At 46.0% G+C, this 113,860-nt stretch overlaps 6 protein-coding genes and 1 long non-coding RNA gene across 8 annotated transcripts; 4 read left to right on the top strand and 3 right to left on the bottom strand.

Annotated features, from left to right (window-relative positions):
• Positions 1–49,377: 49,377 nt before the first annotated feature.
• Positions 49,378–50,815, bottom strand: LOC133927592 (uncharacterized). The gene is made up of 3 exons (XM_062374052.1): positions 50,489–50,815; positions 50,093–50,418; positions 49,378–49,880 (listed from the first exon to the last, which is right to left on the bottom strand). Exons 1-3 carry the CDS (start codon positions 50,773–50,775, stop codon positions 49,378–49,380), a joined length of 1,116 nt encoding a protein of 371 aa, XP_062230036.1. The 5' UTR covers positions 50,776–50,815.
• A 1,044-nt stretch (positions 50,816–51,859) lies between these two features.
• Positions 51,860–64,699, top strand: LOC133926617 (plasmodesmata-located protein 6-like). The gene is made up of 3 exons (XM_062372632.1): positions 51,860–52,804; positions 64,114–64,215; positions 64,337–64,699. The coding sequence occupies exons 1-3, from the start codon at positions 51,952–51,954 to the stop codon at positions 64,345–64,347; spliced, it is 966 nt and encodes a 321-aa protein (XP_062228616.1). The 5' UTR covers positions 51,860–51,951; the 3' UTR covers positions 64,348–64,699.
• Positions 64,700–80,067: 15,368 nt separating this feature from the next.
• Positions 80,068–87,529, top strand: LOC133926616 (uncharacterized). Its single transcript, XM_062372631.1, has 6 exons — positions 80,068–80,825; positions 84,943–85,017; positions 85,112–85,763; positions 85,898–86,097; positions 86,221–86,465; positions 86,549–87,529. Exons 1-6 carry the CDS (start codon positions 80,596–80,598, stop codon positions 87,340–87,342), a joined length of 2,196 nt encoding a protein of 731 aa, XP_062228615.1. The 5' UTR covers positions 80,068–80,595; the 3' UTR covers positions 87,343–87,529.
• On the bottom strand, positions 80,994–84,946 carry LOC133926615 (uncharacterized). Of its 2 annotated transcripts, XM_062372630.1 has the most exons (5): positions 84,169–84,946; positions 83,507–84,076; positions 82,167–83,417; positions 81,938–82,056; positions 80,994–81,854 (listed from the first exon to the last, which is right to left on the bottom strand). In XM_062372630.1, the coding sequence occupies exons 2-5, from the start codon at positions 84,054–84,056 to the stop codon at positions 81,432–81,434; spliced, it is 2,343 nt and encodes a 780-aa protein (XP_062228614.1). In that variant the 5' UTR covers positions 84,057–84,076; positions 84,169–84,946; the 3' UTR covers positions 80,994–81,431. The 2 variants fall into 2 exon arrangements, with proteins under 2 accessions (XP_062228614.1, XP_062228613.1); XM_062372629.1 differs by having other exon boundaries at positions 83,507–84,946.
• Positions 87,530–89,679: 2,150 nt separating the features above from the next.
• Positions 89,680–93,251, top strand: LOC133926614 (uncharacterized). The gene is made up of 4 exons (XR_009911131.1): positions 89,680–90,164; positions 90,667–90,742; positions 91,211–91,315; positions 91,789–93,251. It is a non-coding gene; the product is annotated as an uncharacterized LOC133926614 (long non-coding RNA).
• A 189-nt stretch (positions 93,252–93,440) lies between these two features.
• On the bottom strand, positions 93,441–94,910 carry LOC133927591 (replication protein A 70 kDa DNA-binding subunit B-like). The gene is made up of 7 exons (XM_062374051.1): positions 94,795–94,910; positions 94,642–94,720; positions 94,412–94,550; positions 94,180–94,337; positions 93,779–94,073; positions 93,623–93,694; positions 93,441–93,467 (listed from the first exon to the last, which is right to left on the bottom strand). The coding sequence occupies exons 1-7, from the start codon at positions 94,817–94,819 to the stop codon at positions 93,441–93,443; spliced, it is 795 nt and encodes a 264-aa protein (XP_062230035.1). The 5' UTR covers positions 94,820–94,910.
• A 2,551-nt stretch (positions 94,911–97,461) lies between these two features.
• LOC133926613 (16.0 kDa heat shock protein, peroxisomal-like) lies at positions 97,462–98,325 on the top strand. Its single transcript, XM_062372628.1, has one exon. The coding sequence runs from the start codon at positions 97,602–97,604 to the stop codon at positions 98,037–98,039; it is 438 nt and encodes a 145-aa protein (XP_062228612.1). The 5' UTR covers positions 97,462–97,601; the 3' UTR covers positions 98,040–98,325.
• The last annotated feature ends 15,535 nt before the right edge of the window (positions 98,326–113,860 follow it).

The raw sequence follows: 113,860 nt of genomic DNA, 5'->3' as shown, positions 1-113,860 counted from the left end.
TAGGCATAAAATGGGTTTTCAAAAATAAACAGGGGGAGGATGGGTCTATAATGAGAAATAAGGCTAGACTAGTGTCTCAGAGTTTCACTCAGGTAAAGGGGATAGACTTTGGAGAGACCTTTACACGGTAGCTAGACTAGAAACCATTAGGATCCTCCTTGCATTTGCGGCATCCCGAGGTTTCAAGTTGTACCTAATGGATATCAAGAGTGCTTTTCTTAATGGTTTCATTTAGGAAGAGATCTATGTTAGGCAACCCCCAGGCTTTGAGCACCCCAAATACCTATATAGAGTTTACAAGCTTAGAAATGATTTGTATGGGCTTAAGCAGGCATCTAGAGCTTGTATTATAGGCTTAGGTCTTTATTGATAGAGCATGAGTATGGGGTCAGCTAATAAAACTTTATTCACTCTCAGGCATGTCAATGATTTCTTATTTATTCAGATATATGTGGATGATATCATTTTTGGTGGCTCTTCTCATGCACTTGTGGCCAAGCTTGCGAAAACTATGAGCAGGGAGTTCGAGATGTTGGTGATGGACGAGCTCAACTTCATCCTTGAGCTACAAATCAAGCAATACAAGCAAGGTACATTTGTCCATCAGACGAAGTACACCAAGGATTTGGTGAAGAAGTTCGACATGAGTAATGCAAAGCCCTTGGAAGCACCGATGCTACCTCGACCATGCTTGATCTAGATAAAGATAGTGAGGAGGTGCACCAGTGGGAGTACAGGAGTATGATCGGCTCTCTCCTGTACTTGATGGCGATAAGACTTGGCATCCACTTCGCTGTCTGTTTGTGTCCTCGTTTCTAGGCTTCACCAAGGACGTCTCACCACCAAGCGGTGAAACGCATTCTAACGTACTTCAAGCACACTCTCGAGTTTGAGCTTTGATTTTCTTCTTTCTTTTTGCTTTCTCTTCGAGGTTTTTTAGATGCGAAGTTTGCTGGTTGTAGAATTGACAGAAAAAGTACATCTTGTACTTGTCACTTCTTGGGTACTTCTCTTGTGTGTTGGTTTTCTTGCAAACAATCTAGCATTATGCAGTCTATTGCTGAAGCTGAATATGTAGTTACTACTAGCTGTTGCTCATAGATTTTGTGGATAGTTTCTACTTTGAGGGATTTTGAGTTGAATTTCATGAGTGTGCCACTTTTGTGTGACAACATTAGTGCCATAGGCTTAGCCAACAACCTAGTTCAACACTCTAGAACCAAACACATAGATGTGAGATTCTACTTTCTAAGAGACCACAATAAGAAGGGAGATATTGAGTTGAGCTACATAGATACCCAACATCAACTAGCTGATATATTTATCAAGCCTTTAGATGTTACAAGATTTGCCTATTTGAGAGGAGAGCTTAGTGTGTACTATCCCTATGACATTGTGTAGGGGGAGTTGTCCTCTGTACATACTCTATCTTACTTTTGTTGCATTTGCATTATATTTCATGTAATATAATTATAGTAGTTGAGTTTTGACTTGTATGTCTTTAGCATTTTCAGTTGCTAGACTTAATTTTGGACTAAGTTGAGTTGTTGTGTGGAGCAAACTCTAAATCTTAGGTTCTTCTTGATGCTTTGACATGATACATTTCAAGCAACCTGGCTTTCCTTAAGATAAAATTTGGCAATTTTATGAATTATGTAGACTATAAAATGCTACATTCTTGATCACCATGTTCGTAATTACTTTGGCTCAGTCAATTCTTGTGTTATGACTAGCTTTATGGAAATCCTGCTCTAGGCTTCTTGATTCAAGATTATGGATTGGGGAACATTGCACTATGTTTTATTTCTTTGTCAAATGTTTAGCTCATGATAGAATCTTGGAGGAATATGTGTTCCTTGTGTCGCAAAAACATTACTTGACTTGACCATGTAAAAACTTGTTTCACTGTGAAAATGTGAATATTCTAGTGAATTCAAATATCTTGTACTCAAATGTGATCCAATTCGGTTGTCTTGAAGCCTCAAGGTGCCTGCCGTACCCAGTCATGCGATACTTTGCTTGGATAAGAGTCAACTTGAGGATAAAAAAAATGAAAGAAATGTGCCTAAATGATCGATTTTGTTTTAATCACTTGATCTAATTAAATCATGGTTTCATATGTGAGCGTTTGCAAAATATACTATCATTAATGTTTGTTTGCCTAGTTTGAGATTGAAGTTGGCTACTTCTTAATGCTTGTATTGCCTCCGCACGAGTGGATACTTATATGGTGGTCACCTTGCACATGATTTAGCTATGTGAAATTAAATGTGCCAACCAATTCTTCGGGTTTAGCTTTTCAAGCTTCAAGTTCTTGTGTCACTGTCTCTATTTGAGCCTCTGTGCAATTGTGAGCTCCATCCTCTCTTTTCTGGAGCCCTTTTGACATTTCTAGCACTTGTAAATGCTTTGTGGCATGCTTGTGAAATCTCACTAGGATTGCATGTTCATGCATTGCATAATATTTTGTCTTTGATATTTGTATTCCCAAAGGGGGAGAGCATATGCACAAAGAAGAGATTATGCTATAAAGGAGGAGAAATTAGAAAATTGGCAATAAATCTCAAAGAAAAATGAAAAATGTGCATTCATCAAGGAGCGTTTGTTTCTGAGTTTTTGAGCTTTTCTCGATCTTCTGAGGTTTTAGCTTGTCTTTGCCTATCTTTGGTCTTTTGCAATCTGTCTTATGCCAAGTGATTTGTGTTTACTCTTTCTCGAGTTTTTTTTTTCACTTGGATGTGCTTCGCTTCTTCTATTCTAAATCATTGTGCTTTGAGGGTTGTTAATGCACTCATCAAGGGGGAGATTGAGAAACTAAGTGGATAAGTGCCTTAGTTTGCATGTAATAAGGCATTGACAATAGTTGACGTGTTTTGAACTTGGTTAGCTTGTATTTGTGGATGTTTTTTCTTATTCATATCTAACTCGAGTTGGCAGTGTTTGGAATTGGCGTATTTTTCCCTGTATGTAAAAAAATTACACATACTGGAAGTTTCAGTGTGAATATCGGATGTTTCGGTGTTTACCAGAAGTTCCGATTTGGGCAGTGTGTACTCACCGGACTATTTCTTGTAGAGAGCAATTTTTGAGACAAAATTGGAGATCAATGCACCAGAAGGTCAGGTGAATGTGGTGGCTACACCAGAGTATCACCAGAATATTTTCAGTGTTGAAGCAGAAATAAAAGAAAATAGCGGATGGTCTGGCGATGGACTTTAAGAGCGTCGGAGTATTTTTTGCATGGAGGAGATTTTTGGCGTCAAGTTTGATTATGTACGCTGGATAGTTCGATGCTGAGATTGTGAACACCGGAGAATGCACTAGATTTTTGGTTGCAGAGAGGTTGCAGAAGGGTGGTCCGGTGGATTGGCACACACCGGATTATCCGGTGATGGACATGAGATCACCGGAATTTTTCTTCAAGAGAGCATAGTTTTCCTAGAACAGATAGTGTTACACTCACCGGATGGTCCGGTGTTCACGTTTTCTGCAGGATGTGCTCTGAGCTGAAGTTTTTGATTTTGTGCTAACCTGAAGATGTTTTAGAGTGTGGAGAAATGTGGTTTCTTTTTTCAAGGTGTGTAGGTGATTAATACAACTTGGCGGTCGACGGCGGATGATTGGGGCTAAGCGGGTGTTTGGTGCCAGACGATCAAGGAGGGCTGGACGGAGTCAAGGGTAATCCTAGCTATCCACATGAAGGCCAAGCAAAGCATGAAACGGGGGATGAAAATGACATGTTGATAAAGTCAAGCAAAGGGGATGCCGGTGCAAGTGATAAGGCGGCTCGAGGGACTGGGAGCGGGAGAGACTTCCCTGCGGTCAAAATCGTAAGATGGAGGACACGCGTTGTCATCATAGCGCTTGTTTAAGGTGGAAGCAAGTGGCAGCTAGTCACGCTATGAGAAGCGTGCTAGGGTTTTGCGGTTTAGCCTCAAAACTGTTGGAGGACTGGAGAAGTACGTGGCACCATCGCGAAGCTTGCGTCAAGATGAAGCTAAGTTGTAAAGGCATTGTCGCCGTCCGATGAATGGAGAAGAAAATGAACTAAAATACGCTCAGTGGTAGGTAGAAGTGTACTACAAGAGATGGGTATTTTAGAAAAAAAAACTAGAAAACTTAGGGATCAAATTTTCTAAGCCTATAAATAGAGGGGTAGGGCTATGGGAGAAGGGCAACCAGCCATTTGAGCCCCTTGTGCCACCCATATGAGAGCATTATGCTAGGATTTTAGTGGAGATGATAATGAGTGTTTAGCCTACGTAATAGGTGATAGTTTTGAGAGAAAAAACTTTATAGTCCGTCTAAAATAGGGTAAATCTCTTTAAGTAATGAAGTTTATTTTATTTCATATGCTTGAATTCTCCTCCTTCTAGTTTCCCTTTTTTATTCTGTTAACTTATGTGTAAGTTTTTTATTTCTAATTTTGATTTTGACTGAAATTTCAGCATCTTGTGAGATCATTCTTCTTATTGTTTGAGGCATAAAATTCGCATACACACAATTATTATGTGATGGGGTCTTAAATTCTCTTACCTCTAGATAATTAATTTGGAGAGTTTCGTTACTCAGTGTTATCTTTTCTTATTTCTTTGCTAGTTGTGATCTTTCGAGTACTAAAACACATGGATTGATCTTAAATAGAACATATGGTTCATATAACATCCGTGAAGTCGTGTTGTCTTGATTTTCTCTTGTTAAAACTTCTCTCGATTTTTTGTTTCCGCTTAAGTTTTGAGTTGCATTGGATGATCCAAATAGAAAATTATCGATTTCGCAAGAAATTTATTGAGACATCTAATCACTATTCTCTTCCTACAGTATCAGGTAACCTGGAGTCTAACGCATATTGTATTTGGCCTTATCTTCTCCCTCCTCCGCCAGGCCATTCAGAGCTATCACACAATCCTGAACACCCTGAGCCAACTCTTATCGGAGAACGAAGCTGAGATTTCTCGAGCCTCTAGTGCCGAACTGCAGAAGTTGGCAGCAGAACTGGAGGAGAAATCCTGGTCTGCTCAACTCCTTGAGAAGAGTAAAGCGTAGACTAGAGCAGGAAAACAGTCAGTTAAAATAATTTAATGCCAAGCTTCAAGAGGACTTCTCTGAAGAGATAGAGGCATTGAAGCGAGACCTCTCGGGTAAGTCATATTAGTCACGGATATAACCCGTATAAGTGATGGATAGTAATCTTAATCTATCATAAATGATTGATAGGTGTTTTTTCACAGTTTTTTATAAAAAATTAAAAAAATCATCCGAGTTATCCCAACACAGGGGTCATCACTACTCATTATGGGTCACTTACTATTTTTTCACTATATTTTTATACTCTGCGTTCCGTGAAAATCGAACTCGTGATCTCCTCTCGCACGTGTAACTCCCTTACCACCCTCACATGTGTTTCGATGAAGCCAGATAATTTATTATTTTAACTTTTTTACCAAAAATTATTAGTGGCGGGTCATAATTGTGACCCGCCACTAATTAATGTACAATAGTAAGGGTCATAATCTTGACCTGTTATCGAAGATTGTTTTTGTCAATAGGTGATCCAGAGTGTTTTCGGTAAAGTTAGTATAACTTTTGCATACGGACTCTGATTTGACCTTTTTTTACTCTACAGATATCACAGAAAAAGTTACGTCTATTTCTCTCCACTATGTCGAAAACGGTAAATTTTTCAAGGCTAAATTTGGCCTAAAAAATTAAGTTCTCACCCTCTGAATTTTTTGTACGATTTTTGAAACGTACATTTGTGTCTATAGCCACTACCTCTTATATCAAACTTAAGTATAAATGTACAATAGTTCTTATTCTAATACTGCTGAGGTAAGAAAAAATAAGCAAAAAAAAGTGAATACCATACGCTCAACCTTTTCTTTTCATCTCTTTTATTCCATCTCTTTTCACCCCTCCTCTTTTTATAGTACTTTCATGCTTTCTTTTGTTAGATATTGACTTTCGTTTTTTATGGCTTATGTTTTGTAGGTATGTACATGAGTATGTTATTTTGTTAGGTATTGAACAAAATATATTTTGATGAAACAATCGTTCTCATGAAAATGTACTCTTCACCTGGTCTAGGATTACCTGTTACTGATGAGTATCATTTGTGATAGGTTATTACTGATTGATTTATGATGACCCGTCAGTGATGACTAATCATAAATGACGAGTCACAACTATGATCCGTCATTATTATCATCAGTGATAGGATTTTTTTATAACTCGTCATTAATTTTATGTCTCTTTTATCTGTTTTTCATGTCAAGTTCGCCGACTTTATGGGAGTTGTTAGAGCCACCATCGTGACTTCGATTTCCAGATGTTTTAGATGGGCTCTGCTTGCGATCCTTGGTAGATAAGATTGATTTAGGCCTCCGCGAGAGAGAGGATTAAACATTCTTACCTTTTTGGGGTCTATACTGATATACTTTGCTTTAATCTTTCCAAACATTTTTATCGGGTAGATCCTTATGTTTAGCATTTGGTCATGAACTCCCCCGGTATTTGCCATTGAGTGAATCCGAAACTGCAAGTTCTTCTTACCCTACCTTAAACATTAATGTTAAAGCAACTTAAGAATTATTGAACTCATCTTGAAGACCATTATATCAACTTAGCTTTCTCGATAACTGAATATCCTTGAGTAATCGGTCAAAAGAAACCTATGTCACTCCTCCGTGAACCACTCGAATTAGGTTGTATTCTCGCTCTAAGTGTTACAAACGTGTTCGTGTATACTCAGGCATGGACTAGCCTGTTATTGAGTTTATGTAGAGTCAATGCGAAGCCTTCTGTACCAACAGATAAAAAATAGGGTCTGTCTAGTTATCTGTCAACAGATTTTAGAGGGTAAAATCTGTCAACTTTTCATCCACGGATCTTCACCGGATGTCCCAGATCAACTTCAACTTCATATAAACATCTAGCCCTAACCTCCCTCACTCCTGCCCCCACCACCACACACACCGCCCCACTGGCACCGTCCTCGGTGCTAGAGTGGCCCGTCCACCTACGCCCCTCCCTTTGCCGCTCCTCCGTCAAATCCGAACACTACACCTCCAACGTGCTGCACCCGTCCTTGCCTTCTCCAGCGCCAGCGTGGCCCTACCTCTTCCGCCGCCCCTGCCTCCTCCACTGCCCCTCTCCCTCCTCTGCCAATCTCTCTTCCGAGTACCCCTCCTCTCCACACTCCCCCGCTGCCACCACTTCCCTGACTGGCTCCTGTGGCACCACTACCACGGAGCCACCACCCTCGACCGCTCCCTCACTAACCACTTCCAAGAACGACGTCCCCGCTGCCAACCTCGCGCAACTGGCGGTCCTCCACCACCACGACGGGCGACACCAACGCCTCGTCGTCCCGCCCACTACCCACCACCTACCACCAACGCCTGGCCGCCAGCCTCCTTGACCATCTTTCTACATCCAGAGGACACCAAAAACCCTCCCCTAAAAATCCAGAACCCTAACCCTAACCCTAACCCTAACCGATGGCCTCACTAGAGAAGATGAGGAGCTCACCAGAGAAGACGACCTCCCATCGGTAAGTATTAATCCTGACGCAAGATCAATGGCTGAAAATTCGATAGATTCACCCCATAGAATATGTTGACAAATAAATAGCAAATTAGTAAAAATAATCATTATTGAAGAACATGAAGAAGCTTTGAAAGTTTACTTTAGAGATTAGCCCAGTTTTCCCTAGCCCCCAATTGCTTGATTAAGTAGGAATATTTTAATCAGGTGATCAAAGTCAAAGAAAATATTTTATTCCCGTAGCCCCCGACTATTTAGTCGGGATTAAGATCTGATCATGCAGTTGGGACCTGAGGAAGATTCAAACCCCCTAGTCTCTCATCGTTTGGCCAAAGAAGAAACTTATGATCGGACCATCAGAAGTTAAATGAGATCCTCATAAATCCATCATAGATTGAAAAAATGTGGAAAATAAAAACATTTTTCTGTCCTAACGATGAATAGTATAGAACTAACATATCCAGATATCTCGAGATTTTTTATTATTCTTAGGGTATATCTTCATCCCTAGGAAAGGCATCTCTGAACGTATGAAAATTGCCTACAAGTTCCAAGATATCCCTTAAACAAGAAAATTTATCTCTAAGTTTAAAGATGACAGAATCTTACTTGGAGAGGAGTCCAAATGCTACACGACAACCCTTATATATATATATATATAGCGAGAGAGAGAGCAAGGGACCCCGCAGAAGACTGATCCATTAAGTAGACTCAAGCTCATCTAACTCATCAGATGCCATGAAAGCCTGTGGAAGATCTGTATCCATCAAGCCTTCTGCAGTTAGATCAATATTAGCATATCCCCTCGACTACACGTAAGGGAGTCATCCGACTTGATTTAGATCCATCTAGGCTAGCCATGTACACCCCTTGTAATAGTCTCGAAGAATAATACAAAAAAAAAAAAGACATAGGGCTATTATCCCAAGGAAGGCCTGGACCTATATAAAAAAAACCTTCTGTATACTCTGTGATTCGTCTACTCGAAGCATGCTCCATCTCTTTTACAAGTTCATAAGATCGGCGGTTCATCAATCGTCAACAATTGGCGTCGTCTGTGGAGATCATGACAATAGGCCTTGAAACATCTACACATGACATGTCGTCAACTTTGCCCAAGCCTACATCGAGGACCAGCTTCTCAGATTAGGGGTTCTACGATAATTTTACCCCTTCAACCGACGAACCGGTAATCAATCGGGTGAACATTAATAAAGAACTATTTAGGGACGATTCTGGCGATGAGGTAAATTGCTTCATGGATCAATGCGCCAAGAACTATGGTATCAAGTTTGAACCAAGAACTATGGTATCAAGTTTGAATCACTCAGCTTCCAAGACAATCCCGAATGCGATATTCACCACAAGTCAAGATCCTGCCCTGCAGCTTTCGATAACATGGATTGTCGAGATACCTACCCGAAGCAATCCGATGATAAATCCATGATGGATCTGGATTGCCGCTCTAGTGGAGATTACCCTTGAGAAGTCTTCGCCATTGGAGATGGGGATGATGGTCTGGGTAATCATGATGACGCTCCTGCAAACACCCAGATCCATGTTGCTCCAGTTCCAGGCGATGGTCATCTTCCGTTGGCCACACCTCCCCACATCCAAAATTTGAACGGAGCGCAGGATCTAACATCTCCTAACCATCAGCAGGGGGCTCAATGCTACAGATATGCAACAATGTAGAGGCTCCTCCTTCTGTAGGAGGCCCTTGTGCGACCCCTGTAACATACGCATCCATCAACCTGCAAAAGCTCTACAGACGATCCCCTTGTCATAGCCTTTCATGACTTGAGGTCTGGATATTTTGGGGTTCCTTCCTAGCAGCACATGGGGGCTTTAAGTTCTTTTTTTTTTGTCTCCATTGGAATCTCTATCAAGAAAGGACTCAAGTGTTGATACGATCAGTCGAATATCAAATCCCTCTAGAGCTTACTATGACCAAAATGTCCGACAATGAACCCTCTAAACTAGGAACCTGGTTCTATGACCTGTTCAGAGCCAACGTAACAGCAACAAGCTATCCCCAAAGTGGTAGGATCTCTACACAGTGGTCGAATCTACTCACCCTGGGTATCTTAGCAATGGAGGATGGATGAGTCTTCAATAATTCTTGGAACATCGATCAACTCCAAAAGTTTTATGTGTAAGTACTAAGAATAAGTTTACACTAACAAATATTTCTATTTCCTGTAAGGTCACTTGAATCTTGTTGTGTTTTTTTTTTGTCTTCCCTAAATTCAATGTCTGGCACCCGTAAGACAGGTACACCAATCGTAAGCTACAATCCGGGTATCTCTACCTATCGCGTGCACCCGAATGAGCCCGGACAAGGTCACATGGGAATCGACTTTAGGAAACTAGAGTTTCTATGACCAAAAGGGAAGTATGAGCGTTCAATTCTCCAGTCGGCTAATTCACAATGGCTGGTCAGTAGTTTTTATTTTATTATCTTTAACTGCCAATTTGAGTTTTCTTCTCCGATAACTAGCCAGAATGGATGAATACTATATACCAAGAGCTAACAACAACATATTGTGCATGTGCCAAAGCGACTTCCTCCGCTTGGAGATGATGTTCTAAGTTACAATGTCGCGGGATGTGACAAAGGTTCCCTAACGCATCCTCGAGTGCCCAGGGGCTACAATGCCTCCCACTCACGTCGGACCTAAGGCTGACCTGATTAAGTTCCTTAATTAATAGTGAAGTCATCCTACCCTAGCCAAAGGAGGAAGCAAGTAGCTCTAAGCATGTTAGGTTGTCGGTTTCTCCTCGGTATCGAGTTCCCAAGAAGTCCCACCACTTTCATTTACATTATTTTTTGTTTTTACTAACAAAAGAATAAGTTTCTATTTCCAAGCACATGATACAAAAAAGCCTAAGCGGACTCGATGATTCTTCGACTAACCATCATGGCAGTTCCGAGTGCTACTCGGAGCTATGATCTTCTATGATTGGGTCCCATCACATTTTCTGTTCGGGATCTCTTCCGGCGCATGCGAGAGCTATTGGTACAAAATACTAGGAGAGTTGGCGTACTACACCAATAAATGTGCTCAGTTTCCAAATTTCACAGTGATCCTTTACCAGAAAAGGAGGAAAGATTCTTTCACCACCACACAAAATCTTTGCCACGACAGTTTAACTTTCAAAAAACCCACCGAACGGAGAGCTAGATTTTCCCCAACCTTCTTGGAATCCCGAGAAGTTGGGACGATTCTTATCGGTTGACCCAGATTTCCTACTCATATGAGACCTCTACCCGAAGTCTAACGGAGCTACCTGGAGAAGGCCTAATATCCCGACTAGATAACCCAATGACAACCAGGAACCCGGATAGGCGTACACCCTACCCGGAAGCCCAAGTTATCACTTAGAGAGGTAGCCTGCCGAGATGTCTTCCTCGGTTGGGCTAAGATTCTTGATCCGTCACAACCTCATTTCATGTACTGGTGGGGGGCTTGACGATGAGTAGTATAGAACTACCATATTCGGATACCTCAGGGTTTTCTATTATTCTCGAGGCATATCTTCATCCCCGAAAAAAGAGTCCCTAGACGTATGGAAACTACCCAGAGGTTCCAGGATATTCCTTAAACAAAGAAGTTTATCCCTAAGTTTAAGGATGATAGAATCCTACTACGATAGGAGTCTGGATGCTACATGATAACCCCCATATATATACAAGCAAAGGGACCCTGTGTGTCGGTGTATCAGGAACCAGGGGTCCTTGAGTCCCGAGATCGGGCCGGCCATCCGCCACGCGTCACCATCCCGCGATGTCCGCCCTGCAAGATAAGAAGAAGCTAAGTCCCGGGAGAAGGTGCTCGGGGCCGCCGCCTCTGGTTCCCGAGCACCCCAGTTCCTCGATGATCCGCAGAGTCCAAGTACCGGGAAGGAAGTGCTCGGAAGGGTCCTCGCCTACCCCCGAGTACTGTAGTCCCCCGATGATCCAAACGGCCAAGTGCTCGGGAGAGAGTACTCGGGGCTGCACGTGGCAGCCCCCGAGGACTCGGTTCCCCGAAGGTCTCTCCCAAGTGCTTGTGAGAGAGTACTCGGGGCTGCACGTGGCAGCCCCCGAGGACTCGGTTCCCTGAAGGTCCCCCCCAAGTGCTCGGGAGAGAGTGCTCGGGGCTGCACGTGGCAGCCCCCGAGGACTCGGTTCCCCGAAGGTCTCCCCCAAGTGCTCGGGAGAGAGTCCTCAGGGCTGCACGTGGCAGCCCCCGAGGACTCGGTTCCCCGAAGGTCTCCCCAAGTGCTCTGGAGAGAGTGCTCGGGGTTGCACGTGGCAGCCCCCGAGGACTCAGTTCCCCGAAGGTCTCACCCAAGTGCTCGGGAGAGAGTGCTCGGGGCTGCACGTGGCAGCCCCCGAGGACTCGGTTCCCCGAAGGTCTCACCGGAGTGCACGGGAGAGAGTGCTCGGGGCTGCATGTGGCAGCCCCCGAGGACTCGGTTCCCCGAAGGTTCGCGCAAGATCGTCCGACGACCCGAAGGGTCCCATCGTCGGGGGTCAGCCAGCAAAAGGCCCGAATGCCGCATTTACTAGGCACACGCGGCCTGACATCCTGACATTCTCAGCTGCCCACGCCCTAGTGTCAGACCCTGCCATGCTCTGGCAGGGGGGGCGTGGGTCCATTAAATGCACGGGTCCCGTCCCGTTTCACCCGGGTGCCTCGGGATAACGTTGCCAAAATCGAAGCGCTCCGCCTGCCACCCTGCCCTGGCAGAAGAATAAGACAGGGTGGGCGCACCGGGCACCTCTGCGGCTGCCCGGTGGGCCCTCTTAATGGCGCCAGAGGACATCCACAGTGGCGGGTGGTCGGATGCACGCTGCAATTTTCCACCGCCCCTGTCACTTCGCCAAGACGGAATGATGACGCCTTTCTCCGTGGTGCCTTGGCACTCGAGCCCCCTCTTTCCCATTCAGGATAAGTCGAGGTCGGCGCGCCTATAAAAGGAAAGGATGGAGAATACATAAAGACATTCCGCCTCAGATCCCGAAGCTCTCAATAGACTCCTCAGGCCCCCCGAAGCTCTGGAGAGACAACCCGGAAGCGCCCGAAGCCCAGATCAAAAGACGAAGAACTTCACAAACAAGCTCAAGCCAAGCTAGAACACGAGAGCCTCAAGCTCTCTGTAGACAGCTCACCCCTGTAGCCAGATACATCCTTGAAGAATTCCCCTCAAGGAGAGATATAACACTCACACAGGAGTAGAGTGTTACGCCTCCGTGCGGCCCGAACCTGTCTAAACCCCAGTGCACCCATCTTTCTTGCACTAGGTCGATCATCTCCCACCACCAGCCGCTGCATTTATTTCCGTTCCCGTTTATTTCCCAGACAAGCTCGTTCAGGATCATCCTCCTGGCCGAATCTCTAAAAAGGGGTCTCTCGGGATCCCTGCGACAGGAGTTCATCCTCCGATAGCTGGCGCGCCAGGTAGGGGGGAGTATCCCTGGATTTGTTTGTTTCGCTTTTTTCCACAGGAAAAGATGGCTGGTGGGCACCGTCTCCAGCGTTCCGGCTCCACTTCCAGTGACGGAGTGCTGCCGACGCCAGAGAGAGCCCAGTCACTGCTGCGTTCCAGCAGCAGCCGCCATCCACGTGCGGGGTTTTTCCCGCTCAAGGGGATCAAGGCGCTCGGCCCATCAGGGCGGCCGCCACCGTTGCCGACGCACTTTCCGACCCCCAGCAGGAGGTCGGGACCCCGACCGCTATGTCCGCCTCTGGACCGCGTCGGGTGCCACCTCGGCGCAGGCTCGCATTCAGCGAGGCCAGCCCAGGGAGCGTGCTGCTTGCAGCGCATGCTCTCCTCAGGCACCCGCCCGTTCAGGCCACGCCAAACACTCCGGAAGGCCGGTGGATCCAAGATGTCATCGCTTTGGTTGGCACTGCCCGTCGCCAGGTACAGGCCGGGAGTCTTCGCACCACCTCTCAGCGTGGTGCCGCCAGAGCCGGCTCCTCAACGGGCAACGCCCGCACGGGCCGAGGGGCCTCCAGACGGAGTGTCATCCCCCTGGCCGTGTCCTAAGCCCGGGACCTTCGCTTGCGCCTTGACGAGCGGAGGGGCCACGAGGATGCCCGAGTTACTCTCGAGCACCAACAGGAGACCCGGCAAGGGGTCGGGGCAGAGGACCAGGCTTCCTCTCTCCCGGCCCGAGGCCACCGGGAATCCCCGGCTCGCCGCCACTCGCCACCCAGGACCCCTACTCGTGCTGCGGGGTACGGCACCGGCTGCCGTGCCTTCACCACCGAGCTCCGCCGGGTCAGGTGGCCTTCCAAGTTCCGCCCCGAGCTGTCGGAGAAGTACGACGGGTCCATCGACCCCGTCGTGTTCCTCTAGATCTACACAACGGCCGTCCAAGCGGCTCGAGGCAGCAAAAAGGTGATGGCAAACTATTTTCATGTTGCCTTGAGGGGCTCCGCCCGTTCTTGGCTTATGAACTTACCCCCAGGGTCTATTAGCTCCTGGGATGACCTGTGCCACCAGTTTGTGGCCAACTTTCAGGGCACGTTTACGCACCCCAGTTTGGAGTGCGACCTCCACGCCGTCCAACAGCAGGAAGGGGAGACGCTACGGCGCTTTATACAGCGCTTCAGCTAGGTTCGCAACACTATTCCGCGAGTGTCCCCCATGCTGTTATTGTTGCTTTCCGGCATGGCGTCCGTGATGAGCGGATGCTCTAAAAGCTAGGTACGCACGAAATCGAGACCACTGCAGAACTCTTCGCACTGGCCGATAAGTGCGCCAAGGCTGCGGAGGCCAGGGCGTGGCATGCTCCTCGCCCCGCCTCTAACCAGCCAAGTTCTTCCCGCTCCGACAAGCGGGAAAAGAAGAAGAGAAGGAAGCGCAAGGCCGCTCCCGTTGAGCCGATCCAGGTCCCCGCTCACAGGGTGCCACAAGAGCCCGACCGCCGGCAAGAGCACCAGCCGGGCGTCGACCGACGTCCCGTCAGAGCCCCTACTAGGGCTCCTCCTCGGGCCTCGGTGCCCACGAGGGCCCCGGCACCAGCTAGGGCACCGGCTCCAGCAGAGCCCCGGCCCCCGGCCGAGCTCCTGCTCCAGCGAGGGCCCCCGCTCCCACGGGGTCCGAGCTAGGTAAATGGTGTCCCATACACCAGACCAGATGGCACGACCTCACGGAGTGTCGTACGGTCAAGGGACTCGTGGAGCAGCGCCAGAGGGAGCGCGACGAGTCCTGCGGAGGAGGCGATGCTGAGGTCGCCCCCGACAACGCCGAGCTCGGCTTCCAGGAGCCCGAGCACGTCGTCGCCTTCATCGATGAAGGCGCCTACACACCTTGCTCGCGCCGTGGCATCAAGGTCATGCGACGCGAGGTGTGCTCGGCAACCCCGAGCGAGGAGGCCGCAAGGCCCCTGAGGTGGTCGGATGCTCCGATCACGTTCAGCATGGCTGATCACCCCGCCAGTACTGTAGCCGTGTTGCGGCTACCTCTGGTAGTGTCTCCCACTATCTGCAATGTTAAGGTCGGTAGAGTGCTGATCGACGGTGGTGCCGGCCTCAACCTCCTCTCCAAGGAGGCTTTTGAGAAGCTGCAGGTGTCCTCCCGACGCCTAAAGCCATCGCTCCCCTTCTGCGGAGTGACCCCCGGGCACTCCCTGCCCCTTGGGCAGGTCGAGTTGCCCGTGACGTTCGGGAGCCGGGACAACTTCCGCACGGAGTGCGTCCTCTTCGACATCGCGGAGCTCCCTCTCCCCTACAACGCCATCCTCGGGCGTCCGGCGCTCGCCAAATTTATGATGGCCGTGCATTATGCATACCTTACGGTTAAGATGCCCGGCCCCGCAGGCTCCATCTCCGTGATCGCCGACTTCGGCGGCGCCGTCTCCTGCGCTGAGCAGTCATACATGGCTCTGGTCTCAGCGCAGGCCGAGGTCGATGGCTCTACAGGGGGCCCGGGACCCTCTTCATCCAAACCCCGACTCGCCGCCGACGCCTTTGTTCCAACGAAGGTGGTCGTGGTGGGCGAAGACGCTACTCAGGTCGTCCGGATCGGCGGTGACCTGGGCAGCAAATAGGAAAGCGCGCTTGTCGCCTTCCTCCGGGCTAACGCAGACGTGTTTGCCTGGCAACCATCCGACATGCCCGGGATCCCTAGGGAGGTGATCGAGCATCACTTGGCGGTGCGTCCGGACGCCCGCCCGGTGAAGCAGAAGGTCCGGCGGCAGGCGCCTGAGCGCCAGGAGTTTATCCGCGAGCAGGCCAGCAAGCTCCTCGACGTCGGATTTATCCGAGAAGTCCTTCACCCCGACTGGCTCGCAAACCCAGTCATCGTCTCGAAGGCCAACGGCAAGCTCCGCATGTGCGTGGACTACACCGACCTAAATAAGGCTTGCCCTAAAGATCCCTTCCCTTTACCTCGCATTGATCAAATTGTAGATGCAACTGCGGGATGCGATCTTTTGTGCTTTTTAGATGCAAACTCTGGGTATCACTAGATTCTCATGGCCATAGGGGACGAGGAAAAAACTGCTTTTACCACTCCGGTGGGGACTTATTGCTACATATCGATGCCTTTTGGCCTGCGCAATGCTGGGTCTTCCTTCCAGCGCGCTATTCGTATTACCCTTAACTCGCAGGTTGGCCGCAACATCGAAGCTTACATCGACGATCTTGTGGTCAAAACCCGAGACCGCGCCACCCTGCTCGAGGACCTTGCTGAGACTTTCAACAGTCTCCGCTCTACCCGCCTCAAGCTCAACCCGGAGAAGTGTGTCTTCGGGGTATCGGCGGGCAAGCTCCTTGGTTTCTTGGTCTCTGGCTGAGGAATCGAGGTCAAACCAGAGAAGATCCGGGCCATCGAGCAGATGCAACCCCCGGCTCGACTCAAGGAGGTCCAGCGTCTCGCCGGCTGCATGGCAGCCCTCGGGCGCTTCATCTCCAAGCTCGGGGAGCGAGGGCTCCCCCTCTTCAAGCTTCTGAAGAAATCCGGTCGTATTGACTGGACGCCAGAGGCCGAGCAGGCCTTCCGCGACTTAAAGAAGTACCTTACTTCGCCACCCGTGCTGGTGGCTCCCTCTCAAGGTGAGCCCCTACTGCTCTACGTTTCGGCCACTCCTTAGGTCGTGAGCATAGTGCTGGTGGTAGAGCGCGACGAGTGTTGAGGGCCGGGTGCTGGGTCCCAGCTCCCAGAGGCCCCCGACCACTCACCTGTCCTCGCGGCTCCCCCTGGGCAAGGGGTCGAGCCCGAGCACACTGCTCCTCCCAGCCAGGGAGTCAAGCCCGCATGCCCGGCCAACCCCGACCGTGCCGCCGAGCCTGGAGGCTGCAGTAGCCCCCCGGGTGAAGCCGCCGTCCGGGCCCGCCGGGTGCAGCGACCGGTGTACTTTGTCAGTGAAGTCCTCCGGGAAGCCAAGACAAGATATCACCAGGTGCAGAAGCTGCTCTATGTCGTGCTCGTCGCTTCCCGGAAGCTGCGCCACTACTTCCAGGCGCACAAGGTCTCGGTGGTTACCACGTATCCACTGGGGCCCATTCTCCGGAACCGGGAAGGCACCGGGCGCATTGTCAAATGGGCAGTAGAGCTGGCAGAGTTCGATCTACACTTCGTCAGTCGCCAGGCAATCAAAAGCTAGGCGCTCTCCGACTTCTTGGCAGAGTGGACGCCCGTCCCCTACGTCATCCCAGAAGAGATATCTGCCTATCCCGGGCGCGACGCGCCCGAGTATTGGGTCATGCACTTCGATGGCTCCCTCTCGCTGAAAGGTGCAGGGGCCGGGGTGGTTCTCACCTCCCCAACGGGTGAAGAGCTCCGGTACGTCGTGCAGTTGCAGTTCCGCGTATCCAACAACATGACGGAGTATGAAGGTCTCATCACCGACCTCCGGGCTGCGGTGGGGCTCGGGATTCGTCGCCTCCTGGTCAAAGGGGACTCCCAACTGGTCGTCAACCAGGTATCCAAGGAGTACCAGTGCACGGATCCTCAAATGGCGGCGTACGTGGCTGCGGTCAGGAAGCTCGAGAGATGCTTCGATGGCCTAGAGTTGCGGCACATCCCTCGCCGCGACAACGCTCTGGCCGACGAGCTCTCCCGCCTGGCCTCCTCACGTGCGCGCGTCCCTGCCGGAGTCTTTGAAGAAAGACTCGCACGGCCTTCCGTCCTGCCTGCCGAACAGGATGAAGGGGAAACCTTGAACTCAATTCAGGGGACCCCGGTGGTGCCCTCAGTGGGAAGCCCCGTCAGGGCGCCGCCGCCTAGTGAGTGCGCTACGCTCGCCGACTGTTCTCAAGATGCCTCGTGGATGTCTGACATCCGAGGGTACCTGAAAGAAAAGTTCCTACCCGGGGATGAGGCGTCTGCCGAAAGAGTTGCTCGGCAGTCCAGACGCTATGCCATAGTAGATGGGGATCTCTACCGGCGTAGCGCAGGAGGTGTCCTCCTGAAATGCATCTCCCGGGCAGAAGGCGGCGATCTTCTTGCTGAGGTCCACGAGGGCGAGTGCAGTGGCCATTCATCGTTCTGCACGCTGGTCGGGAAGGCCTTCCGGCAAGGTTTCTACTGGCCTACAGCTCTCCAGGATGCTTCCGAGCTGGTTCGGCGCTGCAGGGCGTGCCAGTTCCACGCAAAGCAGATTCACCAGCCAGCTCAGGCTCTTCATACCATTCCCCTGTCTTGGCCTTTCGCGGTCTGGGGTTTGGACATTCTGGGTCCATTCCCTGAGCAGTCGGGGGCTATGCATACCTATATGTCGCCATCGACAAGTTCGCCAAGTGGCCGGAGGCGGTCCCAGTCATCAAGGTGACCAAAAACACGGCGCTCCAGTTTATCCGCGGCATCACCAGCCGCTTTGGCGTCCCGAACCGGATCATCACCGACAACGGCACACAGTTCACAAGTGCCCTGTTCGGGGACTATTGCGAAGACCTCGGCATCAAGCTCTGCTTCGCTTCCGTCGCTCATCCTCGGAGTAACGGGCAGGTCGAGCGCGCCAACGCGGAGATACTGAAGGGCCTCAAAACCCGGACCTATAACGTGCTCGCTAAGCACGGAAAGGGATGGGTGGACGAGCTGCCAGCCGTACTGTGGGCTAATCGGACTACGCCAAGCCGCACCACCGGGGAGACTCCGTTCTTCCTCGTCTATGGCACCGAGGCAGTCCTCCCCTCCGAGCTCACTCTGGGCTCCCCTCGAGTGCATGCGTATTCTGAGGGTGAGTAGGAGCAACAAAGGCGCAACAACGTGGACTACCTGGAAGAGCGCCGGCGGCGTGCCGCCGTCCGGGCGGCTCAATACCAGCAGAGTCTGCGGCGTTATCATCTGCGCCATGTCCGGGCCCGGTCTCTCGAGGTGGGGGACCTAGTTCTCCGATGCATCTAGTCGCGCGAAGGAATGAATAAGCTGTCCCCTGTGTGGGAAGGTCCCTTCACCGTGATAGCGGTCCCGCGGGCAGGTTCTTTCAGGTTGGCGACGGAGGAAGGACAGCCACTCCCGAATCCATGGAACATCGAGCATCTCCGACGCTTCTACCCGTAGATGGTCGTGCTCGCGGCTCAGGTCAGCAAGGCCGGGGGCTTCTCCCCGCCCAAGCAGTCCGAGGGCTCCGCCCCTTGGGTAAGTCGCTGTCACCCAACCTTGTAAATATTGTACATTCAGTATTTCAATAAGCAATCGCTATGTCGAAATATTTTTTCTGGATTCCGTATGTTTAATCTGTCTGGTGAGGTGCTCGGTTGTGCGAGAAAAAGTTTGCTCTCTCATTTTCCCCGCTGATAAAAGAATCCCAATCGGTAAACATGCGAGCAGTCACCGCTGACTTACGTCTGGCATGGTAGGCTGTGGTGTTCGGTGTCGTGGCATGCTCCCGGGCACTACCGAGTTTCGGGGTGCTCTGGGTAATCCCATCGCTCGAGCTGCTCGAGTAGTCCGGAGCTCAGGCCCCCGGAGCGGGCTGTCGGTGCTCGGTCTGGTCTGTCATACCCAGGCGCCACCGAACCATAGGACCTCTGGGTTATGCCTCTGTCTGCTCTTGTTCGCCGGTTTGGGTATTCAAGAGGTCTCGGGTCGAAAACGAGAGCAGTCTATAGCAAGTACCACACTAACAGAGCGCACCAGACAAAGAAATTCTATATTCTCTCTTAAGTCACAGGCTGGCAATCACGAGCAGTCTGGCCGCGAGGGCTTCAATGGCCCGGTCTCTGGTCGGCCCCAAGGGTCCTCGTGTGGTCCTACCACTTAGGCATGGGTGGTCGAGATCACCCGACCCCGGGAGCCTCGTATGCCTCTGGGCACTCGGGCACTCCGTTGAAAGAACCAAGTCCCCGGGCATCCGAGCTCGGAAGTACACCCCTCCTGGATCGGTTGGCCGGAAGGCCAACAGCTGTCCGGTGAGTAGGTTATATTCAAACAAGTCTGCTTTCAGTAAATTTATGTTCCAGAGTCATTCTTGGGGGCTCTCGCGCTTTAATCTGTTCGGCGAGGTGGTCTCCTCGCACGCAAAACCCTGCCACGTGTCTACCTTTTCCCAGAACGACAGAGCGGTTTGTAGAAAGGAGTACCGCGCGTACGGTAATATTTGACCGAAGCCCTTCGTGGTGGTCGTGGTGTTCGGTCCGCTTTTAAGGACCCCGAGCACTATCGAGTCCTCGGGTGCCCTGGGTAATCCTATCGCTCGAGCTGCTCGAGTAGTCCGGAGCTCAAGCCTCGGGGGCAGGCTGTCAGTGCTCGGTCCGGCCCGTTTTAAGCCCGGGCACCACCGGACCACGAGGACTCTTGGTCACATTCTCCCCCGCACGCGTCTCCCACCTACTAACAGAGTGGTCGCAAAGTGGAAAAGTGTTCACTGGGCACGGCGTGTTCCGTGCTGGATCGATCTATCTCCCGGGCAAGAAAGTCTGTGTCTTTGTTTCTTAACTTAGGCAATGCGGACTCGCGAGAGCTCGAGGGCCGACTACGCCAGCAATAGCGATCGGGACAACTTCGTTCTCAGGGATGGGAAGGTCGGGAACGGCCCGACTGAGTACTCCCCGGGACTTCCAGGCAAAACATCAGAAGAAACATCAAACACTTAGAGAAATTGGAGTTGCGAGCCCAAGGAAAAGCTGCCACTATATTTACAAGACATATACAAGGCATTTTTCAAGGGTTCACTCCTATATTTACACTCATCAAGACGACAAAAGAAAGAAAAAAGCTACAAAAGATCTAGTCGGCGACGGAGGCGTCGGCTAAATCCTCTGAGTCGTCCCCGGGGGCTGGCGGCGGTGGCACCTCTCGCCTGAAGCCGGCCGCCACCACGGCGGCGGTACTCCGGACCGCCACCCGGGCGGCCTCTCCCTCAGCCTCGACCACTCCCTCCCGCGCCGGCTCCAGCGGGAAGTTCGGGTCCCTGCTTCGGTAGCAGGCCAGGACGTGCTCGGCCACTGCATGTGCCAAGCCACGTCCTTCCCGGGCGGCAAGTTCCTGGACCGCCCAAGGCAGGGCCTCAAGGCGCTCGTAGACCTGCTGAAGCCCCAGCACTTGTCGTGCGGGGCTGTCGCTCTTCTGATCTTCAACGAGCCACCCAAGACCACCCTTCTCTACGGCCCGCCGCATCCGCCGGAGTATGTCTTCCAGCATATGCTGCAGGTTGACCCGCGAGACAAAAGCGGTCTCGAGCTTCTCCTTGGCGGGCCGCAGCTGCGCCTCGAGTCCCTGGTCCCCGGCCTGCTTCGTCTTGGCCATCATCTCGGATAAGGCGCGTTCACGGGCGGTCAGTTCTGCCTCGTGCTTCGCATTCTGCTCCGCCCTGGTAGCCGTGGCTGCTGCCGCCGCAGCAACCTCGCCCTCTCGACGACTCAATTCGCCTTCTCGGCAACTCAGATCGCCCTCCCGCCGGGCCATTACATCCTCCTGCTGGGCCACCGAATCCTCCCGAACACCGAGATCCGACGCCGATAACTCATTGTCCACCTCCCGAAGGGAGACGTCCTCCTCCCAGCGGCGGATCTCTTCTCTGATCTTCCGGAGGTCGTCTTCCCAGCGCTGGAGGTCGGCGCGCGTCTTCTCGGCCGTGCCCTCCCGGCGGGTCAGCTCGGCTTGCCGCTCCTCCGTCGCCTGCTCCCGAGCTGCGACTGCCACCTCCCTCTCCTGCGCCTGCCCCATCCTGGCAAGGGCCTCGGCAGCTTGCTGCTTCGACGCCTCAGACAGGCGGGCGGCGTCTTCTCGTTTCCGCGCGGCTTCTGCCCGCGTGGTCTTCAAAATTTCTTGTTCCCACGCGGCTTCCGCGCGGATGTCTTCTAAGAGCTTCTGCTCCCGCGCGTCCGCCGCACGGGCCTCCTCCTGGGCGCCCGCCAGCTGCGCCTTCTCCAATGCCAGGCGGGCGCGCTCGGCCTCGAGCTCCCCCTCCTTGGCGTTCACCGCTGCGCCCAGCCACCGACCGCTACATGGACGCCTTCGATGGCGGCCAGGAAGGGGTCGGCGGGCTGGCCGGGCTCCGGTGGGGCCCAAGCCTCTCCGCAGAGTGCCTCCAGGGGGTCCGAGCTCTCTACAGAGCCCTGCACCGCCATCCGCCCTGGGCTCTGCCTACCCTGGGTAGGCTCCGACGGTGCCGAAGACTCGGATGGCGGCCGCGTTCCCGCATCGGCCGCCCTGTCCGCCGGCCCCGGCAAAGCATCCACCTCCACCGTCATCCGTCCCGGGCTCTCCACGCCCGGGGTAGGTTCCGCCGGCACCAAGGATTCGGACGGCTGCTCCGTCCTCCTCTCGACCGCCGCCTCCGCCTCTCTCCCAGTGGCCGCCACGACAATTGGCGCCTCCGCCGTTCCGGTGCCCGCCTCCGTCGGCGCAGCCGGCGAGCTCGGCTCTGGCCTTGGCGCCCGCGCCTTCTCCGTCGCAGTGGCGCCTGCGGCCGGCCTACGGGAGACAGATGAAAAATGTCAAAGCTTAGTTCGGGCCAGAAATGCTCAGGAAAAAGCAAGAAAGGAGACTCACCGATACTGCCACTTGGCCGCTAGGAGCCTGATGTCCGGGTCCGGCACCGTCGGTCCGGACTCCTCCCGCCGCCTCTTCTGCTGGGGGCTCGGTAGGGCCACTGCGCGGGCCTCGGGTGCCGCTATGCGGGTCTCAGGTTCCACCGCGCGGGTCGCAGGCGCCGGCGCAGGCCCCATCCGCACCAACCGCGGCTCCAGCACCAGGAATGCCGCCGCTGTCGTTGGCGACGGCGGAGAGTCCGGCACGAGAATCAGGGCCCGGGGACGCTTTCCCCGGTCTCCCGGCGCCACCTCCTCGACGATTTCAGCGACGCCCTCCTCCCTGGCACGGCGATTGCTGCCTGCAGCAGCCCCTTCGCCAGCCCGCACCGAGCTGCTAGCGGCCTCCTCGCCAAGTAGCTCCTCCAGCCCGAGGAGTTCGGAGGCCTCAGGACTCCGGCTTCTCGACCGGTCCATGAGCCCCTAGGCGTCGAACTCCGGCAGCCGCGCCATGATGGCCACCCAGTCGCGGTTGGCGTAGAGCGCCATCTCCGGCCACGGGAGTTCCGCCCGGCCCATGTCCTCCATTCCGGTGATCACCCTTATCACCCCCCGCAGTTCCGCCGGCCCCAGATCCCAGCTCGCACCGATCTGGGTCCTGGTGATATCCTCCGTTCCAGTGTAGAACCAGCTCGGCCGGGCTCGCTCTCGCAGAGGCGCCAGCTGACGGCGCAGGAAGTCCACGACCACCATGACGGAGGTCAGCCCGGACTCGCGCAGCTCCAGAATGCGCTCCAACACCGGCTTCAGCCTCGCGTCTTCTGGCGGCGGCACCTCCCACGTCGATCGCCGAGGTTCTGCCGCCACCTCTGGCAGTTCGAGGCGCTCGTGGGGGTCGACGTCAACGAAGAACCAGTCCCGTCGCCACTCCTCCCACTTGCTGCGCAGCACCTGGGGGATGTAATGATCCCCCAGGTCGTCCCGGAGCCGAAGGTTGCAGCACCCCGCGACGTCCGCCGTGGAGTGCCCCCTCTTCTTCCCCACCGGCCGAAGGACGAAGAAATGGCGAAGCAGCGTCGCCGACGGCGCCACGCCCACGAACATTTCGCAAAGATGCGTGAAGACCGCCAACACCACCACGGAGTTGGGGCTTAGGTGCACCAGTTGAATGCTGTACGTCTCCAGCACTTGCAGGAAGAAGGTGGAGGTGAAGAGGACGATCCGCCCTGGGACAGTCGTGGCCGGCGTCAGGCTCGCCGGCGTCACCACCACAGCACCTGCTTGCCCCTCCGGCACCAGCAGTTTCCTGATCTTGTCCGTCGCCTCCTCGTTCCTCAGACGAGACTCCGGCAAGATGCTGTCCGAAGCCTTGTCACGGCGTCCTCCTCCAACCCTCGTCATCTCGGCAAGAATGAAAGGTGTTTTGGCGGTGGAAAGAGAGAGAGAGAAGGAAGAGTGCTCCGGTCGCCTGAGAATTTCCTAAGGGCTTCAGAGCACACAGAAGGCTAAAGCGCAAGAGCAAGAAAGCGTAAAGAGGGGGACGGACTGATCCTATCCCCCTTTTATATCTCGAAAGTTCAAAAAATTGCCGCCCAAACGGTTCGCTCGGCGAAGCATCGCCTCGATCGGCGCAACCGCCAGGCGAATCTCCCGCCGATCGCGCAGCGTCAGCGGCTGCCAGGCCTATTTTCCTCGATCTGCGCGGCGACCGCGCGTGCCGTCCGTACGGTCATCATACCCTTCGGAAGTTGTGTGGACACGCGTCCATTCATTATCCCGCTTGGGCGTACTTGAGGTCTGGGTCCGTAAAGACCACCTCTCGAAAGCCTGCCACATGGCATCTGCACCAGCCTCGGCCTCGGCCGCGATGAAGGGCCCATCCGTCGTCTCCGTCCTGTCGCCTACCAATGGACCCGGGGGCTACTGTCGGTGTATCAGGAACCAGGGGTCCCTGAGTCCCGAGACCGGGCCGGCCATCCGCCACGCGTCACCATCCCGCGAGGTCCGCCTTGCAAGATAAGAAGAGGCTAAGTCCCGGGAGAAGGTGCTCGGGGCCGCCGCCTCTGGTTCCCGAGCACCCCAGTTCCCCGATGATCCGCAGAGTCCAAGTACTGGGAAAGAAGTGCTCGGAAGGGTCCTCGCCTACCCCCGAGTACTGTAGTCCCCCGATGATCCAAACGGCCAAGTGCTCGGGAGAGAGTACTCGGGGCTGCACGCGGCAGCCCCCGAGGACTTGGTTCCCCGAAGGTCTCTCCCAAGTGCTCGGGAGAGAGTACTCGGGGCTGCACGTGGCAGCCCCCGAGGACTCGGTTCCCCGAAGGTCCCCCCCAAGTGCTCGGGAGAGAGCGCTCGGGGTTGCACATGGCAGCCCCCGAGGACTCGGTTCCCCGAAGGTCTCACCCAAGTGCTCGGGAGAGAGTGCTCGAGGCTGCATGTGGCAGCCCCCGAGGACTCGGTTCCCCGAAGGTCTCACCGGAGTGCACGGGAGAGAGTGCTCGGGGCTGTACGTGGCAGCCCCGAGGACTCGGTTCCCCGAAGGTTCGCGCAAGATCGTCCGACGACCCGAAGGGTCCCATCGTCGGGGTGTCAGCCAGTCAAAGGCCCGAATGCCGCATTTAATAGGCACACGCGGCCTGACATCCTGACATTCTCAGCTGCCCACGCCCTAGTGTCAGACCCTGCCATGCTCTGGCAGGGGGGGCGTGGGTCCATTAAATGCACAGGTCCCGTCCCGTTTCACCCGGGTGCCTCGGGATAACGTTGCCAAAATCGAAGCGCTCCACCTGCCACCCTGCCCTGGCAGAAGAATAAGACAGGGTGGGCGCACCGGGCACCTCTGCGGCTGCCCGGTGGGCCCTCTTAATGGCGCCAGAGGACATCCACAGTGGCGGGTGGTCGGATGCACGCCACAATTTTCCACCGCCCCTGTCACTTCGCCAAGACGGAATGATGACGCCTTTCTCCGTGGCGCCTTGGCACTCGCGCCCCCTCTTTCCCATTCAGGATAAGTCGAGGTCGGCGCGCCTATAAAAGGAAAGGATGGAGAATACATAAAGACATTCCGCCTCAGATCCCGAAGCTCTCAATAGACTCCTCAAGCCCCCCGAAGCTCTGGAGAGACAATCCGGAAGCGCCCGAAACCCAGATCAAAAGACGAAGAACTTCACAAACAAGCTCAAGCCAAGCTAGAACATGAGAGCCTCAAGCTCTCTGTAGACAGCTCACCCCTGTAGCCAGATACATCCTTGAAGAATTCCCCTCAAGGAGAGATATAACACTCACACAGGAGTAGGGTGTTACGCCTCCGTGCGGCCCGAACCTGTCTAAACCCCGGTGCACCCATCTTTCTTGCATTAGGTCGATCATCTCCCACCACCAGCCGCTGCATTTATTTCCGTTCCCGTTTATTTCCCAAACAAGCTCGTTCAGGATCATCCCCCTGGCCGAATCTCTAAAAAGGGGTCTCTCGGGATCCCTGCGACAGGAGTTCATCCTCCGACACTGTGGAAGACATATCTATGAAGTAGACTCAAGCTCATCTAAATCATCACACGCCATTGAAGCTTCTGGAAGCTCTACATCCATCAAGCCTTCTAAAGCTAGATCTATATTAGCATCTTCTCCCAAGCTACACGTAAGGGAATCATTTGACTAGGTTTAGATTCATTTAAGCTAGTCACGTATCCCCCTTATAACAGTCTCGAAGAATAATTCAAATACAAATAGGACATAGGGCTATTATCCCAAGGGAGACATGAACCTGTATAAAAACCCCTTTGTGTACTCTGTGATTCATCTACTCGAAACATCTTCCATCTCTTTTACAAGTTCCTAAGATCGGTGGTTGACCAATCATTGTCAACTGCCCCTTCCCCCCTGAAATCTCCCTCGCGCCATCTAAGCTCCTCTCCTGCAATCGTCGTTTCCCCTTCAAAACTCGTATTTCTGAGTTCTACACCCCTGACACACTAGATCTTGAGGTCGCCTCACCTTCCGCAAGCTCGCTGACCTTGTCGATGAGTCCCGTTGCTGCTATAGTCAAACATCGATAAAAAAAATCATCAAGTGAATCTCCACCCGAGCACAATTGAGTGAGGTACTCCTTTTCCTCGGCACAAATCAATGAGAAATTGGAGTTTAGACTTCACCACTTCGGTATGCCACAGAAATGTTGTCTCTTATTTCTCTTCAAAAAATCGCCAAACTCTCTATCTGTCCCCCAAAAAAAACACGAATATTCCAATGTCGAGCGGGCCCTCATTCTAGTCCTCGCCGTCGACGGAGCAGGGTGAGGACAGATACTGGGAGGCGAAGGATGAGGCGGTGGCGTGGCTAGAGGCGATGACCGCGAGGACTCCTGGGGAGGACGAGCTCTCAGAGGAGCAATTGGTGACCAACATCCTATTGGGGAACAGGTTGGTATGCTAGCCTAAAATAAATTTTTCTACTACGTTCACTTAGAAAACCATGTAAGTAGGATATCATAGATTGTTACCACTTGACGCACAGTGCAGTGAAAAAAGAGTTGGGGTAGACCGATTCAACATCATGCACGTCAAACTCCTCGAACAGCTTCTCGATCAGGTCCGCGACTAGCTCCGCAGGTGATCAAGCTCCTCGACCAACTCCAAGCAAGTGGTCATGCTCCTCGACCAGCCACTGAGTAGATCAATCGCATCCTCGACCAGCTCTGAGTGATTGCATCATGATCAACGACCAGGGCCAAGAAAGAATATCGACCAGCTCAGTAGTAGCGTTAAGATCTACACACCAAGGAGATCAACGCTGCAATAGCAGCAGTGCCTTTATGGTATCCACATGGGCAAAATCGTCGAACGCCGATGTGCTAGAACCGCAAATGCAACTAGGGTTTTAGGAGATTATGTGGACGGTAGCGCCTAGGGTTTCAAAGTTGCTCTTTTTTCTTCCCCGCACGCCCCACCCCATGCCTCTACTTATATGGAGCTTGCTAATGGGCTCCCATGTTAGAAGCCCTTTAGGACTCTAACACCTCATAGATAACAATCCAATCAAACTCATATACAAATCCAATTAGCATGTTTTGTTCCAACCAATTAAGTGTGTGACCGGCTAGGTTCATGTACAAACGGCTACGACTCAGAAACTCTTTCCAAACCAAAGTCAATAGCGGTTCCTAGCAGGATATGTTGATTCCTGAGTATACACAAACATTGTATGGCCTGAACCTTGATATACACATGCATCGATCCTTTCGCCTCACGATACCAGTCAAGCTCAAGGCGAGATACGTGCCACCTTTGTGATAGCTTGACCATTCACTCGATCAAGTAGTGGATTCATCATGATTAACTCTTTGATCATATTAGCATGGCCATACACTTTCTCAATCCAACTACCTCGATGTTCCCAGAGATGTCTCTCTTGTTATCATGGAGGGGTAAATTATATCTTGATCGCTCACACCCCATGACATATTTCATGGTAAACCCAAAAACTATCTTTATGACTACCCAGTTACAAAATAGTATTTGATAGCCCCAAAGTATGTCACTACACATTCTGAGAATCAATGACGATCTCATGTCTAAGGATCCTGCAGGTACACCATCTGAGATAACAACTAATGGCACATCATAAATAATAATCTCAGCAGTATCTCAAAGTTGGTCTATCCAACATCATGTTCTTTAACATGAATGCCCACATTATTGATTCGGTATCTCTATATGTATGATTCGTGAAACATGATCATCAATCAAGACATGTGCTAGTCATATGAATCATCCGAATGATATGTGACCAGGGATCAAATCAGAATAACATCATGATATAATCAAAGAGTTCCACGTACAAGTCACATACTTGCTAATCAATGTAAGTGACAGTCATCCAAAGAATAACACATTATTTAGAAGTACATGAACGTAAACGTATGATACAATCATCTCTATGATTGCCTCTAGGGCACATCACGTTCACATCCAGCTCCAGGAAGACGAGGTAATGTATCACCCACCCGAACTGGCTGATTAGCTCTTCATGGTCTTGGATTTCTTTGAATGACAACATATTATTAGATCCAGATAAAACTTTAGATGTTGTAGATAAACATGCTATTGCAAGAATCTTCTCTTTGATTCTACTATTCCAGATAAAACTGTCAACATTAAAAAGCCTTCTGGGGGACGCGATGGGAGCCATTTGCCCTACAAAAAGTATTAGATGCAATGCCCGGTCTAGTCTACTGTCCCAGGTGTGATGCTGCTTGCTTGGAAGTTGACTATGATGCTCAATGTCCAGAGTGTTTTTTCACCTTCTGCTCTTTGTGCAAAGAACACTGCCATGTGGGGAAGACTTGTCTTACTCCAGTAGAAAATATTTACATTTTATGGGTACACCAGTGCATTTTTTGGATAAAGGAAGCTTTATTATCTCTTATCATCACATCAAAATGATACAACATCACAAGAGAGTGCTTCCGGCCTCTGCATAACTAAGATGGACACAACCAAAAAGGAAAAATAACAAACCAGGATGAACCACACGAATCTGAAATGCAAAACACTTCGAAGCAGGTCTAAGATGGTAAATCTATATGAATTCTAGATTGCCACTCAAAATGGGTAAACAACATCCTGACCACTTGCTCCAAGTGTGCACATGTTGTAGCCACCAAATGTAGCCATTCCTGTCGCTGCATAATAGACCATGTACGGAGCCATCGTGTGCAAGAGAAGATAGCTTGCACATCGGTGCATAATCTGTTAATAATTCAACCTTAAGTTCTCGGTGCACGGGCGAAGGCCGCGACAGTTGGCGGGCAAGCTACAAACTCTAAGTCGGTAAGGGGCAAGCACTTGACGTCTTGGCTTTGGGCTCCTGTAGTGTCGTCTTGGCTTCGAGTGGAACCACTGGCCATAGCAAGTCGGCAGGTGGCATTGGCACACAAGCACGCAACAAGCGGCACAACGGTAGGCATCTTGCCGTTCAGCTTCAAGGATCAAGATTGCTCATCATTAATCATCAAGACATCAATTGATTACAGCTTCAGCCTTTAGGCATTCAGGTATGAATGTAGCCTATAGGATTGATGAGCAATTGAGCATTAACAATTCAGTTCAGGATTGAATAATTGATTATTTGTTTCAGGATTCAGGCATTCATATTAGTTCAAGATTGTAATTTGTAAATCTAGAAATATAGCAAATGAGATATGATTTACCAATTGATGAATGATGTTGAGTGTTTTGAGTAAGATTAGTGTTGATGACAAGATTTGGCATCTATAGTGGTCATTACCATGATGATCGGCTCAATGGAATATTGTTGGACTTGGTCGAATACATGGGAGGTGATCTTCGAGTAGGTGACCACGACCAGTGACCATGGCCAGTGACCAGTGACCACTGACCAGGCGACCATCGACACAACCAGTAACCATGACCATGGTGAATTTCAGCAATTGGTCTCTGAACAGGTGGAAGAACTGGACAGATTTGAGCACATGGATACATTGAGCAATTGGTCTCTAAGCAGATAGTCAGACTAAGAAGGTAGTACGTGAGTAGATGTTCGGGTCGAGCATGTAGTCGAATCCAAGAAGGCCAAACAGTAATAAAGGATACTCAGGAAAATATATGGGAGTTTACATGGTTGACTAGGAAAGATATGTTAGTTATAAAAAGTTTGGAGATCAAAAGGCAAGGTTGAACCATATCTATAAGTCTAGTTCAATTTGAATTAGGAGTCTTAATCTTGTATGGCTGAGACACCCGGTGATTAGCGGGGTGCATGGCCAGAATGTTGGACCACCACAAGCTCGCCGCACCCTAAAGTTGATGGGCGACGAAGAGCGCCTTCTCATGATCCTTGCATCGAAGGTGAGCGAGCTTTTTCTTGATCATTCGGAGCCAATGGTCCGCATCCAGAGGATCCTTAACCCACACGAAGGTGGGCGACTGAGTTGGTAGAAAGTCTAAGAAGTTATCTCGGTGCCCAGCCCCACCTTCTCCTTGAGGGGTCGTGTTACGCACTAGAGCTTCAAGGAGAGCCATCTGCGCTAGACGGTTTTGCTCGATCTTCATGAGCACGTCCGCTATACTCGGCGGTGGAGGTGGCGGAGGGTTACTTTCGTTGGAACCCTCAGAAAGATCACCTAGGCTTTGGCTGGTTTTCATCATGTTGCAACGACAAGATGAAGAAGGCACGAAAGGTCAAACTCCGACATAGCAAATTCGCACCAATCGGATCCAAACATTGGATGCATACCAAGGCATCATATATCAAAGAATATGCATGTTCAAAGGTATGGTGCAAAACAACAATGAAATATGAAAGCATGCTTGACCCTTACCTACACGGTTCTTTCTCGAGTGCATCTCTCTCCACAATCATCCCAATCACATACATCAACCTTCGCACAAAAAGAATAAGCATCGTGCGAATGGTGCTTGTGCAACTCGCCGCACAAGCAGCGTTTCATACGCGGTTTCCCATGTATTCACTTCTCGTACCATTGCCTTACGGGACACCCCATGTAATTACCGCATGGGTAGATGACCATATCTACCGTCGTATGGTGGATGTTCATACGTTATTGCTAACGTATTCACTTCTCGTACCATCGTCGTACAGGACACACTGGACCCCTACCTCGCACCGGTTGAGCCCCCGATATTTGTGACACAAGCACAAATATACTATCAAAATAGTATTCCAATTAGTCATTAAGTCGATCATTTCCTTAATCACAACTCTCATGACTAATCAGATACCATCCTGGTAGTTCCGGTACGTGTTTTGTACCTAAGATTAGAACACATGTCTATCCAACGTTTAACATCACAACACAGCTTAATAAGGAGCGAGTAATTAAAATTAGATTACAAGTTTTTAAGCATTTACCAAGTTATTACGATTTATAGTAAAAGTGAGCTAGGAGAAGATAAAAACCGACTTAACTTCTAACCAATAAAAGAAACTACGTAGAAAAATACTAAAGACTATACAACAAAAGAAGGGTGGAGTCATGTGCCCTTAGATTCCATCACAAAAGCACGGCCTCTGAGTAGTTACATACTCTTGCCCGACACCACCCTCGACAGGCGTGAAGTAGCCAAAGACCAACTCCTCCTCACGGGTAGCACCTGAAATAGCAGCGTGAGGACGAAGGTACTCACAAGACTTAATCTATAATGGGCACTTATAAATAGCCCGACTCCAAGGATTATGCATTTGGATGTTAGCAAGGATGTGACCACATGGTTAAGTAAATTTCATATGTGGAAGAAAATTTGACATACACATATGTGAGCATCTATACTTGACCAAAGTAACATACTAGCCCATAAACATCAACTGAACAAAATGTAAAAGGAACCAAAGGACTAATATCTGTAAAGCACATCTCAAACCATCAACCACATCAATCCACACTCATAACTCTACGACTGCTGCAAAAGGACAAAAGCATGCTCATAACCGAGAGCATAGCATTTTGAAATATTTTTACACCCTGCAAGGGGTACAACTTTACCTACAAGACTTGAGGACCACACGGCTTGCACGACCATATAGGTCTATACAAGGGGGTACTCATATCAACCTTTCCCAATAAGCCTCAAGTGTCTCTACAAGCTCATCCTCTCACACCGTCTATATTCAAGCCCAAATGATCACAGCTACAGAGGTATTTGGCTTGTCTTACTATTGATCAATATGTGGTAAGTACGTTAAGTGCTAGAGTCAACTACAATAACAATCGATGCTTAAGCGATGCAAGCGGTCTATGGTGCTCGCGTTCCTCTCCCGACCTACACAGGAGAATTCCACATCCAGGAAGGAAAAACACCCCTAAAACCGTCCACATCTCGTTTCATTCTCACCACTCATCCAACAAACACCATCAACCCATCATTGTGATCATTGTGCAAGTAATTAAAGCCTATGCTCGCGAACGATGAAATATTTCACCGCTCGACTTCTACCGAGGACCTAAGCACTTGCCAAGCATCACGAATAACATTTTAAGTTAGACAACATCATATTAAACCCAGGCTACAAGGATACAAATCAACAATTATTCAGATAGGAGAAATAGTGCATCAACATAGATTCTACCCATCATAAACCCGACATCAACTCGAACGCATGCATAACATTATCACATTAGACATATATGATCCAAATGAATAGGAGAAGTATGCTTAGATGCTTGCCTTGTTGCTCAGGTGACTGCCTAATGCTACCCGTGCAACACTTGCAGAAATCGGGGAGATTGGTGTCTTCTTCAAACGCGCCCGCATCATGCGCCAGTTCTTCGCTCACTAAAGAAGAACGCATGCAATGATGAGCATGAATGAAGTGCAATAGTGTATGCTACAATATGCATAACAACATGCTAAAAGTGTAAGACAAACTTCGCGGTCTAACAACGTCAGAAAAGTACAGGAGGTCGGAGACTCTGAGCAATTCTCTGGACTCTCCGATTGCGGAGTCTCAGGATAATTCTCCGAACTCTCTGGGGTTCTGCAAAGAACGTGTTGTTTCGGAGTCTCTGGACTTTTCTTCGAACTCTTCGGATTTCTGTGGAGAACGTGTTCATGTCGTTTCGTCGATCAATGTGACTTGCATGTTGAATTTATGCTACATAGATATGCATATACACTATACAAAGGGTTCTAGACTCAAATTGCACCCTAAACCCTAATAATTTCTGAGTACAAAACAAGGGGTTTTTTCCCTAGGAAGTCTGGATTGTCCAGAATTTTATCTGGAGTATTTGGATTTCTGCAGAGAGCAACCCGAGGGAAAAACTTGACCAATTCGATTTGCAAGCCTCTTCAAACTAAAAGGAAAATATGTTTGATATAGTTTATAGACTTTATAATTTACTCACCAACCTAGCAACTCGATTTCTAATTCAAATCTCACCAAAATCTCTCTAATTCACTTCAAAGCTCAAGAACATACCAACTTCACAACCTTAGCTCCAAAATCAGGATTCATCCAAGCAAAATGTGCATCTATACTATGGGAGCCTAGGAGACTCACTCAAGATGCTTTGCCGAGCCTACGGGCCATCGTGGAAATGTGGAAAAGCTCGAGAAGAGGAAGAACGTCAGTGCTCCTTGTGCTTCACCAAGAACACCAAAACGAGTCAAGAACGGCTTGAATCCTTCGGGAAAAATAAAAATGAATTGGATGGATGAGAAACTTGTGAGCTAGGGAACGCGTGAGTACCACATGTATACTTGAATTCCTTCTCTTGAGGTGGGATGTTGGGGGAGAAGGAGAGAGTGCTTAAGAGAGGGAGAGGGGAGCTGCCCTGCTGCTTGCCTTGGTCGGTTGGAGAGAGAGGAGCACACTGAGGGAGGGAGAGAGAGGGAGTGGGCTGCTGCCCAAGTGGAGAGGAGGGAGTGGTTGGCCCATTCCGGTGGGGCCCACGTGCTAGAGAAAGAAATCCGTTTTAACTGCGAATTCTATTCTTTTCTCTCTCGATTTTCTTTCTCTCATCCATTTAACTCAAAATGAAATGCCCCAGCGTTCAAAAATGAAAGTACACAAAATTAAGCATAATACTTAAGAAGTATAATTATGCTTAATTACGTGATTACGAATTTGGGATGTGACAAACTGGTCCTCTAAATTCAAACTATTCGTTTACTTTGCTCTTAAGCCAATGCCTTCAAAGAATCAATTGGAGCATGCAAAAAATAAAGAACCTTTTAAAGAGACTAAGTATACAGGGATTAGAGAGTCGGCTCAAAATGCTCTTAGGAGTTAGGGCAGGTGGCCGGTTTTTCCCTACCTCTGCTCCCCAGAAATCCTTTTTCACACACGCACGCGTTGCTCTACTTACGCCGCCTTGACAGACCCACTTTCCATTTTTTGAATTCTTTTTTTCCAAAACCTTTTTTGAACAAATTTTTATTTAAAACTTTTCTCGTTAACTTTTTCAAAAAAATTATTCGAAAAACTTATTCAGAAAACTCATCTTGATAACTTTTTTGGAAAACTTTCAAAAAAAGAAAAGTTGCGGATGAAAAAACTTTCTAAAAATAGAAAGTTGTGAGTTACTGTGTTAGCACGTGTGCGCCAAATAGCACGGTCCTCTGCTCCCTCATCACCTTTTGCAAAATCCTCACGTGGAGCCCACAGATCTTTTTCCTTGCTTTTTTTTCCATTTTCTGGTGTTTCAATTTTGACTTAAATACAAATTCGATATTTAGAAGGAAAAAAAGCGCGCACATGGCCTGTAGTTAAGATGATGGAATTGTGAGAGTACGACTCATGTCAAGAGTCATGACGGTTTGAATCCTAATGCTCACATTCACACTCTTTAATGCTTACACTGATAAAAATTTTAGGGCACGTGACAGATGTGTAGTTGCACTTGTAGTGAAACTACGTAGTAAGCGTAGTAGTTCGTCTTCCACACCGCAGTACCGCGCATGTATATACATGCAGGCTGCAGCTTGTACTCACTGGGCGGACCTAGCCGAAAAAATGAGCAGAAGCATAATAGTAATTGGATCTTTCCAACTTCACAAGAAAAAAGATAAGTTCATTAAAATCCACTAAAAACAAAATTTTAAATGGAATATATGTGCCCTCGCTCACTCTATGTTTGGTTCGCCCTGGACTCACTCTACTGGGAATAAAACAATTATGGTGCTTGCACTATTGGGTCTTTTCCTTATGTCTCTGAGGCGCAAGGAAGGCGCAGGTTTAAGACCGTGGCACGGCAGCGGCCGGGCACGTAAACGTGAGTTTTTTTTTATTTTTATAATTTTTTGAGTTAAAATTTAAATAAATAGATACCCGGCGAAAATATTTGCAAAACTAGGCGCTTGCAGCCCTCTCAGGAGCTGAGAGGGCGGTTACAGGTGCTAACCGCCCCCTGAGAGGGTGGTAGGCCTAACCGCCCCCTCAGAGGGCGGGTGGGGCGTTCCCGCCCGGCCCAGAGGCTTACCGCCCCCTGAGGGGGCGGGTAGAGATCCTTACCGCCCTCTCAGGGGCGGTAAGGGCTCCTCCCCGCCCGTCACGCCGCACCGGGCCCCCGCGCCCTGCTGCTATAAAAAGGCCAAAAATTGGCCAAAAACCCATAAAAATCCGAAAAAAGGAAAAGTTGAGAAGAGAGAGGAGAAGAGAGGAGAGGAGAGGGGAGGAAGAGAGGTCGGCGAAGCCCTGCTGCATTTGGGCCGCGGATTTGAAGAAAAATTTCGGGTAAATTTTTTTTCCTTTTTATTGTTGTTAATTAGTGCAGTAGTAGTCTATGACATAGATTTTAGACATTTATGACCTAGGGTTTAGAAAATTGTCAAATTTAGTTAGAAAATGGTACGATAGCAGTTCAATATAAAATATTATTTTTAGTATATTATTTTCAGTATGTTATTTGTAGTATATTATTTTTAGTATATTATTTGTACCTGTGGACGTAGGAGGCAACAGTAGATGATAATTTGCGAACCTAGGGTAGCATTTAAAAACTATTTTATCCGATAATCAGAAATATAGTTTGTTGTATTAACATGGGTTATGTTTGCGGGTGTTTCCAGGAATGGCAGATAAATTAATTTTTCAGATATATTATGGTGAGGGTGAAATTAGGTACGGTCCCAACGGTGTAGATCTCTCTGAATTTCGTCATGTCATGAAGGGGCTTAGTAAGGCTAATGAGAGGACTATTGTGGGTGTGTGCAAATGGCTCATGCGGTTTTTCCAACTGGATCCGCAGCAATATGAGCTGAAGTTGAAAGCTGTTCTGAGCCGTGCTAGTCATGGATACTTTGGTGAGCTTGTTCCCATCGAAGCCACATCAACTTGGAGGCAGTATATAGATATATGCTGTGAACGTGGCATACCGCTTGTTTTGTTAGCTGAGGCATACCTGAAAGATCAAAATGAGGTGAACTCTGCAGAAGCAGTAGCAGGACCAAGTGAGGTAGTGGAAGATGAGTCAGAGACGGCTAATGTAGGGTCCAGGGAGGAGGTTGGTGATGTCCCAGAGCTGCAGCCCATGGGTGTAGCTGATGAAGGGGAGCACATCCCTAGCATCATTGAAGATATGGATTTGGAGGATGAAGAGTTGGAGGAAGGCCTTGCCGATGGGGATTCTTCTGATGAAGAGGGTAATGCTCCAGTTCCTGCAGAGTGGCGGGATCAAGAATTTTCGAAGTTGGTGGTTAGCGAGGCTAACCAGACACCGTGGCAGTACCATGAGAATGAGGTGTCACAGGGTGCTATATACCCTACAAAAGAGGCAGTTATTGATGCAGTGAAATTCTGGTCGTTGTCTCTTCGTAGGCAATTCAAGGTTGTTAAATCAAGTAAAAGAGAGTATGATGTGAAGTGCTTGGTTCCTCAGTGCCCTTGACGGGTGCACGCATTCAGAGGGAAAATGGGCAAACTACTGGCAATGCTCAATAGTTAAGGAACATAATTGTCATATTGAGGAAATAGAGTTCGCCCACTGGAACATGTCTTCTGCTTTCATTGCAACTGTTATGTATGGAGAGATTGTAGACAACCTAAGGTATGAGCCACGATCAATAATCCGTGCTATTGAGCAAAGGTTCTAGTACATAATAAACTATGCGAAGGCATGGAGGGCGAAACAAAAGGCTATTGAGATGAGGTTCGGTACATATGAAGATTCGTATCACAATCTACTTCGTCAATTAGCCACAATTTGTGCAAGAAATCCAGGCAGCTACTATGATATCAAGCATTACCCCTCTACTGATGTGGAGTACAGCGAAAAAGAGTGTTGCAGCGTGCTTTCTTTGCATTCGGTGCAACTATCAAAGCATTTAGATATTGCCGACCCATCATATGCCTAGATGGAACATTCCTGACTGGGAAGTACAAAGGGCAGATTTTGTCTGCAATAGGGTTCGATGGTAACAACCAAGTCCTGCCACTAGGGTTTGCGTTCGTGGAGAGTGAGAACGGGGATAGCTGGTATTGGTTCCTAGAGCGGGTGAAGCATGCAATTGTTCTTGACCGACCAGATGTGTATCTCATTCATGATAGACATGCAGGATTGTTGCAGGCTTTGCTGGATATGCAACACGGTAGCGTGCGACGGGGTGTACCAGTACAGTGGCCAGATCTCAAAAGCAGGTGGTGCATGCGCCAGATGGGTGCGAACTTCTACAGACAGTTTAAAAACAAAGAATTAATGAAGCTCTTCAAGAAGTTGTGCAGTCAGAACCAGCAACGTAAGTAACCAATAGCTCTCGGTCCTCTCCCAACCGATACTCCGCAGATTGTAAGGAGATCGGGCTCATCTATTAGGAGCTTTTCACAGTGGATACGCAATGAGCCGAATGAAAAATGGGCTCTGCTGTACGACAGTGGTGGTGCCAGGTATGGAGTAATGACTACAAACCTTGCAGAGGTTTATAACTGGGTCATGCGAGGAATGAGGTCCCTACCACTTGTTGTAATTGTAGAAGACATTTTGCATGGGACCTGCAAGTACTTCATTGATCGGTATGTAGCTGCTAAGGTTGTAATGGAGGACAATCGTATGCTTTACGACCGGATGCTATGTCAGTACATGGAGAAGGCAAATAGGAAGGCCCACATGCATCACGCAAATCAAGAGGGCACTGCAGAGCACAGGTTCAGTGTCCTGTGTCGAGATAAGGGTTGGAGGGGGGCAGACGTGAGCGGCATGTTCAAGAGTGTGTGCTAAGGAGTGGAACATGCATAAACATGGCCAAATGGGCCGTTCGTGCCGGCCCAGTTACGGCACGGCCCAAACGGCCCACCTACAGTAACGGGCCATGCCGTGCTGGCCCGCGTGCCTTCCCCTCAGCCCACGGCAAGGCCCGTCGGTGATCGTGCCGTGCCGGGCCGGCCCGAGCATGATTTCGGCCCGACGGCCCGGTCGGCCCGACGGCCCGGTCGGCCCGACGGGCCGGAATAGATAAAAAATATAAAAAAATGAAAATATATATATAAAAATATATATAGAAAATAGATAAAAATATAAAAAATAGATAAAAAATATTAAAAATAGCTAAAAAATTAAAAATATATAAAAAAAATAGAAAATACGTGCCGGGCCGTGCCGTGCCGGCCCGTCGTGCCACACGCTCGGCCCAGGCACGGCCCGTGGCCTCGTGCCGTGCCGGCCCGGCCCGTCAGTGATCGGGCCGTGCCGTGCCTGGGCCGTGCCTACAGTGCCGTGCCTCGGGCCGGCCCAGTAGGAACGGCCCATTTGGACGTCTTTAGACATGCATATGTAGTTATCAGAAGCCACAATTACTCCACAAACCTTGTACACACGTCATAGCTGCGTGCGCGGAGCACCATATGCTTCCAAGGCAATATGTGTCACAATATTTTATGAAAGATCAAGTACTGAACACCTGGAACCAGAAGCTGTATGGTTACGGCATTGTTGACACTTTTACAAGTAACCCAGGGCCTGCAAGAATATATGTGCCTGATTTGGGGAAGATGAAGAACGCACCGGGCCGAAGACAAACTCGTCGGATTCGCAACGATATGGATGAATCCGAGGCTGGCCCTAGGATTAAGCGATGCAGTCAGTGCAATGAAGTAGGTCACACTTACAAATATTGTCCCAAAACTGCAGGCGGTGATGCACCTATTGTTTAGGTGAGCTTCATGTGTGTTCAGCTAGTTTTGTACCATTTTAATATATGTTCATTTCGCATATAGTTAATTTGCATTCTAAGTATATTGTTGCTGTATTTATTTATCAATGTATTAATGTACATGTCTTTCAAATGCAGAGATGGCTCACCCTTCGACCCCGGAGCTTTTGGACCCTGCCGTGGACAAGAAGCATCACAGCTTCTTATCCGCCGAGCACCAGATGGAGCTAGGAGTGTTTCGGCCACGAGGCCCCGGAGAGCTGCTGACGGTAGACGAGCGATGGACCCACAGGTTCTTAGAAAATTTGATACAAAATTGTCATATCACTGCTGTTGTTACATATTATTGATGTACTGCAATACTTATAGGTTGGCAGCGGTCGGACTCCTACCGCTTTGCCAGTTGGTCGAGGCCCGATCAACGGAGAACCCCGAGGTTGCGGCCCGTTGTTTCTACTTCGATCGGTCGCTGATAGCAGCACTAGTCGACCATTGGAGGCCGGAGACACATACGTTCCACCTACCGTGCGGAGAGATGACCCCGACCCTGCAGGACGTCTCCTAACTCTTAGGCCTTCCTTGCGCGGGAGCTGCGGTTGGGGTGATCGATATGCAGGCCGACTGGATGAACGACATGCATCAGCGATTTGGGCCGGTGGAGCGAAAGGCGGATGCACCTCCCTACGTGGCTGAGTTCTTATCCGATGCACGAGGGCCAACGAAGAAGTGGATCCTACAGTTCCAGGTACGGTAACATGCAACCTATCGAATACAAATAAAGTATGTCGTAATGATTCTTTCTGACACCAGTCATATATGCAGTCGGCGTACATCCACCCACACGACAACGCATACGCGGTCTCGAGACATTTGGAGGCCTACCTCTTTTGGTTGTTTGGGTGGGTGATGTTCACTAGTGGCCAAGGCCACCTGGTTACGAGGACCCTTGTGCCGTACACCCGGTCGATAGCGGACGCTGATGCGGAGGACGTACCGCAGTTCAGCTGGGCATCAGCTGTTCTTGCTGCGACGTATCGGGCGCTCTGCGATGCATGCACGAAGAAGGAGGCACTAGCCACTTTTGCCGGGTGTCCACTTCTTCTTCAGCTATGGTCGTACGAGCATTTCGCCATAGGCAGGCCGGTGGTGGATCGCTCCCCGTACCCAGAGGAATGGTACAGCGAGAGGGACGAGGACGCGCCTACAATGGCCTCGCTGTGGTGTCGTCAACGGGTACGTATTTTACATTAACAATTTCTATCGTACTATGTTAGTCTCTGAATATCTGTATTGATGTTTGTCACTCAGCCACACTGGGCCCACGAGCAACCCCGCAGCACGTATGAGCATTTTCGTACCCAGTTTGACAGGCTACGTCCTAACGATATGGTATGGGAGCCAAACAGCGTTCGGTCCGTGCATACACGTGCAGGGTTGGGTTTGTCACCCTTGTGCACCCGTGACGAGGAGTACTGGCTCACCAAGGCGCCCCTTGTCTTCAACATCTACGTCGAAGAGTACTCACCGCACCGCGTCATGCGGCAGTTTGGCCGTCACCAGGCATTCCCGCTCGTCCCCATCCATACCGTCCCCTTGCTAGTCCACAGGTACATTTGCAAAATTATAGTTTGAGCAACCTTCGTTTCAGTTTGACTTACATTTACCGTGGTTTCAATGCAGGTACACGCGGAAAGGCCAGCCAGCTGGCAACCTCTGGGCGGACCGCTTGGCCCCTTACGTGGCAACATGGGCCGAAGCGCTACAGGACATCGTTGATGAGGCACGTCCCCACACCGAGTGGAACTTCAGGGAGTACCTACGGTGGTATGTACCACGTACGCGGACCCGTGTCACCTACACCCCTGAGGATGTCCGGGCCCACGTCGCATTGACAACGGAGACATACCCGGTGCATTGGGACGAGGACGCCGCTTTAGCAGTAAGTAACTTTTGAAGTCCGTACTCCATATTGAATGAACATAACCGTATACTTTAATTGTTCACTTTTGTTCGTATCCGCAGGCAGATATCATTTATGACGTAAATAGGGATGCAGCTGCTGTCATGGACCGTGTCCGGCAAGGGCATCACCTAAGTGCGTCGGATGCTGCAAGCTTCATCAGACGGGTTTTCGACAAGACGACGCGCACCTTGAAGCTCACCTCCTGCCGATCTACCACTGATGTAGCAGGGCCGCCTCCCAGGACGAGTGGTGTACACGCCGAGTCGTCTCGGCCGTCAGACGTGCACTGACATTCTTCAGTGTCGGCACCCACACGACCCCTTCTATCACGTCTTGGAGGGTCCAAGCAACATGGTACGAATTATACTTTTGAATAATATTGACCAATATCCTTTACTTATTGTTATTAAACATTCATTAGGTCAGTCTGCACAAGTCTCGACGCAGCCTCACAGATCGAGCCCTGTGCGTCCACAGTCAGGTACTACGGGAATCCTTCTTCCTAATTTCTAATACTTTCAGCAAAATAAGTTAGTACTGTGCTCAAGTTACTTCGGTGACGAGTCCGGTCCGTCTTCGGCGGCCCTATGCCCTAACCCCCCCCCCCCTGCAACGTACTACGGCACGTCAGCATGGCCTTCTTCTGCTGCACCGTCGTACCACGCAGGTACAATTATACATTTTTTACTACTACTTCCAATACCATATTGTTCGTATCTAACGTTATTATTTGTTCACAGGCCCCTCCAGCCAGTACACATGGACGCCTGCCGAGCATTCACAGTCCTCCTACCCTAGTCAGGAGGATGAGGCTGGCCCCGACACCGCATACAACATCGTCCGTGACTTCTTCGGGGGCACACCTGACTACGACGTCCTTCAGCGGTCCCAGGTTTCCAGTGCACCGCTTCGGACACAGCCCACGCACAACGAGTCCTCGACACCGGTGGTCCCTACTAGGCCTACCAGGCACGTCGGCCCACCCGACCCCTTCACCTACTCCAGGGGTCACGTGAGGGTTAACCAGTAGCATCGGGACCACGGTGGGGCGCACTGGCGACGGCAACGAGGGAGGCATGAGTAGCATTTTACATTTTATGTAACTAACATATGCATATTCGCTTCGTGATGTACTCCTATGTATTAAGACACGTTCACTTTGTATGGTCTACTTAGCATTTCGTAAATGCATTTCATATTCAGACACGTTCAATGAAGAAGTGACCACAGCACTAAACTTTAACCATGACTTGACAACACATGCCTCCGGCCGCAGGCTTTAAACAAGATGTGACAACACTACCCAGCTTTTTCAAATCAGTAAATGACAACATGGGTACCAATAAACGTGGAATCTCTGACCATGGGCAATGACAAAACTTTCCCATTCTTCAAGATGGAATCCGATGCTCCTCCCACCAGCTACACCCATGCCCTCACTCCTTTCTTCAAGAGCGAATCCAATGCTCCTGCCTCCCCCAACTATAAATAGCCGAACCTCCTTACGGTGAAGCATCGCTCATTTCTCATATCTCTCAAGTGCAATGTCTTCCTCAGCTCCATCGAGCCCACCAAAGAAATATTGGGGGACTACCATACCTGAAGGTCTCGAACCACCAATGTGCTTCTGTGTGACCTTTGTAAGCTCCGCGAGTCGCAGGACATCTCATACACCTATGGACGGCGCTTCTTCATGTATGCCAACTACGAGTATGACAAGCCTCGCCATGCAACAACTGGTTATCGACCGGTACGGTAACAGATATCCGCCTCATCTCTTCCGATTATGCACCCTCTTTTACTAACCGCTCTTCTTGTTCTATTTGTTCAGTCCCCTACACCGCTCTGTGATTTTATTCAGTGGCTCGACAATAAGCAAAATGACTCATAGAAGTTGTGGGTCGACATGAACATGAGGTGAAGAAGGGAAGCCTACGCACGTCGGGAGTACGAACAACAGCAAGAGAAACTTTGCCTCAAGCGGGAGGAAGAAGAGCGTATGAGGAAGGCGGCGCACGACCGTACCGTGGCTCAGGCTCGTGAGGCTGAGAGGGAAAGGAAGCGGGAGAGAGCCCGCCGTGCTAAGGCGGCAGGTCCCGATACCCTCCGAAAGGGAAAGTATCCTAGATGCAAGCAGTAGAGAGTACCTAATGTAACCCGGCATACTTTCCCTCCCTAAGGCATGTTATGATTCGGATCGGCGCACTAATAAGTAGGTCTTAGTGCGAACCGTACATGCCACATTTGTTTCCTCATCGTATCGTCGCGGTTATAGTGTATTGTAATATTTTCACCACGTGTTTAATACTATGTTTATCCTCGTTCGAACCCCTTACCCACGTAAAATGCTGCAACTACTAATTACTGATTTTTTTCTCTTGTTATTACATAACCTACTCCAAATTTAATTTCTTAATTTTCTTACACCCCTTTCTTTTTTATTTCTTTAATTACATAAATAATACATTTTTAGAGGATAAAATGGAAAAAAATTAATTTTACAGGAAAAAATGCCCCCTCAGGCCCTAACCGCCCCCTCAGGCCCTAACCGCCCCCTGAGAGGGCGGTTAGCCCCTCTTGCCGCCCTCTGAGGGGGCAGTTAGCACCCGTAGCCGCCCTCTCAGAGGGCTGCAGCCCCCTGAGAGAGCTGCGGGCGCCTAGTTTTGTAAATATTTTCACCGGGAATCTATTTCTTTAAATTTTAACTCAAAAAAATATAAAAATAAAAAAACTCCGTAAACGTCGTGGTGCCCAGTAGAAGCTCATGGGTCGTGGCTGTGGGCGCGGGAGGGATGGACGTGCAGCCAATACACGGGTTGGCGCGTGGGAGCGGTGTGGTGGTGCAGGGGAGAATTTTTTTATTTTTATTTTCTAAACATGCTTATATCAAAATACTTCCTTTGTTCGTAAATGTAATCGTTTTAATCTTCTTAATTATTCTTTAAATATAAGTCATTCTCAAACTTCTATGTATTTTTTCTTTTTTTTTCCAATCTTACCTTAGTTTAATAAATATTACCACCCTCACAAATGAATGAGTTATCTTTCTCAATACAGAATAAATAAAGGGCAACAAAGTCATTTGATCTACTTTCTTAATCCTTATGCATAAGTCTAAAACGACCTATATTTGTAATCGGAGTGAGTATTATATATCTAGATTACCGTTGCTAATTGGTTGGACGATAAATCAAAAAATATTGTATTCTATTGCTTTCAAAATTCAAAATACTATTAAAATATTTATGAAAAAATCTAAAAAAATATGTATGTTGTAGATAATACTATGATATAGCTCTCGAAAAAATTTCAGATAAAAATATGATTTGTATAATGAGAAATAAAAAAGATTGTGTACAATAAAATTTATCTTTTGTTTCTCATTATATAAATATTAATTTGAGTTAAAAAAAATTAGAGAGATAGATTATAGCATCCTCTGCAACATATTTTTTTCAAAAAATTTTATGACTATTTCGATAATATTTTGAATTTTAAGAGTAATTAAACGTATTGTTTTTTTATTTTTAAACTATCGCTAGTTAGAATATTAACATTTTTTTTAAAGGTGTCGACTATTAGAAAGGCGATATTCCAACTAGTGATATTGTCTGGATATATAATATTTTAAATAAGCATGTATTTTTTAAATATTAAAAAAATATTCTGCAAAGGAGGCGACTGGCCCAAGCAAGGCCCAGAGCCTGTTGAGGTTGGGAAAAGTAAGGGCTGCCAGCCCCGGTGCATGTTCAGGGTCCGTAAAAAGATCTAGGAGATCTTCGGCGCATTCAGTGCCAGAGGCAGGCTGGTATACGGTAAGGCCATCTCCAACCGTTGCCCGTCGCAGTCCCAAATCCCTTCCCGATGGGTCAACGCGTGCGACGGGAACAAGGCGGCAGCTCCAAGGAGTTCCCTTCCCGGGCCGGCAGCGGACGGGATAGGAGAGAGGTTCCCACGCCCGGGGGAACCTCTCTCCTTTCCCTTCGCGGATTGGCAGCGCGGGGCAGGGGGAGTCGTTTGTGGGCGCGCGCTCGGGCGGAAGAGGCGGCAGCGAGGGGAGGCGCTATCGGCGACCGCGACGGAGGAGGAAGGTTGGCGGCGTCGGCGAGGGGATTCGGACGGCTGCCTCGACGGGCGCGTGTGCAGGGACGCTGCGCCGGCCAGGGGAGCAGCGTACGAAGCGCGGCGGCGACGCAGAGTGACGACGGGAGGTACGAATCATTTTCCCCCAAAGTACTTGGATCTGTGGATGTCGCGGTACAATAGGCAATCCAGTGTACGGGTGCTCAAGGAGGCGGTCTCCTCCGGTGGGGGGCGGGTGGAGAGTAGGGTTCCCGTGCGAGGAATGGATGTGGAGGCGCTGCAGCGCGAGGACGGGCCGAAGGCCAGCTCTGCGTGAGGGCGAGGAAGGTGTGGTTCCAGATCCAAGGAGTCCGGATGAAATGGAACAAAATGCACAAAGTATTTCGTTCTTCATCGTCACCCTTCTGTATTGGATTGTGGATGAAGCATGTGTCGCCGGAGTGCTCACTGACAGAACCAACTTTGGCTTGGTCTGGGCAAACACCTTGGGGTTCATACACTCTTCTTTCCTCCACACGAGCTAGCCTTCGGTATACGAAACACCAAGAACACTGCTTTTCCCCGCACGTTTGTTGTGTGACCATTGGATGGGATTGATCTGTTTATGTTCCTTACTTTTGTACAAAACTGAAAACTAATCGCAAGGATGGGATTGTTCGGTTGTTCTGTTGCATTTTCTTGAGCCTATAGAGTTGCATTGCATGTTCAGTCTTGTACATTTGTGGTATAGTTCATACTTTCATAGAACAATCAAACTATTATGGAAAAATTGGATGGTACAATCTGTTGGTTACATATATTTCAGAGTTTGTGGTATGCCTTACTTTTCAATGCTTCGATCGGTTGAATCAGTATATGAATCTTGTCATTCATGATAGGCACTGTAAAATCTGTACGGTGCTTGACTGAGTCTTTATGTTTGTTGGCACATTGCGACGTCACCGATACTATTCCTCCGTGCTTGTAGATGGATGCCGCAATGGTAGCTCGTGTCGTGTCGACGATGCAGGACCATGTCACAGAGGCCGCTGCCGCTTTGAAGAAGGTGGCCAATGATAACTTGAGTCCCGACAGCACCCCTGCTGCCGTGGATCTCAACATGGCACTTCTGCAGGTCGAGACCATTGCGGCGGACTTGGAGCAACTCGTGTTCCAAGTAGAGGATGCTTTTAGCGGTGGTGTTGGGCACAACCCAGTTGCTTCGAACGCCAATTACAGCGTGGCAGTACAAGAGGAACCATCAGCTTCCATGGACAGTGACGACGACGTCATCCTTCCGGCTGATACCAGTTCGGAAGAGCTTCTTGTTGAAAGTTCGGATGATAGAATGACCATCGAATCTGATCGTTCATGGAGGCTTTAGTTGGGTATGGTGTTTGTTACCTAATTGTTGGGAATCTGTGAAGTCGAGGTAGCCGGTCCCCAAATGGTTGACCTCAAGTTAATTGTCTTGTACTGTTGTATTCCTCCGTGTTGTAATCATTGTTGCGTAAGACATATCCGTCGTCATGGTAATGGTAGTGAAGCAATCTAGTATGAATGGTTTATGATCTGTGGCAGGTCCTAGAGTTTTGTTCAGTTGTCCGTGAACCTGTAATGCAGGCAATGCACCAGGAATGGTTGTGGGCTGATGAAGTAATGACATTAGCTCGAATGCTTGATTTTGTTGCTTGAATGCCTTGCAAATTTGTGCTATACAGTGCGTGTTTCCTCACTAGTTACAAACAGAGGTAGCAGTACATCATGTTGTTGTGCAGGAGTCAACCTTTTTGCAGTCCAGGAGTGGTTGTTCAGGAGTAAACCTTGATGCACCGAACAATGTGAACCTTTGAACAGTTCTCAAATTAAACATTTTTGCAGTGAAGAATCTAAACCTTTTTGCAGTTCTGCATTTCAACATTTTTTCAGTTATGAATTGTAATGGTTTTGTGTTGTCCTGTGCAGGTTCTCCATGGATCCATTCTACGAGAGTTTTCTTCAGGACGGAGTGCAGCGGATGACATGGTCGGGGTCACAAATGCAGGGGGCATCGTCCTTAGTTGTAGCTAGGGCAGAGATGGGGCAGTTTGTGTTTGCCGAAAGTCCCGATGTGCACCCTGTTCCGGAGGAGGAGGTGGGGCAGTTCAGCATGGGTACTGAGGGCAAGATAAGGAAGAAGGTGACCACTGCGAAGAAGAAGAAGAAGAAGAAGGCGGACCCGAAGACGGACCGAACAAAGTGGACAGATGCGGAGGACGAGCTACTCGTCTCTGCATGGTTAAACGTCAGCCAGGACCCTATAGTTGGAACTGATCAGTCAAAAGATACGTACTGGGGAAGGATCGCCAAGTACTTCAACACGTTCAGGCAGCCTTCCATGATGCCTAGATCTGATAAGGCTTTGATCAACCACATGAAGGTCATCACGGACGCAGTTAGCAAGTTTGCGGTTCAAGTTCGGAAGGTGGAGAAGCTCAATCCAAGTGGGACCAACGAGCGGGACAAGGTACATAAGTCTGATTTGTACTTTGCTTACTGCCTAGAATGATGTCACACATATTTCAGATAAAGTTAGCCGTAGTTAATTCTGACTAGAATTATATCACATTGCTGCTGCTGTCTTCAAGTGGGACCAAGGAACCAGTTTTGGTAAACCTTCTATTCTTTTGTAGTTTTTCTGATTCTTCAAGGTTTGTCATGTTCTCACAGAGAAACACAAAGAACAAGGATAATTGCACCTCCTGTCAATTGTGCCCGTGAAAAGGGGAAAAATGAAAATACATAGATAAAAGAACTATGCTTCATAATATGGTTTAATGGACCAAATATTAAGTATAAGGCATTGAGTGTAATTCAAAATATCAGTGCTGTCAGCATTTTGTTCCTTTTCTTGCTTCCAGTATTCTGCCCTTTTTCTTGCTTCTTTATGCCGACCAACGATTTAATCTAGTGAGTAATGCAATAAACAACCTAAGTGATATATATGTCTGTCATTACTCTATCTAGTGGTTGCCAACCTCACTTCTAACTAAGCATACAATACTAGTCAGGACTATGCCACCAACCTTGCCAAGTACACATTGCTGCTGCTGTCTTCGTTGTAGGCTTATACTTGGTCACCTAAGTTAGTGTTCATGGTTGATTGCATGGCGTGTTAGATGGCTTATACTTATGTAGTATGTGTATGGTTTGATCACAAATAGGTAGGCTTATACTTCTGTAGTATGTGTATGGCTTGATCACAAATAGGTAGGCTGTCTTTTTCATTTACGAATTGTGTCATTCTTTTGTGATTCGCAGATGGCACAGGCTTGCACAGCGTACAAGGGGATTGAGGGGAAGCCATTTGCTTATACGCACTGCTGGGTTATGCTCGCAGACCATCCCAAGTGGCACGCGCACGAGACCACGAAGTCACAGAAGGTGCAGGAGGTAGCTGACGCACAGTCCCACCCAACACCCTGCAATGAAGTGCCAACCGACGCAGCTTCAAACGCCTCTACAGATCTTCCTAGGCCCATTGGAAGGGAGGCAGCTAAAGCGGCCCGTGCGCGGAAATCAGCTTCCAGTTCTTCTTTGCCTACCGTGTCTGGTGGGCTGTATGCAACTCAACTTGCTGAGATGAGTGAAACGAAGAAGATTATGGTGGAGCTGAAGAAGGAGCAAATTTCTATCATGCGTCTGCAGGCATCCGTTCAAGTAAATGATCAGGACGAGCGTATAATGAAGGTTGACTTGGAGAGTGTTTCTGGTCCCCTGAGAGAGTACTACAGGAAGAGGCAAGCAGAGATCTTAGCGCGATGGACTACCGTAGAACATAACCCGTAGAGGTTCGGCCGAATGTTTGACGTTGCTACTTGGGCCTAATAATATCCACATTCTATGTACTTGTGTGTTAAATTCGAACTACTCCTTTGTTTGACGTTGCTACATTACAGCTTGGGTTTGCTTGTGTTTGGACTAGAACTCGGTATTTTTTTGCTTTTGTCACCTACTTGTACATCGCAGCGGACATGTTTGCATGTACATTCTGAGCAGTATTTGTTTCCTCCTGTTTGGAGTAGCCCTGAGTATGTGTCATCGATCTCTCGATTCAATCAGTATGTGCAATAGGGCCACAGTCACGATAGAAAGAGTTCATAATTTATCGGTACCTTACATTGCAATTGAAATACCATAAACTCACATTACAATGAAGACGCTTCGACTAGACCGAACATTACTAAAGAGACATTCGAACGAAGACAGTACAGTTGGGTGGAACCTTTTTGCCTCAGTATTGAGCTCCATGGCGACTCCATATGTGCTCCACCAAATCATCACGCAATTGGTGGTGTATAGCCCGGTTCCTAATTGCTTCAGTTGCTTCTATGTATTGGAGCACGGCTTGGTCTGGATCACGACCCTCGATTGTCGCTTTCTCGCCCATATATTCAAACACCTCATCCACATCGGTGCCGCCTCTCTCGTCCTCAATTATCATATTGTGCATTATGATACAAGCGGTCATAATGTTGTGTAGTGTGCGTTGTTCCCAAATTCTTTCTGGACCCCGAATTATGGCGAACCGCGACTGCAGGACGTCAAATGCGCGTTCTACATCTTTCCGAACTGCTGCTTGAATGGCGGAGAACAGCATGCTCTTGTTCCCCCTTGGTGATGGGATAGGCTTCACTATGGTCGCCCATTCGGGGTAAATTCCATCACCTAAGTAGTAGCCCATGTCGTACGTGGTACCGTTTATGGTGTACGACACAGGAGGGGCAGTCCCGTCCGTGAGCCTGCTAAAAATGTTAGAGCGGTGCAAAACATTTATGTCATTTAGACTACCAGGCATTCCAAAGAAAGCATGCCATATCCATAGATCGTACGACGCAACCGCCTCCAAAACTATAGAGGGTTTGCGCGTATGACCGGTATACGCGCCATGCCATGTTTCGGGCAGTTCTTCCAAACCCAATGCATGCAATCGATGCTACCTAGCATCCCGGGGAACCCTCTCTGCTCGCCGATGGCTAACAGTCGGGCAGTATCCTCCGCGGTGGGAGAGCGTAGGTACTCATCGAAGAAAAGCAAGACAACAGCTTCTACAAACTTTGTCAGGGCAAGCATCGCTGTGCTACCCCCAATCCGAACATACTCATCCACTGCGTCAGCACTGACTCCATATGCCAGTTGCCGTATGGCAGCTGTCATCTTTTGAAGGGGGCTTAGCCCCAGTTTCCCAGTGGCATCCCTCTTCTGGCGAAACCATGGGTCGTGGTTCTCCACAGCAGTGGCTATTCTCAAGAACAAAGCCCGACTCATCCGAAACCTGATAGGGTGCACAATCGTTAGTAACCAAAGACAACCTGCAATTGTGTTTGTATGGAAGATGCGCGTACCTACGACGGAACAGTATATCACCATACACTGGGTTGTTGCTGAAGTAGTCCCGAAATAGCCTTGCAGCACCTTCCTGGTGCCCACGATCTATGACCGCATGTCCTAGGACTGAGCCCCGATGACGAGTGCGACCTTGGGTCCGAAGCTCTTCCTCCTCGATGGCGACCATCATCATCAATTCTTCCTCATCGTCGCTCGAGTCCGATGAGAACATGAACTGATCTCCAGACGTAAATGAGGTCATTGTGTAAGTGTGGAATGTGGACGCAATTGTGCCTCTCGACATCACGATGACCCCTCTTTTGTAGCCAGGACAGTCTTCTCGAGCAAGCAACTCCCGTCTAGCTTCACATGCAAGCTACCAGCCATGTGACAAGTTCCTTCCACGAGAAGGCTCGTGCCCACGAAGGCATCAGGCATGTGGTTCCTGCCTTGCAAAGGAAGGCTCGTAAACACGAAGGTACTACCGATATGCTATCAAAAGATGTATCGTGTACTTACAAAAGACATGTACAAAATACTACATGCGGCCATGAAACGGGTAGCGCGCGTGCACATCTTTTCTACGGATTTGGGAAGACAATAAAATCGAGAATAAAGTGCTACAAACATTGCTCGCGAAAAAATGTTGGGTTCCAGGCACAACCATCTTCAAACTCACCGTAAAAAAACTTTACATTGTATTCATACAACGTATTGCAGCCGTATTGTATCCCATATGGCGGTTATGAGGAAATGGTAAAATAATATAATTCTGTTGGGAAAGGGAACAGGGAAGGGAATGCTGTTGGAGTGCAGGAACCTGAAGGGAACGAATCTGGGAAGGGAATCTCTTCTGGAAGGGATTTTTGGATGGGAAGGGAAGGAAACGGTTGGAGATGGTCTAAGGATCTAGGAGATTTGGCCGAGTCCCATCTCGGTGCCAAAGTGGTCGGCGTGGCAAATGGGTTAGCGTCAATGCATTAACTAATTTGTAAGAACAAACTCATTTGTTAGTCCTAGGTGTAGCCCTAAATGCCAATTAGAACATATTGAAAATTTATGATTTTTTTAAAAAAAATAGGGTCCCATTAACGACACAGTAGCTAAGCACTTGACGAGAGATATAATGTTATAGACACCGTTGAGCCGTGCCACAGTTGGAAGCTGGAAACTGGGACGATTAGCAGCATACGCTGACATAGTCCATGACTGCTTGTACAAGAAACTGGGGGACAACGGTACACGCTTTAAGACGATTAACCAACGAAATACAACTGGCCTGGCATGTCACTTTTTCAGTGGATGCAAAAAAAAAAAATCACACTTAGACCAGGTAATTATCCATTTATAAGCCCTTAAGCCCATCCCTCCACACTCCTCCACTCTCTGCTGCCTCTTGCTCTTCTCTCCTCTGAGCCTCCTCAGCTTCCAAAACTCTGCAGATCTCATCGAACACAAAGCCAAGAGCAAGCAAGCAAGCATGCCGAAGCTTCTTGCAACAGCAATGCTCCCTATGCTCTCGTTGATCGTGCTGTGCGCGTGCACGCGCGCGAGCGGCGCCGACGACTACACGGCGTTCGTGTACGCCGGGTGCTCGCAGGCGCGCTACGACCCCGGGTCGCAGTACGCGGCGGACGTGGACACCGCGCTGTCCTCGCTCGTAAACAGCGCGGGCTATACCACCTACGCCAACTACACCTCGCCGTCGGCCGCCTCGGGCCTGGACGGCGTGTACCAGTGCCGCTCCGACCTTCCCACCGCCGTCTGCGGCGGCTGCGTGAAGTCGGCCGTCTCCAAGCTCTCCTCGCTCTGCAACTCGGCGGCGGGGGCCGCGGTGCAGCTGCGCGCGTGCTTCGTGCGGTACGGGAACGACTCGTTCCTGGGGAAGCAGGACACGACAGTGCTGTTCAAGAAGTGCGGCGGCGAGAGCGGCGCGGGCTCCGGCGTCGTGGCCATGCGCGACGCGGCGCTCGGCGCCCTCGTGGCCGCCGCCGCGCCCGCTGACGAGGGCTCGTACCGCGCCGGCGCGGCCGGGTACGTGCAGGCCATGTCGCAGTGCGTCGGGGACCTCGGCGCCAAGGCGTGCTCCGACTGCGTCTCCGCCGCGGCCTCGCAGCTGAAGGCCGGCTGCGGGTACGCCTCCGCCGGGGAGGTGTACCTCGGCAAGTGCTACGCGCGCTTCTGGTCCAATGCCGCAGGCGGCAGCGGCAGCGGAGTGCCAGTCGGAGGTGGCGCCGGGACCGGCGGTGGCAATGGCATCAGTGGCGGCGGTGTGGGAGGAGCGGGCAATGGATACGCGTACGGATTCGTGCCGAATACGTACGGCAACCATGGTAAGCAGCTACTCCTTGCCATCCATTACTAGTTTAAAGTTTTGGCCTACAAGGCCTATTTCGACTTTCAAACGCGTGATTTTTTTTCCTCCTGTTCCTGCGGGAATTTCATGTCGAATTCCTGCATTCCAAAACGCGCCCTGAATCCCGACTTGCTATAGAACAGTAGCCTGATGGAACTGTGTAGTGAACTTCCGGATCATGAGAGATCGACCCTGAATATCCATGAGCTGGATTGAGAAAAATATTCTTACATTGCACACCAGTAATATGCAGGCAAAATAGAAAAATAGACGATATACACCAGTGTATTTGCTAAAATAGATAATAAACTGATATATTTGCAAATCTAGCACTGTATTCAGCACCTTAAAATCCGAAAATCCAATTTTAGATCTGAAACACCGAAAAAAGACTGATTTGGTCGTATTAGACATCTGAGGTGCCGAATACGGCACTGCTCACTCGTACTCGGCACCTGAGATGTCGAATATGGGTAACAATGCTAAATTTGGTACCTCAGGTGCGGAATACAGCCTGTGCCAGCGCCGCACCAGGGGCTAAAGCTTAATTCACGATTTTTTTAGTACAAAAATAGTCTAAAAATTGTAAATGTTTTCATTAGGAAACTAGAGATCACGAGCAACCTATTTTAATTTGTTTGATTCAAAGAGTCTGAGCCAATATTTAATTAAAATTCTTCAAATAAACTAACTTTATAAATTCTAGCAATATTTAATGCCTCATAAATTATCAAAAATTTAGAAAAAATCACTAATATCTTCTCATGCGATTTACTAATTTATAAAAGTATTTTCAACCCTATATTATTTGATAAAAAGGTGAATTCCTTTGTAATACTCTATTTATATGCATTTTTATCATTTCATGTGATATTCTCTTCTTAATTCAATTTAAATAAAAATAATTTAACATGCACAAATCTTTTGTTATCATATTAATATTAAGCCTTTGTAATGCTCCATTTATATGTATTTTTTATCATTTTATATTAATATTAAACATTGTTGGAAAGAATTTTGTAAGGTAATTTTGCAGTGAATTAACGTTGGGAGGATACAAATTCTAATTTATCGAGCATCAATAGTTGTGAAGAACAATTACCATATAACCCGGCATAAAGATTACATACACTAATAAACCTTACATTTGATATGATGTTTTACATCGGTGCATGAATGGACAGTAACCATAAAGAGATAACGATAACAAATATTGGCATCTACGGTACGCCTAACGACTAACTTAATAGTATGCCGCTGCTAAACCTAACATGACTTAGGAAGTAAAAATAGACTGGGTTACAAAAGATGGTCTCTACTGAGTGTATCTAGGATATTTGTCCTTCCTCAGAGCATCAGGGCCCGAAACCTTAGTGCGACGGACCATCTCCCGCTTCTTTTCCCTCTCATCCTCGCGAGCTTCAGCCGCGGCACACTCCTCCGTTGCCCTCCTCATCCGCTCCTCCTCCTGACGCTTAAGCCATAATTCCTCCTGTTATTGCTTGTACTCTCAGCGTTCGTATTCCCTCCACCGTATTATGTGCCAAAATTATTTGACAAGCATTAGATATATTAAAAGTAATTACAACAACAATAACAATGAATGAGACATAATATGGTATACGGAGGGTGAACTCCTCAAGCGGGGATCCGGAGGGACCCCTTTGAGATTCAGCCGGGGGGATGATTCTGAATCCGTTTTGCGGGTGAAATGAATGGACGTAAATGAGATGCAGGTGGAATGGAATGATCGGATGCAGGAAGTAGTAAATGCTCGGGGGATTTTTAGACAGGCTCGGGCCGCACTGAGCGTAACACCTTACTCCTGTGTGTATGCTATAAATGCTCTGAGAATGTCTCTCTGAGTATCTACTGTATACAAGAATATTTGTCTAAGTCTAGAGCTTCGTGCTCCTTGTTCTACGGTGCTCGACCTCAGCTCGTACTGAACTTGACTCAGTTAATGTCGAACTCTACTTCTTCTGTGCTTCACTTGCCTTTCTTCGGGGAGCCCGCCCGGCTTAAATACGCGCCGAGGTGGTAGCGTGCCCAGAAAGGATGGCGCGAGTTCCAAGGCACCATAAATGAAAAGCAACCATCATGGGCTGCTGCGCAAGGTGACGGGGAGGGTTGAAAATGCGTCCCCGTCCGGTCTTGTTCGTCATCATGCCGTTTTTCAATGGGCGCCGCGGGGAGGGCCCACCGGGCAGCCACAGAGTAGCCCGGCGTGCCCGCCCGGTAAGAGCAAGCCTGACACAGCAGGGCGGCAGGCGGGGCGCTTTGGGCTTCGCGATGTTATCCTAAGGCAAGCCCGATATCGCGCGATGGGACCAGTGCATTAAATGTCCCCACGCCTCTCTGCCAGCCCATGGCAAGGACTGGCAGCAAGCGTGGGGGGAACAGTTGGAAGTGACAGGCCACGCGCCCTCTTAAATGCAGTATCGATCCTCTCACCAGCTGATACCTCACCGCTGAGCCTCTGTGGGGGCCACCGGCGAAGGACTTTCTCAGGCCCTCGGGGAACCGAGTGCTCGGGGGCCACTGTTCGCCGCCCCGAGCGCTCTCTCCTGGATGTGCCCTTTCTTGGTCCTCGGGGAACCGAGTGCTCGGGGGCCACTGTTCATGGTCCCAAGCACTCTCTCCCTGAACTGACTGTTCGGGTCCTCGGGGAACCGAGTGCTCGGGAGCCACTGTTCGTGGCCCCGAGCACTCTCTCCCGAAACTGACTTCCCTTGGGTCCTCGGGGGACTCGGGTGCTCGGGGGCCACTATTGGCAGCCCCAAGCACCCTCTTCCCGGTACTTGGCCTTTCTTGTCATCGGGGGACTTGAGTGATCGGGGGCCATTGTTCGCGGCCCCGAGCACTCTCTTCCCAATACTTGGTCTTCTCGGGTCATCGAGGAACTCGGGTACTCGGGGACCACTGTTCATGGCCCCGAGCAACCTCTCCCGGGACTTGGTCTTCTCGTACCTCGGGGAGATAACCCCCGCGGGAGGGCGCCACGTGGCACTCTACTGTTCTGGCCTCGGGACTCGGGGACCCCCGGTTCCTGTGTCACCGACAGAATAGTACATGTGTCATAAAGAATTACAAGTACACTGAATAACAGCATTGCCTCCTCAACGACGACGATGATGATGCACGTAGTCCTCATGAGTGTAAGCGTCTGACAGGTGCGTGGTCCTCATCCCAGCGGCCTGCGCTAGCCCCTGCCTCGTGTCCCCTTGACCATCGTCATCATCGTCCTGCCCTGTGTGACCCTCACCGAACGTGTATCCAGATCCGCTAACTCGATCCTATATATACCATGATGATAGATCCTCATAAGGAAGTGTCAACACCCCTAGAACGTGCTCCGATGGAGTCCGGTGTCCCAAAGGCTCAGCCTGCTGGTACCACTGTGAACCCCCAGGTACATTAGGATATTGGGAGTACTATCCGCTGAGGAGATTGGTGAAGCCTGTGGCCTGCATTGCAGCAACCCAGTCAAAATCATGTCTCCCGCTCCAGCTCAGTGTCTGCTGCGTACAGTCAACGACGTCCTCATGATGCATCAAGCTGCAGGCGGAGGTGTCATCGTAGTATGAGGAGGTTGTGTCCACTGGGGGGCATGTGAACCCAGTGTACACTGCTTGGGCTCGTACGCCTGCGTGCACTCCTCAGCATCAGTATCGGAACGTGACACCTGATGTTCCGAAGCTGAAGGTGCCTCTCATGACTGTGCGCGAATGGGTTCGTCATGAGCACTGGATGAGCACCTGTTGTGGGAGGCACAGGACGGGTCCATTGCTGGTACGTCATACCCCCTCCAACGTGGGTCACAACCACCTAGACCACGTATAGCAGACAGAAAGCGGGACCCTCTCGTCCGCATGTACTCCCGGAGAGGGTTTCGATCCCTACGCGTTGATGACCTGCTTGGTTCCCCACAAGCTTGCTCCGCCTACGTATGCATTACGTACGTCTCTTCGGTCTGTATGAGATGAGTGACATGTTAGTAATACGGAGGTTTAACCATTAAAAATATTATAAGTACCGCATCACCTAACACAACATGAAGAAGGCGGGCACAATTCTCAGGGAACGGTCTGGGGCTCGGCTCCACAAGTTCGCTAAGTAAGGTGGCACGCGTGCGCAGACGGTACCATGATAGGTACTCCCAGTAGGTGTCATCGTCGTCTTGTTCAGCAGGAACAATGACATCCACCGTGGCTGACTCCGTCCACCTCTGTATGTGTTCGACATTCACGGATGCCTAATCCCGCATGCCTCCGGCCCCCTATGCGCTCCTCCTGTACGTGACATACACAGTTATAATATACTAATATTGATCACCTTGGGCACTAATGATACCTACAATAACACACTTACTTGTGTGCCTGACCGACGTCTCGTGGGGGAGGTACTGGCACCACCTATCGGTACCCAAACTGCTTCTTGTTGTTCATATACAACAAGAAGTATCTAGTCATCCATAAGCCTGAGTCACGCCAACAACACGATGCAATGAGCCTAGCAGTCACAATTTTGACCACTCGTGCCATACGCCATGGATCCCATTCCACGAGATCTGTGCTAAGGACATCCAAATCACTGATCACACAGGAGTAGCTACCATGGTCTTGTTGCTGACTCCACCTTAGCCTAGCATGCATCCACCGATAACCCATCGTAGACCTCATGTCATCTGCAATGCCATCGGAGATGGGGATTGGATAGTAACTCTTAAGCACCCAAAGCTGACAAACCGGGAGGTACTCCCAGCTCCATAGCTATAGAAGGTGTAGGCAGTATGTTAAAAATTCTTTCTTCGTTGATCATTGGTTTGCATCACACAATCCTCTATAGATGCCATCCAGCACATCAAATCCCCAACTGTATGATGTCGGTTCGTAAGGATGTGAAGCGAGCTAACTCGCTAACCATAATATGGGGAACGACATAATCGACTGTCGTTTTGCAGAACATGATGACTCCCAGCAGGACGTACAAGTACACCTCATAGTGTTGTTTTATTGTAGCCTTATCCGCATTGGGTGGGCATAGACCGAACTGTGGCAGCCCATGAATCCAGGACATGAAGAGGCTAACATCCTTCTTGTCATATAGCACTCTAAACCTACAAGATGCAGATGGTCAATGAAGCTTTAACAGCTATACAATATTTGAATTGCAGTATATAAAAAATAATTATCTACCCTCAACGTAACCCTTACACTATTCCTTCGTTGGTCACGAAAGAACTAACGGGGCACCACTAATTGGCAACCCGGTTAGCATGGCCATGTCTCTCAATGTTACGGTCATCTCGCCAAAAGGAAAGTAGAATGTGTGCGTCTCAGAACGCCACTGCTCAACGAGACCTGTAAGCAGTGGTTGCTCAATTGGCGGGAGAGGTGTCCTACCACCACCCGCCATGGGAGTTCCAACCATCATGAGAGCGAAAGGTAGTAAGCCTGCCCCGTGCGAGTGGCTCGTGGTATCGAGGGTCCAACTCCTTAATCGTGTGGACACTCTGGGCTCGCAATGGTAGCAACTGTAAAAGGTATCCAATACATGTACAACGTTAGTTGTAAATTATGTTAGCAATTAAAAAGCACATATATTTGTGGTACCTGCTGCCCTCTATAGTTCTTGTTTTACCACTGCTGAAGAAACTCAGGAAGACCAGCATGAGCCATGATAATGATTTCAAGCTACATGTTTCAATAAGTAGGTGAACAACAAATATGAATATATTACAAGCTTCATGGTTCAATAAAATAGGTGAATAACAAAAAAGAATATAGTACACTCTTCATGATCCAATAAGTATGTGAATAACAAATTAGAATATATTACAAGTTCATGGTTCAATAAATAGGTGAAAAACAAGCTTCATGGTTCAATAAAATGCAACAACTCTAAAGCCCTATAGTTTGATAGTGCATGATAGTTTACTGCTGGGTCGGGCATGTCCTCCTGTCATGGTCAGGTTGTTTGCAAAGTTTACACTTGCGTAGGCCATCAACAACATCTTCTTCATCCATGTCACCTTGCAGCCTCGTGGATCTAGACCTTCCAGGATCCGTGCGTCGTGTTCAGGGATAAGGTACCTATGTAGGCCCCATGATCGCTTTCTAGCTACTTCCTATGTTGAAGGATCGCATCTTTAGAAGCAATGTGCTCCTCAATGCATCTATCATGAAGTACGGTGCTATGTACTATGATCCGTCATTGCCGCCCATGTCCTTGCAAGCGTTTAAGACATGCGAGCACGGGATATGGTGCAGTTTTAGCTTATTACATGTGCACTTCACCTTGTGAGGCCCAAGTTGACATTACTGCACAGTGTCCCCTGCGCTATACCCTGAAGCATACCTACGGTGGCACATGACCTCAAAGTCATTGTTGGCCATGTTGTAGATCCTCATCCAATAAAAGTGTGTCTTGTTCCTCCTTCTGTATAATATTGTCTCCACCTTATGTGCGTACCGTGTGCTGCAATTCATAGCAGCATTTCCACGGTCTCGAAAGTAGTCCGCCGTTCTATAGAATGTGAGCTCAATAATGGCATACAACGGGAGACCCTGTACTCCCTGTAGGACATTGTTGAACGCCTCCGCTATGTTCGTTGTCATGGTGTACCTAACATAGGATACAAAAAATTTAGAAGACCTATTTGCATAAGACAAGGTTCAATATGTAATTTAAATTTTAGGTGCTAACCTGGCACCATGAGTGTCATGGATTAGAGCCCAATGCTCTGCCGACTTTCCCGCTATCCACTGGCTAAACGTAGCACGTGAACGGCTAACGGTAGTTTGTTCTCCAACCATTTGCATTTGCATGTGATCCTCCTGTTCTTGTTGATCTTTCATCATCTTGCGAGTGGCCTCATTTAACTCTCTGCATATCTCGTTGAACTTTGCCTGCTAGTTCTGCAGACACAAACTTTTGAATCTCTTTACAAGAGACTTGTTGCGGTACCTTGTGTATAGGTTCGCTCTTAAGTGGCACATGCACCACCTTCTCTCTACATCAGGCCATGCAATGACGTAGTTTGTGCTATCATGCAGCACGTCCAACGCATGCAGAAGGCCCTTGTTGCGGTCAGAGATGATGCAAATTCGTTCCTTATTGCCCATGACATGTGTCCTCAATAAAATGAGGAACTACAGCCAGCTATCATTGTTCTCACTCTCAACCATTGCAAAGGCAAGAGGAATGATCTGATTATTGCATTCGCCGTCATCGCTGTCATAAGGGTACCATGGTACTTGACGCTCAAAAATGTAGCATCCACGCATAGAACCGACCTGTAATGTTTGAAAGCTTCGATGCATTGTCCAAAGAACCAGAATAACCTAATGAGGTATCGGTCAATGATGTTGCATGACCCATCATCTAGCTTGATCAGCTCATCCGCCATCGCCCATTGAGTCCCTGGATTTGTCATGGCAATTTTTTGCAGTAGCCTTGGAGCATAGTTGTAAGACTCCTCAAAGTTTTCAAATAACATCTTCAATGCCTTCTGCTTCACTCGCCATGTGGTGTGGTAATTGATCAGTATACCCGTCTTAGTCTGCACCTCCTCCATAATGAATTTTGGCGACAAACAAATGTTTGTGCCAACAAGGGTGATGAGGAGTTGGTTTATGAACCTCGCATCAACAGCGTGGCTCACATTACTAATAGCCTCTTTGTTATATGTATGTGGGGTGTGTCTACTGATCATAAAATAGTTCTCATATTTAGGCTTATGTGCTCGTACGAAGTAAGGACAAATCGCGTGTTTGAAACACCTGACCTCATACTTCGTAGGGTTAGACCGGACGCACTTGTGGTCCCTTCTTGTCACTACAATAGATGACCTCCCCCCTATTACGAAATTGTTGCCCAACCTGGATGTCCATATTCTGGTATCTCCGGTTAGATAATGTGTTATACTCAACGACGGCACAATCCAGCAAACCAGCACCACAAAAGTACTACATTGCCGGCACCGGATCGTCATTGTCAGCATCTTTTTAATCCCCGCTACCACCGACTTCATCATTCATGCATCCTGCATCTACATCAGAATGATCTACTCTAGCTCCATCTCTACTGGAACTGCCCTTCCCTACATGCCCTCCATCCTCTTCGTGCATCACCTGCTGGCCTGATCCTTCCAAGGTACTCACTGTATCACCATGCACCAGTCGTGTCACTATGTTTACAAACACCCCCATATCAAAGTTTTCCTCTAATATCTTACGTGAGTACAAAGCCCATGCGTTATTTCTTCTCATCATGAACAACGTATGGACAATGACCGAGCTGTTTGGAACAACATGTGGCCGCACACCCTTCATGATAACAATATGGAATTGTTGGTTTACACGCAAAAGGCTCATAACATGTGATTTCAGGTCATCTAGGTCATTAGGTACCTCAACCGAATTCTCTATGTGCTAGCAGTTCTGAATTGTTACGAGTCTCCCATGCAAAACCGTGGGACGTTCTCTGTAATAAATATAGAAAGTCATATCGTATCTAGTAAATAAAGGTACATTTAATAAAATTACTACTTATATGTTTGCACGATACACATGCTAAATATGTAAGTAATTAACAGTGCTAATTAAATCATCATTATTAAATAAAAATGAAATAATTAATATTCAATATTGAATTAAAATATAATTTAAATTAACATGAAAGTTACGTTGAGCAAATATTCAATCTCCTTATAAATTGACATTGCACTATTAACCTATTCGTAGATTTCTTTGCGCTGAGTGAGCTGAGCTGAGGTGCCCCAAGTTTTTTTGACTAATCAATTTTGCGCTAATTAATATTATACAATCTTCTAACCTAAGAAAATAATTACTATTACACAACAACACGCTAATTACTATTATACAAATTCACGCTAATTACTACTACACTACTAAGCAAATAATCAGATTCATATAATCAAACTAAGCAAATAATTGAACAAATGTAATTATCGGGTTAAACACTCTAATTACTATTATTGATGCAAGTACTAATTAAAAACATAATTTAAGTATTTATTGTATCTCGCGCTGCTGCTCATCCTCGCCTCGGGCTGATTCTCCTCTCCTCTCCTCCTTTGTGTTTCTACTCTCCTCTCGCGCTACAACTGTCCTCATTTTATAGCGTAGAGTGGAGAGACAAAAAGTGATACAATTTGACCGATTTGACAGGACGCCGAAAGCACGGACAACATCATGTGGGCAGCCGAAAGAATCTCAACCATGAGGTGCCAAATACGGAAGTGCTCAGGTGCCGAATACGGGTGACCAGTGCCGTATTTGACACTTTAGGTGCCGAATACAACCAGGCTAGGTTTTTTTGGTGTTTCAGGTCTCAAAATCGGATTTTTGGATTTTAAGGTACCGAATACAGGTGCTAGATTTATAAATACACCGATTTATTATCTATTTTAATAAATACACTGACGTATGTTATCTACTTTTTCGTAATATGCAATGCAACCGTAGTGAGCATGTAGGCTCGTTTGGATTGACCCCACTGCTACTTCGCTAAAACATGGGCGTTAACTGGATGTCTGAGTGCTAATTATTGGCTCGCTCAGGTAGCGTCGGGTCGCGCAATTCATTTTTACGTCCATACACTAGCGAACCTGAGACGGTGAAATTGCTTGTCAATATTGGGCGAGCCAGCGTTTTGACGGGGCTAGGCTTTGGTTCAGTCCTAAACCGACGTTTTTAACCGTCAGCTGCATTAGCCAGTCAGCTGCTAGCCGATCCAGTTTTTTCTGGCCTTCGATGATCGAACAGCGTGGATCCTTCCGGTTTCACCGTTATCTCGTTCCGCGCACATCACATCGATCGCCACGTAAATTTCTGGATAAATAACCACGTTGATGCGTGCGCCACATCTGGTCACTCTCTCTTTCGCGGAGCTCTGAATATTTGTGGGATCTTGCGGCCATTACGGGGCCATCAAGTGCTATCCACCAGTAGTACAGCATCATGCGTATAATTCAGTTGTTAACGCTAGTCATTTACGTACTGAAATAGAGTTATATAATGGTGATGGTGTACTCCTTCTATGTCCTCTCATGATGGGTACACCAAAGGGAAACTTTTTACACACATAGCTTATGATAATTAAAAATGATGGACATGTAAGGAGAATAAGAGATGGATGAGTATCACGGGAAGTGATAGAGGGCTAAGATAAACTATGTTCCGTATGTGCATAAGTACATTCGGTTTTGCATTTACCTGTATGCACGAACTACGTTGCTGGCTTCTATATAATTTTTAGGCGTTCTAGACTTGTATTATTGTTTATTAGTACAATGTACCATAGTTCGGTGAATTCTCTTCAGGTTTACTTCATGGAATTATAATATTGAAGAGATTGATCGCTTTTGGTAATCAGAGGGTCAAAGTGAAACAGCAGGCTACATAGTTGGGAAGTGACGAGACAGCTGAACGATCCAAAAACTTGACTAATATTTGCAGACTGGCACCCTTTCAGCCAGCAAAATTTGCTGAGATTGTGGGTTTCCATGTAGCATGTGCAAACCTACAAGGCTGCAATAGAAATTAGGCATGGCTGCATCAGTGTAGCCCCCATATTTCTTTCTAGTAGCAGGTTGTCAATGATTAGGGCAGCAAGCACCAGATAGAACGTTCTGATCTGCTTGTCCCTCCACAATTATATATACTTAAATGATACAAAATAACCACTTAAGCATACTAAAGCATTCAACTTAATAGAAAAGATGTTCTTAGTTTAATTTACTGCATTACAGTGTATACTGATAAGTGATAACACAGGACAGTTCAACACTAACTTATGGTCTGCAAGATCTGTCATATTTGTATAGTATATGATATGGTGGATGTATCTAACTAGAAGCAAATTATATATGGTGTGTGTCCAAACTGCAAAGGTATCTAACAATCAAAAGAGAAGAGCCCAAAAGGACTTTTTTTTGCCTTTCCACTTTTTCCTCTGAACTTGTGTTGTTAACCTTGCTCTGAGGCCGGCAGTGCATCACAACGTGGATTCAAAATGATGCAGCTTTCTATCATTGGAATCTGAAACAAAGGAGGGGATATCTCTGGTATCCCACTGTGAGTAGTGTACTGCTCAGCCTTTTCTGCTTTTGGGATAGCTTTAAACCCTTTACTACCCTACTTTGCACAAAGCTACAACAAGATAGTACAATCAAATACACTACAGTACCACATACATTTGAGTAGATTAGCTTGCCTTTTAATCGTTAATTTGCTGCTATTCTGTGCCAACGTTCGTCAGATGAATCTGGAAAAACCCTTGCCATCATCATCGGCCTAGTGGCGGCGGTCGCCATTGTTATCGTCTTCCTCACCTTCGTCCGAAAGGCCCGTGGTGACGGCGGTAAGATCAGTTCCAGTTTACATATAATCATCGATTCCTGGTTCACCAATCATCAATTCACCTTTGGTAGTTTTCGTGCTATTCATTAATGGGTAACTCTTTTTACCTGAACCATATGCAGGTAAAAGCTAAGAGCATGCAAGATGGTCATCACTTGGCTCAGATTGGATCGTCGGTGGCTTTTGCTCGAGCACTGCTTTAGTCCATCTCCCTCTCCCTTGCTCCTCTTTTTATCTTTTATAGAGCCTCTTTTGTCCTGTCATTATCGACCAAAACAAAGGGAAGCCATGCTGAAATGACATAAGCTGAAAGGTATCCGCTGTGCAGAAATGTGAAGTGAAGATTCCAGCCTCTACCAACTACTAGGTAGCCACTGAGTTTACCCCAAAATAAGAAGAGTGTGGTCTCTGCTCGTTTAATATACTCATTCTATATAATGTATTTGTTTATGGAACCCATGCATGCATGCATGATTCATGTCCTAGTTGATGGTGTTGGTGTCATCTCCATGCAATGGTTGGTGATGTGGGCTCATGTATCTTATTGTTAATTTCTTGAAGGTAATTGTTCACTAAAGTTCTGTATCCTTTTGTTTTTTTTGAAACGAAACTAAAGTTCTGTATCGTGAATGGCATAATACAATGTGATGGTGAGTCAGGCGGTTGAGGAATCCAATTATTTCTTTCTTTTTTTAGGTGGAGTGGGAATCCAATTGTTTCATCTTTTGTGAGAACGGGGCAAGGTTGACATCATGAGAGAGTTCGTACAGGAATCGATGGGCTTATCTTAGTGCTCTGTTTAGTGCTGGTAAAATCATTGCTGATAATGAATTAGTGCAGGGCATGACAGTCCATTAGCTGGTGAATGGCGGTGTTTGGGGTCCATGGAAACCACAAGGGCCAAAAGTTTCGTGTTTTGCGGCTGATATATTTGCCTTGGTTAATTGCGCTGCAATCTGCAATGCGATTCGTAACTTTGTTGATGCAATGTCTAATCTTGGCAGATTTTGGGTGTTCCACCGGGGGTAGGACCTACTGCTCGGAGTTGTCTTAAGATTTTTTATTTCTGAATATTGTAAAAATGTGCATCTATTTTGAAAATTGACTGAAATGTACTCGTACGACAAAAACATGTGGTCCATTAAATGGACATGTACTTATCACCCACTAAACGGGTGACAAGACTTTGAACATTGCATATTTTCTGAGGAATCGTACTACTTCGAGGAATTTAAATTATATGTAGAGGAGAGAAATTATATGTAGAGGAGAGTTGAAGCCAAAAATTTTATTCGCAATGGTAAACATCTACGGTTATTACAAAGCATAATTTTAAATATTACAATGCCGGGATAGAATAGGGATTCTACTGTGTGGAGTGGGGATATTTTCCCATCTCTCACACGCCGCTTCGCGATCTCTTCTTCTTGGCGATCACAACAGCCCAAATTTTGGAAAATTTCAAATTTTATTTAATACAAAATAAATTAAATATATACAACAAATAATAATATATAAATATTAAAAGTTTCCTAGATTTGTTTGCCAATTGTTTGTTCTTCTTATTTATTTCCTAGATTAATATTTACATATATATCATTTATCAATTACCACAAATCAAACAAATCTAAAAAATAGAAGACCTTTTATGGGGCCAAAATCCATTTTCTCCAGCCCAACTCTCTTCTCATCTCCCCTCTTTGCAGCCTAGCATGTCCTTTCCCCTCCCTTCTCTTCTCTGCGTGGGACGATGCCAACTGAGCTCGCCCATCTCTCCTCTCTCTCCCACTCTCTCTTTTCCTCACTGGATTGCACACACGCCACCTCTCCTGACCCATCTTTCACGTGTAGGTGCAACCTAGCTCAGCCGACATCATCGTCACCTTCCTCTTGCAACTCTCATCTGCTCCTTGTCTAGCATGCGCACGACAATAGAAGACACCGCACCCATCTGTCCAAATCCAAGCCGAACTCCACAAGGTAACCACTAGAATGAGTTCATGAGGTCTCCACATCCCTCTGGCCTGCCATATTTCCTTTGGAGCCCAATTCAAACGTGAGTCCGAGTTCAGGATAAAACCGCCGGCTGCACCAAATCTTTCAAGATTTGTGCAAACCCGAAAGGAGATATCTCTAGGAGCTTATCAAATAACCATGCGCCCTATGATCTTTTGCCCACCTTATCCTTTCCTAAGCGCGTTACAAACTCTAGATTGCTCAGGATTGCTCTGTCACTGCCTAAAACCCTAATCAAGTCGAACCAAGACTCGCTTGTATCCCTGGGTATAAATATGCAACCCCTAAACCTCCCCAGATCATCTCAAGCCTTTCACCCAACTTACCAAAGTGCATCCACCACTTGAACCTCCTCGCCAACAAGCTCCGAAGAAGAAACACACTGCTCAACGTCGCCAGACCTCACCGAGCTTCATCGACAATGATACACAGCCAAGGTGAGTTTGTCATGCTGCCCTAATGCATTTCTGCCACTCGCCGTAGAGATCTACCCACGGGAACAAACTATCAATGAGTTTTCAACCGCGCGCTGCCACTTAGAGTCTGTCGCCACCGCGTCTAACTCCGGAGATGAACACAATCACGTCGTAATCGTTCGATCTTAAACTAGCGACCATGATTAGAAGATCGGATACCCCTTCGATGCATTGAACCCTAGCTATCAGATCTATCTTATTGACTAAGATTACAAATGGGATAACAATTCGGTTAGAGTTAATCATAGCCGTTCATTTTGAGAACAACAATCTACATTTAATGAACTAATCGTTCCATCAGCCGTTCGTGTCAGCATCCATTTCAGTAGCCACGCAAGCGCCACATCAGTTGTAGATCCTAGTTGGTAGCCACGTGTCAACATAGTCATTAGCCCAATCAGCTTTTCTTTTCTTTTTCTTTTCTATTGATGACGTCATAATTGGGTTTGGTGACGCAAAAAATAGGTGTTTAGTATAAAAATAATTCTAATAATTAGGTTTAATTTGATAACAATTTTAAATAATGTTTTTGTTTAATAAATAAATAGTTAGTAATTATTTTTAATATTTTCTTTAGTTAAATAATTCTAATAAACTCTAGAAAAATTCTAGCAAATCCTAGATCACTTTGAAAAAATCCAAAAAAATCCTAATCACTTAGTTTCATTTGTAATTAATCTTTTTGTTATGTTTTAATCTTTCGAAAGACCAAACTTCTCAACTATAGCTCCAATTTGATTCCTTCTTGCACTAAAATTCTTTGAAAATCATAATCTATCTAGTGACTTTGTTTGTTGTGTGATATTTAGTTCTTGATGTTTATTTGTTGTCTTTTCGCTTATTTTTGCGAGTAGACGCCAACATTCTAGAGGAGAGGGAAGGACTTCAAGACCAAGTCTTCGTTGAAGACGCAACTATGTATCTGGAAGGCAAGTTGTGTTCTTGACCATAGTGATCCTAGTTTTATAAATATTTTATTTTACAAACATATATGCTAATAATATTATCGAGAATTCCCTGTTAGGCTTTACCCTAGTTTTACTTTAACATCCTTGTTGCTATAGTTATGGTTATGAAATAGTATATCATGTTTAGCCCTGCTTTGGGATGGTGATAATCATAATGGCTCAACTGAATATGGTAATGGTCTTATGCAACTATGATCAAAAGTGATGGAATAACTTTTATTAGAAACATAGAATTAGGATTTGAACAAGTGGTTGGATGAGACTAGTGCAGGTTGCACGGTTGGGTTTGAGGTAGTCTTGCTCAAATCTAAGGACATGTTCATGGAGCGATCATTTCGAGTTAACAATACAACCACAAATCTGGTATGGGACAGACTTAGCCAATTAATTAGCATTACTCTTTGCATGGTGTAGACCAGTTAGTGGTACGGGGAACAGAATGGTGTGATTCCCTGTATTCGTATGGCACAAAAGGGGGTTTCCGTTGTTGAGGTGCAATTCGCGCGGCGGTGAAACCTTAGTGGGTATGCATATGTTGAAAGTAGCTTTGTAATGATTCCTAGCTACACACCTTAGAAGTGTGTGAGTGTTGGTAGACGTGTACAAAATAGGTATTCATGACTTGTGGGTAAAGTATACAACCTATGCAAAGTGTAAAATTGGTTAATTAGTCATGCCCATAGTCAAGAGTGGCAAGGAACCCTCATATGATGGTTTGGTTGGTTTGATCAACTGTGGTGTGGGATCCATAGTTTGAGGATGCCGGTTTTGGTCAACTTTGGTCGTGGGAGCCATACTTAAGGTGTTAGATGGATGGTTAAGTCAAAATGTGGAAAGTCTTGAGGTTAATTGTTTTACTTTATTGATTCACTTAATTACACACTTGCTTTAACTATTTCAAAGTAAATTTTGTTCTTATGCAAAAGAGTCATGTTAGCAATATTGTTGTTAAAGCCTTCATATGAATATTTTTATCATAACTTGCAGAGAATGATATGTGCTCACACTTGCTATAACCAAACACACTCAGTTGGAGAAGACTTTGAGGAGTCTATGGATGAAGGAGCATTCTAAGGTGATTTTTCATTGATTTGCTTATGGAGTTGTTAAGAGGAATCAAGATTACGTTTAGATCCACTGCATTTTATTTGTTTCTTTGACCCTCGAAGGTCATTTTTGTAAGACAATTTAAGTACAATTAAGATGCATATTATTTTTTATTATTATCTATGAAGTCACTATGTGTTAGGATTGATTCCTGGCTCAGCACATTGCTAAGATTGGTCAGTTTATTGGATTGGTCTTGACAGTGACGCAGGAGAGCTTGATGCCTCTGAAATAGTTCCTCACACCTCTGAAGTTCAACCTCATGCCTCTTTAAAATGTCCTCCCAGAGGCGGTGTTCCTCCTCCCACCTTATAGATATGCATGATAATCATATAAGACCTTATAGATATATTTATAAAATATATAATAATAAATATATATCATCATCAATTAGACTCCCAACTCGACTCAGAAGAGGGTCGCTGGTTCATCATCCTAGTCAAGAAATCCTCATATCGCATCTCTCCTAATTGCGAACTCTTTTAACCGCATGAGACAGGACCACCCAAAAGGAACTACGACTGAATTGAGTTTCAATATTTTTTATTTTGGCTGGAGAATCCAGAAAAACCTTCTGCTCCTCTATCCTTATCCCAAGTGCCTCATTAAGCATGCATGACTTCTGAGGGGAGTTGACATAATTAGACCCCTGCCAGATCATCTTGAAGACCGGAGATAATTTAATTCAAGCACACTTTGGCTCCCACTGTACTGTACCTAGAGTCAAAAGGTCATGTTCGCCATTAATGGTAGACAACTCCATCATCGGCCGTGAAGCGGATGCCTGCGGGGTGGTACGCCTTTATAAACAGAGAGTCGCTGGGGGTTATCTCACAATTCTGTGCCTTCTAAGCTTCTAGTACTCGAGCCAAAAACCCTCTCCTTTGCTTTGTCCTCCTCCGAGCTTCCGGCAATGACATCCTCATGCTCCTCACTATCGAGGGACTCAAGGGTTCCACCACTGGGGTCTGGGAACCCCACCACCTTCGTTAGTGGGGTCATTGCTCCTATCTCCAGCCTCTTTGCTCAATACTCCACCGCACTCACCTGCCCTTTCAGCAGCATCCCTTGGGGTTATCTCCATTTCTTCTAATGAGGAAGAGGCAGAAATGGTAGCAGGCGAGGAGCTAGTTGAGTTGATGTTTGAGTGGTTGGACAATCTTTCAGACTTTGGGAGCGAAGCTCTGTACAAGGACGAGGTAGGCTAGGCTCTCCTTGAGGAGAAAACAAATAAAGAAGAGAAGGAAGTCAGGGAATCCTCTAGCTTCTCATCATCATCTTCCTCTTCCGACAACGGTGATGATGGGGAGACAAGCAACTTCATCCCCATTAGCGTCGATGTCGTGCTAGGAGGAAGGAACCAGAGGCACGAACTTGTTTACTAGATTTCTTTTCCTTTATTTTGGCCATCCCGAGTCACTGATGTCTTAAGACTCGAGAATTTTGTGGTGTGAGTTAGAACCTTTTGATTTAAATCCTTTAACAAAGATGAACTTCTTATCAAAATTTTCCTATGTCTTGATTGAATGCTTCCTCTTGGTGCCAAGATTTTTTGATCCACTCGAATACTAATTCCCTGCTTAGGTTTGGTCCTTTTTGTTTGAGGAGAGGCATTTGATGGAATAGAACATTTGACTTGGTCAACAATTCTTTTGGATAGGAGAAAACTTGGGTAGGGCCCGCATGACTAGGAACCACTCTGGTCGTGACATCACTCAAGTACTGACCAACAACCACATATTCTCTAACAACATCACATTTAATGTGCACCGCAACTCGAGGGCACTCAAGAAGTCAAGCCACTAGTCAGAAAGAAAGAGAGGGAGGGAGGGTATTCGGTCACAAAATATTATCGTTGCCATGAGCGCGGTAATCACAACATCGTGGGGGAGCCATTGCCATCGTAGTTACCTTTATAACTGGAACCGATGGACTGACATTAGTCTTTACACCATGAATCCTCTGCCATAAAAAAAACTCATCTTGTTCCCTAGACCTCTATTCCTAAATTATCTTGCTATGGCTTGCTCTTTAGATAGTTGCCAGGCCTCAGACATGAATGAATCTTGCCTCAACATGATTGCAAGGGAAGGTCTCCTTCTTCCCCGGAGCCTGATTCCATGGAGAGTGACGATCGGGGGGGGGGGGGGACTTCCCCAACCCACACACCGAAGAGATCGTGATGTTTGAGGAGTTTGCGTATTGCGTGCTTCAACTTCTAGCCTCTAAATTCTTTGTGGATGCTCTTGACTTTTATGGCATGAATCTTGTCCATCTCAACCCCAACTCCATCACCATGCTGAGCATCTTCATCCACCTCTGCGAGGCATTCATCATGGTGAAACCATTACCTTTCATCTTCGGCCATTTGTATCACCTGAAGAGCTTCACAAGCCATGGCCTAGGCTCTGCTGGATTCGCACTTAGGAGTGGAGTATCCAGTGAGTACTTTGCTATTTCACCCAAAACCTCATGCACTAGTTTTATTGTCAATGTGCCATCAAGAAACTCCTTGAGTACAAGAGTACTCGGGCAAAAAGGAATCCTTAGTAGAACACACAAGTCTGGCGCTCGTCCCAAGTCCAAATGTTCCTTGAGTCAATCAAGCAACTCAAGGAGCATGGATTGACTACTAGGGACATGGCAATCGATTTCATCTAGCACCAGATCAGCCCTTTGAAGGCCAGGGATCACTCGGCCTGGGAATAATCGAGATAGTAAAACATCATCATGGTATTTCTCATTATTTTTTATCGTCACAACCACTGATGGAAAATATTCTTTGTAGAGGGCCAAGTTCCTATTTTCCAACCAGTTTTTGGGACACCTTGAGGATGTCCCAAAAGCACTGTGTGACCTCCCAGTTGACATTAGGGATGCCATAATTTGGGTAAAGGACTTCTTCCTTCACGAGAATTGATGGTTTTTCATTTCTGAGTAATAACCATGTTTATGCAGTCGTTGTAGATTCTTCTCCAGCCCGAGTCATCGTCTCAGGCAACTCCATCCAAGACAAGCGAGCAGGAGGATTATGGTGTCGTGCATATCTACTCCTCCTTCAGCTCGAAGAAATGTCATCCTCATAAATGGCTGAGGAAGACATGTGTTGGTCGGAGATGGAGATTGCTCGATGGGTTCAGTGCAGATGCCGCCTCCGTCAAGCTTGCCACTCATCCTCCTCCCTCTTTGGCTGGTCCAAAAGATGCTTCACTCGAAACGGACCAGCCCACGGCTACGCCCAAATCATCCCCGCAGGAGGGACCTACAACGCAAGTCTCTAGATCGGGACGTGAAGGTTTATCTAGCCTCTAAGTGTGGTTTTGGTAATTAATGATAATACCTTTGGACTAACAATTATGTTGAGAATTGGTAGTAGGTTTTTTCATATGTGATGCATGGAGGTTTGAACATGGGTTCATTAAGGAATGCCATGTGATTAAGAGAGATGCATCAAGATGAATGAGTTCTAGGTGATGCTTGGGTAAGTAGTGACAGTACATATGGACTAATAATTGTTAGTAGGTTCCATATGAGATGCATAAATGATAAATCATGGATTCGTTCTGGAATTCCATAAGACCAAATAAATACATTGATGTCATTGAGCCCTAGTTAATTATCATGAGATAAAGGAGAAGCTCAAGAAAATTGACGATGAGTGTAAAGGAAAAGTCACATGTGGAGATTAAGTGACTAAAGATATGAGGTTGCCAATTGAGTTTTATGGATTAACCTATGTGCTATGTGTTTGAAAGTGAGTTGAGGTTAGATTCCATAAGAAAGAATGAGTGAAATTAAGATATTCAATATGCCAAGTTGAAATAGTAAGATCAAGACAAGCTTAGTGGACAACTTATATGTTTGATGCTTACGGTTCATACCTTGGTGGTGAACCAAATGAAGATGATGCAAAGAGTGATGTCGCCTATGCTTGGTGCATGGGAAGCTATCAAGAGAGCTTCATTAAGCTTCCGGAGATCGAGTGAGATCAAGATAGAAGCGAGGATGATCATCATCATCAAAAGAAGAGGAGTTAATGATGGACCTTTAAGACCTATGAGAAGCATCAGTGCTTGAATGATGTATTTATTAAATTTGATAGGATTGTTCAAGGCAAAGGTATAACTAGAATAGGTTTTCTATTTTTACCGGTCTTAAGGAGTTTGGCAGGAGACTAGGTTATATGATCGATAGCCGTACTATCAAGAGAGGCTATCGAAAGCATTGCTCTATTGCTGTGTTGAGTGCTCAAACTATGTGCTTAGTGCAAGATGGGTTTATGCTGAGAGTTCGTTTTATGAGTTTAGGGTATCTAAAAAGTGTTTTAGATTTAACCCTTTGTTGTTATTAACCTTAGTGGTGAAAAGTTGTTGTGTCCAAGCCTTCATGGTGTTTGGCATAGTTTAATCTTGGAGATTAAACTTTGTACAATGGGTGAAAGTGTTCAAATTGGCTTTTGGAGTATTTCTAGTTTTGATCCATTGTGATTGCAATCATTAAATCAGTAGGGATGTGTAGCCCTCTTAGTCAGCTTTCCATAGAGTTCGAGATAACCAAAATCACACATCGGGGTCAAAAGTTATTGCTGTTTTTCTGAGTGTCAACTATGCTGATCGGACATTTTGATCCTGATTTTAGATGTTCCGATCCATCGAAACATCTGATTTTTAGAAAAGTGGTGTTCTCAGGTTTGAGTTAGTTTTGGATTGAATGTTCTGATCCATACATTGGAAGTTCCGATGTGTACTTTTTACTAGGTTTGGTTGTGCTCTGAGTCTCAGATCTGACCATTGGGATTCAAAGGATTGAATGTTCCAATCTAGGGATCAAAAGTTTCGATCAGTGCAGAGTCTGTCCAATGGCTAGTTTTTAGAGTTGAAATATTTATACCCCTTTGCCTCATTGCATGAGGGCAAGTCTTTGGAGGGGCTTAAAGGTGTTTTTCTGGTGCTTGCAAAGACTTGAGAGGTGTTGGAACTTGATGTTCCACCTTCGAGTGCTCCCTTTCTCTCTCTCTAAGATTGCTTCATGATATCCAAGGCATTTGTGGCTTAGTCAGTAGAGAGATGTGTTAGAGGTGTGGAGCTTTGGTAGCCCACGGTTAGCGCATTAGTTGCGTGTGTTTGAGCACTCGGTATTGATTGTGCGCGAATTTGAAAGTTTATTACTCTTGGAGACAACCATCTCCTAGACGGGTTGGTGGTGGATTGCTAGTGATATCCCCAAGTGAAGATTGTGAGGATGTCCAAAAGTGATAGTGGAACTCATCATCTCTGGAGTAGAGAAAGAGTTGGCCATAGTAGAGACAAGGAGTACATTGTGCAACGTCATGAGAAAAAGGGTTGAAAAAGATCTGGCTTAAGTGTGACCGAGCTTCCTCAACGAAGACGTAGGATATTGGTGGATATCCGAACTTCATGAACAAATTATTTGCTTTTGTATTTCTTTACTCTTATGCATTACATTGACTTAATTGCTTGTATACTTATATGCATGTGCCTTGAGTTAATTTCATAATATTCTATCTAACTATTTTTATTTGCATCGGAACATCTAGTGAATAGTATTAGAATATCCAATTGCCATTAATCAAATCATTCGATCAGTAAGATCGGACCCTCCGATTAGAGTTTATTGCTTATCTTGCTAGAACTGAATAATCTTTATCACCCTAGGATTGTAATATTTATATTTGTTTAGGGTGATTGTGCACTAGTTGAGCCTAGCATATTTAGGTTTTTTACTTGTTAAAAATCCCTTAGTTTATTTCTACTGTAAGTTTAGGCCAACTATTGAACAAGGGAACAAAATTTTCAAAAACGCCGATTCACCCCCCCCCCTCTATACAACATCATTGTCCTTTCAGCAGGGCAATCATCTTCTCCAGTGGAACAGTTGACCACTAAGTCTTTGGAGTCGGTGCCCGACTGAAGAGATGATCTATCTGACAATCATCACAAAACAGGCTGGAGGATCAGCCAACGCCTCATGTGGAACCTCCTCGTCCACGACAACGCTTCCCTACTGGGCCTTCTTGCTAAGTTAAAAAGCATACTCTTGCCTATGCGGTTTCAAATCGACTCACCTTCTAGTTAGCATCTTCAAAGCATCTCTTAATTTTTAGTTTCATAAACCTCCCCTCCCCCCCCCCCAAGGGAGGAGACCCCATGGCGTCATCATCATTGGCTGCGGCAAAGCTTTCATTGCCATAGCAGGGCATCTCCAGGGCTCTACATCAGAGGGGCCCTCGTCCAGCTACTGTAGCTCCTGCCCACTCGAGGAAAAACTCTCAGTCGAGATGATTAAATCAGTCCTTGCCGACCTGGCTGTAATGGCCAAAGTCCAAAATGCTGTCATGGACCCTATCAGATGCTCCAAGGACCCTTCCTACTGAGTCTGCTAGCAAGGAGTGAGGCCTCATCCTCTAAGGCATCCTTAGCTCTAACCGTCCCCAGATGCCCCGGTACATGTTGGGTATGAAAACATTTCTCCCTTCCAATGCTTATGTTAATGCGAATGCCTTCACATCTCGAGGAGGCTTTTACCTCCATACAGAGCTTCGTCACTTCTCTCTGAGGCCCCTCCACGGAGTTGGAGGTTCTCTGGTTAGAGCTAGCTGAGGAGAAGCATTGCTCCGAGTTGAAGTGGAAACACCACACAAAAGAGATGGCACCCCTTTCCTTGGAAAACACCTAACTTTGGTAGCTCATGAGGAGGAGACAACTCATCTGATGGAGGAGATCACCAACATGGAGATTTCTCACTCGGGTGAGGTAGATGCGCTAAAAAGGGAGATTTTGTTAAGCATAATCTCAATTTACTTGTATTACTTCTTACCATGTCAAAAGTCCTAACCCTAACAGATTTGTTGTTCAGCACTCATGGCTGACGCGGAGTTGTTGAAGGAGGCTGATGCTTCAGCACGGGAGGACTTAGAGATCCTTTGGAAGCAGTCAAAGGCTTTGATCCCTATGGTGAAGAAAGCTTTCACAACCTTCAACCGACCTCTCAAGAAGTTCAACCGCACACTCCCATCTCCTCGGGACACTAGTGCCACAAGCTACATCCAGCAGATTTCTCAGCTGGGTGAATACTTCATCAAGTGGTTGCATGTGGCCTATCACCCGAGACTTGAGCGGCAGAATACAATGACTCATGGGTGCCTGGTGAGCACATTGGTGTGCCTCAAGAGTCACTATGCTCAAGTTGACCTAGAAGTAGTCGTGCAAGGCTTCACATGTGACCCTTTAGAGATATCCAACTTTGTGCAAGAGAGCACTCGTGTGGCTTCAACCATTGTCGAGGCCTTGGAGTTTTATGATCCTCCTTCAAATGCATGAGCATTCATCCTTTTTGTTTCTTTGTTTATGTAATTAGTTATGAACTCCCCCGATATTCACCTTTGAGTGAGTTCGGTCCTACAACATGCCTAAAACTTTTAGATTTGTCTTGGGAGTTTTAGATAATTTATCCCGTAGCCTTTTTAGAGCAACTCGACATCCTTCGATGAATGTATATCCTCGAGTATCTAATCAAGGGAGACCTCAGTGACTATTACATGAACCACTCGGATTAGGCTATGTTATTATTCTGAGTGTTACAAATGTGTTGATCTATGTGTTCTCAGGAATGTGCTAGCCCGTCGTCAAGTCTCTGCAGTTTTGTCATAAGGCTCTTTTGAACTAATAATATGAAGATAAACATAAAAAAAACATAGCAAAGCTTTTCAAATTTATCCATGGATAATATATTTCCCTTAGCCCCGGACTATTGAACTGCATAAGAAAGATATTCGTTGGGCAGTCAAAGTTTAGGAAAGAAAGACTATATTTCCCTAGCCCCTGACTATTCAATTGAAATAGGGCCTTTCAATCGGATAGTCAGAAGTTAAGAGAAACATACTATTGCTTAAAAACAAAAATTATGTTCATATCTTTGTTCGTACTTAGGATGCAAAAGATCACCAAGTGGGTTATACTTGGTAAACTAGATTGATGAAGATCTACCAGAGCTGGAGGTCGACCATTAAGTCTTACGAGAAAAATAAAATTGCACATTGTTTTGAAAAAAACACCTTGACTTTATTATTCCGATAGGAGAATTGAAATACATAAAACCTAACTTATTTACTAATGTAAAACTCGTGGAGTCGATCCATATCCATGAGTTATTGAGTATGCGCCTGGAGGGAGTTGGCAAGCATGAGTTCCTATTTCAAATCTAGTGTAGCACCAATCTAGACTTGCTTGAATGGCTCTACTAGATCCGGAGGCACATTCTTGACCCTATCACCTTGCTTAGGAGCAACTTTGTTTTCGAGGACTTCAAACATTCTTCCATGAAATTGACCTCATGGAAGGGTATCTGTTCTACCAACTCGAGGCTCTTCCTATCGCACTTTAGCGTCATATGTTTGTCACCTCGAACGTTGATGACTCCTTTGAGGATCAAAACCTTCTAGAATGGTACGTGTAATGAACCACATCCATGAATGTAGCAAGGGCTGGCCGGCCAAGAATGTTGTTATACACCTTATCAAAGTTAGCCACGTTGAACATGATCCTCTTTGTTAAAAAACTCTTTGTATTCCCAAATGTGACGGGTAGCTAGACTTGGCCATCGGATGAAGAGCTTGGTATAATGACATTGAAGGCATATTCACTAGCTCAATCTTGGATCTGGGAAGAAAATTTGCGTAGAAAACCTCACATAGATGTGCCAAGGACTCAATTGAATCTGGTGGTAGATTGGTCAGCAATGAATGAGCTGACTCTTCAAGAGTTGTGTGGAGATAATTGGACATGACTTGATCATCTCCTCCAGTAGCTTGGATTGTCATCATGTAGATCTAGAGAAACTCCATTAGGTTAGCATTTTCATTATATTTTTCAATGTTGCCGGGTCGGAATCTACTTAGCCAGCGCACTACTCTGAGCTGGGGGTGAAAGCCCAACACCCGGTAACCACATGAGTTTACCGACTATTGTAATCCTCTTCCCGTCTCGCAAAATCCAGTCAAGTCCAAACCCTAGAAACCTGGCAGGGTCTTCGGAGGGTTTTGCATAATCCCTCGTATAGTTGTGTTGACTTTTGTCATCGTGGCATGAATACCCTCTCGGATCCTTGGTGGGAGTCCTAGAATGTGGATCCTTCCAAGCATGAGATGTAGCATTCTCTGGAGTGTGTTTCTCCTAGTTTCCTCTATTTGTGGATTGGTTATGGCTAACCTGAGGCATGTTTCTCTTTAGAATGTGTTGGGCCAAGGCCTCCACCTGCCGCTAGGGCCCAACGATGCATCATGTCATCTCCTGCATCCAATAGGCACCAGCTGGATTCGTCAGCTCTTCTTTTAGGAGATTGGAGAGGAGGATCCTAGAATGCTCAAGTTGTTGTGCCTTAGTAGAGGCGAGGTGAGCATCGGTGAACTAGCTAAAAAGGTTTCAGTAAATCATAGTGTTCTGCTACCTTGACTCTGGCTAGTACCATCATTTGTGTGGGGATTCCCTAGAGGAATCAGAGCTATCAGTAGGCCATTCCTAGTGGCTGGAGTCGTGGGAAGCTACCCTGTGGAGGAGTGGCTGTAGGTAAGTCATCCTTACTAGCTAGGTTAGCAGGCTTCATGGGATCACCACCCCTTCTTGGCTTCTATACGCAAGAATGTTAACCTTGTGATGCTCTTCCTTGTCGCAAGACGAATCTAAGGAGGAAGAAGCATCGAACTTGGAAAATTAGGGCTCATTCTCTGCAATTTCCTTATCAGAGCCCCTAATTCTTCGATAGCTAAAGCCAACAAGTGGTGGGACAGGCTTAGTGGTTGGGTGATCCAACCCCTTCTTCATATGATCGCCTAGGTGACCATCTTGAGCAACTGACTCAGAAGTCGACTAGTTGTAAATCATCTTCGGAGTGGACTAATCTCTAGTAACTCATTCGACTTGGCTTAGATGTCGGGACCAAAGTCGTTGTAGGACCCGAGTTCTATGCCGACCATGCCTAGAGACGTGATATCTTCTAATGTTGATTGATCTACTCGTCTCCCCATGGATGGCGCCAGTTGTCAAGGAATTGTGCATGACTACCTATTATTTGTGATGTAAATATAGGGATACCTGCATGGTCATCGAAGAATATCGCAAAGAAAGATACATATTTATATGGTTTGGACCTTCGAGTGGATAATAACCCTACGTACTGTTTTGCCTTGATTAATCCTTGGATCACAAAGTACAAAGAGTGTATGGATCTAATCCTAGGAAACTAGCAGATTTCTCCATGTTTCTATTACTAAATCCTTAGTGGGATGAGAGTTGCTTCTACCGTGGATCTTCGATGGGTGTTGATGTTCTACCCGACTAGACTTGCTTTGGGGAGTTCATGACATCATAGATTTAAATGCACTAGTTGCTATGGGACTAATATTGATTTGACATAGCTTGGGCGTACTTCTTCCCCTCCTTTTATAGTTGGGGGAACTCAGATGTATCATACCATACTCTTCCGGGTGTAATCTTTCCAAATTGTTGATTTCACGAATATTTAGGAAACCCTTTCCAAATAGGGGATAGCTTCCTTATTCGTTACGATTAACTTCCTTATACTTTATCTCCATAGTGGTTATGATATACACCATATTCAGTAAGATATGCATGATCATTGTTTACCTCTTATAGATATACGACGATGATGATGATGATAATAATAATAATAATAAATATTATTATTATTATTATTATTATTATTATTATTATTATTATTATTATTATGTCCTCTCAGCTTTCTCCTTCCCTCTTGGAATTGCTACCCTCGCAATCTGCCACTACTCCCCGGTCCAAAGCTCTCCCACTCACTCCCTCTTCTTCCATCACCACAATTTGTTGCACCTCCACATTGATGACATCGCCACCAACGATGGCAGGGGTGGATCCACTACTAGAGCGAGCTTAGAAGGCATTATTAGTTGGGTCGGCCGTCCGATCCGCATAATCACAGACCTGATTCTGGCATTGTTTGTTGGGTCGCCGCCGACCCGAACTAGCCGCTGCGCCTGGTCTAAAAAGCCCACAAAGGAAAGAGAAATCGCGTCCGGTCCGCAAAGCCACCCAAGTGATGGATCCACCACTAGAGCATCCACCACTCGAGTGAGCTTAGAAGGCATTATTAGTTGGGCCGGCAGTCCGGTCCGCACAATCACAGACCTGATGCTGGCATTGTTTGTTGGGCCGCCGCCCGGCCCGAACTAGCCGCTGCGCCCGGTCCAGAAAGCCCGCAAAGCCCGACTCCATCCGGTCGACCAGGACTGTGCTTGACCGCTCTCTCTAACCCTAACGGCGGCGGCCGGCGGGCAAGCACGCGGCGGACAGCGGAGACGCCTCGAGTCCATGCTAGCGACGTCTCGAGTCCAAGTCAGCGGCGCCTCGTACCCTCCCGCCGTCGACTGGTATTGAACTGGCCGTGGAGCGGAGTGGAGATTCCATCTGGACTTGGATCGGCTGCTTCTTTCGTTGGTTAAGTGATCCTAGCTTGCTCGGATCGATTCCCTTGTTCTAAAGGCTGGTTTTGTTCGTAATCAAATCCAAATATTTTGTTTTCTCTCCGTTCAGTTGTTTGTGGATTTGTGTGCTGCGTGGTGCCCTAGTAATCCAATCCGTTCGTGCATCCGTAGTTCGATCAGGTCATTCTTCTTCTTTGCCGCGCAGGATTAATCTAGTAAATGTGCCTGTGCAGTTCATTTTCCAGAATTTTTTTATGCCCGCGTTGAATCCGCCCTTAGTGCTGTGGTTCTGTGACGAGATGAGCTGATTGTCCAAGAAAAGGATGGGGCGGGAGATGGAGGGTGAGGAGGATGCGGTGGTGCAGTCCGTGAACGACCTCCCGGTGCAGAACCCCCCGGGTGAGGAGTTCTCCGCCGCCAACCTCACCTGGACCAAATACGCCAGCTCCGAGCACCACACCGACGACGTGGCGCTCATCCCCTACGACCGGATGGAGGCCTTCATCAGCGGCGAGTGTAACAACTCTGAGTGCCCCACCCGCTTCCACATCGAGTGTGGCCGCAACAATGTTATCCTAGACGCTAAACGCTCCTTAGACGGTCACCCGCAGTCTAGCGTCTAAACGGTCTAAACGACCGTCTAGACGATTTAAACAGTTTAAACGTTATGTACTGTAGCACCAAAAATGTGCAAAAAAATGAGATTTGTGGCATACCTTATAGAGGCTAATGTTCAGTTTGTTATATTTCTTTGCAAGCAGCAGCCATTTCAAGCTGCTGGTCTTTGAGAACCTTGGGGATGTCTCATCCACCAATTGGCTTCTCTTCCTACAAAAGAATATGGCAAATATCAGTAAGACTTATAAACAGCCCAAATATCAGTTATCATTTATCAAGTAATTGATAGAAACGACATAGACAATTAGACATAGAGTGAGTGATAGATAATTGATAGGTGAATGACAGACATGGTTCTTACAAATAGCCTAGAATATAAAATAGTTCTCACATCTCACATATAGAGTCATGACAAGTGACATAGACAGCCATAGTTCTTAGTTTCTCACAAACATAAGTACATAACAAGCTGCAAGCATGATAAATGATGGATAATTTATAGGTGATAAGTGATAATAAATATGATGATCAAATGCAGCGACTAATTGTCATTCTCCCCCTCTCCCTCATATTCCATTATTGGGACAACTTCTTCTTGGTCAGATTCGAACTCAATTTCCTCCTCATTGATTGGTTCTTCTACGGCGTCGGACTCGAAGACTTCTTCATCAATATCTCTTTCTTGAGACAATCTTGCACTCCTACGAAGCTTAGTGACCTCATCAGCTCCACATGCCTCTTCAATTAATTTCCATGTCAGCCCCGTAACCAGCTCAATATCTTCTTCATCTCCACCTTCAATCAGCCACCCTTGAGCCTTAGATGCTTCAGTTTGTAGAAGGGGATCCATGTTCTTGTTCTTCTTGGCCTTCTCTTTTTTGCTATGCATTTTGTTGTTGTATTGAACAAAGACAAGTTGGTTGAGGCGCTCACAAGTCAGCTTATTTCTTTTCTTTGTATGAATCTACAAAATGCTAATACAAGTTTAGTTATATACTTGGAATAAACATATTTAGAGAATTATTATCTAAGAGTTGAGAGCCTTACCCCTTCAAAACAACTCCAATTCCTTTCACAACCGGAAGAACTAGAAGTCAAAGAGAGCATCCTTGTGGCCATCATTTGCAATGTTGGAACCTGTGTTCCATATGTGCCCCACCATTTAGCTGCATAGTGCATACAAATGTCAAGAAAGAGTGAAGCCAAATTAGCACAAGGCAAAGTTCAGATCTGAAAATCTGAAATAAATAGTGAATCTGAATTATTAGTTTATTACCTGGGCTGAAATCAAAATCATTGCAGCCAAGCTTTGCTACAGGTTTTGCAAAGTGTCCTAGTTTATCTTTATACTTGTACAACTCCTCATTGAGCACTTGACTTTGCTTGTCATAATTACCATGGTAAAATGTTTCAACAGCACTAATGAACCCATCCATGACATGCTCATCTGTGAAGATAGATGGATCATTGTAACCATAATATGGATTCAAGAAGTATGCAGCCAAGTGCAAAGGACTGTCAAGCCTATCCTTCATCTTTGCATCAATGATCTCTATGACATTATCGTAGAGATGTCTGGTCTTGTCGGCATTCCCAATCCCCACCATGATTTCTTTCTTTGCCTTTTGAATCTCTCCATAAAGAAAGGCCATTGATGGCTTGATATCCCCATCAACCATGCGAAGAACTTTGATTAATGGCTCAAACACCCTCAAGCAAAGAGCAACCCCACTCCAAAAGGCAGGTTTCACCATTGTACCTGTGGCTTGGACAGCTTTCTTGTTCTTCTTGATGTGGTTCAGCCGGCAGAATTTGTCCCATTCCTCGCATTGAGACATTGCCCTTAGTTGGCCCTTCTTTTCATACAAACTTTGCAAAGTGAGAAAAGAGGAAGCAAATCTTGTCACACCAGGCCTAACAATATCTCTCTTCTTTGTAAACCTCCTCATCAAAGCCAATGTTTTATGGTGTGAATATATAAAGATGGTAATTGCCTTTGCTTGCTCAATTGTGTTCTTGAACCTTTTCATCTTTCCAATTCCTTCAAGCATCAAATTGATGGTGTGAGTTGCACATGAGCTCCAAAATATATTGGGCCTCTCCACATACATCAAGTCCTTTGCTGCCATGTTGTTTGAAGCATTATCCGTGACTACTTGCACAACATTGTTAGCACCTACTCGCTCAATACAGCTATTCACATAGTCAAAGATAACCTGTCCAGTGTGTGACTCATCTGAGGCCTCCTTTGATTCAAGAAAGCTTGTGCCAATGCTGCAATGCAAACAAAGATTCATGATGCTTCTCCTCTTTTGGTCAGTCCATGCATCTGTCATAATGGAGCACCCATTGCTGGCCCAGTCTACTTCTTGCACCTTCAACAACTTCTTGGTATCCTCCACTTCTTCATATAACAATTTCTCCCGCAGCTCATGTTGATTTGGTTTTTTTGCACCGGGGCCAAAGCGGCCAGCTGCTTCTAACATTTGGTCAAACTCTACATTGTTGATGGCATGGAAAGGTATTCCTGAAATTGAAACAATTCAAGCTTAAAATTTGGAAAATAAGTCAGTGTTAGAATTTAATGGAGAAAGGACCAAATGAACAACTTATTACCGTGTACGTACACCCACTTCGCAATGTAACGCTTCAACATATGCATTCTCTCTTTCCATATTGCTTCACTGATCTTTTGCTGCCGTACTACCTTTGTTTTGCCCATGGAACTTGGATCCATGGGCATTGTGAACTTATCCATAGGCCCCATTTTCTGAGGTGCCGATTCTCCAACATTGTCAAGCCCTTCAGCATTGCCATTAGTCAAATCCCCATCATCCCTGACGTCAATGATCACATCATCTCTCATCTCTTGCTCACTTTGTAGCCTAGCAACTTTGCTTCTCTTTGACTCATTTATAGCATTTTTGCACTGAAGTACAGCCTCAGGTGTTGCTTTCACGCAAGTTGTGACCCCTTTTTCTCCAGCAATATGGCACTTCAGCCTGTATATTCCTGCCTTTACAACCTTATTACAATAGTTGCACTTAACCACATTCAAGTCATTTGGATTCACCAAGGTTCCATGCTCCCACCCTATGTCACTGGAATTCCTCTTCAAGCTAGTACGCGTAGAGTTGGCGGACGGAGCTGATGCAGCAGACGACATCTCTGATTTATTGGACTAATCTAAAAAACAATTTGTAAATCAACTCAATTTCACAAAGGAATAGCAATGAAAGTCAGAAAGTGAGAGGGAGAGGGATCCCCTGGCCACCGACCTGAGCAGTGCGGATCTGCGGAGGAAGAAAGCACAGGCGCGAGGAACGAGAGGTGCTGAGGAAGGGGGACGATGGAGAAGCGGCCGGGCGTCGCGGTCCGGCGGGAGGCGATGCGGAGGAAGCGGGCACGCGGTGCGAGCGGCCGGGCTTCGCGGTCCGGCGGGAGGTGCTGAGGAAGGGCGATGGAGAAGCGGCCGGGCGTCGCGGTCCAGCGGGCAAGCGACGCGGAGGAAGCGGGCAAGCGGCGCGAGTGACCGGGCGTCGCGGTCTAGCGGGAGGCGGTGCGGAGGAAGCGGGCACGCGGCGCGAGCGGCCGGGCGTCGCAGTCCGGCGGGAGGTGCTGAGGAAGGGCGATGGAGAAGTGGCCAGGCATCGCGGTCCCGCGGGAGGCAATGGAGCTAGTTCGACCGATGGCCGCGACTCGATTCGAGCTCCAAACAAGCTAGAAAGGGGAAAAGGTAACGTCCAACGGCGTCAAAACTCCTTTCGCGTGCCTGGCCATTCCTTTCGCGCGCACGGCCATTCCTTTCGCGCGCACGGCCATTATATGGCGCCAAAACTCCACCCGTCCATCGCCTAAACGGCCGACTAGGCGCGCGCCTTGCCGTCTAATCGTGTTCAGGTAACGTCCAGCGGCGTCGTTTAGACCGTTTTTGACCGTCTACGACCGTCTAGACGGGATTTCCGTCTAAAGCTGCGCCCAGGGCCTAAACTAGACGCCAACCGGCCGACTAGCGTTTAGACGCTGTCTAGACGCATTAGACGCGCGTTTAGGCGAACATTGGGCCGCAAGCGCGACATGGGCAACCTCAGGGAGTACAAGTGCGACGAGTACCTCCTCTACAGGATGTATGTTTGCTCTGCACATCACATTCATTTGACTCAGTGATTCTTAGTAGTAGTTTTAATTTGCTCTGTACTTATCTGTCAAAGTTAATTCCAGGTATTGGTGCTCATTTGGCCCTGAGAATTATGGTGAGGGAGGGACCATCTTGCCCAGCAGAAGGTACAGGCTCAACACGAGGAACCGCGCCGCGCGCCCTCAGTCGATGCGAGGCTGCACTTGCCATTTCGCCATCAAGCGGTTGTACGCCCGCCCTTCCCTGGTTCTCATCATCTATCATGAGAGGCGCCATGTCAACAAGTCCGGTTTCATATGCCATGGGCCCCTCGACAGGGACGCTATCGGGCCTGGTGCTAGGAGAATCCCATATATTGGGAGCGAAATCCGGCAGCAGACCATGTCGTTGATTTATCTCGGCGTCCCAGAGGAGAACATACTGCAGACACATATAGCAGGGATACAACGTTACTGTAGCTCAGATGCCAAGGTTGATAGCCTTGCTTCGCAGTATGTCCAGAAGCTTGGAATGATCATCAAGAGGTCTACACATGAGTTGGATCTAGATGATCAAGCTAGCATCAGAATGTGGGTCGATAGGAACAAGAAATCTATGTTTTTCTTCCAGGACTCAACGGATACAGATGCATTCATTCTAGGGATCCAGACAGAATGGCAGCTGCAGCAAATGATGCGCTTTGGTCATCAGAGTCTTTTGGCTTCTCATTCCTCATTTGGCGTAAGCAAGCTAAAGGTATGTAACTGTATCAATGGTGAACAGTTTTTGTACTGATTATGACTCAGAGCAATATTTCATCTCATGCGATGTCTAATTTTGTAAGTAGGGACATGTTTATTCTTTGTTTGACATTCTACTCTTTGCTGTAGTATCCTTTGCACACACTCCTTGTATTTGACTCAAGGCAGCATGCTCTTCCTGCTGCATGGATTATAACCCGCTCGGTCACTAGGCAGGATACATTGAAATGGATGAGAGCACTTACTGACCGAATACATTCTATAGATTCGGCCTGGAGAGTTGGCGGTTTTATCATTGACGACCCAGCTTCAGACCTGGACCAAATCAGGTATAACATTGATTCTGACCTTCACTTAGCACCAATGCCTAATTAGTTGAACTGTAGTCAGTTGTCCATTTCCATTTCTGTAAAATGTGTGATTGCTACAGTGGTGTGTTTCCATTTTTTCAGGGATGTATTTGCCTGCCCAATTTTGTTCTCTTTCTGGCATATCAGGAGAACCTGGCTTAAAAATGTAATCAAGAAATGCAGCAACAGTGAGATACAGAGAGAAATTTTTATCCAACTAGGAAAAGTTTTGTACAGTATCTGGAGTGAGAAGAATCCCATGGATGCCCTAGAGCAATTATTTCAAGACTATGCTGATCAAACCTCCTTCACAAAATATTTCAAGTCATTTTGGGTTCCCAAATTGGGTAAGAACGTCAGTTAGTAGTTTCGTAATGTACCTTGTAATTCAAATCCTCATGTAGATGCTAACGAATTCCTCTTTTGCTAGAAATGTGGATTGACTCCATCAGAAATCTACCATTAGCAAGTCAGGAATCATGTGGTGCCATTGAAGGTTACCATCTAAAGCTCAAGGCTAAAGCATATGATGATTTGCAGCTGGGTGCTCTTCAACGGGTGGACTGGTTAGTGCACAAGCTCACGACAGAGATCCATTCCAGCTACTGGCTCAACCTATATGCAGATGAGAGTGGTTCATTCCCTGAGGTGAAAGCAGAGTATGTTGTGTCCACTTCGTGGCAAAGGGCGTTGCAGATACCTGATGATGCCGTTCTCTTTGATGACAAAGAACCCCTTTCAGCCAAGGTTGCAAGCCAGAAGGATGCTAGTCAGATGCGGACTGTATGGAATCCTGGTTCTGAATTTTCTCTGTGTGATTGTTCATGGTCAATGCAGGGTAACCTATGCAAGCATGTTATAAAGGTTAACATGATGTGCGGAGCACGCAAGGATTTTCAGCCCTCGCTGTCATTCCAGTCATTTCAGCATGTCCTACTTGATCTTTGGCATAAACCATTGGATGATTCGTTCTCACTCGATCTGTCAGTAGCATGGGTCATGCAAATGCAGGAGAGGATCCAAAAGGTAGCTGAGCTTGCCACCTCTGATGGCATTGCCCAAGTTGCAGGCAAATTGCCAGTTCAGTGGGCAAACAAGAGAGGGAGAAGGGCAGCCAGTAAGCACACAAGCTCTGTTCTTCCTCATTCTAATGGCAGTTTGCAAAAAGACTTGACCCCAAAGAAGAGCAGAAAGAGGAAGAGTTTGTCTAGCTTTTCAGGTTAACACAGTTATTTTTTGGTCTATCTCTGTAATTAGATGACTAACTGTCTTTTCTTTTCTTTTGTTTCGTTTTCTCTGTAACCTTTTGGGCTGAGTGAACTTGTTCAGCTACTTGTAATCAATTTTATATAGGCCTTGGATGGTATTCCACTTGTAATGTTTACTAGGAATAAAAATATATAGTTATTGAGGCAGTAAAAGGAAGCCACAGGATCAGTTTATCTTGTTCCAATACTACGATGCGATTCAGTGTTATTCACGTCTCAGGTTTCCTGATGCAAATCTTTTTTCTTTAATTCTTGATTCGCAGATTTATGGGGCTGAGACACCGAGCAATGCAGTCTGCAAGTGTTGAAGTTTTGTCAAAGCAATGTGTTTGTTACTCCTGTATGCAAATTTTAGTAAATGGTCTTGATTTCAACCTCTACGCATCTGTTCTGTATGCGCCCAGTCCTTGTTGGAAGCTGTTGATTCTTTGTTCGTAGTTACAAGGTGATATTTGAGTTGGTTTCAATCCGTAGCGACTTATGATGAACCAAATAGCTGGTAGTGGTTGTCCAATCTAGGTTCACAAAACTGTTGAAAATCGCTCGATATTCGAGAAAATCGCTCGATATTCGAGAAAACCGGTCCATTCGATCCACACTGTATTTTTGAATTCGATTGGTTTTTTAATTTGAATTTAAAAGAAATCATAATTTTTTTTAAAATATTAGAGACAATTCTAAGATCTTTTATGAAAAAATTCAAAAATAATATCGTTTGCATCATATTTCATGAAGATAAAGTTTGGAAAAAATATTGAAATAGGTCGTATAAACAAGATGATTTGACTCATTACGTTAGGGAAAAGCTTAACATGTAAACACATATTTTTATATGTATGGCATATCTTAAGTGGATCTTTAAATTTCATTTTATTTATAGTTTTATTAATTTCTCCATAATATTTACAAAGTTTACAAGCATAAGTGAATATGTTAAGAAACAACACTGTAATTAATTTTTTTATATCTACCATTATTTTTTCTACATAAAACATAGTATAAGTAAACTAATAAAAGTGGTTCCCTTATTTTGGAAGTGTGATAGGTAAGTTATGAATTAATCTAGTTGCAACACATTTACACAATCATGCATATTATAATAACTATTTCATGAGGTAATGTATTTTTAGAGACATAGAATCATGTAAGAAGACTAAAAAAATTAGTTTCATAATTTTTGGATTAGCTAATAATTAACTATGCATTTAACTATGTTTAGAAAATACATTTTCTCACAGAAAATATACAACTTTTTTATGAATATAAATATTTTTATCATGTAGACCATGTCACAAGGAAACTAATAAAATTTGTTTCACTTGATTTGAAGCTAAGATGAATTAGTTATTGATTTTACAAGATTGAGCTATTTTTTTCTTAAAATTCATTGAAATTCAAGAAAACCAAAACGGTTTTTTTATAAAATTGAGCTGTTTTCTAAGGAAATCGAGTGGTCTTTTTACCATAAATGAAATGCGATTAATTTTCGATTGAACTGGTCGGTTTTCTATTTAATTCGAGCGGTTACTAAATGTTGATTCAGACGAATTTTTGTTTTCAATTTATAAATTTGATCGAGTGAATTTGGCTAAATTCTCACTAAATGTTGAGCGGTTTTCGTAAATTTTGGAAAATCACCGGGGGCCGGTTTTTGACCCTTAAACGAATTTATAAACCCTGGTCAAATCTCATATATATAAAATATGAGTTGATTTCACGTCGCATCTTCTTCGTATTCCCCTCCTATCTAATAAAAACTCATAAAATTTGGATAATTTTTTCACTTGTGTCATCAATCCTCATCCTTCAGCCTCCATACCTCATTACTGATTACGAATATAGGATCCATTTTTATTAATAAAAATAAATAAATTAGAAAGAAAATTAGTGGATCATCTATGCTCCTTTTTCGGATTTCATCTGAAGTAAAACTACGACATCAAATCCGACGCATTCGTTCGACGACTCTTTGCATATCATATTAACATTTTAATACTATTTCTGTCATATTCATGTCTGCATATCTTAATTTTTACTTCATATTACTGTGTTTAATATTTAAATTTTTATTATAACGTACCTGTATTTAGCTAGTTGGTTTTAACTTTGCGTGTGTAGCAGTGCTTTATCTTGTTGGATATATAAGAATTCATATTCCAGAAATACGGATAATGCAAAACAACGGAAATCCTATTAGTAGTAACTAGCAAGGTGGCCCGCGCATTTGCGCGGGGCTCCTGACCACATGCTAGCAATTCTCAACACCTTATCCGTTCAGACAGAAGCTCAGCCGAGATAGCAACGCCTCGTCGCCGTCTCCTTCGAGCCCCTTCGCCAGACACGTTTCCACGCCTAAAGAGCATGTACATACACCTAAACAAACACGTATCCACGCCTCCTTATCCATGTGTCACCCATTTGTCCACCCGCTACCACCCCTCAGCTCCTTATCCACACAGATCCAAGCTCAGCCCTTCGAATAGAGCCTTCCAGTGCTCTCCAGAGCGGCGATGTACTCGAGAGGGGTCAGGTGGAGATCCGGGAGTAGCAGGGGGAGGTTGGTCGGGGTGAGGAGCGACGCGGCCATCACGGAGAAGCCCGCCGGGGAGGATGTTGGCTGGGGTGAGGTGCAACGCGGCTATCGCTGCTGAGACTGTCGGAGGCAGCGATTAGGGGTGGTAGGAGTGCGAGATGTGGCTTGGCGACGACAGCATCGCCTCCGCCGAGCTCACGCAGAGCGCCAAGAGCTGGCTGTTCATTGTTGAAGTCAAACCTCAGGTTCGTACATCTATTTATTTTGTCATTATCCATTTAACTAATAAGTTCACTATTACACCGTAAAAAATGCATTATATTTTTTATTTTCATGTGTCTATGGTCCCCACTGAGTTTAGCTAGTGTCTTTTGTTTTCTCGTAGTTAATATTCATAAGTTTCGGACTTTTGTATGCAGCTATTGCAAATCTTCTGCTCATTACAAATATATTACATCTATTTTTTTATGTTTGGCTCCCCCTTGAGATAGAAAGACGCTGTAGGCCTTGTTTTGGCCTTTTATCTTATCGCAGGATAGCTTTCTGAAAGTAACTTTCCTACAGCAGTTTAGTTATACTTTGTTGTAGTTCTAAAATTTAGACTTGCCTTGTTGGTAAGCACTTTTTTGTTTTCTTTCTGAATCCATAACAACCTACTGTAGTACTGCCCTTAGTTTACCATCTTTCTTTCCATCTACCATAGGTCTGACTCATGCCTTTTTGTTGATTCTATTTTTGTCCATCCAGATTGGCCCCCTTAGATGTTGGCCAGGTGGATATAGGTGAATTTATCATTCCTGTTCCTCATGTGAAGCAGATGAAGGTAAAATGTCCTAAAAGTATCTTCACATCATTTCTGGAGAAAACCAAATTCTATTTAACATAGTGAATTCAGATTCAAGTTCCAGAAATTCTGTTGTTTTGATATTCTTATTATCATATTATCGTATCATCTGTATTTTCGTTGTTATTGTGAGATCTGCCTTGTAAATTTGCAATAGTTCGAGATCAAACTGAATATTTTCATGTATCTTTAGATTCTCTACAACTATATTCAGATTTATGTCATTTTGTCAAGCGAGATATCTTGATTTATTTATAAACTGACTGCTGGTTGTTTCATTCTCATTTTCTTTGTTTCTAAAGTTTGTTCATTGCTGTAGGTCTGTAATTATGTTTTCTTTCTGAGGATTATTCAGTAGTTCTGTGATCTTCTCTGAAGTAATACTTTGTCTGTTATAATTTTGACCATATTTTCAAAAATAATATTGTCTTGTAATTTCTGTTTCAGGAAAATAACATCTGACTCATTATCTCTTCCTGATAAGGAAAATTGCTCTGAGTCATGTTTGATGGAGGAGGTCTTTGAGGACGGATGCCCGTCCCTTTCAAGGAGGTTTGTACCTTTACCCCATCTTAACAACAGATGCACGATAGTTTGCAAATAATTATATTACAGCCTTAAGCTTTGCAATTATTGAATGGACTGTCATTTGGGAAGCACTTTTCACTACTGGTGCTAATATGCCTGTAGTTATTCAAAAGGGTTTGGTATTTTTACTGAATGTTATATAATAATACTCTAACATTCAGTAAAAACTGAAGTCTTAACTTTTAATGCATTTTTAATTACTTTGTCTTTGTACTAAAGATATATCTACTATCAATATGATGTGAGCATTATACCTTTGCCTGGTATATAGAACATAGATATGTGATTGATAGTTCAACTTAACATCAAATCAATCTTGAAAGAACTTAAAATCATTACATGTAATGTTATTCATTAATATAAACTAATAATACTTCTAGGATAATTTCCCTAACTTCTTTCTGACGTCGTCTAATTCTAAGATGTGTATCTTGCAGGTGTTCTCCTAAGTCTGTTGATTTAATTCGAGTTGCATGCTCCTGTTTTTGCATTGGTTTGTAGTTCTCCTCAATGCATTCTTTGCCAAACCCTTCTAGTTTGGTAATATCTTCAATCTTCTCATAAGTTGACTGCAAAATATTTAAAGAGTTAAAATTATTGCCATCACCAATCTGACACATAGCAAGATATATATTTATTGAAATACCTGATCATTTGAAGTTTGTAGCATCATGATTTCTTCTGACGTACATTGAATCCTTTGTTCTTCATTGTCATCCATTATCTCTTCTAGATTATTCTCATGCTTGTTCTGCACATTAGCAGTTAGCATAAAGATATTTGTAAAGGTGATTAAACTGGAAAACACATGTTGATTGAAATACCTTATCAACTGAAAATTCTGACTTACTAATCATTTTTGATTTATATTGCTTGGGATCTTCATTTACCATTGGTGTTTCATCTTCCTTTTTACTTCTTTTGCTATTCATCTTCTTCTGCTTTAATTTATGCCCAGTTTGTGGCTTCCATTCTTGATCGGGCTATTCTGTGATGATATTGCCGTTGCTCTCAGAATCCCTCTCTCTTGCAATAGTATTTTGCTGTTTGTATAAATATTTAAATTATATTATTTGTCTATTTAAATATAAATTGACACATATGAAAATTGATATTTCGTATTTATGTAGTACCTGATCAACATTTATCTGAACATTTGAATCTTCTGATTTACTTAATCTTCTCCCTGTATTTTGGCTCTTCTTTTGCTTGTGTTTTCTCTTTTGGAGGGTCTTTGCTTCCTCATTGTTGGTGACGTTGCATTTCCTGTCACCCTTTAGGTCCGCTGAATCTGTGGTGTATTCTCTCTACAATAAAAAACAACAACATTTATTGATTCATTGAACTCAAACAAAAAGAAAGAGTTTCTGTTTATTCAAATACCTCATAAGTTGAATTTTTCTGCTCGATATCAACTGTTTTGCCTTTTCTTTTTTCATGAGCAACTTTTTTTCATTTTATTTGACCACCAGTTTCTTTATGCTTCCTCTTTTTATTATTTGATGTCTCTTGGAGGCTCTCTCTGTTTTTATTGGTGCTGATGTTGTCTTTCTTGTCATCCTTTTGCTCCTTTGAATCATTGTTGTATTTTCCCTAAAAAACCAAAATTTGTTGATATCATTGAACACAAAAAAAAACAATACAAATTCAAATACCTCACAAGCTGAATGTTTAGTCTCAAACACAACTATTCTGTCTTTTCTTTTTCTGTGATGAATTTTCTTCCTATTTGTTTGACCACAATTGTCCTTGTGTTTCATCTTTTTGCCACTAATCTTTTTGCTTAATCTTATTCCAGTCTCTATAGCATCTTCTAATTTTTGTTTCGCGTGATTGAAGTCAACATCTGAGCCTTCAAGTTCAAGTGTTGTTTTTTGCATACTTGTCTCTTTGTAATCTTCTTCTGTCCTTGTGTTTCATCTTTTTGCCACTAATCTTTTTGCTTAATCTTATTCCAGTCTCTATAGCATCTTCTAATTTTTGTTTCGCGTGATTGAAGTCAACATCTGAGCCTTCAAGTTCAAGTGTTGTTTTTTGCATACTTGTCTCTTTGTAATCTTCTTCTGAGTCACTGTCTATTATAATTGTTTTATTCCTTCTTTTCAGATTCAGTTTTCTTGATGATGAATTGTTTCCTTTACATCCATTTTGATCCATGCTGATTCCATCGCTATCTTCTAGTTCTTCTTTACCATGTGTCACTAAGATCGATGCCTTTTCGCTAGTTGAATCCTTGATGCAGCATTTTGGCACGTATATCTTTTCAAGCACCTTATTTTTGGCTTCTTCCAATTTACTTGTTTGTTGTTTCATTATATCTTTCATGTCCTGATCAATCAAATCCTGACAAACAGAATACACAAAGATAACAATTAATAACATAAGGTAATATAATTACTCAAAATATGCAGAAAGTATTTTTTTTACCTTTTTAGCTTTATCATTCAAGAATTTTGTCTCAAGCTTGTCGTCAGGCACAAATGTTGTTTTTACTAAGTATCCTGGTTTTCCTTCAGTCAAATTTTGATTGCTTAGCTTGAACCTAAAGATAAGTGTTTTTTCACATAGTTGTTGTATAATCTTTGGTACATCTTCAGTATTTTTATTCAGTGAATCTAGTAAATCTGAGATAGATGTACTGAGCATTCTCTGTGCCTCATCATCAAATATAGTGCAGGTAATAGTGGTTGTGTGGTCACTGATTTCCAATCGAATCCAATATCTATTACAGCACAGTTGTTAGCGCAATGAAAATTTAATAAAAAAAGTTAAATATAGTGCATGTAGAATTGAAGCAATGTTGCTGAAAACTGGTACACCATGTTTACCTAGGTGTCGGCTTTTTTGGGTATTCTTTGCAATTGTTACAATAGTACTTGTCATCTATCTTAGTGCACATTTTGCTGTAAATGTTGCATGACATGTACCACCACTTAGCATTTTCTTGCAGCTTATCTATCCTTGCTTTTGATGTAAATACAAAATCCTACAAATAAAAAATTGAGTGTTAGAATTTTAAAAACACAATATTAGCTCAAAAAGAAATATTGATGTTAATACTTGATCTGTTTGGTTGTCATGTCTCATTTCAGAGATTTCTCGTAATGTCCTTCTGTTATAAAACATTTTCTCCTCTAGTATCCCATGTGTACTTTTGTTTACCTCCATCATTTTTGATAAAGTTTCTTCCCTTGAGTGCCTAAAAAATATATCGTTAATATGTAATAATTATATATGTACAAAAATTCTTTTATAATAATATTTCGAAAATAACAGAACATACTGCATACCTGTCAATAAGATTCCAGGTTTCTGGTACATCTAAATCTGTATACAATCTTGTGGCGCTAGTGGTCTTTAGAGATATAACTGTTTTATTCATTTATATGTTAGCTTTGTTGATCAGGGAGCATTATAATATATTACAAAATTGATTAACTTACCTTTGAACTTTGAAGCTTCAACCATTGTTGATGTAACAATAAGAACTGTATGCTTTCCAATTACATCTTCACTCAAATAATGTGCTAGCTCTCCCCATAATGTAATTTTAGCCTTTTCGCCTCTGAAATTTGTTTTGAAACATTTAATGTTCAAACTGAATGCAAGAAAAAATTCTTTGCTCTCCATAAATTTAATTAATAGCCTTTCAGACTCTAACAGGAGAAGTTCAATCTCACGAATATCTTTCGTTCGCGGATTGGCAGTGTTCTTCATTATTGTCCTTTGTTGTACTCGTGAAATATTGGTAAGTAATCCAATGACATCTGAAAATTTAGAGATAAATTACTATACATTAAAAGTGATTACAAAATAAATAAGTACACAACTGAACATTTACCTGTGCATTGTTTAGTATCACTTTGTCGTTCTAGTAGTGTATCTACTTTAGCAAACTCAAAGTAGTATTCCTGTAATATATTTGATGGCTCTTTCACCTCCATTAACTTTGTATTATAGATGAAAACAATTTTGATTTCATTGCTAACTGGACGGTATGTGGTGCATTCTTGTATTTTAAAATTGCTGATTGCATATACTGATCTCTCATTAATCAGTGGTCTATAAGTATCTATTAGACTCCTCCAGATAGTACCATGAATTATTTCACCCTGTTCAATCAAAGAAGAGTTTATCAAACTTTAAGAAAATATGCATTTCCAGAATCAATACCAATACTGTTAATAAAAATACCTTTTCGTCCATTAGTAGCATATCCAAGCTTATAAGCTCATCTGTTTTGTTATTAATCGATTCCCAAAGCCGTATCACTTTCACTTTAATACTCCATATTTGTCCTTTTGTTGTGAGCTCACTCAGTTTTTTTATGCCATTGTGGTACTACCTCAAAGTACAAAAAGCAGATATAAATCAATAAACAAAATATGCTCATAATGTTGTGTTATATTTTTCTTATTGGCTAAAATGATGATGAGCTCCAAATTTGCAGCTATGGTTCAACTCATAAGATCAAAAGTTGGAGTACACACTGCTCTCCTGGTATGGTCCTCGCAGACCTCTTTTTAAGGTACCCTCTCTATTCTTATAAATTTTGAGGTTACTTGCTTATCAGATGTCATGATCTGACTGTAAAACTCCCCGTAAACTCTCTCTCTCTCTCTCTCTATATATATATATATATATATATTATATATATATATATATATATATATATATATGTATATATATATTGGTTATCTGATACATTCTTATATTGCGTTGCACATGACGTAAGCCAGGGAATCATATTGGGGGTGCTTACTATACAACTGCTTTTTTTATTCTAATGCTGCATTGCATGCAAAGCAAGGTTAAAGAGAAAGAGATGCAGCCAGCTTACCTCAGCTCAGCTGATCTCAGATCCCAACCTCAAAAGAATTTTTAAAAAATATGCAGATTACTTTTGCAGTTAACAAACATGACATGTAATGTGTATGTCATACAGTGACAACCATGAAGATGAGATGTGCAAGTAGCATACCAGAAGTTGACTACAGCTTGCTAGATCAAGCAACTTGTAATCAATCTGCCAAGTTGAAGCCAGAAGTTGGCGCTAGAAGTTGACTTCAATCAATAAAAGAGAGAGATCTAGATATAGAGCTTAGGTGAATCAAGCAAGTCGGCCAGAAATAGTTCCGGCAAGAAATCCGTTGTCAGGTGTCTGAATTGTTGTATGGCGATGTAGTCCATTGTCAGGTGTTTGAATTGTTGTATGGCGATGTAGAATCAAGAAGCACATTCTTTAATATATAAACAGAAGAAACGCATCCAACTGGAGTTTGTATCCGAATCATGTAACTGAAAAAGCTGGGACTATTTGTTTTCTTATTTTCCTTTCCACCGAAACTACTGTATCAACTCTTTGATTAAACGTTAACGAATTGGACTCTTTGCACCAGCTACAATTTTTGCGTGTCTGAATTGTTGACCTGAACGCTACCGAATTGGACTCTTTGCACCAGCTACAATTTTTGCGTGTCTGAATTGCTGACACCTTTCCACCGAAAATTTGTTTCCTTCTTTTCCTTTCCAACGAAACTACCGTATGGACTCTTTGATTTGATTAAATCCTTCTTTTCCTTTCCAACGAAACTACAGTATGGACTCTTTGATTTGATTAAATGTTTGGACTCTTTTCCTTTCCAACGAAACTACCGTATGGACTCTTTGATTTAATTAAATGTTTGGACTCTTTTCACCGTTAGATGTTCATAACAATGAATGGTCTAGATCTTTTTCTTTTTTCAAATTAATGTGGTAAATTCCGTGGCTTTAAGAGCGAACGTGGAGGCTCCTTTTGTTGGCCAATTACTAAAGTAATAGATAGATGTTTGGACTCTTTTCACCGTTAGATGTTCATAATAATGAATGGTCTAGATCTTTTTCTTTTTTTAAATTAATGTGATAATTCCGTGGCTTTAAAAGCGAACGTGGAAGCTCCTTTTATTGGCCAATTACTAAGGTAATAGATAGATAGATAGATAGATTTGTTGGCCAATTACTAAGGTAATAGATGTTAAGAACTGCCGACCGTATTCCAGAACCTTCTCCCCTGTCCCCTCTAGGCCCTGCATCACTCTCACACACTCTCTCTTCTCTGGAATCATCCACGGACGCGGACGCCTTCATAATTTAACTCCACCGTCCATTCTTTTCCCCTCGTCTTCCCCAGCTCGCCAAGAGGCCAATCATTCCCCTGCGATTCCCATTCCAAGCGCTCGAGCTTTCTTTGCTCCAAGCCTCAACTCCGATGGCGGACTTCTTCTTCGGGAGCCCCTTCCGCCGCCTCCTCCACGCGCGCCCCTTAACCGCCGAGTGGCCCTCCTCCGCCGCGGCCGCCATGGACTGGGTGGAGACCCCGACCTCCCACGTGCTCCGGATCAACGCGCCGGGCCTCGGCAAGGACGACGTCAAGGTCCAGGTCGAGGAAGGCAACGTGCTCACCATCAGGGGCGCGAAGGAGAAGGAGAAGGAGAAGAAGGAGGACGACGAGAAGGAGGGAGTGGTGTGGCACGTGGCGGAGCGCGGGAAGCCGGAGTTCGCTCGCGCGGTGGCGCTGCCGGAGAACGTGCGGGTCGAGGGGATCAGGGCGGGCATGGAGAACGGCGTGCTCACCGTCGTGGTGCCCAAGGAGCCCGCCCCGGCCCGGTCCAGGCCCAGGCCCATCGCCGTCTCCAGCAAGCTCTGAAAGTCTGGACCACCCGGCTTGTCAATGGGTCCAGCTGCCAACTGAAAAGGTGTCAGGTGTTGCTCCGTACTGTGAGTCAGCAGAGTCAATCGTGCGTGTCTCGGTGTGGTAGTAAAATGGCTGCGAGCCAGCGAGTAACAATACTTGAGTTGATAATGTGTACTGGCCGGTTCTGTGCACTCAAATTGCTCATGAGTTGTTACGGTCTGCACTACATAGGAATCACGTTTTGCCCTGTACCACATGTTTGTTAATTCACGACATTCTTGTTATTATCAGTTACAAATATGAACACCGAGGGCATTATGTATGAAAATTATGAGCAATATTGGTTTCATCATCGTATGAGAATTATGTATCTGTACATTATATACGAAAGCAAGATTGCATGGCACCAAATCTCTAAACGCCGTCGCGTTCCAAAGCAACCAGCTATGCCACGTAATCTTTTTTTAAGTCATCGGATTCAGTATGTACCATACGGTCGCGTTACTCCACTAGAAGACTCCAGAGCATCGGCGACAAGGGAAAAAAAAAAAAGACGAAAAGGACTCCAGCGGAGGTGGCACCGCCCCCACGCTACCGACCTCGCGCGTGCCGAGCAAAGCCGCCGCGACGCCAACATCTGCCACGCCCGTCGCCGCGCACGACGCCGTCAAGAAAGGGGCGGTTGGCACAGGCGTACCACGGCAACCCACGGTTGGTCGGCCTCCGCACCCCTTCATCTCCTAGCTCTGGCCGGTGGTGCGCTTGCAGGAGCGGTAGAGGCCGAGCACGGAGAGCCACTCGGCAAGGGCGTCGCCCAACCGTAGCCGGCGGTCCGCACCTTCCCCAAGCGCCCTAGCGGATGCATCACGGGGACGACGGAGGCGTATGGATCGGGTCGAGGAATACGGAGCTCCTGATGATGAGGATGTAGCATTCGGCGGGTAGGGAGGAGAAGCGGTCGAGGAAGAAGCCACTACCAGTTAGGGACGGAGCTAAAAAAATCAAAGGGGAGTTAATTAGGATGAATTGAGTATTAGGGTGTTAAATAGAGGAATTTTATTATTATATATAAAAAAATTATGTTATATAGAGAAAATCATCATGAGGGTCTCTACTGCCAGCCGAGAGGCTTTCTTAAGGGGCGGGTAGGAGCAGTGACGAAGCTAGAATAAACATGACGATTGTGTCTAACACACAGTAATATGCATAACTTTGTTGTTTTAAAGCCGATAATTTTAGGTTTAAATAAGAATTTTATTTCTTTACCATGGTGTATGTGCACCACGCAATATATAGTAGCTTCACTGGTGAGTAAGAGACAGCATAATTGGGGTGGCAGCGGTTCAGATCCGGTGGCCAGCAGCCGTCTATCGTTATCTAGCAACAACATTGCAGCCAGGCGGTGTTGCATAACCCTACTTACTACTTAGCCCCGCGCAGGGGCTGCAGGGAAGGTGCACCAGAGGGGTAGGGATGGGAGATGGTGATAGGTATTTGGCAAGGGTGTGGCTCAGCATAACTATGGGTCGGTGATTTCCCCGCACTCGAGTGGCGGCTGCACCAGGGCGATGGCATCCTCGCACCACCTGCGGTAGAAGCAGGCACTGGTGCAGGCCACCACGTCACGCTACCGCGGCCACCTCTCAGCGTCGGCATGCACACGCCGCAGGATGTCGGTGAGCAGCTCGGGCACCAGCGCGGACAACCTCCCCTCAATGGCCACCTGTTTCACTGAGATCTCCAGTAAGACCCATGCATTGCCACCAGCGAGCAACCGCGTGGGCTCCGAGGGAGGACTGGTGGCGTGGCGGCATGTGCCCATTGTGAGTCGCTGGCGGGAGATGGGATGGAACCGGGGCACAGGGGTGACCAACAACGCCACCATAGGTGCCAGACTAGGAAAGAGAGAGGGAGTTGTGACAGAGAAGGACGAGCTTAGGGGAGCAGAGGAGGGGCTATAGGTGGGGCTCGAGGGCAGTTGGTCCACATATGAGTGATTGGTGTCAAGCAACCGTTAGTGAAAACGAGCTGATCGACACCCATTTCTGTTTCTAGATTTTTTGTTTAGCTCGTATTGCAAAAAATGGACTAGGGCAGCTAAGGTTTGCAAAAGTTTCTGAAACTTTTTTACATGTGAACTACAACTTGAATGCGACCCATTTTAACTGATGACACTCGAAAAGTATTCACAAAATTTAAACCAAAATTCATCTCGGATCGAGGTTTTTAGCTACAATTTGGATTTATAGGCTTTGATTTGGTTTTTAAAAAGTTAGAAAATTTTACTTCAATTAATGTTACTAACTATAGTAATTTTAAAAATTAGTTACAAATATGTTGTATGAAAGATTTTGAAGTTACTTCACAATCCATAAGTTTCATTTTCTTCAATAATTTGAATTCTAAAATTCAAATGCATTAAAAAAATTCAACACTCAGTGTTGAAGCATATGATGCATGAAGTGCATGAACGACATTGTTGGAATTTTTGGCTGTGACCCTGGTCTTACACTTCCCCTCACCTCCACGTGCCTCTCTCATCCATCTGCCCTATATGTCTTCTAAGCTCCACAATATGGTACCAAAGACAATGGTTCAATCCACCAGTGAGCTAATGGGCTGAAATAACGCAAATATGTAGCGGGCCAACTTGCAAATAGAGGAATCACTCAAGAAACACTGGGGATAATATCCTATCATGACACAATTTGAAATCTTTACTTCTCTGCGATGGCAAAGGCGGCTCATGGCCGCGGCAGCGGCCTATAGCCAGGCGGCGGAGCCCTAGCCGCCCCCCTTTTATATACTATTGGTGAGGAGTATGACAATCGACCTGGACTAGGCCGAAAAAGACTCTCGAGCCTTAGCCCAAGTTGTGTTGGCCCACCCCCATCCATTTAAAAAAAAAAGGATTTCAATTTACAGATTAGCTCTCAGGTTTTCTTCAAATTCCATATAGGTCCTTCTACCTTATTTAATTATTGTATTTTTTGTTTAAGTCCTCAAACTTTTCCATACAAACACATGTCAACTTTAGGTGAAAATTGCCACTTTAATAGTTCATCTCCTCAAGAAAATGAACAAGATAAAAATAATTGTGTTCGTTCAATCTCATCACTTAGCTATTGCATTTATTTTTCTCATTGCAAAAGATAATTCCATATTGACGACAGGACACATGACTCAATATTATATCTATGCACTTTTATGTTTATGTACAAAATTTAGAACTTGTAATATATCTATGCACCTTTATATATGTATACACTTCTTTACCACCTTTTTTATGCTAAATATATAAAAATAATGTACTGCATTCACGACGGGTTATACGGCGCACCAACGGCACGCCATTTTTCTAGTATTATGCTAACATTGCTCTGGTGAGCCTAAAAAGCCAGTCTCTAGGCAACCAAATGCCCCCAAATAAGTGTGTCTTCACCATTAGAGATGTGCCATCAAGAACAGCTCGCCATATTTGTGAGGGCCTACTTTCAAGTTGCACACCCAGAAAATCCCCATCAGGATAGTGAACAGTCTTGAGCACTTTCGCAGCTAGCGAGTCAGGGAATTGAATCAAAGCGCTAGCCTCGTCGAGCGAGAAGAGCTAAGTTGAATAGATTGTTATCCCTGAAACTCAGTCCTCCCATGTGTGTAGGCAGTACCATCTTATGCCATGCAACCCAACTTAGCTCTTGCTATATTCTTAGCTCCCCACCAAAATTTCTGAATAAGTTCATCTAGGTGGTTGCATAGGCACATGGGTAACCAAAAACACCCCATTGAGTATTTGGGGTATTGCTTGGACTGCTGATTTAATCAGCACTTCTTTCCTCCAAAAGAAAGAGTTTTCTCAAACCATCCTTGAATTCGTGTCCATACTTTGTCTTTCAGATATTCAAATTTGCCTTCTTTTGTTCTGGCGAACCCAGAGCCAAGAACTAGAGGTTCTCCCTTTTCTTCTTCCTCCTCCCTCTCCTTTTTTTCTCTTCTTCTTCCTCTCATCCTCCCCTTCTTCTCTTTTCTCTTCTTCCTTTTTCATACCCAAAAATAGGAGGAGGGGCTTGGATGACTTCCAAGTGTGTGTGCGGTGGAGGATGAGGAGCACGTCGTCGGGAGCTAGCTTTGATGGTCCTTGCTAGGAGAGAGCTGAGATAATCCCCGTCGCTTCCATCTCCATCCAGGAAGACGGGATATTTGTATGTGCACCACCAATAACGATGTAGGATCTCCCATCCATGGAGGCGAGCTCTGGGCTTCTGTAAATGAAAAGAGAGGGAGAGAGATAAAGCCGTTATAAACAAGAGAGAATGGTCTCTTAGGGCATGCAATGGGTGATTATATAGGGTGTTTATATAAGAATAAACCAGATTTTTTTTGCCACATCAGATAAGGTGGGTGCTTTTCTGGAGGAATATGTGCTTATAGGGACGAATTGGTGCTTAAGGTGTGCTAACAGGGTAATTTAACATGTCTTAGCAACTATTTGCATCGGAGAGAAGAGTTCTTATATGAAGTGTTTAATGATATGTCAATATTCTCTATGTAAGTACTTGTGCCAAAGCTTTTATTATATGTGCCCTTGTGATGGAGGTGTCGCGGCCCAGGTTAGACGAGGAATAGACAACTATACGACACAATCTTTTCTCGTCCTATCGTTGTGACCCAGGAAAGTTATGGGGCATTTGGATGGGAGAATCCGATCTGATTCTCAGCCAAATCGGCTGATTTCGTACCAAACGTGCCGATTCACAGGTGATTCAGCTGAGAATCAGATCCGGGTGATTCGGTGTTTTGGCATGGGCCCGAGAATCACGTTAAAAGGTGTAAGGTGTTTCACAATTGTCAGGAGATAATTCCTAACAATAGCAGATGACGGATGTGTTGATCTATGTTTATGTAGGTGTATATCAAATTAGACTCAAGAATACCAAGATTTATCTAGGTTCGGACCTATTATGGATAATAGTCCTACATCTTGTGTATTATCTTACGAATTGGGTGAACTTATTACAGAATGTTTTGCTGCCTACAAGCCGAGTCTTCATCACTTTATATAACAGGGGAAAAGATGCACAAATAAATGGATCGTGTCAAATCCTGTGGAAAGCCTACCCTTGATAGAGCCAATTACCCCTAGCACATCATGACGTCGGATAGGCATGTCAGCTCTGCTCTGGTTATCCCGCACGCTATGTACCATCACTGAACGCCGTCATGCTCACCTGTCAAACCATCTAGCGTAAATGCTACGAGATAGGTCACTGCAACTCCACACCGCCCCACGATCATTCCTCGCCAAAATCAAGCGCTTAGGAAGCAATTTAGGTTTTTCTTTTTATGCTATCATTTTATTTTGACTGATTGCTCACATGGTGAGTGCCCAATCGATTAGGAAAGAATGAAAACGGTAGCTCACTTAGCATCAGGGGTATGGGTGGCTGATGGATACTGATCAGGAGGCCGCATATGAGAAACCGTCCAAATAATATTTTAATTAATCACTAAGTCGATCATTTACACAATCATAACTTCAACGATTAACCAAAATATCATCCCCGTAGTTCCGGCATGTATTTTATGTCAAGATCGGAACACATGCCTTACCAACATTTAACATCATAGCACAACTTAATAAAGAGCGGGTAATTAAACTTATATTACAAGTTCTTAAGCATTTGCAAATTCTCACAATTTGCAGCAAAAGAGTTAGGAGGATACTAAAACTAATCAACTCCTAGACAAAGAGAAAATATGCAGCAGAAACTAAAGTTATAAACAACAAAAGGAGAATGGAGCCATACGTCCTTAGGGTCTATCACAAAAGCACGATCTCTGAGTAGTTACCTACTCATGCCCGCCACCTACATCGGCGAACGTGAAGTAGCTAAACACCAACTCCTCCACGTCGGTAGCACCTAAAAGAGTGGCATGAGTACGAATATACTTGCAAGACTTAATCCATAATGGGTACTTATAGATAATACGAATCCAAGGATTATGTATTTGGATATTAGCAAGAAAACGACCACATAGTTAAGTAGATTCATATGCGAAAGCAGTTTGACATAAACATGTGAGCAACTATACTATACTAAAAGTACCATTCTACCATGTAACCAACATCATGAACATGTAAATAATTGGATCCATATTAGCATAACTGAACAGAACCACCTCAACCACACCAACCCACAATCCTGACTCTACGACTGATGCGGATAGACAAAAGAATGCTCATGACCGAGAGTGTGGTAATTTGAATTGATTTTACACCCTGTAGGGGGATACTCCTTCACCCACACGCCCCAGGTCCATCCTCTTGGCCTCCGAGGTAACCTTTATCATACCCAGAACTAGCCACTTGCACATGCCTCTATGTCATCGGGGTTACCGCGAGCTGTTCCGAACACCTCCGGCTCCAGCCACATTGCTTCTCCTTATTCTTTTTCATACGCGTCATAAGCCGCAAGGCGAGCGTCAGCACGACGTATGGTACTAGGCTTACCTTACCACTAGATCAGCATGTGGTGAGTACAAGAAGTGCTAAAGCTAATGGCATTGACAGATGTTGCTTAACCGATGCAAGCGGTCTATGGCATCCGGGTTCCCCGATCTACCCCTAGCACAGCCCACATCTCGTCTCATCCTCACACTCAAACATCCAAGCAACTTAGTCATATCCTTTGTGAACAAGTAAGTCCTAAGCTCGTGAACGGGGATTAAACTACCACTCAAATTCTATCGAAACATCTATGCATTTCTAAGAATTTCGAGCAACTCTTAAGTTAGACACAAACAATATTATCAAGGCTACAAGGATACATGTTACCAACAATACAAGAGAAAGATAATATATCAACATAGGTTCTACCCATATCAACCCAACACTCGACTCATTCCCATGCAAACATACATAAAGCATACTTTATCACAATAGACACATATTGGTCCAAAGTACTGGAAAGAGTATGCTTAGATGCTTGTCTTGCAGCTCTGGTGACCGCCTAATGGTACCCACACAACACTCGTAGAATTATGGTAGATTGGCGTTGCCTTCGCCCACACTCACATCATGCTCCGGTTCTTCGTTCACTAAAGAAGAACGCATGCAATAATGAGCATGAATGAGGTGCAACAATGTATGCTATAATATGCATAACAACATGTTAAGAGTGCAAGATATGTGAAAGAATAACAAACTTTACGATCTAAACAACGCCGGAAAACTAACAGGAGGATGGATATTCCGGGTTGAACTCGAAACATCAGGGTTCCGTAACCTCCAGGGTGTACTCCAGACATGGGTTCTTGGTTAGCCATTTTTGGATTGACTCGGAAGTTCCAGGCTGACTCCGAAACCTCCGGGTTAGGACGAAATATCTGGGTGAAGCTCCGAGCGAGGGTGCTCGGTTAAAAGTACCATGAAATACCTGGACCCTCCGGGTTTAACCCGAAATATCCGAGTTGGACAGACTTGAACTTCTCGATTACTTTCCTCTGTCGATTTGATTCGCATGTTAAATCTATCCTACATAGACATCAATACACACTATACAATGGTTTATATACCCAAAATCCACCCTAAACCCTAACGATTTCCGAGTACAAAATAGCGGGGTTTTCCCCTGGGCTACTCGGAACCTTCGGGTTTAACCTAGACTATCTGGGTTGCCGTAGAGAGGTCTTTTCACAAGGAAAAATGGTCGATTCCATTTGCGAGCTTCCTCGATCCAAGGAGAAAAGGTTTTGCACTAGTTCATAGGGTCTAGATCTCACTCACTAACTAGCAACTCGATTTCCTAGCTCAAAACTTGTCCAAAATCCTCAAATTCATTCCAAGGCTCAAGAACATAAGGCGCTTCACAACTTTGCAACCGAAGCTCCAAACTCATATTTCAACCAACCAAACCACATATTATTGCAATGGGAGCCTAGGAGACTCACCCATGATGCTTTGCCAAGGTTAGTGACCGTTGGTGGAAGGTGGAAAAGCTCGGGAAGAGGAAGAACACCGGTACTCCTCGGGCTTCAACCAAGAACACAGAAAGATATCAAAACCGGCTTGAATCCTTCAGTAAAACAAAATTGAATTGGATGGATGAGGAGCTAAGGAACGCATGAGTACCATATGCATACCTCGATTTGGCTTCTAGAAGGCAGATTTGAGGAAGAGAGAGAGAGAGAGAGAGAGAGAGAGAGAGAGAGAGAGAGAGAGAGAGAGAGAGGAGCTGCTCCCTTGCCTTGGCCGGTTGGAGAGAGTGTGGGGGAGTGAGGGAGAGAGAGGGAGCAGGTGGGGCTGCTGCCCAAGGGAGAGAGGGAGTGATTGGCTACCCATGTAGGCCCCACATGCTAGAGAAAGAAGCCCATTTTTAATGTGAATTCTATTCTTTTCTCTCCCGAATTACTTTCTCTCAACCGATTGACTCTAAACAAAATGCTCTAGCGTTCCAAAACAAAAAGTATACAAAATTAAACATAATACTTATGAAGCATGATTATGATTAATTACGTGATTACGGTTTCAGGACATGACACCACAAGTCCAAACTTGGGTCGAGCGCTGGTCGCCACCAAAGGGCTTGTACGGCTAAGGGATGTCCTAGGCACCACGAACCTAGCTAATGAGCGGTACAGAAAGTCAGGATCCCCTCTAGATGTAACGACTAGCCGCACCTGCCCATCGCACGAGCATGAAAAAATTTATATGAAAACAAGCCCTCGAGTACAAAAACACCGCTCAGATAGTGCCAGGGGGCTAGTTCTAATGATTTTATTCAATGTTCCTAGGATCCGAAGATGCCCCTCAACCGGACAGTCCAAAGAAGGGAGTGAGCTGCATATAGAAATGAGTTTGTGTGGTCATCGAGTTCTGTTGTGGTCCTCTGAACACCATGAAAACCTACAGAGACTACCAGAGCAAGTTCGACATCGGGGAAGTGGTCGCGGACGCAAACAAGGGCAAGGCAAGCGCCAGAGACTCCGACCTCGAAAAGGTGGTCGCTAATGGTCTCACAAAGCCTCCGCTCAAGACCACCTACCTCCTCAAAGGCCGCCAAAAACCAATCGACATGACTAGCCATAGTATCCCCGGGGGTTGGGCGAACGTGAACGCCGGCGGACCGGAGCCCGAGTCGAAGGGGTGAATGCCTGACTAAGGCAATCATAAAAGTACGCCCACCGCTGGTTGTTTTCCCTCATTTTCTGCTCCAAGTCCCTTTGTACCATGATCAGTTCCTCCTGACAAGCTGGTTGAAGAAACAGGTTCCAAAACATGTAGAAGTCTGTTAGTCGGGTCTTCCTTGGCTAGCCTAAAACTACACGTGGCTTAGTCTGTGGCAAGACTGGCACACCTCAAAGATCGCTCTAAAGGATCTCTCGCTCAATCACAAACCCAAGCTCGCACTCGGCCACTGCCTCCTGACTATGCTGGTCGTTGATGTCATCAATGGTTGTGGTCGGGGGCTCGGAGTGAGCAGGTGATTCGGTTATTTTAGGGACTCTACAACCATCGCAACGACACAAGCCCATCAAAGAAATGAAGAAGGTCAATCAAGTACCATACAAACTTAAATTACAGACTGGTGTTTACTCTTCCTCAGTCTCAACATGGAAGAGAGACCCTATGAACTCCAGTGGCCCTTGGCACTTCGCCTCCAACTTTGCCTCGGCTTCAGGGCCGACAGTCATGACCCCCTCCTAGATGATCTCAAGGTTGAAGTCGGGGTCACGGTAGTGGTAGCACCGAAGAACATACCCTGCGGCAGTCTTAGCCTCCTTCGCCACATCCTTTGCTATCCTCGCCGCCAGGATGCCCGAGAGTTGGGTGAACTTCTCCACCAGGACGTTGATGTAGTTGGCCCAGCCTTGTGTGGACTCTTCCTTTGGCCTGATGGCTTCCAACCCGATGCTCCTCAGGCCCCCCACATTGCCATAAAGGTAGTCCGAAGAAAGCCGTGAGTTGTCTGCTCATCCTCCATCAGCTTGGAATGTTGAGCGACGAGCGCATCCCTCTCCTCTTGAAATGTGATTTTCTCTTATTGAAGTGCGACATTCTTCCACTGAAGCATGCGCCTCACCTCCTTTCCCTCAGCCACCAGCCTCTCCAACTCGGCGCATCTGCAACAACAACAAGTTTCAGAGTCAAGAAAAGAACTCAAAATGTATACACCTAACCAGGGGACTTACCACGTGGTCGGAGAGGTAAGCATAACTCTCGACCTCGCGAAACCACTGAGTTGACCCGACAGGGAGGCCACATCTACTGCCGTGTCGTGGGTAGACGGCGTCCCACGGGTGAGTTTGGACACTTATGCGGAAGCCGAATCCTTTGCTTGATTTCTCTCCCTTGTACGGAGACTAAACGAGTAGACTGGTCGGCCCTAGCTAACTCGGGGAGTGACTGGTCGCTCCCCTGCTGGCCATCACCACTCGCCATACCTCCGCCTATGGTCAACTTTTGACTTCGAGCAGTCTGGTCCTCGGCTAGCTTAGGGCGAGGCTGGTCGCTCCTTTACTGACCAGTACTGTGTGAAAGATCTCCACCTATGGTTGAGGCCCGGTCCCGGGCTGTCTGGCTGCCTCCGTGACCGGATGTGTCAGAGGCGTGACCATATTGATCAGGAGGAGGTGTGGCTGCATCCTGTTGGGCGCTCAGGTGGAGATCACGATAAACTCCACTCCGTAGGGTGGCCAGACCGGAGGCCTCCAGGACCTCATCGATGACCAGGCGCAAAACGTTGACCTCAGGAAGACCCTGCAAATAGCATCAACTATGAAAGTCTAGGTCATAAATGAAAGTGTATATGGCCCCTAAGTGTGGTTTTGGTAATTAATAACAATATATATAGACTAACACTGTTGTTGAGAATTATTAGTAGGTTGTTCCATAGGTGATGCATAGAAAAGAGATATGCATCAAGATGAATGAGCTCTAGGTGATGCTTGGGTAGGTGTTGAAAATACCTATGGACTGACAATTATGTTGAGAAATGTTATTAGGGTATTACATAGGAGATACATAAGAAATGAAGTATGAATTCATTGAAGAATATCATGAGATCAAAAGAAATGCATCGTTGTCATTTAGCTCTTAGTGATGCTCATGAGAAGAAGGAGAAGCTCAAGAAGATTGACAATAAAAGTGAAGGCCAAGTTACCTGTAAAGATCAAGTGACTTAAGATATAAAGTTATCAATTAGGTTTTATGGACTAACCCATGTGATGTCTGCTTGAGAGTGAGTGAGGTTAGGTTCTATAAGAAGGCATGAGTTGAATTGAGATATTCAGTATGCTAAAGTTGGAAGATCAAGATCAAGACAAGTTTGGTGGAAAATTTATATGCTTGAATGCTTGTGGTTCATGCCTCAGTGGTGAACAAAGTGAAGAACGTGAAGATGCCAGATACAAAGTGACTTTCTATGACAAGACGGTGAAGGGCAAGCAATACTCAGGCGCGATGGACCATCCGGTGGTGAAGGGCAAGCAATTGTCTTGGCATCGAATGACCAATACGGTGGTGAAGGGCGAGTGAAGGCTTTGCGCCAATGGACCGTGCGATGTCATGGGAATCTATGGATGATTTGCATCCATCACATGAAGATCAAGAAGGGAAGCGAGGATGAATATTGTCATCAAGCTTAAGTGAAGAGTTGATGATAAGCCTTGAAAAGCTACAAGAAGCATTGTGACTTGAATGATGCGTTCGTCAAGTCCGATGGCATTGCTCAAGGCAAGGTATAAACTAGAATAGGTTTTCTAGTTTTGACAGTCTCAAGGAGTTTGGTGGGAGACCGGGTTATAGGTATGCCGCATTATCAAGAGGAACTACCAAAAGTGTTGCTCGATTATTGTGCCGAGTGCTCAAACTATGTTCATAGTGCGGGTTGGGTTTGTGTTGAGAGTTCGCTTTAGGAGTCCGATGCCGAAAGTGTGGAAGTGTATGAATTAAGTTTTGGCGTGTTTCTAGTTTTATTCGATGTGTTGGAGATCATAAATTCAGCAGGTATGTGTAGCCTCTGAATAAGCTTTTCGTAGAGTCCAAAATCATCGAAATTAGACTTTAGAATCAAAATTTAACGTCGTTTTTCAGAGGGTCAGTTGTGTTGAACTTAGAAATTCCGGGTGGAATCCGGAAGTTTTGGGTTGCCAGAACCTCCGGATGAGAATCCGGGCAAGGGTTCTCTTTCATGGTTTGAGGTTTCAATCCGGAAGTTCTGGATTGGGCCAAAATGTTGTAACGGCTAGTTTTCAACCGGTTGGGTTCTTGAACCTAGAAGTTTCGGGCTGTGCAAAACCTGCCCAACGACTAGTTTTTTAGAGTAGGGTATAAATGTCCCTTGTCCTCCTAGTGTGAAAAAAGTTGCTTGGCTGGCTTTGTACTAGTGTTGTGAGGTGTTTTGAACTTAGTGTTCCACCTTGAGTGCTCCCTCTCCCTCTCTAACAAGATTTTGTGAGAATCAAGCCTTGGTGGCTTAGTGATTAGAGAGAGGTGTGAGAGGGTGTGGTGCTTTTTGTAGACCATGGGTTGGCACATATGTTGCGTGTGTTTGAGCACTCGGTGTTGCTCGTGCGCATGTTCGAAAGTTTGTTACTCTTGGAGCTTGGAGCTCTTAGGCGGCTAGACATCGTCAGCAAGCACCCAAGGTTGTGGTGAGCCGTGAAAAGTTTGTGAAGGCTTGAATTTTGCCTCTACAAAGAAGAAATGAAGAGTGGAAGCCTACGCTCAAGTGTGACCAAGCTTGGTGAGGAAAAGAGTTAAAAGATACCTGACTCAAGTACGAACAAGCCCCTCAACGAAGACGTAGGAGCCTCAAATGGAGGTGTCCAAACTTCGGTAACAAATCAAGTGTCTTCGTGTCTCTTTTTATTTTTGTGCTTAATTGCTATATGCTTGCTTGTAATTCGTTCCATCTCTTTTTGTTTATCTTGTATAAAATTGAATTGCATGCTTGTATTTATATTTGTGATATCAATCCTTGAACCCCGTTGCATATCTTACTTAGAATTGTTATGCGTGTCTCTCACCCTAGGATTTTAATCCATCACATTTTGTTTAGGGTGTTAGAGCACTAGTTAAACTCGACATTTTAAGCTCTGAGCTGAACTCAGAAGTTCCAGATTAAACCCAAAAGTTTTGAATTTTGTATATTCCACTGCAAATCTCAGAACACAGAAGTTCCAGATTAAACCCGGAAGTTTTGGATTCTGTACAATCTGCTGCTGAGTTTTAATGTTGTATGAACACCTGTTCACACCTGTTCACCCCCCTCTATGCAACATCATTGTCCTTTCAATAAGGAGGCTTGAGGGCGAGAATTTTGGAAATTCCAAACTTACCCTTTTGTGTTGTGCTCTCTCTAGAGTGGTGAGATCACATAGCGGAAGGGCGCCGACTGGAGGACCATTTTCCTCATGGAGCCTGGCATTATGATTTGAAACCACAAATCGATGACGTCATCAGTAAGATTTGAATAAGAGAAGAGGTGTGAGAGGTCACACACTTTTTGGAAGAAAGGGCAGTACCGGGGAATCGATGGTAGGGTGGCTGATCCCTTTCGCATGGGACACAACCTGCACTTGATGTAGTCGCGGATGACATCCAACCCTATCAGCTTGGATTTTCGAAGCTGGCCAACCCGTTTGGCCAGGGTCAATAGCTCTTAGGTGGTCGCAGGCGAATTCCCATAGTTTTCTGTGACCTGCACTGACGTGCTTGGCACACGAAGGTTGTTCAAGGAATTGTCGGCCATGAGGTAGAACCAATCCTCCCTCCACCCCGACTACGATTACTTGAGGCTCACCTCAATGTAGGAGTCCGCGGGGCCATCACGGAGGCGGAACCCGCAGCTCCCAGTGGTCAGTCCGATCACCGATTGGGATGTGTAAAAGAACTGAAAGATGTTGATGCATGGCTCGACCTTGACGAAGTTCTCACATAGATGAGCAAAAATGCTCAGTATGATAATGGAGTTGGGGTTGAGATAGAGGTGACATATCTAATAGAAAGACATGACGGTGGTGAAGAACTCAGAGAAGGGTGGCACGAGGCCCGCCAAGAAGAACGAGACAAACAACACGATCTCCCCTTGGTGGGAGGCGGGCATGCTCTCCCTGGCGTGGTATCCTATGGAAAGGTGGTGGGTGAGTAGGCCGACCTCGTGCAACACCTTCAGCCTCGCCGTGTCGCATTTGGATCTAGGGAAGGTGGAATCGCTACCGGTGTGTGCTGTCGGATTACTTTGGATGAAGTTGCGAGGGCAAGGATAGAGATGGAGATGGCAGATGGGACGAAGAGCTCTGAGCTCAAAGAGACTTGGGGTGATGGAAGGCAATGAAAGGATTCGTGGGGAGCTGTGGGTACTCCAATTTAAAGGGCCATCGCGGTATCTTAACTGTCGTGGGGGTCAGATTCACGTGAAATTTGAAGGGATGCACGTGGGGAATTGAAATTCCCTCTGGCCTGGCGGTAATTAATGTTTTTCTCTCACACTCTTCTCTCTCTCCACAGACGTTTAACCACCCCTCATGATATGATTTCCTAAGTTAATCATTAATGTGGGCTGAGTCGACGACCACTCCCTGGGCAAGCTTATGAACACCTGGGCTCCAAATGGTGCGACCAGACCCATCCACCACCACATGATATGCAATGACCATGGACCCCGTGGCGAACCACTCAGTCCACCATATCCACGTGGGAGCTTGGGGGCTACTGTTGGTGTAATAGGTAAGGGGAGCCCTACGAGGTGGGTCTCGCGTTGCCAAGAATCAGCCGGCGACAAGTATTGTCAAGACCATGGCCATATCACGCGACCAGGGCGAGGCTCGTGTGACCAGCCCTTGGTCACGAAGCAAGATCCTGCGTCTAGCCTCCTAGTCGCGAAGCAAGATCCTACGACCAGTCCTTGCTGGTTGTAGAGTATGTCCTCACATAACCAGTCAAGTCTCATTTAATGCTGAATAAAGGTTAAAGTACTCGAGTGGACAACATTAAATAAGACTTGACTGGTTAGGTGAGAACATGTCGTGTGACCAACAATGGTTAATCGCAGGATCTTGCTTCACGACTAGGAGGCTAGTCGCATGAGCCTCGCTCTGATTGCGCGATGCAGCCGTGGTCTTAACAATACCTGCTGCCGGCTAACACTTAGCGGCGCAGGACTTGTCTCGTGGGTCACCCGGTACCTATTACACCAATAATAGTGATTCTCGGTCTCAATGTGTAGACTTTTCCATGTACTTTCACTCTATTTACCACCATGCCATTTGCTCTATTTACTTAAAATCTGTTCGATGCATCAACGTCCGATGCAAGTGATTTTAATATGGATAGGTTCTGTGATTATCTTGTGAGAGCAATAATACAATTGACAAGATAGTTCAATTCTCATGGCTTGTATTTTGAAACTACGTATGTATTTTATAATGTTGTCTTGAAACTATGTATTTTATCACCCTTCATTTTCAATGTTGTTATTGCAAATAAAGTAAAAAAAACAGCATATCAATAAAAGGCAATAGAAGGCAAAGTACTCAATTGCCCTACGATTCACTTTTTCAAGAAATAGAATCTAGTTAGCTAACTAAACGGTTTCTATAGATATTTCTGATTCACCTGACAATCGTTTTCATAAAATTTCTATAGAGAATTTGGATTCAAAACATTTTAAAAGAATCTGTATCCGTACTAAACATCTTGATCGCACACGAGATCGGCGGCCCGACATGGTTATTGGTATTATACCAGAAGTCCGGTCTCTATCGAGCGGTGATGGACGAAAGAAGAGTTCGGTTATCTTTCGAGCCTGTAATGGCCAGGGGCCCTCTCACCG

The sequence above is a fragment of the Phragmites australis genome, chromosome 8, assembly GCF_958298935.1.
Source record: "Phragmites australis chromosome 8, lpPhrAust1.1, whole genome shotgun sequence".
NCBI classification, from domain to species: domain Eukaryota; kingdom Viridiplantae; phylum Streptophyta; class Magnoliopsida; order Poales; family Poaceae; genus Phragmites; species Phragmites australis.
Note: the sequence above shows the minus strand (reverse complement) of the source record. Positions and strands in the feature narration are given on the sequence as shown.

What these genes read in the sequence shown, in the direction of transcription:
- LOC133926617 (XM_062372632.1), top strand. Translation starts at nt 51,952, where the DNA reads ATGCCGAAGCTTCTTGCAACAGCAATGCTCCCTATGCTCTCGTTGATC. An exon ending in GAATACGTACGGCAACCATG is followed by an intron (nt 52,805 to 64,113) that starts GTAAGCAGCTAC and finishes AACGTTCGTCAG; the next exon opens with ATGAATCTGGAAAAACCCTT.
- LOC133926615 (XM_062372629.1), bottom strand. Translation starts at nt 84,056, where the DNA reads ATGTCGTCTGCTGCATCAGCTCCGTCCGCCAACTCTACGCGTACTAGC. An exon ending in GAAGTGGGTGTACGTACACG is followed by an intron (nt 83,418 to 83,506) that starts GTAATAAGTTGT and finishes TTTCAATTTCAG; the next exon opens with GAATACCTTTCCATGCCATC. An exon ending in ATTGGAGTTGTTTTGAAGGG is followed by an intron (nt 81,855 to 81,937) that starts GTAAGGCTCTCA and finishes AGCATTTTGTAG; the next exon opens with ATTCATACAAAGAAAAGAAA.
- LOC133927592 (XM_062374052.1), bottom strand. Translation starts at nt 50,775, where the DNA reads ATGTCGAGAGGCACAATTGCGTCCACATTCCACACTTACACAATGACC. An exon ending in GATATACTGTTCCGTCGTAG is followed by an intron (nt 50,419 to 50,488) that starts GTACGCGCATCT and finishes GCACCCTATCAG; the next exon opens with GTTTCGGATGAGTCGGGCTT. An exon ending in CGAGCAGAGAGGGTTCCCCG is followed by an intron (nt 49,881 to 50,092) that starts GGATGCTAGGTA and finishes TTAGCAGGCTCA; the next exon opens with CGGACGGGACTGCCCCTCCT.
- LOC133926616 (XM_062372631.1), top strand. Translation starts at nt 80,596, where the DNA reads ATGGGGCGGGAGATGGAGGGTGAGGAGGATGCGGTGGTGCAGTCCGTG. An exon ending in CCCACCCGCTTCCACATCGA is followed by an intron (nt 80,826 to 84,942) that starts GTGTGGCCGCAA and finishes ACGCGCGTTTAG; the next exon opens with GCGAACATTGGGCCGCAAGC. An exon ending in ATTTTGGGTTCCCAAATTGG is followed by an intron (nt 86,466 to 86,548) that starts GTAAGAACGTCA and finishes CTCTTTTGCTAG; the next exon opens with AAATGTGGATTGACTCCATC.
- LOC133927591 (XM_062374051.1), bottom strand. Translation starts at nt 94,819, where the DNA reads ATGGTTGAAGCTTCAAAGTTCAAAG. An exon ending in ACCTGGAATCTTATTGACAG is followed by an intron (nt 94,551 to 94,641) that starts GTATGCAGTATG and finishes TATATTTTTTAG; the next exon opens with GCACTCAAGGGAAGAAACTT. An exon ending in ATGACAACCAAACAGATCAA is followed by an intron (nt 94,338 to 94,411) that starts GTATTAACATCA and finishes TTTTATTTGTAG; the next exon opens with GATTTTGTATTTACATCAAA.
- LOC133926613 (XM_062372628.1), top strand. Translation starts at nt 97,602, where the DNA reads ATGGCGGACTTCTTCTTCGGGAGCCCCTTCCGCCGCCTCCTCCACGCG.